Source organism: Oryza sativa, chromosome 3 (assembly GCF_034140825.1).
Source record: "Oryza sativa Japonica Group chromosome 3, ASM3414082v1".
Lineage (NCBI taxonomy): Eukaryota > Viridiplantae > Streptophyta > Magnoliopsida > Poales > Poaceae > Oryza > Oryza sativa.
Window position 1 is genome coordinate 21273301 of NC_089037.1, and position 129867 is coordinate 21403167.

At 44.4% G+C, this 129867-nt stretch overlaps 12 protein-coding genes and 4 long non-coding RNA genes across 22 annotated transcripts in view; 4 read left to right on the forward strand and 12 right to left on the reverse strand.

Moving 5' to 3' along the window:
* The window catches only part of LOC4333268 (elongation factor G, mitochondrial-like), a 14493-nt gene extending 12974 nt beyond the window's left edge, over nt 1-1519 (forward strand). The window contains exons 19-20 of the mRNA NM_001402182.1: nt 62-115; nt 1087-1519. Coding sequence (NP_001389111.1) covers nt 62-115; nt 1087-1191 — 159 coding nt within the window. The 3' untranslated portion in view covers nt 1192-1519. The remainder of the gene's footprint in view (nt 1-61; nt 116-1086) is intronic.
* A 3250-nt stretch (nt 1520-4769) lies between these two features.
* Nucleotides 4770-10280, reverse strand: LOC9271241 (tobamovirus multiplication protein 1). Its single transcript, XM_015777251.3, has 11 exons — nt 9961-10280; nt 7651-7741; nt 7525-7577; nt 7207-7299; nt 7032-7103; nt 6551-6623; nt 6417-6462; nt 6268-6331; nt 5903-5956; nt 5217-5294; nt 4770-5143 (listed from the first exon to the last, which is right to left on the reverse strand). Exons 1-11 carry the CDS (start codon nt 10150-10152, stop codon nt 5051-5053), a joined length of 909 nt encoding a protein of 302 aa, XP_015632737.1. The 5' UTR covers nt 10153-10280; the 3' UTR covers nt 4770-5050.
* Nucleotides 10281-16691: 6411 nt separating this feature from the next.
* LOC107280310 (uncharacterized) lies at nt 16692-19420 on the reverse strand. Of its 5 annotated transcripts, XR_010739807.1 has the most exons (5): nt 18854-19420; nt 18492-18598; nt 18242-18402; nt 17047-17397; nt 16692-16953 (listed from the first exon to the last, which is right to left on the reverse strand). It is a non-coding gene; the product is annotated as an uncharacterized lncRNA (long non-coding RNA). The 5 variants fall into 5 exon arrangements; XR_003241253.2 differs by having other exon boundaries at nt 17047-18402; XR_003241254.2 differs by having other exon boundaries at nt 18242-18598.
* A 257-nt stretch (nt 19421-19677) lies between these two features.
* LOC112938343 (uncharacterized) lies at nt 19678-22604 on the forward strand. The gene is made up of 5 exons (XR_003241535.2): nt 19678-19909; nt 20022-20127; nt 20492-20969; nt 21092-21161; nt 21696-22604. It is a non-coding gene; the product is annotated as an uncharacterized lncRNA (long non-coding RNA).
* A 5787-nt stretch (nt 22605-28391) lies between these two features.
* LOC9267012 (serine/threonine-protein phosphatase 7 long form homolog) lies at nt 28392-31487 on the reverse strand. Its single transcript, XM_015773653.3, has 2 exons — nt 29185-31487; nt 28392-28946 (listed from the first exon to the last, which is right to left on the reverse strand). The coding sequence occupies exon 1, from the start codon at nt 31441-31443 to the stop codon at nt 30067-30069; it is 1377 nt and encodes a 458-aa protein (XP_015629139.1). The 5' UTR covers nt 31444-31487; the 3' UTR covers nt 28392-28946; nt 29185-30066.
* A 9597-nt stretch (nt 31488-41084) lies between these two features.
* Nucleotides 41085-43903, reverse strand: LOC136355653 (uncharacterized). Its single transcript, XM_066308484.1, has 3 exons — nt 43772-43903; nt 41930-42873; nt 41085-41390 (listed from the first exon to the last, which is right to left on the reverse strand). Exons 1-3 carry the CDS (start codon nt 43901-43903, stop codon nt 41360-41362), a joined length of 1107 nt encoding a protein of 368 aa, XP_066164581.1. The 3' UTR covers nt 41085-41359.
* A 6877-nt stretch (nt 43904-50780) lies between these two features.
* LOC136355654 (uncharacterized) lies at nt 50781-52195 on the reverse strand. Its single transcript, XM_066308485.1, has 2 exons — nt 51646-52195; nt 50781-51562 (listed from the first exon to the last, which is right to left on the reverse strand). The coding sequence occupies exons 1-2, from the start codon at nt 52193-52195 to the stop codon at nt 50781-50783; spliced, it is 1332 nt and encodes a 443-aa protein (XP_066164582.1).
* Nucleotides 52196-60848: 8653 nt separating this feature from the next.
* LOC4333271 (la-related protein 6C) lies at nt 60849-64791 on the reverse strand. Of its 2 annotated transcripts, none has more exons than XM_015774708.3 (10): nt 64348-64791; nt 64140-64221; nt 62656-62750; nt 62508-62579; nt 62327-62406; nt 62157-62238; nt 61977-62024; nt 61829-61897; nt 61414-61539; nt 60849-61334 (listed from the first exon to the last, which is right to left on the reverse strand). In XM_015774708.3, the coding sequence occupies exons 1-10, from the start codon at nt 64705-64707 to the stop codon at nt 61062-61064; spliced, it is 1287 nt and encodes a 428-aa protein (XP_015630194.1). In that variant the 5' UTR covers nt 64708-64791; the 3' UTR covers nt 60849-61061. The 2 variants fall into 2 exon arrangements, with proteins under 2 accessions (XP_015630194.1, XP_015630193.1); XM_015774707.3 differs by having other exon boundaries at nt 60849-61337.
* Nucleotides 64792-69171: 4380 nt separating this feature from the next.
* LOC4333272 (uncharacterized) lies at nt 69172-71726 on the forward strand. The gene is made up of 2 exons (XM_015773365.3): nt 69172-69836; nt 71225-71726. The coding sequence occupies exons 1-2, from the start codon at nt 69219-69221 to the stop codon at nt 71582-71584; spliced, it is 978 nt and encodes a 325-aa protein (XP_015628851.1). The 5' UTR covers nt 69172-69218; the 3' UTR covers nt 71585-71726.
* A 472-nt stretch (nt 71727-72198) lies between these two features.
* Nucleotides 72199-76065, reverse strand: LOC9267256 (putative disease resistance RPP13-like protein 1). The gene has a single exon (XM_015773364.3). It carries the CDS (start codon nt 75469-75471, stop codon nt 72199-72201), a length of 3273 nt encoding a protein of 1090 aa, XP_015628850.3. The 5' UTR covers nt 75472-76065.
* Nucleotides 76066-76613: 548 nt separating this feature from the next.
* LOC4333273 (eukaryotic initiation factor 4A-III homolog B-like) lies at nt 76614-81124 on the reverse strand. Its single transcript, NM_001418340.1, has 8 exons — nt 80753-81124; nt 79959-80199; nt 79796-79876; nt 78979-79086; nt 78752-78871; nt 77846-78013; nt 77681-77767; nt 76614-77053 (listed from the first exon to the last, which is right to left on the reverse strand). Exons 1-8 carry the CDS (start codon nt 81046-81048, stop codon nt 76940-76942), a joined length of 1215 nt encoding a protein of 404 aa, NP_001405269.1. The 5' UTR covers nt 81049-81124; the 3' UTR covers nt 76614-76939.
* Nucleotides 81125-85554: 4430 nt separating this feature from the next.
* On the reverse strand, nt 85555-86162 carry LOC4333274 (uncharacterized). The gene has a single exon (XM_015774447.3). It carries the CDS (start codon nt 86111-86113, stop codon nt 85766-85768), a length of 348 nt encoding a protein of 115 aa, XP_015629933.1. The 5' UTR covers nt 86114-86162; the 3' UTR covers nt 85555-85765.
* Nucleotides 86163-91805: 5643 nt separating this feature from the next.
* Nucleotides 91806-92900, reverse strand: LOC107280311 (uncharacterized). Its single transcript, XM_015774075.1, has 2 exons — nt 92604-92900; nt 91806-92408 (listed from the first exon to the last, which is right to left on the reverse strand). Exons 1-2 carry the CDS (start codon nt 92898-92900, stop codon nt 91806-91808), a joined length of 900 nt encoding a protein of 299 aa, XP_015629561.1.
* Nucleotides 92901-99674: 6774 nt separating this feature from the next.
* Nucleotides 99675-103426, reverse strand: LOC4333275 (alpha-1,3-arabinosyltransferase XAT3-like). Of its 2 annotated transcripts, XM_015775976.3 has the most exons (6): nt 102489-103426; nt 102279-102383; nt 102125-102172; nt 101840-101965; nt 101529-101669; nt 99675-101092 (listed from the first exon to the last, which is right to left on the reverse strand). In XM_015775976.3, the coding sequence occupies exons 1-6, from the start codon at nt 102631-102633 to the stop codon at nt 99927-99929; spliced, it is 1731 nt and encodes a 576-aa protein (XP_015631462.1). In that variant the 5' UTR covers nt 102634-103426; the 3' UTR covers nt 99675-99926. The 2 variants fall into 2 exon arrangements, with proteins under 2 accessions (XP_015631462.1, XP_015631461.1); XM_015775975.2 differs by having other exon boundaries at nt 101840-102172.
* Nucleotides 103427-106268: 2842 nt separating this feature from the next.
* LOC107280456 (uncharacterized) lies at nt 106269-108452 on the forward strand. Its single transcript, XR_003241279.2, has 2 exons — nt 106269-106691; nt 108255-108452. It is a non-coding gene; the product is annotated as an uncharacterized lncRNA (long non-coding RNA).
* Nucleotides 108453-111945: 3493 nt separating this feature from the next.
* Nucleotides 111946-114182, reverse strand: LOC136355824 (uncharacterized). The gene is made up of 3 exons (XR_010740297.1): nt 114038-114182; nt 113310-113383; nt 111946-112219 (listed from the first exon to the last, which is right to left on the reverse strand). It is a non-coding gene; the product is annotated as an uncharacterized lncRNA (long non-coding RNA).
* Between the last annotated feature and the right edge of the window lie 15685 nt (nt 114183-129867).

Consider the following 129867-nt stretch of genomic DNA (forward strand, 5'->3'; position numbering starts at 1 on the left):
CATTCTCATTTTTTGTTGAGTTTAATAATAAACTAACGAATCACATCTCGCTCTCTTTCAGGTTCCACTAAACAATATGTTTGGATATTCAACAGCTCTTCGGTCAATGACACAGGTCAAATGTTATTCTTCTATACTTTGTCTATCTTTTATTTTATTGACTTATATATACCCAGAAAATGCTCTTTGTTTTAGTCAGTCAAACTACTCTGTGATAGATTGATAGTCAGCAGAAATATCCAATTATCATCTGGGCAGCAATGGCTATGATTTTCAAAAAGAGTGAAAAATTGCTACCAGAGTGAAAAATTGTCCCCTGTATTTAATAGTAGTGCATCATTGCTAGTGCATCATTGCTGTACTCCAAAAATAAATAGACATACTGCATGTGATATGTTGGCCAAAGTACATGCTCTGTTGATGAATTTCTGCTCTTCCATATAGTTATTGGTGTTCCAAAGTACTTATAAGTATGTTCAAAAGTATCTACTCTTGGTAACAGAAACATGTCCTGAACTATGGGCAGTTAAAACTCAATTCATTATCGAACATATAAGTTAGGAACTGATACATGAAAATAGTTTCCTTATATTGAAAACATATCGTTTTGGACATAATTCTAAGTCAAAATTTGAAACTTTGAACATTTATACCTTTTGCACTTTTAGTTGGATTGAATGGATGAGAATCATATCTATAGATTTGTTTCGGAAAAATACTCTCATAATATTTTTATTTCATCGGATTATGTGAATATGTTGCAATAGAAATTAGTGGCCAAAGTTGTATTTTGAGAACCATGTCAAATGTTTAAAACAACATGCTTCCAAAGCCAGATATTGTATAAGTTATGAAACCATGTCAATGTTTAAAACAACATGCTTCCAAAACCAGATATTGTATAAGTTATGAAATAATACTTTATAATGCTAAATCTATTCTGATTTTATTTTAAATAAATCAAGGTAGTGGTTTAGATGACATACTTTTTTTTTTACTCGAGAGAGTACGAGTGCCTGAAAATAGGGAGAACCGATGAGTGATATTTTGCGTATTTAATTTATTAGTTATTGTTGTGTCCTGCAGGGGAAAGGTGAATTTTCGATGGAGTATCTGGAGCACAATACCGTATCGCAGGATGTACAGATGCAACTAGTGAATACGTACAAGGCCAGCAGGGGCACAGAGTAATACAGAAAAAAAAGAAACAGTCACTTAGTTAACGTTGCATTTTGTGGCCCTTAATGATGCTAGGACATCACTAGTAGAGTGATTCTTCTAGATTACATAAACAAATTTTGGTTTCACTTTGTATGTTAACATTGTATTTTACGGCCCCCCGTTGTGATGAGCCATGACATCACTAATAGGTTTATACATGGGTTTCTCGATACGACGATAGAATTGTGATACAATAATCTGCACTCCTTATACGCAAACGTACGTGATGATCGAATTAGAGCAAGTTCTGTTTGGACAATGAAAATTTCGTTATTTCTTCAAGAAATTTCTGGTTTTGTGATTTGTTGTCCAGTTTTCTTGTGGTTACCAGGGAAGTTGTCTAACTGGCCCTGGCTCCAAAAGGTCTTTGCCAATCTAATCCTGCTTGCAAACAACCATGCGCATCATCAAAGCCAACAGCTTATGGGGTGTAGGCGGCATCATCAAAGCCAACAGCTTATGGGGTGTAGGCGCTGAAGTATTATTATCTGCGGGAAAATTCCCGACGTGCCCTGTGTTTTTACCTAGAGAAATTCTTTTCATGTCCTTTTGCCTCATCACACACGTGTCACTGAGTTTTGATTCACTCCGTACTCATTCCACGTCTTCGTTTCCTTCTGTTGGAGGGAGATTACTAGCAGAGGTGAAACTAGAAAGTTTATTAATACATGATTAATTAAATATCAACTATTATAAATTTGAGAAATAGATTTATTTGAATTTTTGAAATAACACTTCTACTCCCTCCGTTACATAATATAAGGGATTTTAGAGAGATGTGACATCATATTTAAACGAATCTAGATAGAGAGCATGTTTAGATACATTGTACTAGGATATGTCACATCTCTCTAAAATCTCTTATATTATAGGACGGAGGGAGTATATAGAAGACTTATGAAATAGCTTACCATTTAACTATTTGAAAAATGTGCTAAGGAAAATTGGGAAGTTGAAGTTTGGAGTTGGAAAAAAAAACAGGGCTGAGCGTAGAGCAATTTGACATATTTGGACATATGACTATGAGAGTAAAGCTCACGAGGGGTTGGGTGAAGATTTGACGATAATTGTGACGAGTGGCTTTCAATGTGCTCCACACTTTTCGTCACCAGGCTCCTATCCTCATTCTTTGATCTCGTCTTCTCCCTTTTTTGGCCGTATCTAGTGGCAATTGGAGTGTAGCCATCACATCTAGCAGTGCCTTACGATTTGATGGTGGAGACACTATAGCGACAACGGTGATTGGCGCTATAGGCGGAGCAAGCGACGACTACAAGGTCAATGAGACACCGTCCGTTTTTTTCTCTTTCCTTTTATTTATTTTTTTCTTCATCGATTATTTTCTTCCTATAAAGATTTAGAGTGAATTTCATAAAACTACAGTACTATGCACCATATATCACAAAACTACATATTTAGTGTCTTCGTTTATCACAAAACTACAGTACTTTGCACAATATATTACAAAACTATAGATTTAAAATCTTGTTTCAAAAAACTATAGATTTAATATCTTCATTTATCATACTACAGTTTTAGTGTCCTCATTATCACAAAACTACAGGTTTTAGCAATGTTAAAATCTGTAGTTTTGTGATAAATGAAGATACTAAGGCTCCGTTCTAAAGTGCAGACTTGGCTGGGCTGAGCTGAATTGGTAGCAGTCTGAATAGTAGGTAGTAGCACATTAACCTGCCACTTTAGAACGGGGCCTAAATGTGTAGTTCTAGGATAAACGAATACACTAAATTTATAGGTTTGTGAAACAAATTCTTAAATATGTAGTTTTGTGATAGATTATATAAAGTATCTATAGTTTTGTGATAAACGAAGACACTAAATCTGTAGTTACATGAAACAATCTCTTAAATCTATAGTTTTGTGATAAATTATGCTAAATACATGTAGTTTCGTGAAATTTACTCAGATATTTTTGCAAGGATATACATATCCTTGAATGTACACATGAAAATAACCTAGGACACGTGAAAAATGAAAAAAAATCAAGGGTAAACTGGATCTTCATTTCCAAAAACCAAAGACAAAAGAAAAATTATGATTCAAGACGGAGGCAAGAACATAATTGTCCCTCGATAAATAAATATATAGTATTTCGATCAATAGTTTCTGGGACAACTAAGCCATCTACACGTGGCCTCTAGAGCATAGTAAAAAAACCGGACCGGAGGTCGACCCGCTCTGGTCGTTGATTCACCGGTCGAACCGCTGTTTTTTATTTATTAATATTATATTTGATTTGTTTTATTTTAAATATTGAATCATCACAAATTGGTGAAAATATGCATAAATAAACTAGTATATCTATTATTATATGGCCACAACATAAAAAAAAAATAAATGTAGTGTGGTAACATAATTAAAAACCGGTTTGATTCTTAAAAACCGCTACCGGTTCACTGGTTCACATAAAAACCGTCCGGTTCATGGTTTTTTACCGGTTCAATTGTAGGGCGGTCTTTTTGTTGAACCAAGCCGCCAAGGTCGCTGTTTCCGGTCTTTTCTGGATCAACCGCCAGCCTGGTCTAGTTTTTTTGTACTATGCTACAGAGATGAAGCTCATGAAGGTGAATGGGCCATTAGAGTTTCCGTTGTATCTTACTTCTTTCGTCCAAAAAAACCAACATAGTACTTGAATGGGACATAATCTATTAATCTGGACTAGATTATGTCCCATCCAAATACTATGTTTAAATTTTCTTTAGGTCCGAGGGATTACACTGGAAGCAGACGTCAGCAACCGACTAGCCACCGCCTATTTAAGCTGTCTCCCCTCCCTCCTCCCTCCGCTGCCCCCCTGGTTTCCGTCCCCTCTTCCTCCTACTCCACGACCACGCCCAAACACACGCTTTTATCAAACCTTCTAGATCCGCGCCTTCTGTACCACTGGAGGTAGATGTTTCTCCTCACCTTAATTTCGAGTTTCACCTCTCCTGCCTGTGATTCGAGCGCTCCCATTTCCTGTCTGCCTATGAGGACCCGATTGGTTTGATCGTGTTTCTAATTCTCTGGTTGCGATGTTGTCGGAATCGATTAATATCTGCCACTGAGATTTTGCCCTGGTATGGTGGTTGCTGCGGTTCTGCCCGAATTTATTTTGGTGGTTAAAGTTTCATCGAACTCGTGATTTCCCTTGATGGTTCCTGTGATATCTAAGCAATGCATGTTCGATTACCTCCATCCTATATCTTGTAACCGTACGGTGTGACATCTCATACTACAGGTTCCCATGTGTTCCGTCGTCATCATAGGATTTGAGCGCACTGAGTATTAAGACTTCCGGATTTTTCCTATTCTCGGTTGAGTTTCCTGCATTTTTTCAAATGGCACTAAACACTGTTAATTTGTTCATCTGATCACGTCCCACCAATTACAACGCATTACAACCACCTTCTGCTTTCAGCACACGGATCAACAAGACATCGGTTATTGGCGTTCTATAGGGGTGGAGATATGACCTATATTTAAGTAGGAGCCGACTTAAATCACAACAATGCTCATCCGTTTGTGAAAGATCACGCACAACCTGATTTTATCAACATCACCTATTCAAATTTATAAGTTACTGATGTAATTAACTCCCAACGGTAAGTTTTGTTAGGCAGAACAAAGTATAAATCATCTGATAATATTCTGGTCTCAAGAAATATAAAGCCCAGAAAAATGGGTCAGGAGAGGACAAAAAAACCTCTTCCACATCAGAAGCATGACATAGATGACCCATCAAAACTACTTGAAGCTCAGCTCAAATATCACAATTCTCGCTCTGAAACAAGTTTTTGGAATGCTTGTGACGACAAAACCAGCCCTTCTAACGAATAGGGTGGTACTGTGCTGATACTCGTTTCGGTGGAAGCTTACGGAGGATGAATAGGACAAGAGCAGAGGGCAGTATCTCCGTTAACTGTAGCAGGAAATAATGTATTAGAATATACAAGGGGCAGAATTAGGGACAATGAGCTTTTGATGGTACTTACCATATAGTAAAAGAAATCCAGTATTGGATGATCCAAAACCTCAAGAGATAGATCAGGATCAAATGATGACATCGCCACCTATCACCGTATTAATGCGATGTATAGTTATGAATTTATGGGAAAAATAATGATAAATGGGAATATGACAGCACCCCTTTGTGCAGGATCTTTGAACTATGGATGCTAAAGGCTAAAGGTGCCTCATATTGAACTGCAACTGCTAAAGGCTTAAAGGCTAAAGGTATGGATCTTTTAAATAGAAAATACAGTAGGAGCCTCTCCTGCTGTTTTCGAGTAAAAAAAAAGGCAATCAGATGACATAATCGAACTGAACCAATCAGATGACAATTTATTGCATTTGGGAATCAGACATGTGCATAATCAAACTGAACTACAAGAAAAAAAAACTGAGATAATTTTATTATGTATACTTTTGGCATGTCTGAAATTTCTGATATAATCAAATTTAATCATCATTAATAACAATTTAATTCGTTAAATTTGACATTACTTTGCATTAATACAAATATAAAATTATATACATAACACAAAATAAAATATCAAAGAAATGTGGGGGTAAGATAAGATATGTGGACATTAAATAGAGTGATAACTTTTGTGACTGTATGTCTGATGTACTATTAACAATAAATATTTGCATGCCAAAAGGGATCAAATACACTCACCACAATGCATCTTATCAAGAAACATGTGAAGCAAATTGCTGTCACAGTCCCAACCTGAAACAATTAAACATACACAGAGTTAGCATGCACTTGAACAAGGTCAGTCATACATCTAAATCTACAAACATTTTTCTCATCAGCATTCATTATAATGTACAATGTTTCAGCATTCAAGTTAAATGTTGAAGTTTCACATGGTTTCAGTGTTTGTAAATGAAAAATTCTATGTTTCAGAATTCAAGTAGAACTAATCTTTCACGAACATAGTACACAAAGCAAGAGTACAGAATCTATCTTCAACAACAACTTTAATAAACAGGAGAGCAAATGTGCATATATTGCATGCTAAAAATAAGTGTAACGACCTCATAGAGCTTCTTTCTGCGGCCCTTTGATTCAATCGGAAAACGCCTCAGCATGAAAAATAGCCTAAACAAAAGAAAAATATATACATATATCATCAAAATGAACAACTTATTGAAAGGAAAAATGCAATATCAATTGAACAAAATACCTTCCACCATAAATTAAGAATCCCAAAAGAGCTAAGAATGAGACAACTGCAAATGAAGAAAGAATAATCAGCGAGCTATACAGCTGACAAAATGATTAGACAACTTATCGAACAGAGGAAAGGACAGAACATACCTGATATAAAAATTTTGCTCACAGGCTCTAGCAGAGGACTATCATTTGTCCCAAGGTATATCCAAATACAAACCTGCACAAATATTCCATTAGATATGTTTTACGGTTACAGAATGATCAACCAAGCAACAACTCAGATACATTAAATACGCAGGATACAAGATGAATGCAATTGACTGTGCATATTACTTTCATGGTTAACTTAGTAGAACAATTATCATGGAAAAATCATATGAAGAATATAAGTACCTCCGTCCAAAATAACTGCAGTTTTAGGAGTGGGGTAAATTAAGAGGGAGGGAAAATGACCCAGGTACCCCCTATTGAATGGGGGATGGTTGGGATTTGGGAGTGAAGAGTAGTTGAGGGCAAGATAGAGAGAAATTTGAATGAGAGATGACTGGTGGAACAAGTAGTACTATAGAATTGCGCTTATTGTGGGACAGAGGTAGTACAATAATTTGAGTATGTAAGCACCAACCTGGATTACATATATAACACCATTAACTGCCATGTATATAATCCTTAGCTTGTCAGTGGGAAGATTCTTAGCCTATTAGATATATAAACAAATTAACAAATAAGTAAAAAAACACAATCATTTCATGGATTAAAAATTAAAAGGAACATGAAACTATAAAAGACATAGTTAAAACCTGATGGTATATTTCTGCCCAGAACAGCACAAGTAGCGTGTATGTCGAGAAAAATAGAAGACCAGGAAGATCCAATAACACCAAAGTATACACCTATTTAAACATAAAGAGTTCTGATGAGCAATCCAGCTAGAACACAAACATTAAAAATTAGGAAATCCATTGAAAAGTCCACAAACAAAGCTAGGTGTCGTGAAGTAGAAATATAATTTACACAAGAGTGTTAGTCCAAAATCAATTCATATACTATATATTATAATACCGAGAAAAAAAAACTCAAAACTTTTAGACTCATCAGCTTAAGTGAATGGTTCTTACTTTTGTTTGAAAAAGGAACACTTGAGCATGAAATCCAAACACGACAGCACGAACTGCAAGATGGCACATATAGTAAATAAAAGTTGATCTGAAGACATCAAACAAAACAAAGGAGCACAACATTACCTCCGTTTACAACAAAGTTCATCAGATGGAAAACCTTCTGGGTAGTCCAACCAAATTCAGGCACTCGCAACTGAATTCTGATCAATTGAACCTTCAAAAGGAAAGAAATTGTGGCCACTCATCATCTTGGAAGTTCAATTAAAGGTAAAATCACCATAAGATAATAATAAAATAATGTCAATTACCACATCAATGACATGTTGATATATACATAAATGGAACTAAACTTTATTCCGCTGTCCAAATAAATCCTAACATGTTCCCAGCCAAATACATAAATGTTATATAGGTAACACTCCACATCAATAATGACAAAACAAGGTTCGTACAAGGTTGATTGCACAATTTAGAAAAGAGTGAAGTACATGGGCGGTCTCTAAACTTGTGCCAGTGTGTCATCTAGGTCCCTGAACTCCTAAAATGCATTTTTAGGTCCCTTAACTTGCCATGTGTGTTATATAGGTCCAAACGGGTTCTAACCCACTCGATGCGCTGACGTGGCAATGCCACGGTGACACCTCCGTGTTAGTGGAATCCACATGTCAAGCATATATAAAAAATAAAATTAAAAACCATATTTTCTCCTCTTAGGTAGACAGAAAAAAAAGATAAAAATTCTAAGGTAGAGAGGAGAAAATATGTTTTTCTACTTATATTTTTTTCTATGTGACTGACACGTGGGTCCAACTAACACGTATGAACTATCGTGGCATGCCACATCAGCGCATGGAAGGGGTTGGAGCTCATTTGAACCTATATGACACCCCAAAACAAGTTCGAGGACACGAAAATGCATTTTGAGAGTTTAGGGACCTAGATGACACACCCGCACAAGTTTAGAGACCGCTCGTGCACTTCACTCTTTAGAAAACATTAGTGCAAAAAAATGTAACTATAGGAAGATAGCAATAGCAGTCTCCTCACTTTTCAGTAAGTGTAGGATCTCTTTGAAATGAAAAAGCCATCTGCTTAGATCACATGAAATGTATACTCCACAAGACAGCATAAACATTTTCATTGAACCAACTGAACTCAAAAGGATTAAGAAATGGAAAAACCATCTGCCTTTATCTCACGAAACATATACATATTCACTTAACCAACTATTATCTCACGAAACATATACATATTCACCTAACCAACTAAAGTCAAAGGAAACTTAATGTGTGACCGTGTGAGAAAAAGAGTCCTGCACAATGCAGTGCCATATGAGCTTCTTGGACTAAAACACGAGTGCATAACAATACCAAAGCAGTATTCCCTCCTAGAGAAGAACAAGAATAATCCAAGTCAGTGGAGCGCGCACAGTATTATGCAGCATGAAATGCAAAACATAACAACAGCAAAACATAAAATCCCATTAATATTTTCAGCTGGAGATTAATTTATTTTGCGCCCCCCCACCCCTCCCCAACCAAAAAAAAACTAATAATAAACTGTTTCAAGCCAACACAATTTGGCCTTTTGTATTTTTTTTTTCATTTGGATGACAAACAACATGAAGCTGTGGTCATGTCACAATACTACAAAGGGACACATAGTTCATACCTCTTTTCCCCTCATCTTGGAATTAACATGGCAATAAGTCAGTTTTTTTTCTTGGCAATTGTCCTCCAAGATCTTTATTTGTATTGATTAACTATTTCTTTTAGATACTTCTAATCAAAGAAAAGGAAAGGTTGTGGTGCCTATGGTAGCTTGAATGTACATAAAACATGTTTCTCCACGTTATTCCAAAACATTCAAGTGGCATGTGATTTAAAACGAAGGAGGTGGAAGGGCATACAAATGTAAGACACTATGCACATGTAAAATTTGTATGCATTGTATCCATAGCAAAGGATTTTTACAGTTAATTGAAGGAATCCATAAAACCTTTAGGTTTTATAAATGATGCTTATGCAGTTGCAGTCGAAATGCTCAATCAAAACAATAGGAAACTACCATGATTCCACCATTCACTAACTAGAATCACATGCTAGTGTGAACATACGCATAATCGGGAGGAATATTGAACTAGTTCCAATCTGCAATAAGGTATATATGGTATAGCAATATAAGCTTGGTGAGAAACGGCCACACACAAACACGAAACGCAGTGTAGGAAAGCAACTGTGAATGCATCAGAATCTAATGACACAGATACCGCCCAAATAATTAACCAAACGGGCATCCCTACCCGTAACCTGACACATCAAATGTCCAGATCAAGCAGTCAAACTTATCCACAAGCCCCGCCATGAGATGGGGATTAGGCGATTCGCCCCCCCGGGGGGGGGGGGGGGGTTAGGGTTACACGAGGGGGGTTACCAGCGCGACGGCGGAGACGAGCGCGTAGGCGGCGGAGAGGGAGAAGAAGGCGCCGTCCTGCCACGCCGGCGACCCGTTCACCTCCTCCCACCAACCCCGCAGCGCCAGCGCCAGCGCCACGGCAGCCATCTCCGGCGTACCCGCGAGCGCCGTCGCCGTCGGCAGGGACGGCGAGGGGACCAGCTTCCTCATCTCCGATCTCCCACCTCTGTCTCTATCGCCGTGTCGTGGTGCGGGCGTCAGCGAGAGAGGCGATAGCTCCTCTTCCTCCTCCCTCCTCCGCCTCCTGGGAAGGAAAGATCGAGTCGAGGAGATTAGGCAGGCGGCGTCTCCGTCTCGAAAGGCCCAATCAACTCGCTCGCTTCTTCACTTTTGCTGCCTGAGAGTTGAGATGTGGACGCGCTGAGACGTGGACATGTGGGGCTCCGCCGCGACCATGGCCCACATGTCCGCGGCTTATTCGCTTACCACTCGTGCAACTCATCCAGCTCCCGCTTTCGGGTGGACGGTGCATTGGTCCACACAAGTTATCGAAGATCAGGAATGGATCTCCATTCCAAAATATATATAGATAGGGCCTGTTTGTTATAGCTCCAACTCCTAAATTTAACTTTAGGAGTTGGGTTTAGAGTGGAGTTGTGAAGCTGTCTAAATTTCATTTTGTGAGAGAGCTCCATCCAGCTCCACTCCCAGTTTTGGTGGAGCTGAATCTGTTTGGCTGAGCTCCACGAGTGGAGCTGTGCCAAACAGGCCTATAACTTAATCTAATACTTCCTTCTCCCAAAATATAACTACCTAGTACGGGATGTGGCATTACCTAGTACAGTCCTGTCCAAATTCATAGTACTAGGTAATGTCATATACTGTACTAGGTAACTACATTTTGGGACAGATGAAGTATTGAATTATATCCTATCTAATACTCCCTCCATCTACCTTTGATAGTCATATTTCATCTTGGCACACAGATCAATGATAAGTAATTCTACTTATCATCCATTTAAACATGCTACTAGTCATTCCTCGTAAACAAGCGATTCATTAATATTTACATTTCACGATGCTCAAGTAGCCAATCTTGTGTGGAAGAATGGAGAGTTATGCATTAAATCCGAGAAAGTCATTAAGATGATAGGTTGTTGAATTGAAATATGCCTATCAAAAATAGAATTTTCAGATTTGAAAATATAACTATCAAAAATAGATGGAGGGAGTATTAGGTCAGGTTTCTATGGAACTGAGAGATTACGTTTTAATTTATTATCGTTCCCACAAATCTTATATAAAAGATTTTCTCTAACAAAGAACTCTAGGAGAAATTCAATCCTATCAAAATTCCTATTAAAATATAGAAATTTGCAGGAGTTCTAACATGAACTTAAACCTCTTAAAATAAATCATTCGTGTATATCTTTCTTCTCTGATTCCTGCGTTTTCCCGCGCTCGGTCATTCCTATTGTTTACAAGCATTTTTCAATCCATAGGATTTGAGTTTCTATGCCACTTTAATCGTGCATTTTTCATGTTTCCTGTATGTTTGAGAATCATGCATTCCAAAGGAGGCCTAAATTAGTCTTAGGTTGTGTTCGACAGCTGAGGATTTCTCTCATTCTCCTCGTGCAGGCATCCTGAACTACTAAATGGTGTGGTGTTTTTGCCAAAAAAATCTATAGGAAAGTTGCTTTAAAAAATCATATTAATCCTTTTTTCAAATTTAAAATAGTTAATACTCAATTAATTATGTGTTAATGGCTCACCTCATTTTACGTATCTTCTCAATCTTCTCTTTTCCTCTTCTCTCAAATGCAGACCCCCTTTGATTTGAATGAAAAACATAAGAATTTTGTAGAATTTTAATTCTACATGATTTTTTTTCTATATAGCCCTTTTCAAAGGATTGAAAAGTATATTAAATACTACTACATCCATCTCAGAATATAGCAACCTAGAACTGAATGAGACATATCCTAGATGTATCGTAGTACTACGATTTTGGATAGCCCTCTATCATCAGTATGAAATTCCTAAGGAATCCTCAATCCATACAAGTTTTATAGGATTTTTAACCTAGAGGTCCAACCACATGAAAAGTTCCCTTTTAGTCATTCTCCCTCATCTAATTCTTGTGTTTTTTTATCACAGTTGAATTAAACGATTATTTCTATATTTTTTACGTGTTTATAATCATATATTTTACACTTGTATTTTTGCCCAAATTCTATGGTTTTTTCTCTTCCCCCGTTTTATCAATCTTGTGTTTCAAAGGAGCTAAAAGTGGTGTGATAAAATACATTGTTATACTCATCTATCTACCCTATAGTTCACCAATTGTGTCTTACATTCATCATTTATCATTGATCGGTCAGGATCATCTCACTCATATCCAACGCCCCTCGTCGCTCCCACCTCCCTTCTCTCTGCCACAACCCCCCCCACCTTGGATCGCGATCTCCTCTGTGTCTCTCTCCCATCGCTCCCCTCTCTCCCATGTGTCTTACATTCCTCATTACTCATTGATCAGTCATGATTGTCTCACTCAGATCCAACGCCCTTCGTTGCTCCCACCTCCCTTCTCTCTACCACAACCTCCACTCCCACGCGGATCGTGATCTCCTCTGTGTCTCTCTCCCATCGCTAATCGCACACCTTCCCTTATCTCTCTTAGCCACCAAGTGTTCCCCTTACTCTTGTCCATACCACCCTCAATCTCCACCTATGCACTCGTCTTCGCGTCGCCCCTAATACGCGCTGTTGCAACACCTAAATCTGTGGCGCCGCTCTCTTTTGTGCCGCCCTGATCCGCGTTGCTAGATCACTATCGCTGTGGCCATCGTCGCTTGCCTCTTCGATCTCCTCGGCACCATCATAACTCCGTTGGTCAACCTCGCCAATTTCCTCCGCGCCGCTGACGTCGGATCGTCGCCATTGCCATGCCTCATTGATCCCCTCCGACAACGCGATGTCACTGCCGCCTCCTCTGTCTCAAGCGCCATCGACGCCGATCCGTACTCACGCCACCGCCCACGGTTCACCACCGTCACCCACAAATCGCTGTCGAAAAAACCTTGACATCGTCTCAGGCTCCGGCACCACCATTCTCGATTGAGGGCCATGTACAAGTTCATCTTCCCTTCTTCCTCAGCCGCTCGGCCCCCTCCCCTCTACCACGCCCCGATTTCTTCCGTGTCGAAGACAGTGGTCCAGTGCTCGCTCTATGTCGATGTTGACGGTCGTTACAGACCAACTTCAACCATCAATATTCCTAAAAATGATAAAGAACCGGCACTACTCGCATGCATATTTATTTAGAAATAATCTAGTTCCACATGTACTTGGCAAAAAATTTGAATACAATAGATTACCTTATAAATAAAGGAGAAATGGTGGAAAATACAAGTTCAACCAATCAGAGGTCGACACATGGCATACAGATGGATGGAAGGGCCCACAAACCCAATTAAACACATGTAAATGGGCCCAACCACTATGTCACTGGACCAAGGACCCACCAAGAAGAGCCCCGGATGAAGGACTAGGCCAGGGGGACCAGCCAGGGGTCGCCGAGACCCAGGGCTAGCCCACCTGGCCCTCAATTTTCATGTGCTGGTAGTTACCAACCTTCCAAGGCGGTTGTGACCGTTTCTACCATAAGAAATCGCCATAGAAGGGACACTTGGTAGCTCAAGAGAGAAGATGCTCCTTTGGATGCTTAGAATCTCTACTCCCCAAGTCTTGTCCACCACTATATAAAGGGCACTCTTCCTCTCCTCCAACACACACCAAGAAGGAATCAAGAAGAAGAAGCTCTCCTTAGCTATTTACACTTTGTTCTAGTGCTAGTGGAGTTAGAATTAGAATAGTTTCCTAGTTCTTCAAGTTTTTCGGAGAATTCGGATATTGTTCTAGTAGCTTATATTCCTCTTGTAAGACTTTATTCTATAATGAAACTTTCTTCTTTATATAGTCTTGGTCCTTTACTTCATTTGCACAATTATTTGAGTACCAACTCTAGTCTAGGCTTGTCTTGTATTAATTATATGGCTAGCTTACCAGAGATATGCAATGGTATTGGCTTAGTGTTCGTTCGTATGATTGCTCTATGTCATCTGCAGAGATGTAGAGTAATATTTAGTAATGTAAGCGCGATGCTTAGATTATTGAATATCATTAAGTGGTGCTATATGCCACGGAACTGTAGAGGTAGGCTGCTGATGGTGACAGCTCAGTACAGATATTCCTCCAGTGCGTATATAGGGCTAAGAAAGGTTCATGATGCGAGTACTCCTCCATATCTATAACCAATTGGATGGCCATGATAGATTATCGTAAGGAACTCGGTAATCAGGGGTGGTTTCTCGATATACCAGGAGAGCATAGCCAGGGGATTATAGCCATATAGTTGTACATTAGCAAGTGTATATACTAAAATGACTATATATTAGAAGTATAGAAATGTGGTTTTTCTTTTTTTTTCATGCACTAGAAAAGAAATACCCGTTCATTGCAATGGGTGATGGCTATTTTAATCATATTGTTAGTGTACGGTTTAACTAAGGTGAAATTTACTATGGGAATTTGCATGATCGAGCTGCAATCAGGAGTCCGATCATCTCAAGCTAGCATGCAAGATTTTTAAAAGTGATTTCTTATATGTCTCCTTCTGTATTTCTAAAAGCAAACAAACTTAAAAACTGACTCAAGCACGGATTTGTATTTCCAAATGCGAATGAATTTAAAAACCGACTCAAATACGGATGACATACCAAAATACCGGTAAAAACATCTTCAATTTTTATAATAGTAGAGATTTAGATTAGATTTATTATTGAGTGAGAGTATTCTTATAATGTTCTTCAATCAACCCTTTACCTTATAATTGATTAACTCCTATATAGACTTTGATCTATATAAGTGTGATGTGAATTAATAACATTGTAATCTAGGTGAAATGCTACATCAGTATATCCGTACACTTGCGGATTATATATGTAACCGTTAGAAATACCGACTAATATTTCTGGTACCATTGCTGGGGATAATGTTCGTAGTAATGTTGTTAAGAAATATCAACAGTCGACACGGTGCTCTATGGGTAGGCTGCTCCAGTCAGGTCCTGATCCTAATCACCTGCGAGCTCCACTAATTCAATCTCTATTCTCCTTTCACTATTTGGTATTTGGCCCTGTTTAGGTTTTAACTTTTTTCTTTAAACTTTCAACTTTTCCATCACATCGAACTTTCCTACATACACAAACTTCCAACTTTTCTGTCACATTGTTCCAATTTCTTCAAATTTCCAACTTTAACGTGGAACTAAACACAGCCAAAGGTCAGTCTTCGTTTGATGGACTGATCATGATTTAAGCAATTAATCACACACTTGGTCAGTCTCAACCAAAACAATTAATCAAATTGGGTTGTCCACTTGATTTTATGGGACCGTTCATTGGTATAAAAGTGATCTCATCCCCAGACAACAACCAACAACCACCCCCCCCCCCCACCCCTACCACAAACACCCCCAATTGTCCACGGTCGAACTAATCCTCCCAATCATCTGAAGGTATAATAATATCTGAAGTTATGTATGGGCATTAGGAAAGTATTTTCTTCAACCATCCTTCCACATTCAATCATACCTCATTTAAAAAATTTTCTTCTCGACTTTAATATTTACTAAATTATTTGAAAACATTTATATTATAGAATAGACAGAGTATTCTATCTATCATACTTATGCCAATAATAAAGTGGGCATGCCATACTCTAATATCTATCTATTATATTATTAAAGGAATAGAAAAAGGAGCCTCCACGTTTGCTTTCAAGGCCTAGAAATTCTCACATTAATCGGAGAAAAAGAAAAAACAGAGTACATATAGAAATACAATTTAGAAATAGTTAAAATTCGGAATTAAAACTAAGGAATATTGGAAGAGGAGACTGGAGTCCATATAGAAATACAATTAGGAAATAACTGAAATTTGGAATTAAAAATAAGGAATATTAAAAGTAGAGTATAGAGTCTATATAGAAATACAATTAGGAAATAATAAAAATTTGAAATTAAAAATAAGGAATATTAGAAGTAGAGTATAAAGTCCATATAGAAATACAATTAAGAAAAAAAAAAGAAATTCGGAATTAAAAAATAAGGAATATTAGAAGTAGAGCATAGAGTCCATATAGGAATTTAAAACTAACTAAAATTTGGAATAAACATAATAAAATTAAAAGTAGAGTTTAGAGTCCGTATAAAAATATAATTTACAAATAACTAAAACTCGAAATTAAGAAAAACATGGGAAGAAGAGTTTAAAGTCAATATAGAAATACAATTTAGAAGTAACTGAAATTCAAAGTTAAAAATTAGTTTAGAGTCCACATAGAAATACAATTAGAAATAATAAAAATTCAGAAATAAAAATAAATAATATTGGAAGAAGAGCATAGAGTCTATATAGAAATACAATTTACAGAAAATTTGGAATTAAAAAAAAGAAATATTAAAAAACAAGTCAATATATATAATTTACAAATAACTAAAATTTGATATTAAAAATAATTAATAACTAACACGTATATAAAATACAATATTAATATTACACATTAGTAGTTTTGTAAAGTTATTGCAAAATTTAAAATTATGTTATCATTTTAATATATTTGAATAATATAATGAGAAAACATACTATATGATATTATATGAGAGAAAATATAATGATGCTAGCCGCGCAAAAAATATACTATATGCTATTATATGAGAGAAAATATAATGATAATAGCCGCGCAATCTGCGCGGACCACCATGCTAGTTCTCTCTTAATTTAGGTGTGTTCTTAACTCTTAAGTCATGGTTTCCAACTTTATCCCTTTGTTTTCCGCGCGCACAAACAAAGGGATAAAGTTGCTCAACTCTTAAGTCATTGCTCAACTTTATCCCTTCGAGATCCAAAGAGTAAAAACCATCCATCGAACAAGTAACAATGAGCTCTGCACAGAGGCAACAAGGTCATGAATATAATTTCTTTGCAAATTCTACGGGCACAATGTATCAAGAATAGATAAATATTTATAATAACTAACTTGGATTTGAAGGATGGAATAACAATGACTTCGTGATCCACGTATGTGCTGAGAAAAGAAAAATAGAAACGTTGTTGCTCCACGAGTAGAAATTCCCAATCCCCAGATTTATGAAAAAATTGAGCAAAAGAAACCGAGGTTACAATCAGCTCGATCAGGATGGCGTGCTTCTCTTTGTACGAATACTGAAACATCAGAATGAAAAAGAATATTCTATTGAAATGCTCACATTTTCCGAAAAGGAAAAGAAAATTGATCGAAAATAAATTAGCGATATATAAATCCTAGAACAATTGTGGCCACGCCAATTCTGGATACATCAACCAGTATAGCGACTTGATGAGGTGAAACCTAGCCAAACAAACAAATCAGTAATATTCTCAGGGGCATAGTAACAGTATTTTTGGGACCACAACTAATTACAGCAATACGCCAAAACATAAAATTTAAGTAGTGACAAATTAATACTCGCCTTGCTTTATTAATCTCTTTCACAAAAATATTTTCATATTCACCAATCGTGATTAGAGTTAAACCATAACAAATTGCTTCCATATGCATCTCTAGTCCAGAGTGCAGTTAACGGACAGACTTTCAATAGCTAGTCAGCTAGAAGCTATGCTGCATCACTCCAGGAGAAAATGGTGTTTATCCACAAAATTTTGTAATTGAGTGATTTCAAAATTAGACAATTCATCATAGCTCCCGTCCATACCAACTCACATCAATCCAAATTGAGCATGCAAAAGCACAAACTAAAGTACACTACAGCATATAAAAATAGATCATTGAAGGGACAAGAATCAAATTTTGTGTCTGTCTGTCTGTCTGTCGAAAAGTGATCGAGAATAGACAAGTCTCCCAGTCTACCATACAACTTGGAACTGCATATATATCAAGTTCGAATCCAAATTATAGCTAGTGAAGCAACAATAATAATGTGATAAGAAAGTGATCTAGCTAGCTGCATACAACTTCCAACCTCCAGCAAGGACAGAAGAAATATGTAGCCCTCTTTTCAGTTTTGTCAAGATTGAATGCTACATAGTACAAGATGATTTAGGCTTTTGTAAAAAGTGTATTATTTTCTTGTGTTAGTTCATGATAGCTTGTCAGGTTTCTAATTTGCATCTGTCAGTAATTCAATTCATGACGATGTCTGAAAATGAATTATTCATCTTTAGCTTGATCTCACCTATAGTCTCCAGGTAGCACCGTAGGCTGCTGCTCCTCTGTGCCCGCCCAACAGTGGAACCATGACGATATGTTCGGGTCACCTTTTGGTTTTAGTGGTAGTTTGCATGTTGTTCTGGAACTGAATTTGGCAAGTGCGTTACTTTGGTCAGATATATGAACCTGAAACGTGTTTCTAATTTGGTCAGATATATGAACCTGAAAATGCACATATGAAAAATATGATTGAATGGTGGTGAGCAGTGGAGGACTTCTTAGACACGGCATCGTAAGGCATGAAGCAAATGGATGCATGGCTGCAGTTGGCAGATTCATCACTTCTCCGGCAAGCACATAACTGGCTAAGAAGAAAGATCACCTGAAATGACAAACACTAAATCAGACTATACTCAAAGAAAGAAATCATTTAGTGCACCAACTACATGTTATGCAATTTTGCCTGTCTTGATTCTAACCAGAAATAAATCATTATGCAATTGCCATAACGGAGTGCTCTTAATGGGCCTGTGATGTAAGCGAAATATTTGCTACTCGGGATTGATTATTCATTCAAACCTAAGGTCCATATTACCACTAAACACAACAAATAATCTGCATCTTTGATGATCAATACCACGATTATGTGAACACCAACCAACTTTGATGACGGCAAGTTATGGTGGTGGGTTCCGGATCGAGCTAGATGTGGTAGCAAAGCACGGAGGTGGAGCAGACTGTGGCCCTGACGGGGTTGCCGTGGAAGGGTCAGTGCCTCGTGACAACCGCAATGGATCGGCGGCGTCCACATCGAGGCAGGCGTCGCGGGTCCAGAGGGGATCCCGCAGGCGAGGTCTTTAGGTGCAAGGATGGTGTAGAGGTTTGATTGGGGCGGACAGGTTCTCAACAACAGCACCTGGGCCATGGATGATGGATCATCGGGGGCAGCGCGGATGCAGACCGGGGGCGCGGAGGTGAGGGAGGGATCGCCGCGCGCAGGTGGCTTCTTTAAATCCTGCGGCAAGGATGCAGACCGGTGCGCGCAGGCGGCAAGGGAGGAGATCGCGCGACCGGCGGCGCGATTAGGGTTAGGGGAGGCAATGGCATGGTGAGAGGGATGCGGGAAGGGGCGCCGTCGCGCTGGCAGCGTCGATCGGTGGGGCGTCGTGAGAGCGCGAGGGAGGAGGAGCAATCTGAGAGGCGTGATTTTCGGCTGACGGGGATGGGTGCGGGAGGTAAGGCTGAGGGGGAGACTTCGGGTGATCAGAGCCGTTTGATTCAATGATTTCTGTCCGTTGGATTTGATGAATGAAGTATAAAGAATGTAAGACCCTGTTAGTGGATTATAGGGTAGATATGGAGGGGAGGGGTTAGTGGGTTACAACCCCTAAAAAAGAACACAGTTCACACAATCACAGGGGGAGAATGCATTTATGCATATTCATTTGGTAGGGCCAACTTGCCGGCCGTGTTTATCCGCTGCTCGGCTCTAGGATGCACGCAGCCATGGCCACCGCTGCCACCACCACTAGATCGTTATCCCTGCATGCGCATGCCCTCCCTTCTCCCACCACCGGTACCGCCGAGACCCTCTAAAGTCTCATCCTCCATCTCCCTCCGGTCAGCGGCGCTCGCCGTCAGGGGCTTAGGGCCGTTGCTTTCCCAAGCAAGCAAGGATGCAGACCTAAGAAAGGTCCGTAACACGAAGCTTAGCAGCGTCATCTGATTTCGTTCAAAGAATTTCCCAATGCATGTAGTCAAGACCCTCAATCTTCAAAATAAAAATGATTTGTTGATATGGGCAGGAATAACAAAATGTTTCTTCGAGGATGCGTGTCCACATTTGGCATTCTAGGATTTGTTACCTTCGTCTCACAAATTTGCATCGTTTTGCCGTTTCAATCTGTGATGGTGAGAAATATTTGTCTTCGGATTGAAATTGTAAATTTGTTTAGCCAGCTTTTTTATTCACTAAATGGAATTCCAAGTTAATTCATACTCCTAGCCAACATAAATTGTGAAATTAGTTTCAGTTCCATAAGACAGTGAGTACCACACAAAATGAGAATTCGAACCAATGCTGCATACCTGTGAACCCAATGAGTAACATTGTTCCACTCAACCGACCCATCACCTCATGTCCTCCTCCTTGATGATCCTTATGTGCCAATCCACCAATTGTTGATAGCTGCTGATGCATTGCTCCTGGTTTCTTCTTTCTTGTGTGTATTGGTGTGTTCATGTTAATCTTAGTGATTTTCCTAAACTATGTTAGATGATGCAGAGGAGAGCTCTAGGTGGAGGATGTTGCTCAGGAGCTGCCGTGTTTCTTTCTTTGGCCTAATCCGGTAGCATGTGATTTGTCCTTCCATATTAATAGTATCTGTGTAGAATGGTACAAGTGTGATAAATACTTGACTGTGTACTAGCACTCAGACTTGTGAATTGTTTTATTGTTAAAAATCATGTGCCCCTGATCTGATACAGTCTTAGCAGAGGCTAAGAAAGGGTTCTTACTTGTCACCGACAAGAAGAATGGATACTCCTTCCTCTACCCATTTGGATGACAGGTAATAAACAGTCATTGCTAAAGGGTCACATGATGTAAGGTTGCATCTCATTTCCTTCATTTTATTTTGAGTTTATAACTACCCATGAAGTGGTTTGTTCAAGGGTAAGATAAGGTGTACGAATCGTACAGCCTTTGGAAAGTGTGAGCGTCAACACAATTACGACCAGCAAGAAAGACATCAGTGAGCTTGGTCCTCCAGATCAATTTTATTTTTTATCTTCTATTCGTCAAACATTTGGTCATGTCGCTGCAGTTGTATGGTGAGAAGGTATAAAATCTGATCCACTATAATGTGTTATTTAGGTTGTTGGAGCTCTTATACGAAAGGTTCTGGCCGCATCTACACAAAAGACAGTTAATTGAAGCAAAAGAGGTGCCTTTTTTATCACATTATTCGTGTAAGATGTCACACAATATTAAGAATTTTAAACCATCATAAAAAAATGCAAATCATTTAGTAATTTTCTTTGGGATATAAGAATCAAATGATAATGTATTGACTATCCTCCATGTTCCCTTTCGCAAATGGAAATATTTTATTACTCCTTTGTTATTAAACTCATAAGATCTATGTCATTGCACATAATGATGTATGGAAGAACTTACTGCACTTGAGTTCACAGCTCTCCAAATTTTGCCAGGCATGCGCTTGGTGCAATTGCCATTGCAAATGGTATTGTCTAACAGAAATATGTTTCTCTCAGCATGTTGTTCTGCTAAAGTATTGTCTGTTGTTGACATAATTCCATCGGCTTATTTTGTTTCTACTCTTAACTTGGATCTACAAAGATTGCTTAATGTTGCAGTAGTTAAAAAAGGTCGATATGAAAGGAAAGACTTCCATATCAATGGCATTAATGTTGCAGTAGTCATCTATTGTATTTTCACTATGGATTGGATTTTGTAGGCAAATTTTACACATTGACGACTGGAGCAAACGAAAGGAGATGGAGAAAATGAAGAATAGACTGCATACGGTCGTCGATACCATCAAAACTGAGGCAAAAGTATGAGGGAGGTGCGAGATATATTGTGCTGATTTTCCTTGTTTGTTTTTTCGTTTCAGGAGGTCCAACTGATGAGGTTCGATGGTGAATGTGGGGAACATAGATCGGTTGTACTGATATCTTCCTAACGTCGGCGCTGATCCTTCAATTTACATGTACTGGTGAGATTAAGAAAATATGTAAATGATCCATCTAGGGATGGCAATTTCCCCATTGGGGCCAGGGATCCGGCAGGGACCCGCCCCCACGGGGGCGGGGGAGAATTCTCACCCATGGGTGAGTGGGGACGGGGCCCCGCAAACTTCCGGGGATGGGGGCGGGGATCGGAATTAACCCGCAGGTGACCCGGAGGGGCCCCGGAGGTGAGTTACTTCTCTAAAAGTAGCTCATTGCAATAATATAAACCCAACAAACCCATTCAAAATTGACATATAAAAGCTCAACACCCTAGTTCCCCTCAACCATAATCCTTCAACCAACCCACACAACCGGGGGCTATTGAAATTTTATCATAATATTATTTAGTGTATTGCAATATTTTTATGAAGTATTAGCTCCATCCGGTGATGCGGGGCCCCGGTCACCCGCCGGGTCCCATGTGGGGATGGGGACGGGTGATGTTTTCACCCGACTTCCTTTGCGGGGCCAGGGCCAGGGATACCCGCATAAGGGCGGGGACGGGGGCATTCCGATCCAACCCGGCCCTGCCCCGCCCTGTTGCCACCGCTAGATCCATCGAATAAGCGATGTTGATTAGAAGGTCATTTGTTGAGAGTGAGAAGATCTATACTGGCCAAATGTCTAGGTTTTATGGCTCAAATAATGCATGTATATATATATATATATATATATATATATATATATATATATATATATATATATATATATATATATATATATATATATATATATATAACTGGTGCTACATAGAGTATGGGCTCCAAGATTCAAATTGAGTATATATCCAATTTGAATGAGTATGAATTTTTTTTAAATGTTTAGATATGAACGTTAACTTCTTTACTAACAAGTTCAAACAAGTTTGAACTGAGTTTGAACTTTTTTTTTGTTAGATTTTGGTTCTAGGTATATAACATCCAAACATATAATTCGTTAGGTATGCAATAATGAATTATGAAATAAAGTTGAGTTTGAGTTGTTTTGTTGTTAGGTATTTGTATGAATCAAATTCATATACCTAGATATCTACTTACAATTTGTAAATTTTTAAAAATTTGAGAGAATTTGTGTGTTTTATACCTTGGAGCCCGGGCACCATGGAGTGCCATATGGGTATCCTATATATATATATATATATATATATATATATATATATATATATATATATATATATATATATATATATATATATATATATATATATATATATATATATATATATATATATATATATATATATACACCCGGGGTGTAGAATAGCTATTCTATACCCCCTCCTTACCAAGGCCCAAAACCCACCTCCCACCTCGGTCAAAGGCCCCTCCCACCGGTGAAACCCGCCTACTAACTCCCCCCACCACCCACCTCTTCTCAGCTCTCGTCTCAGGACGATGCAGTAACACGACGACCACTGTGCAATAACACTGTGTCTTACGTGTAGTAACAGCGTTAAAATATAGTTGAAATACAGTCATGACGTATCTACTTTTGATAAGCTCTTTTTTTCTAGCATCATGGTACAAACGGTTTTAAAAAACGTTACATCACTTGGGAGATATTGTTCTTCAAAGCTTGACTTTTTTGCAATTTGTCTCCACAAGTAGTAATACTATACTATTACTATTACTTGTTACTACTTGTCTGTTGTACGTTACCACAATCGCATCATGATGTTACTACACTGTGTTTTACTATATTTTTTGAGTAGTGTTACTGCATAAACACGTGGTAGCGTGTACCTTCCGTGCAGTAACACTTTTACTTTTATGCAGTAACAAGTATATGGTTATCATATGAGACTTTTAACCTATATATTTTTGTTTAAATTCATGATTTACTGTAATTCACCACAATATTACTGTCAAAAGTGCAGTAACGTCATATACATGCAGTAACACTATATTGGAGGGAGGAGACCGATTTTCTTGAGAAGAGGGAGGAAGAACGGTTTCTTGAAGAGGGGAGTATATAGATGCATTTTGAAGTTTAACCCTCCACATGCAGTAACACTATAGCATCATGGTGGGAACGATTTTAAAAAATAATACATATCTTGTGAGATGTTGCTTTTCAAATATTGGCATTTTGAACTTTAACCCTCCACATGCAGTAACAGAATGTGTAACTTGCAGTAACAAAGGCATACACATGCAGTACCATGGTTTTACCAAATGTATAAAATTGTTTAAACAACTCCTACATCAATCAGACCTCGCTCAAAGCCACCTACAGACTTTACCTGTAGCCCACCTATTCGATCTTCATCTCGTAAAAATGACATAGTAAAACAATAATTATCGTGCAGTAACATAGCTACTTGAAAGTGGTAATATGCGCGTATTATGTAGTAACACTTCTACTTTCGTGCAGTAACAAGTATATGGTTAGCATGTGAGGCTTTAACCAATATAATTTTGTTTTGATTCCTGGTCTACTATAATTTTACTATGACGTTACTGTCAGAAGTGCAGTAACGTCCTATCTGTTATACAGTAACGTCACATGTTACTGTACTTTTACAACAATGTTACTATTAGAGTATAGTAACATGTTATGAGTTTCGATAGTGAAAGATATTAGAATTGATAATCATATTACTTTCTCATAAAATTCTTAAAATAAATAGTATCATTAGATGAATTGGTTAAAAGAATGTGCTTTGAACTCCGAGGTTATGGGTTCAAGTATTGAATTTGGCATTAATTTTTTATTTTTTCAGAAAAGAGAAAAAATTTTTACTCCTGTGATGAATCACATGTATACACAGTGGCGTTAAGATCGAGAAAGCAAAACCAGCGGCTGTGGAGCTGTCTTCCTCTGTTCCCAAACAGAGAAGATATATATGTGTGTGTGTGTGTGTGTATATATATATATATATATATATATATATATATATATATATATATATATATATATATATATATATATATATATATATATATATATATATATATATATATATATATATATATAACGTGCCATTTAACTAAATGGCACTCCTCACACCACCCAACCACACCCACTATTTGCATGGATAAAATTTTTACCCCTACACTAACTCTCCCACTCACACATCCTGCTCATCTTCCTATAAGTAATGTTTTTAATGATACACGTCTATTTATATTAGTTGCTAGTGCTGATCAATCATTCCCTATTCTCTCTCTCATTCCTCATCCTAATTTTTCGGATCTAGCAATTTGCATCCACGGCAGCGATGAGAGGAGCGACACCATTGACATCGACAAGGAGGCCTCCAGTGAGCAGGCAACGACGGCTGACGGAAACCTCCAATATGCAGGCGGCGAGCCGGCGATCGATGGCGCATCCGGGCACTAGACGGGGACTGGCTGGCGTGGAGCAGGCAGTGCTCACGGAATCTGACCGGCAGTGGCCTCCGGCTACTCCGCTTTCCGCCTAAACCGCCGGTGTTCTACGGGCCTGTTTGGCACAGCTCTAGCTCCAGCTCCACCCCTCCTAGAGCTAGAGCTCAGCCAAACAGTTACAGCTCCACCAAAACTAGGAGTGGAGTTGGATGAAGCTCTCTCACAAAATATACTGGAGTTGTGGAGCTGGGTTTAGGCAGCTCCACAACTCCACTCCAAACTCAACTACTGGAGTTATATTTAGGAGTTGGAGCTGTATGGTACAGGCCCTACGTCTATGGTGGCGTCGCTCCAGGCTCATGGCTAGAGAGGAGACTTGCTTAGTCCAACCTGTCCCATTCACTCTCCAATCTCAATCCTTTTTTTTCCGGATCTAGGGGCAGCCGGCAGCCTCATCGGCCACCGGGGCGACAACGTCTCCCTACACCGGCGACGTGGCTTGCTCCGAGAGAGTGAGCCTAGGCGGCAGCTCGTGAACGGAGACGGCGCACCGCCGGATCTGACTCCTCACCCGTGTTGCGATGGGCGACGCCGGCATCAACAGAATGCGCAGAGGAAGCCTATCCTGATCGTCGGCGTCACCTTCCTCCGACGCAGCCCCGCACGGTCGTCGGCGTGCACATCCGCGCATTGCCCCTCCAAATGGGACAAGTCCCCCACCGAGCCCTGCTCTTGATTGGACGCCGACAACTGCTCATGGCTGAGCTGGGATTGGAGCTCCTACCGCCTCTGTCTCTAGTCTCCGCCGCCAGGACCCATCCAGTCCATGCCCGCCTTCATCTGTGCCATCCACATCCACCTCCTCGCCACCGGCGTTGTTTCCTGCTTGGGAGAGAAAGGGGCATCTGGTCTGCTCGCAGCGCTGGAGCGATAGGGATGCTCACGGTGCTGAGACCGGCGCCGTCGCCTCCTCGCTCATCACCGCGTTGACTAGGTCTGCCTTGCTCATCTTCTTCTCTGTTTGGGAACAGAGGAAGACAGCTCCACAGCCGCTGGTTTTGCTTTCTCGATCTGAACGCCACTGAGAGCCATCTATGCCTTCGTTCTTCCCGTGTGTATACATGTGATTCAACACAGTGGAGTAAAAAATTTTATTACGTGTAACCCTTTTTATACATGTGATGTGATTCACTATACATGTAGACTGAAAAATATGTAATGCAAACCACATATACAATAAAAGCCTGGAAACTGTTATTGAATCGAAAAATAGATATATGAGATTCGTCCACGTCACTATGAGTAAAAGTTTAACTGCCAATAAAAATTTTACTCATGAGTAAATTTGCGAGTAAAATTTTTACTCATGATAACATAGACAAATCTTAAATGTCTATTTTTCAAGCTAATAGTAGTTTTTAGATTTCCACTACACATATAATTTACACCACATATTTTCCCTCCTATAACAGTTGACAGTGGAGTAAAAACATAACTACTGTTTTTAATGGTTCAATTCTATCATACTACGTCGTGGTCAATAGACCTCTCTGTACTCATGTCTATCAGTAAAAAAATAACTATTGATATTTCATCTGTGTAAGTTTTTGACCCGGTGAGATTTTGATTTTTAATAGTAATAAAGTCCGTGGTAAAAAAAAACTGCTATCCACGTATTGCAATAATTGAAATTTTATATACATATATTCACTTGTATATATAATCATGGGATATGTGTATTTTTTCTCCTCCTTGTATGTTATGTAGTTTCTTACCCGGGAGATTTTTTTTAATGATTGATATGGATGAGTGAATGTAAAAATAATATGCATCATAATCTTGATTGTATGTGTTAATATGCACGTAAAAGGAACATGATACTCGTATTTTAATGACTGAACATTTTTACACACATTTTTCAATATGGAATGATTAAGCAAATTTATTACTAACAAAAATAACTACAAAAATTGATGTAATAAAAATATTACTGCAAACAAATTGAGAGTAATGCAAAAGATTTACAGGAGTGAAAAATTTACTATACTCCTACTATTATCGAGCCCTGACTTTGCTCAGTAATTACGGGAGTAAAAATTTTACTCCATGCAAAGATAGACATGATTTTTTTACTCTAGTAACTTTTTTACTCAGTAATTTTTTTTACTTATGGTGGGAACCGATATTGAAGGCCACGTGGAGACAAGAAGAAGGAAGTACTTTGGCACGTCAGCGAGGAAAAACCAAAAAAACCGGAAATGCGGTGCTCTGTGAGGTAGCCGGTAATTTTTTAACTCGAGATAGGAGAGGGGTGGGAACAAAACAGAGGAAAGAGATAGGAGGTGGACTAGTAGAAAACGCAAAACCAAGAGGAGGAGCGCTACTAATTCCGTAGCGCGTCTGTGGCGCTGTGTGTGTGTGTATAGATAGATAGATAGACAGACAGACAGACAGACACATATATACACACACATATATATATATATATATATATATATATATATATATATATATATATATATATATATATATATATATATATATATATATATATATATATCATGATATTTGATGTACTAGTATACATTAACATACTCACTCCGTCCCATAATATATATTTCACATCCCTCCAAAATCTCTTATATTATGGGACGGAGGGAGTATATATGATGCATTTATGTCTTGTCAAGCTGATAAATCAATCCTATCCTCTGTTTTAAGGACGAACGAATCTCAAATTAAATTGATACTAAGAAAATACTTTTATTTTGGAAAGAAGTCTATTTGAAGTCAAGTTTATTATAACACTTAATTTTAAAGTGCTCTAACTAATACTACATCCGTCCCAAAATATAAGCATTTTCTAGCTATGAATCTGAACAACTATGTGTCTAGATTCATAACTAAAAGTTGCTATATTTTGGGACGGATGTAGTATTAGTTAGAGCACTTAAGTTAGTTACATTTATTTAAGGAAAAATAGCAGCCAGCAGGAGCAATATCGAGAATACCACAACAATATCATCTGTCATGTAATCATTAAATAGAGAATTTGCTATGCCTCAGCAATTTCTCTCTTCATGCACAAAATGGCAAAACAAGAACTTGGTAATTAAAATGGATCCATTATCCATAGTGTTCAGTCATGTCTTGCTAAAAAAATTAGAAAGGAAAGAAATATATTACTGGGACTGACTACTGAGTGCTAGCTGCAGTTTCTTCATTACTGGCCTTCCACAGGCTATTTAATTATGATCCCATTTTCACTAGCAAGACTGCTACAGCCTATTATAACTGTACAAATAATATCAGGAGTTCAAAAGTACGACCATCACTGAAGTTATACATCAAGTTTTGAAGGGTTCCTATCCCTCAATTGTTCCTTCAGATGTTTGATTACTCTTTCCAACTCAACCTTTTGGGCTTCTCGAGCTGCAAACGATTTCTCAATCATTTCCCTCGTCCCAACTTCCCTCCTTGGCTGGTAAACTCCATGATCTCTATTCATGTCACTTGCATCTCTTTCATGAGCATTTTTCAGCAACCAAATTTTAGTAAGATAGTACAGCGTTTTTGTAGAAACTTTTGTCCTGACCAATTCAGTACTTGCATTTACAAGAATATCAGAAGAAATGCCATTGTTTCCTACAAGAAAGAGATAACAGGGATGCATTAGCTTCTGCTCAAAAAAACAGGGATGCATTAGCAAATATCGTGTAATGTCGTGTAATACTGGTAACTCTTCTTTCATCTTAATGAAATTTGGTCGGCGTCATTCCGCCGACCCGGCAAAAAATAGCAAATATCAACTTGTATCCTGTTTGCGTTACTATACATGGTAACACAGATTAAGATATCCAAACTGTTATTGGAATTATTATACCTGAGTTCTTTCTGCTGATTTCTATGCAATCTTCTATAAGAGAACCTGCTGTTGCTTGATTTGATGTTGAATCATCTTCATTTTCTTTTTCAGTACCTTTCAAAGATGCTAATTCATCCTTGTCTGTCTTGGCTCTATTATCTCTCTCTAATGCAAACATGCATGTTCCCATATCTTCAGTTGATTGCTGTTGGGGAGCAGCACCCAGCAGGACAGCATCAAGCTCATAACCACAATTGCGTTCCATCATAACTTCATCACTTGTCACTAGAATGTCTTCAGGTGTTGGCAGCATGCCAGCTGTTGTTGCAGCTTCAATGGCTTCATTACTGCCAGTACTAGCTGCACTCTCAACGCCATGATGTATCATTACTTGTCCAGAGTTGAAATTGTTTGCCTCATAGGCACTGGCATGGTCTTGTGCTTTCTGTTTACTTTGTAGGAGAGATATGTGTTGTTCCATTTTGGTGACTGACCCACAAAATGATTCATCAGCTGAACTATCCAAGACTCTCATTGAATCAGATAAGTATTGCTCAGCATCTTGTTGCACAATCATACTGTTATCCTTCCCTCTGATGAACTCTGGGACAGAATACTTCACAACGTCTGCGATTTGCTCTTGCCTAGCACATTGTACCATAATTATATTGTTTAGCCTCTCAATCAGAGGAATCTCATCCAGTGGATCCTCCATGGTACCAGGTAAAGGCACACTGGTGTCAACATGCTGCTTTTTGCAAGAATTAGCCCCAGAAAGCTCTTCAGTGTTTCTTTTCATTGGAATAAAAAGGGAATGGGGTTCTCTTGTGTTTGCATAGTTAGAAACATCAGTAGAGCAAGCCAACGAATATGGCTCCCACCATCGCGCATACTCCAGTGTCACCCCAAGCTTATAGTGTGGAACAACCAATGCAAACTTTCGATAGCCAAACGTATATGTTCTCCATGCCACCTTCCAGTTTGAGTTAGCGCGAGCAATCGTCCCAGGCACATCCTGATCAAAGCCAAACTGCCTTGCAACACGATGCGGATGTATTGCTCAATGCAGCCCATGCCGACGAGCTCACATTGGCGCAAACATCGCGTAAAGGATAACAGCGTATTACTTGTCATTACATCCTGGACAACCCAAGTGCCAGCCTTAGCTTCCTTGGGTGGCAGAGCAATGCTGCGACTCCCGTATGGCCTCCACTCAAACTTGTCCGGTGACATGAACACGCCATGAACAAACTGGGGGTCCAGCGCCTTGTGGACGCCGTGCCACCGAGCAGCCATTGGCACACGGCAAGCATCAGTGGTTGCAGGGATGGTGGTGGTCGCCATGGCAGGGCGGAGCTGAGGGAAGCGCTCCCAGACCCAGAGGTGGAGAATGTGCATCGGCGCCGTCACCTGGAGCGCCTCCTCCTCCCTGTCGCGCAAGTCCAAGAAGCGCTTGAGCGCGGAGAGGTCGCCGTAGATGCCGGCGAGCGCGGCGGGCGCGAGCGCCACGCGGATGCCCCGCGCTAGCAGGGCGGCGATGGGGAACACCTGAGGCCCAACCACGTCGAACGGCGGTGCCGCGAAGACGAAGAGCGACAGCCACATGGCCAGAAACGCCCCGTGCTCGATCAGGTCGGCGCCGGCGCTGGCGGCCGTCTCGTCGTCCTCCTCCTCCTGGCGCTTAAGAAAGTACTGCACCCACCCAGGATAGGAGGGCTTCTTGTACTTGCTCCGGTGCAGGGCGCTCCGAACGGCCATGAGCGCGTCCACGTCCCCGACAAGAGCGTCCGGCAGGCGCGCCCGCACGGGCTTGCCAAAGAGCGGCAGGCCGGCGAGCACGGTCATGTCCTCCAGCGTCACCGTGGCCTCGCCCCACGGGAACATGAACGTGTTGGTGTCTGCGGACCAGAACGCGGCGAGCTGGAGCAGCGTGCCCTCGTCGCGGCGTACCCGGTAAGCCGTGGCGAGAATGGCATCCAAGATGCCAACACTCCGCCACAGGGGCTCGTGGCGCGGGCGGAGCCTGTCGACCCACTGCCTCCACAGGCCAGGGGAGCCAGCCCAGCCCTTGAACTCCACCACCCGGAGGAGGCCGTGGTGGTCAGGAACGGGGCCGCCACTGCAGAGCGGGGAGGAGGGCAGGGGCGGGGGCCGGCCACCGGCGGCCGCGCGGGGGAGGAGGAAGTGGGCCGATCGGACGGCGGGGCGGGAAGGGTCGCCGTCGGAGACGATCGGGACGGTGGATTCTTGGACCAGGAGCTCTTCGGTGCCGGCCATTGCGGCTGCGGAAAATTGGTTTGGTTGGGGTTTTGGTGAAGTGTGAGGAGGAAGGAACCGAGGAGGAGGAAAGGAAAATGGGGGGCGGATGTGTGTGACTGTGTGAGTGGGGACTACTGCTAGTACTCCTGTCCTAGTGTGGACAAGTGCGAGATTGTAGGTACTTCGTCTCAACTCTCAAGCCATTATTGATGTGAGCTTCCTTAAATGGGTATTGCTAGTAACAAAAATTACTTTATATATTTGAGTGGTACTTGTTGCCTTGTACTCCTAGGGCTTTTCTGTTCCGTATGAGAAAAGACATTTATCGAATAGCCAGCTGTCGGGTCCAAAACATCTAGTCAATTTAATAGCCAATTCATACAATAGTTACCTATAAACATATACTACACAATTAATATCTGGTCTTACCTGTCACACATATATCTTAAAATCCGTGCTGCAGCTGGCTACAAATATGTAGCCTGTTGCTTTTCTCTCTCATCTTTTATCTTCTCGAAATATGTTTATAGCTAGCTTATATTCCGCTATTGTACCTGCTCTGATATTTGTGGTCAAAGCGTGGGTCTATACCACGTGAGACTCAACAAGAGACGTTGCTGGCTTGCTCCTTCCGTTCCAAAATAATTTATTTTTTACTCTTTTCACACATAGTAATAAAAAAAGATAGATCTGAATCACACCCCCTAAACTATTAGGTGAGTATGAATTACCCCTAAAATCCAAAAACCAAATATATTTCGCCCTCAACTATCAATACGTGGCACTCTAGTCAGCATTTTTTTTAAAAAAGAAGGAAAAAGTATGAATTACCCCCCTTAACTATAAAAGTCGATCGAATTACACCCTTAAACCACAAAACCAGACATTTTCACCCCAAACTATACAAACCGGACAAATAACCCACCGACTCAATCCGCGGTGGTTTTGATCCTACGTAGCAGTCCAGTCAGCATTTTTTAAAAAATGGTGGGCCCCACATGTCAGTTTTCACCCTCTCTGTCTCTCTCTTCTCTCTCTTTCCAAATCTATCTCTCTTCTCCCTCCCCTCCCCTCCATCCCCACCGGCAGCGGCAAGCTGAGGATGGCGGCACGCAGGGGGCAGAGCCAGTTGGGGGTGGCAAAGGGGGGCCGAGGGCGGCGGTGGTCGGCGACGGAGGCGAAGGCCAATCGGGAGCGCGGTGGGCGGCAAGCAGCAAGCTGATGGTGGCTTGGCTGCGTGCGGGCGGGTGGCGAAATCTCGCGCAATCCCGTCACACCGTCTGGGAGCCGCATGAGCCGGTGAGCGCCATCGCTCGCTCGAGAGCGTCGTTGTCTTCGAGCTTCTACCGCGCGGCGCTGTCGCGGGCTCCTCCTCCTCATCATCACCGCCGCAATCGGCACTGCCTCCTGGTTGTGATGGACCGCGCGATCACCGCACGCCGCTGTCCACCGCACGTCCCTATGCTCCTCTACCCATCACTCGTCCCCGCGCTTCGACCGCCAGTCTTTCCCCGCCCGTCCCCGTGCGCCACCGCCCACCGCCTGTACGCCACCACCTGCCCAAGTGCTTGCACGAGAGAGAGAGAGAGCAACTGGGAAGAGAGAGACCGAGGACCGATTCTCCCTCCCTGCCGTTCCCGCCACCGCTCGCCTAGCTGCGCCCGTCGCCGCTCCCGCCACCACTCGCCTAGCGCGCCCACTGCCGCTCGCCGCCGACCAGTTCCAATCCTTGCTGCGCTGCCGCCGCTCGCCCAGCTGCTCATGTCCAAGTTCCAACGCCAACAGCACACACAGATAGAAGTGACTTGTGGGCCCTATATTTTTTTTTTTTGCTGATTGGATTTCCACGTTGGTGCCACATGTATGCCACGTTGGATCAAAACCGCTCCAGATTGAGTCAGGGGGGGTAATTTGTCTGGTTTCAATAGTTTGAGGTTTAATATGTCTAGTTTTGTGGTTGGGGAGGGGGTAATTTGTACGATCGCAATAGTTCGGGGGGTAATTCGTATTTTTTCCAAAAAAGAATCGATGAGCCTCACCTGATAGTTTCACCCTCTCTCGAGCAAAAAAATGTACAACTCACACTCCAACTCCGATGTGTCTTGGATCCTTTGAAAATTTTTCCACCCCCACTTTCTCCCTAGTCCCCTCTCTCTCTCTTTCTCCCCTTACCTCCATCTCTCTCTTTCACTAAGAGGGGGAACGCCAAAGAGGGAGTCGGACGAGCAGAGGCAATCCACGGCCGCCGGCGTGCGGCTTGTCCTCGGCCTCCGCCGCGAGACGACGCAGCCGCTGGCGCACCTCCTCTACGGTGGTTGACGGGGGGTGGGGCGGAGGCAGTCAAGGCGGTGGAGGGGGAGCTGCCATCGGCGTCGAGGGCATAGGTAGTCGGGGTGACGGATGGGGAGCTGCCGTCATCGGCGAGGGTGGAGGCAATTAGGGTGGCGGAGGGGGAGGCGGCAGGCAGATGCAGAGGGGGGAGGGCAGCTTTAGGCGCAGAAGGGGTAGTCGACGACGGTGGCTGACGGGGGAGGGGTAGAGGTAGTTGGTGCGGTGGAGAGGGAGCCACCGTCATTGGCAGGGGTGGAGGCAGTCGGGATGCGAAGCCGGAGCCGAGGACAGTGACCAATGGGCCGGGGCGGTGGCAGAGGCAATCGGGGCGGTGGAGGGGGAGCCAAGGGCAGCGGTCGACGGGGGCGGGGGTGGAGGCAACTCGGGGCTGCCGGCACGCGGCTCTTCCTCGGCCTCCGCAACGAGATGCATGCACCCGCTGGCGTGCCTCCTCCACGGCATCTGATGAGAGAGAGAAAGGTGTGAGAGGGGAAATAGATAGTGAGAAGAGAAGTATGACAGGTGGCCGGTCCCATTGATTTTTAATAAAAGAATTGCTGACTGGACTGCCACATAGGATCAAAACCGCTTGCAAAGCTGCTATTGTTTTCGGGTTTAGGGGGGGTAATTCGTACTCACCAAAAAGTGTAGGGGCTGTAATTCGGACTTTTCCCATAAAAAGAGAAGGAAAAGTACGAATTCCCTTGAACTATCGTGGTCGATCGAATTACCCCTGGAACTCAAAAAACAAACATTTGACACCCTTAGCTATACAAACTAGACAAATTACCCCCTAGCACTATTGTAGGCGGTTTTGGGATAGACTTGCTGGCGTGGCATTTCAGCGTGGAAAAAATATTTTAAAAAGTAATGAACCCATATGTCAGTCTTTATATCTCCTCTCTTTTTTTTGTACCTCCTTCCTCCATCTCTATCTACAGCGGCGGCGGCGGCGGAGAGAAGCCAAGGGCGGGCCGGCCGGCGCTGTCCGCAGGGGAGGTCGAGCGCCACTTCTCCTCCTCCTCTTTATCCTCGCCGTCCTCATCACACCACCTGCGCATCCGCCTCTAGATCTCCTTGCCCCCATTGTGATCGGAGGTCCACGTCGTCTGCGAGGGGGACGTGGATGTGTTCTATGGGAGGTGGTCACGCCGTGACCGTCCACGGCGGCGCGCAAATGGTGGGAGCAGTGAACTCCGAGAGGGAGCCGGAATGAGGCGGAGACGAAGGATGCCGAGAGGGAGTGGGTGGTGGTGGAGGGAGTTGGAGGAGGCGGAGACGGAAACGAAGGAGGAGGGGATGGAGGCAGGAGGGAGGGAGGAGGTGCAGAAGGTGGCGCGCGGGGTGGTAGAGGGGATGGGGGAGGGGGAGGGGGAGTGGAGGTGGATGGGGAAGGGGAGGAGATGGAGGCGGACAAAAAGAAGTCGTCTGGGAGGATGATGCGGTGGCGATGGAAGGGGTGGCGGCGTCACCATGGGGGTTGGAGGGAAGGGAGATCAGACGGGGGCAGCTCCCACCTATGGGCTGTCGGCAACGCCGTCTGGCCTTCGCTCCGCCTCCGGGCCCCCCACTCTGGCTCCCTCCTGGAGTTCGCCGCTCCCACCTCCGCGTCTCGCGCCGCCACCCACCGCGTGCCCGCCTTTGCCCGCCGCTCGACTTGCGGTCATGCTCGACGACACGAGAGAAAGAGAGGGAAGAGAAGCTATGACATGTGGGTCCCACCACTTTTTTTTTAAAAAAAGAAAATGCTAACTGGATTGCCATGCACATGCCACCTGTTGACGGTGGTTATCGATCAGTTTCGACCGTCAATATTACCAAAATAGAGGAGAACTAGTAATGCTTGCAATGCATATACATGTTAGAATAATAATATTCCACTAGTATTAGGTTCACTAACCTTTTGCAGAGAATAACCATAAAGTGGAGGAGAATCGACATCAACTCAAACGATAAATCAATCGGACGATGTCGAGAATCAGTCTTATGCATGAATGGGCCAAGAACTCAGAATTGACATGATGAATTGGGCCAAAATTCACAAGTCTGTGAAAGAGAGCAAAGGAGGAGGCCACCTGCCGATTTTGGGCCAGGTCGACCCAGCCCATGGTTTGGCCAAACCCCCCGCAGCGCCACTCGATCCAGGGTTCTCCTGGATGGCTGAGATGACTCCCCAATGATGGTTGGTGGGTATTACCGACCTTTCCAACCGTCGCAACCGTCATTCTCAAGTTATAAAAAGAGCTCTCATCCTCACTTCACTCACACACCTCAAGCAAAGCTCTCTCATATTCTCTCAAGTTTAGTTTAGTAGTATTAAGCTAGTGGAATAGGAATAGAGTAGAAATCATGAGTCCGGAAGTCTTCGGAAGAGTTCGGGTATGGATCTTGTCGGAGATATGGGCATGGGGGTATGTGAAGTAGAGGGGAATTACTTTCCCTCCGGTCACATGACTCTGCAGGTTGGCCCCGCTCGCGCGTCACGCGAGTCGTGGAAGCGCCGGGGGGGGGGGGGGGCTCGGGGCATGACGTCACCCCTCAGGCTCTTCCGCGGCTTCGCCCCGAGGCCCTCACCCGGTCACCACGTGGCAGAGGGAGAGAGCAAGAGGGGAGCACAGGCTGAACAGCCATAAATGTGCGATGCCCCAACTGTCCCTCACCGCATTTAATGCGGTAAGGGCAGACGTGCGGCGTGCCTTACGAACCCTTGTCCATCGGATGTGACCGGTCTGTGACCGGCCCGTCTCCGTCACATCCGATGGATAGGGCAATCATGTCCTCACGTCGCCCTTGTCCCCAGTGGAGTGGGGGTGGGTATGACCCGTCACATCCGAGCGCCGCTCGAGGAAGGGCTGTTGCGTGTCATTGTTCATTTATGAGGGAATGACAGGGCTATCCCCCGCGTCAGGCAGGGGACGGCGCCGGGTTCCACTCGAGAATCGGTTATTGCTTAGCTTCGGGAGAAGGCCCGGTTTAAAGCCCAAAAAGTGGAGTGGGGTTCCCCCCCGGTGGAGGGTAGGTAGAGGCGGCACATGTGGTATCCCCTTAAGCTATAAAAGGAGGACCCTGCCCATTGAGATAGGGGGACGACTCCCAGAAAACCTGAGCTCGAGAGGAGAAGGAGCAGGTGCGCTCTCTGGGGGGAAGAAACCCTTGTAAAACTCATCAATAATCCCAAACACAGGAGTAGGGTGTTACGCTCTATAGCGGCCCAAACCTGTATAATCCCACTACGTGCAAGCTTGCCGGTAATCTTAGGGACGAGCGAGTGATTTCCGAGAGGCGGGCCTCCGCCCCCGGCCGAACTCACGAAAGGGGGGGTCTCACGACCTCCCGCTATCGGGGGGCCATCCCTCGACAGCTGGCGCACCAGGTAGGGGGCGGTTGCGCGTTCCGAGAGGAAGTTGTTTTCTTCCGTCCCAAGTTTCTCCAGGCCTTAGCCGACCATGGTCAAGGTCCTGGAAGTAGAGGAGGAGGCGGTGGCATTTACCCCCACCCCGTCCAGGAGTGGGGATTCCGGCGAGAGCCGAGGTCCTCGTCACCGTCGCCATGGTTCTCGAACCCCTCCCCGCCGCGAACCTTCGCGGAGGGAGGATCCCACTCGTTCGGGTGGTTCGGCTCTCTCTCCGCCCCCTGGCGGAGGGAGACCGCGACGCGTCAGGGCACGCCGCCGACTCGACTATGGAGACGGCGGTTCACCCCAAGGCGCGCTTCAGGCAGCAGGCACCCTTCTACGGCATCCCCCGGTAAACCCGGAGCCGGAGACTCCTGTTCAGCGCTGGCTGGACGACGTGGCCAACTTGGTCACTGCTGCCCAGCGGTAGTTGGCTACGGGTGGCCGATCCACTGCCACTGGTACATCACGTACCTCGGTCACCCTCTCCTCGTCGGCGAGGAGAAGGGCTCGTCGATCGGCCACGATCTCGAGGCGGTCCACGGTTCCAACATCGTCGGGGGCCTCGGGAAGCCGAAGGCATCATGACGGCCTCTACGGGACGCAGGACGCTCGAGTAAACATCGAGCGACGCCGGGACGAGCGCCGAGCTGCCCGTATGGGGGAAGGCGCCTCCTCATCTGGAGCGCCACGCTCCTCTTCACGAGGCGGCCCTCCTCCCACACTCACCCCTGGGGGGACGGGTTGTAGGGCCTTCGTGGCGAGTCTCCGGAATGTCCGGTGGCCCCCGAAGTTTCGCCCCAACCTTACGGAGAAGTATGATGGTAGCATCAATCCCTCCGAGTTCCTCCAGATCTACACCACGGTTATCATGGCGGCAGGGGGTGACGACCGGGTCATGGCGAATTACTTTCCCATGGCCCTCAAGGGTCAGGTGCGTGGCTGATTGATGACCCAGCCCCCGACTCCATTCACTCCTGGGAGGACCTATGCCAGCAGTTCATCACGAACTTCTAGGGCACGTATCCCCGCCCGGGGGAAGAGGCGGACCTACACGCTATACGGCGGAAGGATGACGAGTCCCTCCATTCGTACATACAATGCTTCTGTCAGGTCCGCAACACTATTCCGTGCATTCCAGCCCACGCGGTTGTATATGCATTCTGGAACAGCGTGCGACATAATCGTATGCTGGAGAAGATCGCCTCCAAGGAGCCCGAGACCACTGCCGAGCTTTTCGGGCTGGCAGACAAGGTGGCCCGGAAGGAGGAGGCGTGGGCCTGGAACTCTCCCAGCACCGGTGCGGCGGCCGCGGCTACCCCCGAGTCTGCCCCCCGCTCTAAGCGGCGAGATAGGAGAGGCAAAAGGAAACCAGCCCGCTCCGATGACGAGGGCCATGTCCTTGCAGCAGACGGGCTCACGCAGGCCCCGCGCAAAGGAAAGGCCACCGGCGATAAGCCGAGCCTCACCGTTCCCTATGGCGAGGGCCGGTTGGCGGACAAGTGGTGTTCGGTACACAACACCTACCGCCACAGTCTCGCCGACTGCCGCTCGGTCAGGAATTTGGCCGAGTGGTTTCGAAAGGCTGATGAGGAGAAGCGGCAGGGTCGACGGGAGGGCAAAGCCCCCGCGACCTCGACCGGCGACCGGTGAGAGGAGGCCAAGAACAAGGCCCCCGCCGATGATGGCGGAGACAGTGAGGATCTGGATTTCTAGATACCTCAGGGGACCGTCGCCACGCTCGACGGGGGGGCTTGCACTCACACCTCTCGCCGAAGCTTCAAGGCCATGAGACGAGAGCTTCTGGCCACTGTTCCCACGCATGAGGTGGTCCGGAAGGCGCGCTGGTCAGAGGTGAAGCTCACATTCGACCAGAGCGACCATCCGACGATGCTCGCTCGGGGGGGAAAGTTGGCCCTGGTGGTCTCCCCGACCATCTACAACGTCAAGATGAAGCGTGTGCTGGTGGATGGCGGGGCCAGTCTGAGCATCATCTCCCCGGCTGCCTTTGACGTGCTCAAAGCCCCGGGGATGAAGCTCCAGCCGTCGCTCCTAATCATTGGCGTTACTCCGGGGCACACATGGCCGCTTGGCCACGTAGAGCTTCCGGTGACCTTCGGTGACTCCACCAACTTCCGCACCGAGCGGATTGACTTCGATGTGGCGGATCTCAATCTGCCCTACAACGCGGTTCTAGGCAGACCCGCGTTGGTGAAGTTCATGGCCGCCACCCATTACGCCTACCTCCAGATGAAGATGCCGGGTCCTGCTGGTCCCATCACCATTTTTGGTGATGTCAAGGTTGCCCTCGCCTGCGCGGAGCAGCGTGCAGACAACCTGGCGGTGGCCACGGAGCCACAGGCCCCCGAGGCCTCTGCGTCCCGCGCTTCCAAGAAGCACCTCACCTCGGCTGACGAGGTGCCCGTCAAGGAAATGCCCCTTGGCGACGATCCGTCCAAGACCGCCAAGATTGGCGGAACCTTGGACGCCAAATAGGAAGGCGCGCTCGTCTCCTTCCCGCGGGCAAATTCTGACGTTTTCGCATGGAAGCCGTCAGATATGCCCGGGGTCCCCAGGGAGGTGTCGCGACCGAGAAAAATACATTTTCCCGAACGCTAGTGTATTAATCCCTGTCCCAGGAAAAGCCGGGGTACACCACACAAACATGATATAAAAGACACATCTTTATTATATCGATAATATTTGCATTATTACAAAGGCACTTAAGGCCTGACAATCAAAAATAAATAGCAGCGGACTAGCGGGCCTACGACTCCATCTTCACAGGCGCTCAACTGGGGTATAAGCCAGGACTCCACCTAAGACTTCTTCTCCAAAGCTTCTCTTACTGAAGGGGGGGGGGAAGATTGAGCAAGAATGAGTACAACCACAGTACTCAGCAAGCCACACCGGCAGATGCATGATTAATGCAAGGGGGTACAAGGGGTAATAATATAGGGGTTAAGTTTTGCAGAAAACAGCATTTAAAAGTCACTTAGTTGCCCAAATCCATTTTATAAAGACGATCCTAGAGTTACACAGTGTTATTTAATCAAGGCCGTGAACCCTCACGAACCTGCCTTAACCCAAGGCCTACGATGATTCAGACCGAACTGACAACCCGACCCTAGGTCCCAGCTCGTCCCAAGCCAACCCAGGCCAACCATTCCACATTTTAGTTGTTAGGCAGGTTTTAAGAATTAAAACACTAACTTGGGTACATTGCTAGGCTTGCCCATAACCGAGGGCGCGGCTATTCGAATAGGTTATACTCTGATCAGAGGTGTACATCTTTACCCACAAGACACATCTTCCTCACGTGTAACCACGTGCCACATACCACCACGGTATACGGACGGAAGACGTGACATAGTTCCCAACCCATCCTAGCCATAAACAAGAGTACCGACCCAACCCCACCTACGGCCGGAACCTCCGGGACAGGCAGGCAGGATTGAGCCCCTAGCAGCAGGACACCAGCCCTGTGCCATGACATCTCGACTACCGGGCCGCAGCTCGTGTAGCCTTCATTTGTCCTAGAGATGTCCATCGACCCCCGACTTCGTCCATCTCCATCCGTGTACTTTTGTTTATAACCAGACTGAGCCACAAACTAAGCCTTACCCACTAGACATGTGGAAGTACGGTAGTGCTTTGCAACAGAGGCCCGAGCTTAATCCTTATAGTACCCGAGGTAGGACTAACAAAACCCAACCACGCACCTCGAGCCCAGCCTAAAACCATTTTAGGGGTTTTGAATAGAGGGGGAGGTGTGTGTCCAATTCCAACATAAGCCAACCATTCCATAGTGTCCAAATGATATGAGAATTCCCAAAGTCTAAAGTTATAAAACCACCTAATGTTGCCTAATTAATCAGCGAAGCATCTACCTAAATTCATACTAGTGGAACCATGAATAGAGTACCCACTAGTTGGGGTTTTGTTTATCCTAGGGTGAACAAGGTAATAATAACAATAGCAATAATAATAAGGTCATAACAAAGGTAAATAGGCATGGCTAAATAAAACAGTGATAACGTAGGAATTTAAATAACGTGATAATGCATTAATTTAAATCAAAATAATTTTATAAACTGGGATTCAATATGCTCAAGGATGATGTGACTTGCCTTGCTCAGAGATAACGGCCTTCCGAACCTTCGGCGACGACCGCAAACCACGCTTCGGGAACCTCCGGAACGACGAAGACTACGCGAAGCACACAAGCAAAGCTACAAGCCTATAAAGAAGCAATAACAATACATAAAAAGAAAGCACAGGGTTCTTTAGGTTATAACAAACATTAGGAGACTTGAACGGATCGATTCGGAGCTCGTATGACCAAGATATGATCATCCGAAGTTTAATGCTGTTACATGGAGATTTGCGTATTATTGTAATTAGGTTTTACAACTATAAAACATGTGTAAGCGCTAGCCTGGAAAAGACAGGAAGGCTGCGCTGTTGACATGCGGACTCCACATGCCAACCTAAGGGACCACGGTGGACCGGGTACACAGAGACGGTCCACGGGTCGATGGAAGCAGATCCCGTGTGTCAACCAAGGCGAGTGGCCGACAAACGGACTCCACTAGACACCACACGGGCTGCACACGTGGAAACCACGCAGCTACCGAGCGGGCACACTAACACGGTCACCACACGCACAAGCGAACGACTACCGACACCGGTACAGGGGTACCGGGGTCGACAACCGCACAACGGGCACGGGCGACACCGAAAGGACGAGGACGGGGCAGCGAGAGGAGAGATCCTTACCACCATGCGATGAGGCGAGGGAACGACAACGACGAACGGGCGCGGCGGAGACGGCCGGGAACGACGGAGACGAAAGGCGAGGGGACGACTTCGGCGGCGATCCTTGGACGAAGGCGAGACGCGGCCGGCACAAGGCTTGACGACGCGGAGGCGAGGACGAAGACGACGACGGGGCTGCAGCGGCACACTTGACGGACGCGGACGACGGACGAGAACGGCTTGACGGAGGGACGAACGCCACGACGACCAGGAACGACGGGAGGACGACGACGACGACGACGACGACCGGGGCCGGCGAGGAGGCGACGAGGGACAGCTAGTAGCAGCTGCACGGAGACGAGGACGGCATGGAACACACCGCTGCGAATCCGACGATGGAGGCGGCGCCGCGAGACGACGAGCCGGCGAGGAGGAACGATGACGACGACGACGAACACCGGCGGGGTTCGGTCGAAGGGGAGGCGAGGCCAAGGGCGACCTTGCCACTGCGATGCCGGAGGAGGAGATGGCGACGTTGGCCGGCGCACGGGCACGACGGAAGGGGTTGCCGAAGGAACTCCGGCGAGGCGGAGGGCGAGACCGACGCGGGCGACGGCGTTCCGGCGAAACCAAGGGTAGGCCGGGGTGGAGGTCGACGCGGCGACGCCGAGGGAGGAGACGGCGCAGCCGGCCCGCACCTGAGCGGTGCGGCAGGGGCGGCTGGAGGCAGTACAGTGGCGGCAACGCCACTGTTTTGCCGGCGAGGACGCGTCTCCGGTGATTTCCCCGCGAAACGGAGGTCTGACCGGGGGAGAGGAGGCAGCTGCGAGGCCGAGGGCGGCGACGGCGCGACCGGACGGCGCTCGGGCGAGGAGGGAGAGGCGGCTGGAGGCCGACCGGCGCCGGAGAGAGAAAAGGAGAAGGCGGGGAGAGGTGGTGCGGCCACGGGGGAGCTCGGGAAGGGGCTAAAACAAGAGAACGCACGGAGGGGGTTCCATTTTATAGGTGAGGGGAGGGAGCCGGGCATGGGAGAGGGCGGAACGGCGACGGGAAACACGGCCGGCGGCCATGGAAGGCGGCCGGGAATGGCGCGGCCGTTCCGGGCGATTGGGGGCGCCATTCAAGGGGGAAAACGGGGGAAATCAAAGAGGAATCAATGGGGATTAATTACCCCTATTTAATTTTGGAATCCCATGATTAAATCGCACGGATTTGAGGGAGGAAAGGAGCTAGGGTTCACGGGAGAGGGAGGAGGCCGTGCGGGAGGAGGAAGACGACCGGCGCGTGGGCCCCACAAGGTCAGCGCGCGTGCAACGCGCGTGCGGCGCGCGTGAGGGGGGGCGGCTCGGGAGGCTGGGGCAGCTGGGTGGCGTGGCTTGGGCCGGGCGGCCGGCCCAGGAGGAGAAGAGGGAGTGGCGGCCTGGGGAAGAGAGGGAGGAGGAGGGAGCTGGGCCGAGGGGAAGGAGAGGAGGCCCAAGAGAAGGAGGGAGAGGAGGAGAGGGAGAGAAAGAGAGGGAGGAAGAGAGGACTTTGGCCGTGGGCCGAGAGAGAGAGAGAACTTTGGGCCAGAAAGGGAGGAAGGAGGATTATTTTTAGCTTTTCTTTTTAGTAAACTTTGATCATAGTTGTTGTTGCTTAATAAATATTTCCGGTGCTCTGAAAATTCATGTAAAATTTGAGGGCTCTTTTTAGACCAAGGAGAATTTAACAAAAATTCTCTGGACCACATTCGAATTTTTCTGGCACGTATTTTAGTGTTTGCCAATTTCTTTTCGAATTTTAATTAATTCTATTATTCTTTTTAGAGGATGATTTTTATTTCGGGATGAATTTATCAGGACGTGACAGGAGGTGATCGAGCACTGCCTTGCCGTGCGGCCGGATGCGCAACCTGTCCGGCAGAAGGTGCGGCATCAAGCCCCGGAGCGGCAGGCCTTCATCAGGGAGGAAGTGGCGCGGCTCCTGGAGGCTGATTTCATTCGCGAGGTAATCCATCCGGAGTGGCTGGCAAACCCGGTGGTCGTCCCGAAGGCCAACGGCAAGCTACGGATGTGCATGGACTACACCGACCTCAACAAGGCATGCCCCAAAGATCCCTTCCCTCTGCCACGCATAGATCAAATAGTTGACTCCACTGCGGGGTGCGAACTTTTGTGTTTTCTAGATGCATACTCTGGGTACCATCAGATTCGTATGGCTAGGGAAGATGAGGAAAAAACCGCCTTTATTACTCCTGTGGGCACCTTTTGTTGCACAACTATGCCTTTTGGGTTGAAGAATGCAGGCCCTACTTTTCAGCGCATGACTCGTATTACTTTAAGTAATCAGATAGGGCGCAATGTAGAGGCGTATGTCGATGATCTAGTGGTAAAGACGCGCCACCAGGACACGTTGCTACAAGACCTGGCCGAAACTTTCGATAGTCTTAGGTCCACGCGCGTAAAGCTGAACCCCGATAAGTGTGTGTTCGGTGTGCCGGCGGGCAAACTTCTCGGTTTTCTAGTCTCTTCCCGAGGCATAGAAGCAAATCCTGAGAAGATACGTGCGATAGAGAGGATGCACCCCCCCTAGCAAGCTTAGGGATGTGCAGTGCGTCGCTGGATGCATGGCCGCCCTGAGTCGATTTATATCGAGGCTGGGTGAGAGGGCGCTGCCCCTATTCAAGCTCCTCAAGCGCTCCGGGCCATTTATATGGACGGAGGAAGCTGAGCAAGCTCTCAATCAGCTGAAAGCTTACCTCACTTCCCCCCCCATCTTGGTAGCCCCGTGACCAGAGGAACCATTGCTACTCTACTTGGCCGCGACCCCCCATATGGTGAGTGCCGCCCTAGTAGTTGTCACACCCTAAAAATCCCAAATATATAAATTGTTGTCTAAATTGGAATTATTAGAATTTATTTTAAAAGCCTAGAAGAGAAGATCTAGTTTTAATTAATAAATTCCAATATAAAATGGGGCCAGATAAAATTTCATTAAATACTTTGCTTAATTCTATAATTCCTAGATTTTTCTGGGATTTATTTGAGCTAAGGAAGTATTTTAAATAAATGGAATTGCATTTCATGAATAATTTAAATTGAAAAAGGTTTTTAAAATCCTCTTTTGGCCTTGGGCCGAAAGTCGGCCCAAAACCTTCTCTCTCTCTTCCCGGCCCAAGCCGGCCCAGTCCGCCCGCAGCAGCCGCATGCGCGCGCCCTCAGACGCTGACAGGTGGGGCCCGCCTGTCAGGTCTTCGTCTTCCTCTGGCCGCCCGCCGCCCGAGCCCTAGCGCCGCGCCGCCGCCGTCTCCTTCCAAATCCGGCCGCCCCTTTCCGTTTCCGATGAAATTAATAGAGGGGAAATGATACCCGGGATCCCCTCTATCTTTTCTCTTATGGAATCGTCGGCTAATTCGGTTTGTAAATCCGTGGATTCGAGTTCGATTCGGATCGATCTCTCTCCTCCGAACCCTAGACCTTCCTTCGCGTCGCCGGTCGCCGTGGGCCTTCGCCGTCGCCTCCTTGCCCCTAGAAAAGGACCCCCAAGCCCGCCGCTACCCGCCGCCACCCTCGCCTTCGCCTCTCGTCGCCGGTAGAGCCCTAGCACCGTGCAGCCGTGCGCCGCCGTCGCTCCGGTCGTCGTCGCTGCTCGGGGAGGTCACCGTCGTGGTCACCAAGTCGTCGCCGACCTCGTCCGCCCCACCGCCGTCGCTGTCGACCGCCGGAACATCGCCGTCGTCGTCAAGCCGAAGGTCGCCGCCGCTTCTTCCTCGACGCTGTCACCGTCCGTTGATCTTCCGCCGTTGTTTTGGTCACCGGTGAGTTCGCCACGTCGCCCTCTACGTGTTGGTGTCCTCCGTTCGCGTCGTCGCGCCGTCGTTCGCCAGCGAGCTTGCGCGCCCGAGCCGCCGCCGGTGATGACGTCATCGCCGACGTCATCGTTGCCGTCCGTTGTAGACCGGTCGTAGACCGTTAGATCTTGGCCGTTCGTTGTGGATAGGATCGATCTCGGCCGTTCGTTTCCGTGAGCCGCCGCCGTGCACCCGGTCCACCGCGAACCCTAGCCGCTGACGCAATAAACCCCTTTTTCCTTTTAAAAATAATTCATTATTACGTCATAATTCAATTAAAATCTAAATAAATAATTTAATCCGATTTAATCTTTGAAAATTCGTAACTAATTCATCTTAGCTCGGATTTAGTTGGTTCAAGTCTCTAAATTTTTCTAAAATTGAGATCTACATGTTAAAAATATCCACATGTACTGTTCATGCTTGTTTATGTGCTGTTTTGGTGTTTTGCTTCTTTCTGTTTAGATTCCGACGTTTCCGGAGAGTCCGTTTTCGTAGGAGAAGAATTTGAAGAGTTCCAAGGCCAGCAAGGCAAGTCACATAGATCCCAAACAACCCTTTGAGCATGTTGATCCCGTTTAAAGACTATTGTTTCTATTCAACTATTGCATTTATTTTCGAATGTCATGGGGTGGAATTAACCTATTGTTTGTTATAGCCCTTTTGTTCTTGATTACTTTATTCCTTGATATCTTGGGTTATTATAAATTGACTAGTTGAGCTTTATATATTGGTTCAGCTAGATATTAGATATGATTGCTTAGCCATGCATAGAAACATTAGCACACTATTGGGATAACTTATGACTCACTATTATTTAATGATGGCTTAATGATAGCTCATGATGGTTAATCATGATTGGTTAATTAATTAATTTGCCAACTAAAACCTGATAATGGTGGGTTGTGAGCACATGGTTTTGATGGTCGTGCTCATGACAATTAAGGACCGGTTCACGAGTTTCGGTTGTGAAACATTAATCGTGCCAACCACAAGCCAGCGTGGGCAACGGCTTTACCTTTTGTATAGCATGGTTCATTGCGGAGCACCAGACTGAGAAGTGGCGGAGATAAGCCCACGAGGGTCGCTGGGGAGTCCATGCCTTGTTTATAAGGGGGTGATTATGATCCAGGAACGGTGCACTGTGGTGGATTGTGTTGTGCGAGGGGTACTGTCACAGCTCCTTTCCGAGGTACCGTGGTGGTATTGAGGCACATGGTGACATGTTGTGGGGCTGTGTCTTGTGGGTACAGTGGTACACCTCTGGCCAGAGTAAAACTATTCGAATAGCCGTGCCCGCGGTTATGGGCGGGTCTAACAATGTCTTTCGTGATTAGTTTCACACTTCTCACCATAATAAAAGATGCTATAACTGGTAATAATTTGATTAGCTCCTGGTTTGGAATGGTATATTCCTGGTTTGGAGATAGAACTGTGCAGCCGGGATGGTTGTTCAGAATGGTTGGGCCTATGCAACAGGGTATGTTGTATAGCGTTGGATTAATATTGTTTAATTACTACTTAACTATTTTATTAAATTCTGAAATGTTTATTAAATGTTGTTTATGCAAATGAAACCCTACTATGCCATCCTTTGTTATCCTATGCACTTGCATATTTGCTGCGTGGCTTGCTGAGTATGTCATATACTCACCTTGCAATCATTCATTAGAGGAGGAGTTCTACAGTGATGCTGATGGTGTGGAGGATTAGGTGTAGCCCTGGTCAAGCTGCCTGTGGAGTGGAGTCGTCTGCGCCGTTTATCTTATTTTTTTTTCACTGCTTAGATCTTTATTGATTGAGAGGAACTATCTGCCTATGTAATGACATTTTATTCACTTATTAATTAGAGTAATAATTGTACTCTATTATCAATTTGTTATTGTGTGCCTCGGCTGATTCCTGGACGAGGGTTCACACACATGTAAGCGTTTGGAATTTTGGATAGAAATTCCGGGCGTGACAGTAGTTGAGTGTGAGGAAGGCGAACAAGAGGGCCCTCCGGCTCGCGATGGCCCCTCATCCCCCGAAGGTCTAGCGCCCAAAGCTTCCAGCCCCCGGGAGGGCCCCGAGGCCCCCAAGGGAGGAGCGAAGGCTTTGGCAAGTGGCCCTGAGCTTGATGATCCCGAGGCAGTCCGGGATCCCCCCGGGACCACCGAACAGGTGCGCCCCGAGTCACCAGCCCCTGACAGCACGAATCGGCCCCGCCGAAAGGTGCAGCGGCCCGTCTACTTCGTCAGCGAGGCACTCCGAGATGCGAAAACCCGGTATCCGCAGGCCCAGAAAATGCTTTATGCCGTCTTGATGGCCTCGAGGAAGTTGCGTCATTACTTCCAAGCGCATCGGGTTTCCGTAGTGACGTCATACCCTCTTGGCCAAATTTTGTACAACCGAGAGGGTACTGGACGGGTGGTAAAATGGGCCATCGAGCTGGCTGAGTTCGATCTGCACTTCGAACCGCGGCATGCGATCAAGAGTCAAATCCTGGCTGACTTCATCGCGGAATGGACCCCGGTGGATGAACCTGTTCCATCCGATGTCCCCTTCTCCCCTGGAGAATAAGAGGATCCAAACGCCGACATTCGCGGCGGGCACTGGATTATGCATTTCGACGGCTCCCTCAACCTTCAAGGTGCAGGTGCCGGAGTCACGTTGACCTCGCCAAACGAGGATGTCCTTAAATACGTTGTTCGTCTCGACTTCCAGGCCACGAACAACATGGCAGAATATGAAGGGCTCCTCGCGGGATTGAGGGCGGCAGCCAGAATGGGCATCCGCCATCTCCTGGTCTTAGGTGACTCTCAGTTGGTCGTAAATCAAGTACCCAAAGAATATCAGTGCACCGACCAGCAAATGGAAGCATACGTCCGCGAGGTACGGCGCATGGAACGCAACTTCGACGGACTTGAGCTCCGGCACGTGCCCCAACGCGACAACACGGTTGCTGACGAGTTGTCGCGTGTTGCGTCGGCACGAGCCCCACTCCCCCCGGGGACTTTCGAAGAAAGGCTTGCGCAACCATCGGCGCGACCGAGCCCTTTGAGGGACCCCAACGACGCGCCCTTCGGCCCAACCCCTGGCGACCCGCGCCCCTCGGGGCCCGAGGAGGTCAACCCCGACCCCTCTCGTCAGGTTGTGTGGATGACCGACATCCGGGCGTATCTCGACGGGAATACTCTTCCTGAGGAACGCGCGGAAGCTGAAAAGCTCGCACGCATCTCCAAGCGGTACATCCTCGTAGAGGGGGCCCTCTACCGGCGTGCCGCGAACGGGATACTCTTGAAGTGCATTTCTCGGGAGCAGGGCATCGAGCTCATAGCCGACGCCCATCAGGGTGAGTACAGAGCCCATTCGGCCTCACGAACTTTGGTCGGAAAAGCCTTCCGGCAAGGTTTTTATTGGCCGACTGCATTACAAGATGCCCAAGAATGGGTCCAGCGGTGCAGGGCATGCCAGTTCCACGCCAAGCAGACCCACCAGCCGGCCCAAGCATTACAAGTCATTCCACTATCTTGGCTTTTCGCAGTCTGGGGGCTAGACATCCTTGGACCGTTCAAGGCGGCTCGAGGCGGGTATCAGCACTTGTACGTCGCCATCGACAAATTCACCAAGTGGCCCGAGGCCTACCCAGTCGTCAAAATCGACAAGCATTCTGCTCTTAAGTTCATCAGGGGCATCACGTCTCGATTCAGAGTGCCCAATCGTGTCATTACAGACAATGGCACCCAGTTCACCAGTGAGCTGTTTGGCGATTACTGTGACGACATGGGTATCAAATTGTGCTTTGCCTCACCCGCCCACCCCAAGAGCAACGGCCAAGTCGAGCGAGCCAACGCCGAAATCCTCAAAGGACTCAAGACCAAGACGTACAATGTCCTGAAGAAGCACGGGGATTCATGGCTTGAGGAGTTGCCCGCCGTGTTGTGGGCAAATCGGACCACTCCAAGCCGCGCCACGGGGGAAACACCATTTTTCTTGGTGTACTGCGCCGAAGCGGTCCTACCCTCCGAGCTTTCCCTGGGTTCGCCTCGTGTCGCACTGTACAACGAGGCCAACCAAGATGACCTTCGCCGCGACGATCTCAATTATCTTGCAGAACGGAGAAGGTGAGCGGCCTTCCGCGCCGCGCGCTACCAACAAAGCCTGCGACGCTACCATCAACGCCACGTCCGGGCCCGATCACTACAAGTTAGCGACCTCGTCCTACGCCACGTTCAGTCGCGCCTAGGGCTGAGCAAGCTCTCGCCAATGTGGGAAGGACCATACAAAGTGATCGGAGCGCCCCGGCCAGGCTCCGTTCGGTTAACCACGGAGGACGGCACAGAGCTGCCCAACCCCTGGAATATCGAGCACCTCCGTCGTTTCTATCCATAAAATCGAGATTTTTTGCTTTCCTAGCGCTCAGGCCAGCACCCGCACAACCCCTCGGTTTGTGCGGGACTGGCCGGGGGCTACCACTATATATCCTTTTTTCCTTTCACAAGCAATGATTTTTTTCTACTTCTTCGCGAAGGCCGTTTTTTCTCCCCTTCCTCTAGCTTGTCCCGACTCAAGGAATAATCCGCGTTTATTCTAAAACCCTAAGTGCTGTAAAGCGGCCTGAAAACCGCCGAAAGGGAGCATGAACGCGGGCCGCGCCCCGGGTTGTGCCGAACCCCGGGGGATCGGAAGGGCCTACACACGGTCGTCCCCGACCCCTGGTCGTCGCAGCCTCGGCCTGGCCAGTCCCACTGGGCGGCTCCCTTGGGGCGATGGTCTTGCCTATCACCACTTAGGTTCCGTGGACCGAACGCGGGTTTACCTTCTCGCTAGAACAAGCCTGAGGGGGGGGAATGGGGCCAAAACGGCATATCAATCGCAGGCTGTCTAATTATCCATTTCTGCCTTGGTTTTTTCTTCTCTCTATGTCACAGGCATCCGATAGAAAAAGCAAAAGAGTTAAAGGGTTTTCAGTTGCAGAACAAGACAGGATGGCACGATGGCCTAAATACAAAAAGTGCCTGCTACGGGCACACAGCAAAAGGGAATAAAAAGCGTGAGCGGTCACGGAGTGCCCGGCCCCCCGAGACCGGCGCCACTAACGATGTCGTCCCAGTCGTCGTCGCCGTCGTCGCCCCCGCTTCCGCTCTCCTCGTCTGAGGTAAGCCCGGAGGTGAACCGGGGGGCCGACCCCTCGAAGCTCGAGACGATCGCGTCGGCCGCCTCCCGGACTTGCACCCGGGCCCTTGCTTCGGTCCATGGGGGAAAATCTTCAAGCGCACGCCACGGCTCGAAGTCGGGGTCGCGCGCTTGGTGGCTCGTAAGGACCAGCTCCACCGCAGCCCGCGCCAAAGAAGCCGACGAACACTTTATGGTTTTGCCGACCTCCTCCTCCAGCCTCTCCAGGTCCGCCGCCAGCCCGTCCAGCCGAAGCGCGAGTGCCGGCTGTGTGGGCGGAAGCTTGCTATCCCGGCGCGCGGAGATGCCGACTCGACGCCCCGCGCGCTCCAGCCGGTTGACTGCGTTGGAGAGCTGCCCGGGCCCGAGCTTGTTGGTGAGGCGGAGGGCCGCAATCTCCCCATCCTCATCCTGCACCAGGCGCTCCAGGTCGGCGAGGGTACTCCGAGCCGTGGCAAGCTGGCTCGCCAACTCCGCGCCGCCGGACGGCCCGCTCACTGTCAAGTCCTTCTCCCGGGCCTCCAGCTCGGAGGCCTTCACCGCTATCGCCGCGCGCTCAGCGCGGGTGCTCTCCAGATGACGAGCCTCGCGCCCGGCGACAGCCTCCTCGCGTCTCGCGAGTTGCTCGCTCAGCCGGCGCGAGGCTACCTCGCGGCGGCCCACCTCGGCTTCGCGCTTGGCAAGTGCAGCATCCCGTTCCCTGCATGCCTCTTCCCGCAGCCGTAGCTCTTCCGCGCGGTGATCCGGTCACGCTCGGCCGCGGCCTCTTCACGGAGGCGAAGGGAAGCCTCCACCTCCGCCGCCGTTCTCTCGTGAGTGGCCAAGGTGGACTCCCGCTGATCTAGCAGGCGCGCTCGCTCCTCCAGCTCCTGGGCCCGCCGCGCCTGTTCTTCACTGCGCGCGTTTTGCTCGCGCTGGTTCCGATCGAGGACTTCGATCCGCCGACGGATCGTGGCTTCAAACTCCTGTGCGGAGCGAGCACGGTCATCCAAGGCCTTGCGCTCAGCCTCGAGTGCCGTCATCCGAGCCCGCAGAGAGGCGTTGGCCTCCGATGCCCGCCGCTCATGGGCAGCGGCTGCGTCGAGGATGCCGCGTGCATCCCTGACCCTCTTCGCCAAGTCCTCGACGTGAGCCTCATACTGGAGGCGGATGTCGCCCAGCGCTTCGTCCAGGGCGCTTGAGGCAATCAGCGCTGCCTGCAGCTCCTCCTCTGTCTCCCGCATGACGGAGTCCAGCGCCTCCTCGCGCGCCTGGATTTCGGCTAGTTGGGTTTGGCGCATTTTGCGCCCCACCCTCACCATGTCATCCACGGTGCGACGCCCCTCTTCGACTCGCGCACGGTCTACGGCGAGCGGTGCCTATTCTGCATCCAGGGCCGTCCGCTCTTCCGCCAGGGCTTGAATTTGGGTGTTCAGCCCTCTTGTACGGTGGAGTCGGCGGCGGCGAGCACCTGCAGAAGTGGCTCCATGCTCGCCGGAGTCAGGGAGGAAAAGGCCGCGGTCCGTCCCCGGGACAATGGGGTACTGCTGGATCCACCGCGAGACTGGGGGCTGCTCTCGGCTCCCCTTCTACGAGACAAGCCTCGAGGGCGCCGCAAGCGCAAGAGGGAACGGCTGTCTCTCTCACCCCCCACTTCGGGTCCTCGGGTGGATTCAGCCTCGGCCTCAACCTCGGGCTCGGGACCGCCCTCAGCCTCGGCCTCGACCTCAGGCTCGGGACCGGCCTCGGCCTCAACCTCCGCCTCGGGCTCGGGACCGCCCTCGGCCTCAGCCTTTGCCTCGGGCTCGGGGCCACCTCTGGCTTCGGCTCCCGGGCCGCGTCTTCCTTCACCCCCCGATCCTGGGTGGTGCTCCGCGTGGGCCCTGGTCCTGGAGCTGCCCTCGAGACGAGCGTCGCCACTCCTGTCGCCCGCGGTGGGTCGGATTCCTCCTAAGGGTCGCTCGGGATCGGGCCCGGTGTGTGACCTCTGGGCCCCGCCGCGAGGCTGCGAAAACCCCGCGGCCTTGGATTGGCTGGGCCCAGATTACCCCGACCGTTCGGACTTTTTCCCACACGAGGGGCCTGACCCTGAGATTCCCTGAGAAGGAATCTCGCTACAAGGGAACCCAGATCATGTTAACAAAAGAAAATGAAGGGACAAGAGAACGGGTTGAGTAAGAGCACCGAAGTGAGCGCCAACAATCGTACCTACGGGGAGGGCGGTTGAAGGTCCACTTCGGGGGCTCGATGAAGCTCCCCCGGCATGGCTCCGTTTGCCCTATCTTCCGGAGCCGCTTCCTTTTCCGCCTAGTCTCGGGCTCGGCTGGTCGTTTGTGGCCCACTAGCGAACGATCTGTTGCGCGCTCGGCACCCCCTACACGCGGGGGAGAGGGTGGTCGGGAATAGGTCACCTTCCGTTTCCCCTTTGGGTCACCGGCGGAATCGCCTCCGGGTCCGCGGCTCGATCCGGGCGCCCTTGAGCCGCCGCCGCCTGGACCGCCGGCACGGCTTCCGCCAGCAGTCGCACCACCGCCGCCCCCGCCGACGGCGCTACCGCTGGCGCCGCCTCGGCTGGACCGGCTCCTGCCGGCGCCGACGGCTAACATCACGGCCAGGATGCTCTCCCGGTCGCGGTCGCAGCAGAGGGGAAGAATCCCATCGGGGATTAGTGTTGGCTCGGCGGAGTCTAGGCCCAACACCCACCGAATCACCCTCTTCGCGTCCTCCTCACCCCAGTCCCAGGGCTCGCCCACATGCGTCCACATGGGGTCGTTGGGACCAGTGTATTCCCACACTCCACGGGATCGTTCCTGGAGAGGTGCGATGTGGCGGCGGAAGTAATCGCCAAAGACCATCGCCCCCATGAGGCCCAGGCTCCACAAGCCCCTGAGGCGATCCCACACCACGTCGTATTCCTCACCCAACTCCGACGTCGCCAACCATGCGGCAGACCTTTCGGGAGGGCCAGCGGGAATTTGAAGTCGCGGATGGTCCGGCAACGTAGTGTAGAACCAGTCCTTCTTCCAGTCCTCCCATTTCTTGTGGAGCTAGCTCTCGATGTACTGGCCCGCTGTGCCCGGTCGGGGCTGGAAGTAGCATCCCCCACCAACTGCGCCTTGCAGCAGCTGCGGGATGAAGAAGGCCTGGAACAACCGCATCGTCGGTCGCACCCCAATGAACATCTCGCACAAATGCGCGAAGATGGCCAGCGTCATCACGGCATTAGGTGCGAGATGCAAGGCGTGAATTTCGTACAAATCCAGAACTTCATGTAAGAATCTGGAGAACGGCGGGATCAAGCCCGCCATGGCGAAGGACAAGAGGTGCACGGATCACTCCAGATATCGCGGCCACAGCCTCGACTCTCCCGCCCGCACGACGGCACCATCCGGCATGATCTTGCGAGGAAGGCTAAGGTGCCTGTCTGCCGTGATGCGGGAGGAAGGGAGCACTGTGTCGCCGGCGTCTTGGGCCATGGCAACCGGCGGAGAGGTGATGGAGAGCGTGGAGCACGAGACAGTGTGGGGTGGCGAAAATGTTAGGGTTCGAGAAGCGAAAGGACGAGTGGGCGGTTGGCGAAAGGAAGAAGGCAGAGTCTCCTTCTCCGCCCCCTTTTATCCTTGCCTCATCCGCGCTCGCCTCCTCGTTTCGCGCCCCCATAACTGCCCTTACGATCCTCGCGCCCGCATTTGTCTCTTCGCATCCCGCGCCCAATCATCACGTCGCCCGTTGTATCCGCTTCCGCCTTTAGTGTGCCCGTCAGTGGCACACTCGAGGTGGAGTGTGCCACGGCCATGAGCGCAAGTTGGGCAAACTGTCACCACTACCGCTGTAGGAGTAGCGGGCGAGAGAATCGAGGCGTGGTCTAACTGACCCCCCGGTTATCGCGCCTCAAGTGTCTTCATCATGAGCGCAATCAGAGGCGGTCAAACCGCTGTTGTGGTTAGTACGCCAACCTGGCCACGCGGTGATATCCTTTTGGATTCCCTGCCGGGCCCACAACCCCAGCTCGAGGAGTCGTGAGGCGCCATGTCAGAACGATCCCAGGAAATCGATATCTGATATAGCGCCGGGGGCTACTGTCGGAGATATGGGCCCGGGGGTATGTGAAGTAGAGGGGAATTACTTTCCCTCCGGTCACATGACTCTGCAGGTTGGCCCCGCTCGCGCGTCACGCGAGTCGTGGAAGCGGCGGGGGGGGGGGGGCTCGGGGCATGACGTCACCCCCTTGGGCTCTCCCGCGGCTTCGCCCCGAGGCCCTCACCCTGTCACCACGCGGCAGAGGGAGAGAGCAAGAGGGGAGCACAAGCTGAACAGCCATAAATGTGCGACGCCCAAACTGTCTCTCACCGCATTTAATGCGGTAAGGGCAGACGTGCGGCGTGGCTAGTGAACCCCTGTCCATCGGATGTGACCGGTCTGTGACCGGCCCGTCTCCGTCACATCCGATGGATAGGGCAATCATGTCCTCACGTCGCCCTTGTCCCCGGCGGAATGGGGGTGGGTATGACCCGTCACATCCGAGCGCCGCTCGAGGAAGGGCTATTGCGTGTCATCGTTCATTTATGAGGGAATGACAGGGCTATCCCCTGCGTCAGGCGAGGGGCGGCGCCGGGTTCCACTCGAGAATCGGTTATTGCTTAGCTTCCGGGAGAAGGCCCGGTTTAAAGCCCAAAAAGTGGAGTGGGGTCCCCCCCCCTCCCGATGGAGGGTAGGTAGAGGCGGCACATGTGGTATCCCCTTAAGCTATAAAAGGAGGACCCTGTCCACTGAGATAGGGGGACGACTCCCAGAAAACCTGAGCTCGAGAGGAGAAGGAGCAGGTGCGCTCTCTGGGGGAAGAAACCCTTGTAAAACTCATCCATAATCCCAAACACAGGAGTAGGGTGTTACGCTCTATAGCGGCCCGAACATGTATAATCCGACTACGTGCAAGCTTGCCGGTAATCTTAGGGACAAGCGAGTGATTTCCAATAGGCGGGCCTCCGCCCCATGCCAAACTCACGAAAGGGGGGGGTCTCACGACCTCCCGCTATCAGGGGGCCATCCCTCGACAGCTCTAGTAGTTTTCCTTTCCTCTTTTGTAAGCTTTACTTTTATTAGAATACTCTTCTATATACATTTATGGTATTGAAATACTTTCCGAGTATATGAATGCTTACTTTACATTATGTTCATGTTATACTAAATATACTGCTAGCTTATCTGGGAGATGCTTTGGTGCGGGTATAATGTTTGCTTATGCAATTACTCTATGTCATGACGATGATATTGGAGTAGTATCTGATAGTTTAGACGTGGTGTCTAGATTACGGGATATCATTATTTGGGGTTATATGCTGCGGATGAAAGGTGGGCCGCTGATGGTGACAACTCAGTACGGGTATTCCTCCGTGCTTATATATAATTCTAAGTTAATTCCCTGGGGAGGGTACTCCTCCGTATTTAGCCCCGGTTGTATGGTCATGACGGGCTGTCGTAAGGAACTCGGGCAGTCAGGGGTGGCTTCTCGAAGTACCAGGAGGGCATCGGATAGAGAGTATTAGTTAGTATATCAGATGACTAGAATGTATGTATACTATGAATATTAGAAGTATAGGAATAGATTATCTTTTTCTTTTCTTTCCACTTAGCTTAGATATTTTAGTATGAGAATGAGTAGCTGATGCTTGTGTGTCACTCTACCCTTGGATTATCTTAACCCCTGCTTAGACTTTGATTATCACAAGTAACATATAAATTATTAATCAAGTTCTCTCTACATGATCTTTCCACGGGATAAAATAAATACGATACCCTTGGAATACTCTCGGGTGAAATGCTACAATGGTATATCCGTGTGCTTGCAGATGAACTCTGTAACCATAATATACCAGGAGTATTTCTGCGTCGTTGTTGGGAATTATATTTCTAGTATTGTCGTTAAGAAATACCAACACCACCTAGGACAAAACCACTCTGAATTGGGTCGAGGGGGGTAATTCGTCTGGTATTGAAAGTTCAGGCTGAGCGATGTTTGGTTTTTGGGTTGGGGGGTAATTCTTAATTTTTCCAAAAAAGAATAACCTCATTTTATCAAATTCCAGTGCAATTATTAATCACTCTATTTACTCCAAATGTATTTATTCCTACTTTCGTAAGCTCTGATGCAGTAATTACTTAATATTTTTTTCTTTTGGGACAAATAGAGGAACTAAAAATCAACTTATTCTAAGGATGGATGGAGTATGTCTGACTTAATAATAAAATAAGTCCTCTTTTCTAACATAAGTTAACTTTTTATAGAATAGAGGGATAGGAATAAACCATTTTATTTACCTTCTTATTTAATGAAAAAATTCTACTACATGTACAACAGGAGTTAATTTCTAGTGTTTAAAATATGTCAAACAAAACAAGTTGAATTTGAATTTCGTACATACTCTCAGCCAAAACTATTAAATGAGTTTTATTTGTTGTACCCTTACTGAACTACCTGACAATATTGTTTTTACAGTTTAGTCTTTTTCCCCTCGTCACTAATTTTTTATATAGAACCGCACCAAAAAAAGAAGTATTTTATAACAAGAAAGGTATAATACATGAACATCATGTGATGTTGTCCTTTATTCAGAGAGAACTACTACGTTTTACTATACTCCCTCCGTTAAAAAAAATGCAAACTCTATCAATGTATTTAGACATGATGTATGTCCAGATACATAGCTAGCTAAATTTTGCCTATTCTTGGGATGGAGGGAGTATTAAGCAATGTTCAAGTGAGCAACATAGTGTGAAAATTTCACTTTTTCTATGCGCATATTTCCTAAACTGCTAAATGGTATTTTTCTTTTTGAAAAAATAATCTATAGGGAAGTTTTTTTAAAAAATAGATTAATTTATTTTTAAGTTTAAAATAATTAATACTTAATTAATCATGTGCTAATGACCCACTTCGTTATGTGTATCTTAACAATCTTTTCCGATCCGCTCCTTTAAATACAATCCGTCTATTCTGCTTGAACAACTTAGGCCCCTAAACTAACTACTCCCTCTATCCCAAATATTATCCCAAATATAATAACTTGTATTCAAAATATAACAAGTTCTCTACGTATATTATCTTCTTAACCAATAAAAAATATAATAACTTGTATTCAAAATATAACAAGTTCTCTACGTATATTATCTTCTTAACCAATCATATCCTTCCACCATTTAAATTCTCCATCTGCTTACATATACCATGTATGGAACCTAGGTATTATGACACTCATATTTACCAGGTCTAATACCATTATACCAAGGTATCACGCCCATTGATGCCGCAACGACGGTTGCAGATACATCCTGGAGCCTCTCACTGGCTGCACGGTTTAACACGATGTGATACCAACCGATATCAGCGTTGGTACTTATGAATATTAGCATGATACCGGGTTTCGACTAATACCAATTGGTATTAGATCCCGTACCAATGGTATCGTATGGTACCGATATACTTCCTCCGTTTCAGATTATAAAATATTTTAACTTTGGTCAAAGTCAAACTATTTCAAATTTAACTAATTTTATAGACAAATATAGTAATATTTATAATACTAAATTAGTTTCATTAAATCAATAATTGAATATATTTTCATAATAAATTTGTTTGAAAATGTTATTATTATTTTCTTCAAACTTAGTCAAACTTAAAACAGTTTGATTTTGACCAAAACCAAAACGTCTTATACCAGGTCTAGTACCTTGGTATCATACCTGGTACGTATAGCTTGGTACAAGTCGGTACCACATACTAGTGAACAACAAATAATGGAACACACATCTATAGGTACCGCCCAATTATCACAAGTGCCAATCCTCTTAAGCAAATACAAGAGCCATGGATACGTACTACTCCCTGAATGAAAATCAAACTCGATAGCTTTTGACTAATTATCATACTTACTATATCTATACTAATTAGTATTATGCATGTTATATCACTATATTCATATTTTGAAGTACTTTTCATATGATGCTAATTTTATATTTGTTGGGATCATAGAATGAAATAAAATATTGGTCAAAGTATATTATTGAAGATTATGTAAAAAAATATAGGTTTTATAATTTAGTACAGAGGGAGTATTAGGACTAGAATTTATGTGGTGTTGCATTGCTGCATCGCTACATGAGACCAGCCACGTCACATGCATACATTCAACTAGCAACACAGCCATGCCATGAGTAGATCTGTAGAACACTGCCACATGATGATCGAATTACCGACATGCATGCAATAGTCATTCAGACGATGATTATATATACCTTCCTTCATCGAGATGGCCGGCGGCGGCAAGCCGGCAGCGGCGAGGTACTGTGGCTGTACATGACGGTAATGTATTGTTGCAGGGAAAGGAACAAATGGACGAACTCGATGTGAGCGACATCCGATCGAAGTGGCGGCCGACGCACGCCAATCAGGAAGAGTCGCGCGCATGGCTACACGACCTGTTGGAAGCTTGCGTGTGGGGGTGGGGTGCGCAACTTCGGGGATATATGTACGTGGGAGTAATTCGACGGTGGGCTGTTGCCCCGAGCGAAGCAAAGGACCATGGGATCATGTTCCCATGGTCCTCAATAAATTATTTTCATTCATTAAATTAGATCTATGACAGTAATCCCTCTGTCCTACGAACCGTCTAATCCCTCCCTATATACACACACAACTCCTATGTACGTACATACTTACGCTAGAGATATAGAAAGAAAATAATAGAGTTTGTATATGATCTTTCCCATTTGGTAGTTTACTTTTCTTTCTAGCTCTATGGTTTTTTCCCAAATTAAGCATATACATAGCGACCACTCCTATCGAGGTGGTAAAAGAAGCGACACCACGATGTCATCTCACGTCACCCGTTGTTCCATCCTTTTCTCGTCAATTCCTTAAAAAGTTTTTTTTTATTAACGATGTAAAAGGCAATCCTAGGAGCTGATATAAATTCATCCAGATGCACACTAGGAATACATATATGTACACCCTCTCTATATGATAGATAAATATTCGTCTAAAAAAAGAAAAACATACGTCCATACCAGATACTACTATTCGGAAAAAAAACATATGTTTAATTACATTTTATCCCTTTTACGTTGTTTTCATCCAAAGTGTTGAGAATTAGCACAAATATTTTTGACAAATTCCATCGAATATTAATCCCCACGAACATATATGTGAATTAGATGTATAATACAATATTAAAAAAAATCAAAATCCATATTAACTTGAGGATCATAGTTTGAGCAAATACTTTTTTACATGGTCCTCGCCACTTTTTAGCTATTAGATTTTTAAGTAAACTCGAATGATCAATCCTACTAATTTTTAAATGAGAAAATTATTTATGTACCACTAAAATCAATTAGTATTGATTAACATCATAAACAAATTATATCTACTCTATATAATAAATCGAATCCAGACATAAAAAACTACTTTCGTCACCTCCATCTTCTTTCACTCATTCCCTAAAGGGCGCCAAACATGAATCTCAACTAGCTACGTTGTAGTAACTTGGCAAGAGTATGCATCATTGAGTTGAGATGGTCCGAGTAAGAGGTTACCGTTAAAATAGAGCTCAACTGGCCTACTTACCGATACAATCCTATATAAAATTATGCTCCATGCTTGTCTTGAGGAGCACAAGTATATCAATGTAGGAGCCATGAATCAAGGATCGAAGAAAAAAACCTTAGTGGCTACAGTCGGCTTCACCCAGATGTTAGTGGGGTCGGCTTCACCCAGCTGTAAGTGGGGCTACAGTCTGCTTCACCCGGTTTATTTTTTGGGTACATATGTAATTCTATCTATTAAAAAGACATCCATATTTCAAGATAATGATAATAAATAGTAGTGATAGGTGACGACAAAAAGTTCTTTTCTTGGATATGATAGACATTCTGATTATTTAGTATGTTAAAATTTATGGTTTTTTATAAATAAAATGCTCGCGTATCTGCGCGAGTTTTCTTTTTAGTTATATTAAAATTTAAAATTGTTACATAGTGAGAAAATAATTACTACTAGACCCAATCCAAAAGGTCGATATTACAACTTGGTATTTACTAATTCCGAATTCAAAATTTATTCCGGACCTGAAAAATTGCAGAAATAACTCAACCACTTGCTAACGAACAAGCGCGCTAAAAACACCACCACCATTAGATCATCACAGCCGCCGGAGCAGGAGCGGCGACTGCGCGGGCCGGCGAGCTCCGGAGGACGGCAGCCGGCGACGGCCTCCCGCGCCCCATGGTGAACCCTCGCGTTCCGTCGGGCATCCTCGGCCCCTGCGGCGCGTGGCGGGGGCTCATCATCATCAGGGAGTCCAAATGCCCGGCCGCGGCGGCGGCGGCTTGCGGCGCCCCGCCGGCGGCAGCGTGCGGCCTGCTTCCCCGCCCTCTCCCCCACGACTTCTTACCGTGCTGATCTTCCTGCTGCCAATCGAGGATCCAGCTGGGTCAGGTGTTGGTCCGCAACAGGTAAGAAGGCTCAGCTGGTTGCGTTGCTTACGTGATGGTCAGGCAAGTGGTCCGCCATTGGCGAATCCGACGACGCCTGGGATTGCGGCGAGTGATCGTCGTCGGAGATCATGAGGTGGTCGAAGTCCGGCCGCTTCAATCGCATCGCTGATTTGGGCTACGAACACAAGAATCAAGTGACTATTCCCATTTTGTGGATGCATTGCCTTCTACAACATTAATCTCAAGTGCATAGTCTTATTAAAAAAATTAGTATAAATTTGTAAAATTATAAATTAAGACTAGAGTTTCTTCTATGAGAAATAATTCACAACAAAATAAATAATATTTATAATTTTTAAAATAAAATAAATGTTCAAACGTTATAAAAAAAGTCAACAACGTAATACATTTTAAGATAGGGAGTAGTTTGCATGGGCGTAGAGGAAGAATTTCAGATTAATTACCGATCGACGTAGCACCGGGCGAACGCGGAGCCCCTTTCTCCAGTTGCGCTCGTCGTTGAGCTTATCAACCTGTCAAAACACAGTTACATTCCTTCAGTCCAGAAGAAGAATAGTAGTACTGAAACGATAGTAAATTCAGGGAACTTACTGCCCGATCAGCTTGCTGCGAGGTCTCATACTCTATAAGCGCGTGCAACTTTGGAACCGGGAATCAAACATAATACAAGATCAAGATCAGTGTCAGCAACATGCTCAATACATGATACACATTTTTTTTGCGTATTGCCAAAAAAAAGAAAGAAAAAAAACTGAAAATTAATGTAAGTACCTTGTTACTGATTAGCGCGTCAGACTTGGAAGATCTCGCGGAGCTAGGCTCTTGCGGGTGGCATATCCTGATGTTCTTCACGCTGTTCAATTACGGAACGGAACTCCACACAAGTTAATGGACATGCCACAAGTTACACATCAACAGTTAAACCGATCTGTCGGTCTGACCTTCCTATGATGCCGAAGATCTTCTCGAGGCTGTTCCTGGTTGAATCCTCAGGCAAATTCTCCGCGATGACCATTCGAGACTGTGAAATTAATGGGAGTTAATTGGCCATGGATGGTTCACAATGCTAAACTTGTAATAAGCATCTGAATTTCGCATAAGGAATAAAATCTTGCCGCTGACCTGCAATTCTTCTTTGTGTCGCTCGGTGAATGGCTGTGCTCGTCGCACCTTCTTACCGTCGTCACTCACAACCTCCAGAGAAGGAAATCATGAATCTTAGGATTCAGGCAATAATAAGAAGAGATTACAGTTAGCAACGGCGACTTACGAGCTTTGAGGATGTTCTTAGAGCATTCACTAGCAGTTGGTTGGTCACCCCCATAGCCTTGATTTTCTTCCAGGATGAAATGACAGACATAGGAACTGTCCAGCACATGGAAAGGAACATAAATTTCTGTTAAGATTTTTTCCTCGGCGATCAATTACCTCATGTCATTTTTTTTCTTATAGACAATAGTTGTCTGATCTCAAAATAGTTCATCAGTGTAGTGGTGTGTAAAACTAATGGACGGCACTATGCTTCGGACGCCTGATGAAAAGGCAAAAAAATCGGACGCTCAACTTGTGCCCGTTGTCCCATTGCATGGATGTGCACGCAAACTGTTGTATGCAGATGTACGCATAGGGTGTGTTTAGTTCACGCCAAAATTGAAAGTTTGATTGAAATTGGAACGATGTGACGGAAAAGTTGGAAGCTTGTGTGTGTAGGAAAATTTTGGGGTGTGTTTAGTTCACGCTAAAATTGGAAGTTTGATTGAAATTGCAACGATGTGAAGGAAAAATTGGAAGTTTGTGTGTAGGAAAGTTTTGATGTGATGGAAAAATTGGAAGTTTGAAGAAAAAGTTAGAAACTAAACTAAGCCTTGATGTGATAGAAAAGTTGGAAGTTTAAAGAAAAAGTTGGGAACTAAATCGGGCCATAGTATGAATCTGGCTCTAGTACATGCTTTCAGTAGTGTATCTTTTCACTTTTATTTTCTTTACTTTCTTGTAAATCTTTAAACTGAATTTTTCTCTAAATTATTTATCCGATCTGTAATCTAATTACACCATTGTATCTGTTGCAATTTAATATTTACAACAAGATCTCACATAACTATATTTCTTTAAAAAGAATAAATCTTATAATTATTGAAACATAAAAAATACTTACTGAAACATTCAAAGACAACCATGTGAAACATTTACATATAAGCTAATGAAATATCACAAAATACTTAGTCAAACATCGAACTAGCACCATGTGCAACATTGACAAATAAACTAGTGAAACATCAAAAATACTTAGTAAAACATACAAATAACATTATGTGCAACATTAAAAAAATCCATTGTAATATAGTGCAACATAGTTGAATCCTAGTTGAAACATCTTATTCTGATAAATGAATCACAAAATCTTAACGGTTGAAACATATATATATATTAATTAAAATATAGTCATATGTGATCTTGTTGCAAAGATTTAATTATAACGAATATAATGGTGTAATAAAATCATAAATTGGATCAATAATTTAAAAGAAAAAATCGTTTGAAGTTTGTTAAAATGTGGTTAAGACGAGTAGAGAAAGCAATTCAAACTACGTAAAGTAGGAGAGTGAATTGAAGAACCACGCATGTAACGTAAGAGTAGGAATAATTGCATTCAGAAGCACACATGCACCCATTGCATGCAGCGTCAGATTTATTTGATAAAATCGGTTGACCGATATAGAGTATTATCCAAAACTAATGGTTGTTTTCTATTACCATAGCACTCAGGATCCTTGTTCATGATCTTCATCAAGAAATCGTTTGCGACCAAATTCGTGTCACTGAATTGGTACTCGACCTGATTCCAAGAAACAGAGGGAGGAAACATTGTTGAATTCAAAGAGAGCACTCAAATCAGTAAAATAATAATAAAAAAAGATAACGCTCAATCCAACCCAAAATGGCATCATGTTGAAATGTAAACCTGCTTGATGATCTTCTGTGCAATGTCGGCCGGACTTGCCCCCTTGGGCTGCCCATTGCCGCCGCCGATCTTGGCGTGTCCAAAGTCCGGCAGGAAGAAGGTCGGATCTGGGTCGGCGAAGATGCTCCAGTCCGCGCCGAGCCCAATGCTGCTGCCCGGCAGCTGCAAGAACGGCGAGTAGTAGCCGGCGGCGGCCGCGGCCATCGGGCTGGCGGCCGGCGACCTCGGCACGAACTCGGGAGCGTGGACGTTTAGCCTGAAGGGCGGCGTCGAGCACTCGCCGCTGCTGCTCGCCCCCGCAGCCGTCACCGTCACCGTCACCGGCGCCTTGCCGGAGCTGCCGCGGCTCTCCTGTGGCATGGCGACCGGTTCGATCGATCGGAGTGGCAAGGGGCACAGAGATGTGTCGAGATCCAAAATGTGTGTGTGAATTGGTGTACAAGAGCGCGCCGAGTGTGTTGGTACTCTCACTTTTATGCGCGCGGCGCCTCGGGAGGCTTTGACCACTTCTTCGTGGGCACTTTTGTGAGGTGAGAGTGTTTCTTGGGCAGCTTTTTTCGCGCATGTGTGGGGCTTCCAGCCTTCCATAGTACGTACCGCTACTGTAGGAGCGAGGCCGCTGACCAACGGGGGGCAGAGTTAGAAAGCGGGAAGCACCTAATCTTTCCGTGTACACATTGTATACATCTATATCTATATCTATATCTACTAGCAAAATGTCTGTGTGTTACACTGGGTAATGTCATATTGAATAAATTTTAGCTGAACAATTTTTTAAGCAGTATAGTATGACAATCATAATTACAAATTATTCCACGTGTACGTATATGATATGAACTATGTTCCCGACACGTTATTTTCACGCAAACGATTGTACCATAGGAGGAACAAACGGTGAATGGCTTAGGTTACTTTCACGCAAGAGCATATTGATGAAAATTTGTGTGAATAACAAAAAGAAAATCTGTATTTAAAATAGGTAAGTTTATCATAAAACAAATGATAATCAGGACAGATAAAAAATACTTTTGCATATTTACTCATAGTCTCGTAGTGGTGACGCGTGCTTTCTCAATCTGTAAACTCGTTCAATCAGACACCCGCATAGAACAAATCTTTTGCAAGGAAAAAAATTTCCTAGGTTGGATAGATTAATCTCTATATATAAATAATACAACTTAATAGAAAATAGTCCTATTTTTTTTATTTTTTAATACAATTAAAAAAAGAACTGACATTCGGAATTAAAAAATAAGGAATATTGAAAGATGAGTTTAGAGTCCAAATAGAAATACTATTAGAAAGAATGAAATTCGGAATTTAAAAATAGGAATACTAAGAAGGATCTATATATAGTCCATATAGAACATGAAATGACAATTAACGCGCATAATTTCATAAGAAATAGAAATACTATTAAAAAGAATGAAATTCGAATTTAAAAATAGGAGTACTGGAAGAATAATCTATAGTCCATATATAACATGAAATGACAATTAACGTGCATAATTTCATAAGATATCAATTTATCTCACCATAGGGTAAGAAATGAGGCTAAGTGTCCATATGTCACCAAAATTAATATGAGCATTAAATTGTACTTCATAATACCATTAGGCCAAAATGAATCAAAATTGACATTAGTACCCGAATAATGAAAAAAAAAATCCTAAATCGTAACTTCCGTTGGGCCAAAATGATAAAGGCAATAGCTTAAATATTTTAGCCAAATTTCTCGTTCATTCCATTTAGCTAGACATGATTTTATTTGCATAAGAAAATTTATAATGCAATTTTATGGGATCAAATAATGGCTTAAACTGATTAAATTTATTTATGTAAATATGAAAACATTAATTCGGGCAAAATTTGATCAAAACCTCTTTTAGGCTCGAGAGCTGGCCGCGGCCCAGAAGGCATGCACCGGCCCATTCACGCGTGCGGAAGCGCACCCGGCCAGTGAGAAGAGTGTTGACAGCTGTTAAATACAAAATTTAAGCCATCAATACCTACATAAAACCATAAATATAAAACATCCAACATAGTGGTAGGGTTTATTTCTAACAATTTACACGAGTGTTGGTGTATATTCGTATGCAGGTGACAAACTACCTAAATTGAGAAAAAAAATACATGAAGGAGGAGGAGAATCAAACGCGTATCCGAATATATGGAGTTTTGGACCCAGAGACCCAATTAAACACCTCCAAATAGGCCTTCCATCCATACCAATGAATGAAGGGCCCAAAATGAGTATCCAGGCCGAAAACCGGAGCGAAAGGAGCCGTCCATTACGGAGGCCGCTGGCCCAGGCCCAAGTTCAGTTCGGTAGTGCTCCGCTCTCCCTATGATGGTTATGGCGTTAAAACCGGTAGAAACCGTCATTAGAAGGGACACTTGGCATGAGAGGAGTAAAAAAGTCGGAGGAATTCTGAAGTTGTCGGTAATCCTCTTCATATTTCATTCTGCTCTATTTATTACTTTGATTATAATTGAAATATCTTTTGAGTAATTTAGTTTTGCTCAGTGAGAATTATTTCTTGGTTAGTTCCTATTCAGAGTACGGGATCATCGTTCACTACAATCAACTATAATATGGTGATTGCTTTAGTGAGTTATAAACACTAAAGTAGTAATTAACTGCGTAGACGTGGTGTCTAGGTAGTTGATTTCCAGTGTTTGCTCCGCATCCCACAGTAGGTGTGAGGTGGGTGTAGAGGTGGTGACAGCCCTCAAGACACTGAAGTTCTCCCTGTCCGGGTGCGCAGTAGAGCGATATCTGGGAGCAGCGAGCTGGCTAGTGCCCGAAGTACCTCATTAGAATTAAAGTTAAGCTTTTCGTAGACACTGTTCTTCACCGGTGAAACTCCTCTATCCTTTGCCTATCCATAGCTTCGTGTCCTTGGATGAACCTGAACCGGAGTTAGCACACATATTCCCTGTGGAAAATCGATACCTGAGAATACTCTCGGGTGAAGTACTACATCGGTATATTCCGTGCACTTGCGGATTTATCTGTGATCGTAAGAAATACCAATAAGCATTTCTGGCGCCGTTGCCGGGGAACGGTTGTTGTTTATCTCCGAACCTTGTTCATCCTCGTATCCTTTTTATTTTTCTTTCTTCTACCTTCACCCCTGCTATCCTCGAGAAGCATTCCAGTAAAACATTCTCAATCGATGGAGCCACAATCTATTTTCCAATTGTCTGCTCCTCGGGGTGAAATTTAAGAGCCACCTCCTTCATCGGAGCCTATTTCAACACTTGGCTATGAAATTCGTCACGAATTCATTAGTATGGTTAGGGAGAAATCTTTCTCTGGTTTAGGCCAGGAAAACCCCTACCATCATCTGCGGGAATTCGAGCAGCTTTGCTCGGGCCTTAAGATTCGAGGCATGAAGCAAGAGACTGTTTGGTGGAAATTGTTTCCGTTCTCTCTTCATGAGAGAGCGAAACAATGGTACACATGTACCGTTGGGTGTGTAAACGGTGACAGGGAGAAATTGCAAGACAGGTTCTGCCTCGCATTTTTCCCAATAACCCGTATTACTACTCTTCGTGCAGAAATTCTGAGTTTCCAACAGATAAATAAAGAATCGATTAGTGCAGCCTGGTCCAGATAAACTAATTTAGTTCAGTCTGGCCCAACCCTATCTATACCCGATTACGTGCTATTGCAGCATTTTCATGCGGGTTTAGATAGGGAGTCTGCATTCTACCTTGACATAACTGCTGGAGGGTCATTCATGCACAAAACTCCCACCGAAGGCAAGGAAATTCTCGATCGCATATCAAAAAATACCTCCTTTGTCGGGCAGTGTGTTGAACCCCATCCAGAGGCATTTGTGTCAGGAAGGGAGGACGAAGGGAGTATGCTTTACAAAATGTTGAGATGAGTATGTACTAGCACTATTTTTTTAAAAAAAAATTGAGAATATATGTTTTAATAATTTACGTTTATTTATATGCATGCATGGGAAGAATTAGCATAAATATACCCCTATAGGGGAACGCATAACGGGGACGAGGGGAGCGCTACGTAATCGAGGCTTGGATGTGGGACCGCCAGCTGGGTCGTTATATTTAGTATCTTTACCTATTACTAGTAAGTGTGCACGTGGAATCCACGTTGCTAATAAAATAAATAAAACACAGGACGGCCTTCCTCTGGAGAGCCCCCAACGGCGCGCCACTCCTCTCCTCTCCCCCGCCGCCGTGCCGCACGCCGTTCCTCTCCCCTCTACCGTGCTGCGCGCCGTTCCTCTCCACCACCGAGCTCGTCGTCGCGACTGCCGTGTCTCTCCGCCTCTCCCGCTGCTGCCGCCCCTACTCCGCGCGCCGTTCCTCTCTGCCGCCGAGCTCACCGTCACGCCGGCCGCCTCTCCCGCTGCCGCCGCCCTTGCTCCATTGACCGCCTCACGCCGAGTTTGCTGCCGCGCCTGCTCGAGAGAAGGAGAGAAGAGAAGAGAAAAAGAACAGAAAGGGTGGGGCCTATACCATTTTCTATCACTTACATATGGGGCTCACATATTTATTATATTTTATTTTTACTGACTAGGATGCCACATCAGTGAAACCGAGTGTCTATAGTGCCTTGGTATGTTTTCTTGAATGGTTTTACGTAGTTCAGGGTATACATTTCTTGTATTGCGGTTAGGGGACCTCAGGCAGACTCAGCGTAAAATTGAGGGACGTCAGGTGAACTTATTCCCAAGATGAATGACCTCTGATGTACTTTTTCCCAAAAAATCACTGCACATGGGCCATGCCCGCCTTGAGCCCAAGGCTGTGGTCTAGACTAACGAGCAAAACAGCGAAAACCCCAAGCGCCACCGCTTCACTCCCCGTCGGCGACCAGCCGACTTTCCCCAATGCCGGCGCCGCCCGCCGCTTCCTGGCGCCGGCACGCTGCTGCCGCCGCCGCCTCCTCCTCCACGCGCAAAACCCTCCTCCTCCTCCTCCCCGTCTTCCTCCTCCTCCTCCTCTTCGTCCTCTCCAGGGCTCCTGATCTCACCCTCTCCCCCGCGGCCGCCTCCTCCCGCCACCTCTCCGCCGGGGTTCGCCCGTTCGATTGCTACGCGTCGCAGCAGGCCTCGCCGGTCTTCGCCAGCCTGGTGGAGGGCGTGCCCCACCCCTTCTTCTACTCCCTCGCCGACATGGGGGCTCTTCCCGACCACCCCCACAAGAACATCGCTCGCATCCTCAAGGGCAAGCGCTTCCGCAAGCCCGACATCTCCGAGACAATCCAGCAGCTGCTCGGGGGGAAGGTGGGGATCGGATCCCGTGGTGTGGTGGTCGACGTGGGTGCCAATGTTGGGATGGCGTCGTTCGCCGCGGCCGTGATGGGGTTCCGGGTGGTGGCCTTCGAGCCCGTCTTGGAGAATCTGCAGAGGATTTGCGATGGGGTGTATCTCAACAGGGTGCAGGACCAGGTTGTGGTGTACCATGCCGCGGCTTCTGATCGAGTTGGGAACATCACAATGCATAAGGTAATAGATGAGTACTTTACATTGCTGCCTGTAGTTTTGATGTTCACATGTCTATTATTTTTTTAAAAAAATACTTTGTGTGCAATGGCTGCCTTCTATGTTATAAAATTAACAAGGTTTTTACTGATTGGGAGTTCATTGTACAAAGTTAATCATTAGAGGTGATACCAGAAACAACAACAAAAAAAAGGAAAAAAAAAAACAATGTGTAAGCTAGTATGGCAAGCTCTCATTATGCAAAAAATGAACCTTTGAAGTATTCTTGGGCATGTCTCGAGTTTTATCGGGATCCGGGAACTCATTTTCGTTACTAATGGAAAGAACAGTCTTCTTACAGAGATGCATGAATGAGTAAGTTGCAAACTAGAACAAACCCAGTATATGTTTCCATGCAGATGTGATTGTTTCATTTCTGCATTGTCTCTAAAAGGATCATGAACATTCCTATGACTTTAGTTGGTCCTTTCAATTTCATAGGGAAAGTTTTCAAGATTGTGGTGCTCATCTGCAGAAATGTTTGAAGCTATATATGCATAAGTCTGAAATGTTTCCTTTTCCTTTAACATTTTAACTCACTGTTGGGATTCGGTGTTTATCTATTTTCTATTATTGCTATAATTTCTAAATGATTTAGAAATGCCACAACTTTATACATAAAAGTCATTTTTGTAATAATGTGCTCTAATGTTATCAATGCAACTCATTGACCATTTCATTAGAGACTAACTTTTCTCAAAGAAATACATACCATATTGTATAGTTATTTAATGGTCCAGTTGATAGTTCATTAAATGCATGCTGGATGGCGTAACTAATGCTTTAGATAAATTGCCTTGCATTATACTAAATGCCTTCATTAGCTAGTTATGTTTGAAAATCATTGTGGACAAGGTTCTAATTTCTTGTTTACCTTAGAACTTCAGATTATGTCTATAGAGTTTTTTTACTCCCCCTGATTCGAAATGTAAGTTGTTTTACAATTTTTAGTCACTTTTCATCTCCTTGTTCGCCATTGCTGAATAATTCTTCTTCTCTCACAAGTCACAAATAAATGACACTTCTTTCCCTATAACAAATGAACGGTAGCAAAGTCATTTGTGCTGCTTTCTTAGTTCTCGTGCACAAGTCCAAATTACTTACATTTTCAATCTGAAAGAGTATCGCTGTGAAACAATAATTTCATTGTGCAATCATACATGTGCAAACATATTGGAATCAGTATGTAACTTAAATGATTCAAACATGTTTCATTTTGCCATTATTCTGACTTGTGCTTCCACTGGAAAGTACTCTAATTCTTTGAATTCTCCAATTGCACTCTGTATCCAGATACTCGATATTTTTTTAATTTATTCGACAGCTTATAAATAATTATTTTGGTTACCTAGGTGATTGGACGACTCGACAACAGTGCTATATCTGCAACCGGTGCAAAATTGGCTTTTAAAGCAAATGAAGAAATTGCTGTTGAGGTTGCTACAATACCACTGGATGAAGTCATTCTAGATGCAGAGCGAGTGGTTTTGATCAAAATTGATGTTCAGGGGTGGGAATACCATGTTCTGAGAGGTGCATCAAAGTTGCTTTCAAGGAGGAAAGGTGATGCTCCCTACCTTATATATGAAGAAGATGAACGCCTACTGCAGGCAAGCAACAGTAGTGCACGAGAGATAAGGGCATTTCTTAGTAGTGTTGGTTACAATCACTGTACACGTCATGGCACAGATGCTCACTGCACGAAAAACTAGGCATGTGCTTTTTATTCATGTAAGTTGATGATCATCTATGAACAGAGAAACATTCATATATGATGTGCTGATCTGTAGAAAAGCATTTTCCCTCTCAGGCAGCACTTTCATGAATAAAAATAGTTAGTCAACTTTTAATTCATGGCTTCTTTCTTTTGGGTTAGATTGTTGATGGTCGAGTTTTAGTATCATGTTGATTTCTCTGATGTTATGACGATGTAGCTATGCCTGTTAACTTTTGTTGCATGTTTTGACTCTGTTGTAAATATTAGTGGATGTAGTCAGGCAGTAACGATTTTCTTATTGTGATTATGCTTATATTTTTATCATGTTGAGAATTTATTCCAAATCAGTTATGTTTGGTATATGCCTGATGCCACAATGACCCCCCCCCCCCCCCCCTCTCCTTTCTTTTCCTTTTTTAGGAGTGCAGTACAGTTGATTGAAAGAAAAGGGGTGACTAGATTCTGTTGTTTCCAATATGGTTTAGCTTGTCTATGCTATTACGGAACTAAACTAATCTTGTATAATTTTTCTATAGTATTTGGTTGGCGTCCAAATTGGACCAAGTTTCAGAGTGAGCAAATGCAAATATACTGCTTGTTCCCTTGCAATCACTGCAGAATTTCACCATCTATCTCAACCCAAGGGATATGCGCAATCTTTGGCCAGTCAATGCCACATTCTTTTCTGAGTCTATCCTTGAGCACTGGGTTACAGAGTGCGACTTCAAGCTTTCTAAGAGACAGTGGCAGCTGCTCGTCTGGGAGTAATTCCAACTCAGGGCAATTCCACAAGATTAATTTATCCAGGGACTCCAGGCTGGACAATGAGGAAGGCAGCGATTGTAGATTGTTGCAGCCACTTATGCAGAGGCTTTGTAGTGATCTTAGATGTAGGAAGACATCCTCATTGTCTGCAGTGAAGGTGGTGATCTCTGAGCAATCTTGGATGTCTAGGTTCTCAATGTGCTCAAGCCTTTCCCTTAAAAGAGGGCATGTGAGTATTCTCATATGATCAACGATAAGGCTTCTAAGTGACTGAAAGCTTGCTACAACTCCATTGGTCACTGGCGAGGAAAATCTGGCAAGTAGCTTGGGGCAATTGAATATGCAGAGAGATGAGACAGTGGTGACAGTGGTCAATTGTGTCATCTTCACATCATGATGGTATGGAACCCAGAACCCTTTTTTTGCAATTGTCAGCTCTGTAAGGCTTGGAGGTAGTGGAGGCAGCTCTTTGAGCTTTTGGCAGTCCTTAATCACAATATTGCGGAGATTCATCATTTCCTGGCCTGTCCATGACCACTCATTTAGTTCTTGCATGTCATCAAGAACTAGCTCCTCTAATGACTGGAAAGCCACATGTGAACTTCTATTGCCATATACCTCTAGGCCTATTTGCCTCACTGTTTTCAAACGCTGCAACCAAATAGTCCTGACAGATGGAAGCTGACCAAGTGGTGGAAGCTGCTCCCAAGCATTGCAACCACTGAGGAAGATGAGCTCAAGATTGATTAGCCATTTGCTTTCAAGCCAACTGGGGGCTTTGACTCCCATCCAACCGATGATGTCCAGCCTCTTCAGATTTGGGTGTGGCTGGAGATACTCTAACACCTCTGCTTCCTTATCTGAGTTTACCAAATCTCGAGCAGGTGCCCACATCAGCTGCAGCATTGTCAGGTTTACTTTCTTACACAACATGGCTTCCTTTGCCTCATCAGGAGCATCAATGTTCTCAAGGTTCCTAATGTGGAGGGATCCACGAAGCTCTTGTAGATAACCAAGCTGAATTATGCTGTTTGTTTCCTCACTGGTGACCTTGAAAATGGGCAATCTCTGAAGGTATCTTAGGCTTCCTATGTCTGTTATAGTGGAAAGAATCTGGTTAGCTGCTGTCAGATGCCGTAAACTGACCAGGTTGTTTATGCTTGAAGGTAACTTTTCAAGCCTGCAGCCTGATAAGTTTAGAACTTGCAAGTGGTAAAGTTTACCCAAGTATTCTGGTAACATGTTGATGGCAGTTGATGAGATATTTAGGTATCGGAGATGCACACACTGTCGTATACTGTCAGGAAGTCTGTCAATCTTGCAAGGTGATAAATCCAAGACACGAAGGCTTTGAAGGTTATCAAGAACTACTTGTGGGATGGAAATGTTGATTGGAGCCACCATTCTGCTCGTAAAGAAAATGAGAGTGCGCAGGTTCATGTATGGTATTGTCTCGTCAAGCATTGAAAGGCTATCTAGATGGATTGATAGATGGCGTACAGAGGATGGGATCCTTCTCTGTTCATCACCTCCTATTCGGAAACATTCTTCGGCTGAAACTGATTTGGCAAGTTTGTGAATAACGGGAGGCATCACATAATAGCTGACAAATTGTTTCTTCTGAATGGCAAAAAATGACCGACTACATAACTCATCAACATATTGCTTCCCAATGTCTTCCATTCTCCTGCAACCATCTGGGTATACATAACCTTGTGCCATCCACATGAGGATCAACTGCTCAGCTTCAAATTCCCAGTCCTTGGGGAAGATACTGCAATATGCAAGGCATTGTTGAAGGTGCACTGGGAGATTCTCATAGCTATGCTGAAAAATTGGCATGATTTCATCCCATACTGCATTTCTCTGTAAGACTTGTTTCCACTCATCTGTGGTGTGTTTACATTTCAGCTGTCTAGCGACCACCTTTGCGGCAAGAGGTAGACCATTAAGTGTCTTAGCAATCTCGCTCCCAATATTCGCCAACTGTGAATTTATAAGATGGTTCGTATCATCAAACACAATCATTTTTATCAGGGACCAGCAATCCTTATCTGACAAGCACTCCAGGTTAGTTATATGGGCTGACTGTAGCATCTCCGCCACCATACTGGATCGGGTGGTCAGAAGTATCTTGCTCCCATTTGCTGCAGCCTTTAGGGGAGAAAGAAGCTTCTGCCAGTTCTCGTGCTCTATCGCCAGAGTTATCTTGTCATTGCTCCAGACATCATCTAAGACAAGCAGAAACCGTTTGGATACGAGCCTTGCTCGCAGTGCCACCTGAAGCCTGTTGAAATTTGTTATGCTGTCATGCCTAAATCGACTGCTGGAAACTGACTCTAGCATCTCTCTTGTGATCCTGGACTCATCAAAGGCATCAGTAACACAGATCCACATTCTCATGTCAAAGTACTGTGCTACTCTAGTGTTGTTGTACACATGCTGTGCTAGAGCAGTCTTGCCAACGCCACCAACTCCAACAATGGAGGCAACCGAGACTGGATTATCACCATCAACCTGAGAGCTTAAAAGAGTACTTACCAACTGTTGGATTTCTGATTCTCGCCCGAAGATTTCCCCATGGGCAACTGAGCTTGTCATGATGCTGTATCTGCTGTGCCTGGGCTTCCTTGGTAGACTGAGTGCTTCACTGACTCCACTAGCAACCTGCTCAAGGCGCTCCAACAGATTTACCATCTGATTCTTGACCCTGGTTGATCTATCCCAGTGTGGCTCTAGACCAGAAGCTTGGGCCCCTTGATTGCGAAACCTGGAATGCATAAAGGCGCTGATTGGGCTACTGTTGCTCTCTGTTGAACTTGATTCCTGCATTTGATGATGGAGGCGGTTGTACTCAAGCTTGTCTAGGAGGTCCTCTGCATGGTACATGACATCCCGGAGCTCCCGCATCCATGGGAGGGAGCCGTAAGACAGTGAAGGTGTTACCTCTGCCCCATGGAGGACAGACTGCGTGCGAAGCAGCGCGACACGAAGTCTGTTCATCTCATGGCTGATGCCGCAGTCGGCCGCCCAGCTCTGAAGCTGGTAGGACAGATACTTGTCAAAAATGACCTGGATGAACCAGCCACCTACAGCTAGGTAACTGGACATGTCCATGCTTCTCTTTTCTTGAACTTTGTTATCTCCGGCAAGGACTAAGAATCCCTTGAATATTTTCCAAACTAGCTAAGTCCATCTTCAATTCTAATGGGAATCCCCTGGACACCTAAGCCAAGTCTTCGGCCAAGTATTTGCAAAGACTTCTTCAACTTGAATGTTGGAGGTTCTGGACATTTTGAAAGGGACACATTTTGAGGACACATTTTGAGCTCTGAATTACAAGGAACATTTCCGAACCTTACTATCTTCCTTTTAGATATGTTGAACATCTGTTTCGACGTGAACTTTCCAAGATTCCCAAAGGTGTAAAATCGCACGCTGAATTTTACAAAGGTGTAAAATCGCACGCTGACTCCTGAGACGTTCCAAGCGTCCCGAAAGTGTATAATCGCACGCTGAATTTTACATTTTTGGTGTCTTGATTTCTTGATGAATTTCGGTCTAATATATTCAGAGAGATTTACAAGTAGGGCAATTTGATGGATATACTGCCAACGTTGCTTTCATATAGTGAAGAAAAGACAAGGTTATATAGAAATTTCTTGTAAACTATATATGGTTTATAGTAGAGAAGTGTGTTTCCGAAAACGAGGGAATAGCTAAGTCTATTGACGGAATCGAAAGGCAAAAACAGTCGTCGTCCATTCGTAATCGTTGGCTGACGAATGAACTCATTGCATTGTTTAATAGCTTGGCTTCGGTGCAACTACATGCGTCAGTTGATTTTTTTTTTCCTTCTAGCATCAATGCCTGTATTGTGATGGAATCGATTCTAAGCACAGCACTTCTAACATCAGTGAAATGCAGCACTAGACTAGCTAGGCTAGGCTAACGCCGTAGGATGATAATGTGGATTTGGGTTTGGTCTGAATCTGGATAGGCTGTTCGACGCAGCTCAATATCGTAATGGATGGATGGGAGAGGAATGCATCGTATGGTAGTTGAATCCATCTTTGAAGCATAAAAACACAAGAATGAGGTGGAACTGGCTTCAAGGAATCTTTGCTTCTCCCTCTATTCCAAACTATAATAACTTCTAGAGTTCAAACTTTATACCAAATATAGCAACACAATACTTGTAAAAGGTGATTTTAACCATTAAATTACCCATAATTTAGCAAGTCCTTTTACCCTAAAGCTTTGAGGTCACAACACAGAGATCTAAATGCCACCACATCATCAACGAGAAACCAACATCAAATCCTTGTTGCCATGAATATAGTTAACAAAGTCACGCGTTCAGAGAAGAAATGCAATAATAGTGTTACATGAGCTGGCGCTAAAATATATACAGATCATGCCACAAGCCAAAGAGGAAACGAAACCAATCACTAGTGTTAGACTCGCAACCCTTTTTAGGTTCACAGCAACAGTCTCGGCAAAACATGTCAACCAAAATCACAACAAACAAGCTCACTTGTTGCCAGACCAGATGATCAAAAACATGATTGTGCCACTCAAGCACTCAAATTAGATCAGCAACATTCATTGGCATTTCATCAATCTGTGTGCTGTAGTACTGCTCAATATCTCTCAGGATACGGATGTCTTCCTTTTTGACAAAATTGATGGCCACACCCTACAATATGAAATGATTATTTAGTCATTAGAATCTGCCCAATCAAACTGTTACCTATATAGTATGCAGTCAGCTAGCTCGTGATAATAATCATTTCTTATGGCTGGATGCATGGAGATGTATTGAAATCATCTTTCCTAAACTTCCAAAAAAAATTGGAATTCAGAGAGTAAATATTGTTTAATCATTTCTAGAATCTAAAGATAATGTGATGAACTGTTGGGTGTTTGGTTGGTAGCCACACTTAGCCACATCTTTGGCAAGGAGGTTTACCAACTTAGCCTAGTGTTTGGCTTGCCACAAAAACATATCCATTAACCCGCATGTCGTATACAGAAACTTTAACAAGTTTTACCTAAATCATGGCCAGCAATTTGTTAACCACACATTGTGTTTGTGTCAACAGTGTGAAGTCAGAATTCCTGTGTTCTAATTTGTCATATACTGACAACAAAAAAATGTCAAAGCATTTGATGGATTATTATTGATGATCATTATCGGTGAATGTGTGATTGTGTTGAGCAAAACCATGGTACATATGTATTAGTACAAATGTATCAGTAGAAAGTGTAGCATGCGTCCAAGCATTTGATCCCATTTGATTGAGTTGTGTAGGTGTAGCATTACCTTGCGACCAAAACGTCCAGAGCGACCAATGCGATGGATGTAAAGTTCACGATTATTTGGAAGATCATAGTTTATGACAAGAGAGACCTGAAAATGAAAATAATAATCAATACTCCACGCGCAGTAAAATCAATAGTCTTCAAACAAAAATCACAACAATCTTGCCTGCTGAACATCCAGGCCTCGAGCCCACACATCTGTCGTAATTAGAACACGGGTTGCACCAGACCTGAATTCACCCATAATGGCATCCCTTTCCTTTTGAGGCATGTCACCATGCATAGCTGATACCGTGAAGTTATTGCTGCGCATTCTTTCTGTAAGCCAATCAACCTGACCAAAGGAAACCAAGGATATAAAAAAAAAAACATCAATAACAACAAGTGGGCATGGTTGGAACACAGTGCAATTCAAAATAGTTAAAAAAAATAGCATGATTGTTAAGTCGTAAAGTTGAGTCGAGGTACCCCTGGACCGACTTGTCAACTTGGTCGACCAGTCCACAACTTGGTCATGCAAAAACAGGGTGCAATTACTACCATTATACTGTACTAAGCAACGTATATAGTATAAACTATGGAGTATGGAGTAGCAAGTAATAAGACAAAGTCAACAAGAAATAATAAAACTAAATTACTAAATATAATAAGCCAATTAGCATGGTGAATTGCTGATTTGCTACGACTCATCACGAATAATCTATGACCGCCTTTACGACTAATCTACAACTAACAACAACTAATCGCACAACTTGCTATTTGGTGGAGCCATGGTTCTCTAGTCTAGTCGACTAGCTTGACCAACTTTACGACAAATCTACGGCTAATCACGACTAGTCGAGCGACTTGATAACAGTGAAACATAGCAAACTAAAAGTATCAACTCGTGCAGGATTGTACAAACAAGTAAAGTTTCAAGAGACATGCTGTAATAGCAACTGCCCAGATGGCAAAAAACAAAAGGTGTTTGAAAGAACTACAAAGGAGCTATGACCATAAGATAGCACAACAATTTGGTGTAGACAAACAACACTGAAAGGATCAAAAAAAAAAAAAGAGCACCATATATTACCTTTCTCTTCGTGTTGCAGAAAATGACAGCTTGGGTGATTGTCAGTGTATCATAAAGATCACAAAGAGTATCAAACTTCCATTCTTCTTTCTCAACAGCAACAAAGAATTGTTTGATGCCCTATAAACATGATATGAAAAAATGAACATATTAAAACCAACAAAGTAAAATACATAATGAAGATCATCAAGTTTGTTTGATAAGCAAAACAAGTAATGATGTTTTACCTCTAGGGTCAATTCATCACGCTTTACAAGGATCCGGACTGGGTCAGTCATGAACTTGCTGGTCATTTCCAAGATCTCATGTGGCAGAGTTGCGGAGATCAAGCAAACCTGTAAAAATGAAAAAGATGTGCTGGTAGATTAGTATTGGGATATGACTACCCAGGATATGCCATCAGTTATTGACATCAAGTTCAAGCACTATGCCATCAGAAAACAAGTCATGCATTACAGAATCCAAACAGATACAAGGCAGCTTAGTCTGTTCGTATGATGACACGTTACAAGAAACCATCAAAACATGGACAGAATAGTGTAACACAAACTGCAATAGAGATGGAAAATGCTCTCCCTATCCCAAAATATGAGGACTTATAAGTTAGGCATGAGTATTAAGGAGAAGTCTAAAATAAAATGAGGGATGGTTGTGATTGGTTTAGACAGGGAAGTAGGTCAAGATATTAAATGCTCCCTCTGTCCCAAAATAAGGACTTTTAGAGTCAGGCGCGGGTATTATGGAGAAGTCTAAAATAAAATGAAGGATGGTTGGAAGGATGGTTGTGATAGGTTGAGACAGGGAAGTAGGTGAAGAAATTAAGTGGAAGATGATTGTGATTGGTTGAGACAAGGTAGTAGGAAAGGTAGCTATATTTTGGGACAATTTTAATGCTAAAGGTAGCTATATTTTGGGACGAGGGAGTAGATGTTAGATGTTATAGACTAGTGAGGAGCTAAATTTAAAAGAATCAATTCACTGAGGGGTGAACATTGAAACACAAGACAAACTATCAGTCTAGTACAGTTTTAATCTGTGATTGACCTGGAGCTCTGGGGGTAGATATCTGTAGACATCATATATCTGATCCTTAAAGCCTCTGCCCAACATCTCATCGGCTTCATCCTGTAATTGAAGAATGTTATTCTCCAACCATTTGATCAAACCAAAAAAAGGTTCCATAAAACAACATGAGAAATAAACTAACCAGAATTAGGAGCTTAATGGCTCTTGTACGCAAGGTCCTTCTCTTGATCATATCACAGACTCTGCCAGGTGTTCCTGACACAACATGCACTCCATGCTCAAGCTTTCTAATATCCTCACCAATACTTTTGCCACCAATACAAGCATGCACTTGGATATTGATGTAATCACCAATGGCCAGCATAACTCTTTCTGTTTGTGCAGCAAGTTCTCTAGTTGGTGAGAGTATCAAGGCCTGAACCCTTTAAAATGAAGAAACAATATTAACTACCAACAGACATAACGATTAATGGAACATAGAAAATGACAGGGAATAATCATTAATAAGTAGAACAAGGCATAGAAAAATTCATATAATTAACATGGATGCCATCACTACATTATACAATACCTAGTTTCTTTTTCTTTCAAAAAATATAAATTCCTAGCCCTAATTATTAGCCGACGAAAGATCAGGAAAGAAAATATTATAGCAATAGCAATATATAAGGTAAAAAACAGATAAAAACATGAGCCTTGACATAGAAAGTCAGAATACAAATTGCGGTGCCCTGAATCAAATAGCTCGGAGGCCAAGTCACAACCATAGCAAATCTACACAAACGTCGAGAGTTGCAGTAAGGAATAAAAATGAATCCTATCCAGACATTTATTTAGGTCCTAATTACTGCACTGTACCTAACAGCTAATCTGAAGTAAAATAAATCGCGCATTCGGAAAAGGGCGCAAACAAGTAAAATGTCTGGCAGCTAGTAGTGAAAAAGATGGGGGTAGTAAGAGTAAGAGGAGGCGTACTCTCGGACGGCGGTGTCGACGATCTGGCAGACGGAGAGCGAGATCATGGAGGTCTTGCCGGTTCCGGACTGGGCCTGGGCGATGACGTCGCGGCCGCTGATGATGGGGAGGACGGCGCGCTGCTGGATGGCGGAGGGCTTCTCGAAGCCGTAGGCGTAGATGCCGCGGAGGAGGTCCTCGCGGATCCCCATCTGGTCGAAGCTGCTGATGACCTCGACCCCGGGGGAGGTCTCGAAGGTGAGGTTCTCGTCGTCCATGGCGCCGGGGCCGCGCCGGGACGTGGTGGCCGCCGCCATTGGGGGAGACGAAGCGAAACCCTAGAAAGGGGAAGGAGATGGGGGTGGTCGTCGTGGGTGGGGAGACTTCCTGCCTGTGGATGCTACCGCTGTCAGTATGTTTTAATCCGCCGTTCCGTTGGATAGGTCGGTTTGGTCCCATTTCTGAGTTGGGCTGCGCCACCCCAATGGCCCATGCCTTACTTGGTGTCATCTCGACTGGGCCTTGCCTACGGTTACAATTCAGCCCTGCTCGGCCCACTAACGTAACCTTCTTGGAATAAGTTCACTTCAGGTCCCTCAGTTTGACGTCGAGTTCGAATAATATCCTCAAACCACAATACCAAGTGCCTGTTCACTTTGATGAAAAAAAAAACCTTACCAAATTTTGGCAACTTCTTATATAATTACCAAAATTTGGTAGCAAACTAAATGTAGCCACTTTTTTTAACCAAAATTTGGTAAGGTTGAAAATGGCATCAAAGTGAACAAGCCCCAAATATAACGCGTCCCTCAACTTGTAAAACCAGTGTAAATATAATCCCAAAGCAGTACAGAAGGTGGTTTAGCTGATAGGGTGCTGACACACCATCAGAAGAAATATAAAAAATAAAAAAAACATGTGTGGGACCCGCATGTCAGTCGAAGCATGAATAACCTGTTGAGATGGTTCACTTTCGGCGGCAGCATGCTTAGGACGTCAAGCCTCGCGAGCGCTGGGAGCGCGGCGGCGTCGAACGGGCCAAAAACCTTGAGCCATGCTGCATGATCCGACCTCCCGCACATGAGTCTCGCCGGCCTCCCCACCTCCTCCACCCCAGTGTCAGCGTCGAGGATGCCGCATAACATGATGTCGTGCACTCGTGTGCCCGTACATTGACACACTAGGATTTGGCGACAGAGATGAACCGAAGCTCGTCCGGTATCTTCACCCCACAGGCGTGGCAATGCACATATGGCTTGAGAAGGAGGACGGAGAGGGACCTCCTGTCCTACCGCTCGTCGAGGTCAAGCTCTGCGTGGATCTTGCCACCTCGAGGGCCACGGTGGCTAGGCCACCAATGGAGATTGGGGGCAGGGATGGTACAGTGGAGATTGGGGACAGGGGCAGCGAGGTGGAGGTTGGGATGTAGGCGGCGTGGCACGGTGAGTTGGAGGTTGGGGGCACCAGCATAGTTGTCAAGGCCAAATCTAGTCTGGCGTGGTCGTCGCCGCGTTGCGGCCCTCCCTCCCCTCATCTTCACTGCTTTACTATGAGCCTGCTGAGGATGTTAGCGGGGTGAACTCGTGGAGACCAAGAATGAAACCAGCGAGCTCGCAGAGGACACCGGTGAATCCGGCAAGCGTCAGAGAAGGGAGGAGAGGGATCAAGAACATTGAACGTTGCGCCGCCGCCGCTAGCTCCAACCTTGCAGCGTTGCCTCCACACTGCCGCCGCTGATGAAGATGCCACATCGTTGCTCCTGCCCTCCTCTCGCCCGACGACCGCCTCCATGATGTCCTCTTTTTGGTTTTGTCTTTTTTTTTTTGGCTAAGAGAAAGGAAGGAGAGATATGACATGTGAGCCTAATATCATCATTATTGTTATTAAGCTGACTGGATCGTCACGTAGGAGCAAAACCTCTCCAGATTGAGTTAGGAGATAATTCGACCGGTTTAAAAAGTTTGAGATGTAAAATGTATGGTTCTGTATTTTAGTAGGTAATTCGTACTGTCGTAATTTTCTGGGGGTAATTTGGACTTTTCCGACCACAATTGGTAGCAGCAGGATCGATCGAGTCCCCAGTGGCTATGATCGCAACTTTGTGCTTGACTGCGGTGAAGGCAAGTCTGGTTTGTGCCCTTCGGTGGAAGTAAACTGATGGACCGTACCCTTCCAGCTTGAGGGTCCTTCACATTTGGGCAGATGCTCCTGGTCCTGGAGTGCAGTTCTGTTCTATACATGGCATTTGTCTACGGGAAGCACTCTGCACTCCCTCTGTCTTCCCAAACGCTGTGAACCAGCCTCGGTGGTCGTTCACCCTGGTGACAAACGCTTCTAGTCATATGATGCTGCTTGAGTTCTCAACAAAACGATCCAGTTCTTGTAGATATACGTTCTTGTCTTTCGGCCTTTTTTTTTTTGCGAGGTTGATGCAATGGTAGTTATATACTGATTTCATAGGGTTAGATAACAGTGTAGCAAAGTTAGGGAGCTTACGACCTACGTACACAAGATTTCCCTGTGTCTGCTCAATGTACATAAAAAAAATAAAAAAACAAATGCATTGTAATTTGATGAAGTGGATGGTAAGTGCATAATGCATTAGGATTTGCTAAAATTAAAGGTATTCTAGCCTTTTAAACTTTGGATTGATTTGTATATCATGAGATAAAAATGAAGTCTTTTGATACGGAGGTAGTGCTAAGCTTACTTAATTTTAGAATTAATTTAGGTTTCTTAATTGTTTTCTAGCTTTTAACCTTGAATTTTGATCCGCTAAAAAGAGAAGTAGAAAAGTGTTACTCCCTCCATCCTAAAATATAAGGATTTTAAGTTGGATGTAACATATTCTAGGACTATCAATCCGGATAATTTTTTTTTCATATTCATAGTCCTAGAATATATCAAATCAATTCCATCTAAAATCAGGACGGAGAGAGTACTCTAAAATTGTCTTTTCAAGCTTTGTTCACATTCATAAAAAATACCTTCCAATCGAGAAAATGGACATTTGGCTACTTTCAAAACATGGTTTCGCTAAAATGTCATCTCGAAAACGCGTTTCGTTAAAATACCAATATGGAGCGCGTGCTCACCGCCACTTTGCCATCTTGGCCGTTTTGTGTATTTTCGAAATCATCTTCGCTCCTCCATCGAGTGACGAGACAAAATTGTCCTTCATGTCCTCCGCTACCGCCTCGTACCACGAGCAGCTCACTGTCTTCCTCCTCGTCCTCCTCCATGGATGGCGTCCGGAGCGGTGCTATCTGGGAGAGCCCAGACGGCGAGTCCTCTGACATCTTCCCCTCCCTCGACCTCACCACCTCCACCGACTACCTTGCCGCGGTTGACGACGGCATCCCGGAGGTCGCTGACTACCTCGCCGCAGTCGACGACGACGGCTAGGGTTTCGAGGCGGCCCCATGGCCTCGCAGGCCTCCGCAACCACGAGGCCTCCTTGACGACCTCGCCTCCGCCTCCGCCTCATCGGTGCTGTCTGGCGGCAACGGGCAGGGGCAGTCGCCGGTGGTTCCATCGCTCCGTCCACCCGCGCACCCGCAGGTGCGCCTCGCTTCGCCATACCCCCAGATGCCCTCGCTGGCAGTGGCGATGGGCTCATCCGGCGGCGCTGCCAGGGCTGCCGCCACGGAAGGGGAAGGATGGAAGGGCAATTTCGTCAAATCACCCACCGAAGAAGCAAAAATGATTTCGAAAATGCACAAAACGGCCAAAATGGCAAAGTGGCGGTGAGCATGTGTTTCATATTGGCATTTTAACGAAACACATTTTTGGATGATATTCTAACGAAACCGTATTTTTTTGAACATGGCCAAATGTCCATTTTCTCGCTTCCAATCAGGCCCTCTGCACTACCAGTCTGTTAGCATCGTTTATGTCCATGTTGGAAAAAGCGCTTAGAAAGCGACTCTATGGAGAAGCAAGCAGACTTATTTTTCTCTTAGGGGGTGTTTGGATCCGGAGGTGTAAAGTTTTAACGTGTCACATCGGATATTATATAGGGTGTCACATGGGGTGTTCGGGCACTAATAAAAAATAATTACAGAATCTACCAATAAACCACGAGACGAATTTATTAAGCCTAATTAATCCATCATTAGCAAATATTTATTGTAGCACCACATTATCAAATCATGGAGCAATTAGGTTTAAAAGATTTGTATAGCAAATTAGTCGCAATCTGTGCAATTAGTTGTTTTAGCCTATATTTTATACTTTATGCAGGTGTTCAAACGTTCGATGTGGTAGGGTGTAAAGTTTTTGTATGGGATCTAAACAGGCCTTTAGTAACACAGTTGATATAAAATATTTATTAAATGTTTTTCATAGTTGCGTTGTCTCATGGTTGCTAATGACTAGCAGGTAGTGTTTCACAACTATATTTTGTCTAACTCTTAATTACATGGCCCACATGTTATAAACTCTATTTTTTTTGCCTAACTTTATTTTAGTTTAGTTTATCATTTTGTTTACCACAAAAGTATGACAAGACTAAGCTTAACCACCTTAGTAAAAAATATGTGGTACCATCAGTTATCAACCAAACATGCCCAAGTTCAACGCTGTCCTTTTCACCTTGTTATTTTAGTTGCCATGCCTAATCTTGTTTCTTGATTTATTTTTTTTTCAGAAGACTAGTTTGCAGATCTAAAAACGGAAATTAGGTTTGTTCTTTGCCTTGTACGCGCTGCCAATTAACATAGCCTATCAAAATTTTGCATACTGTATTGTCTGCATCACTGAAATTTGCAATTTTGTGCTATACACTAGCTAGGAGTTAGATAGTATTAATTCTATCAGTAGTCTTTTCTTAGGACCAAATAATCCACTTCAATAATTAAAGTAGTAATTCTGCCAGATGGCACACATGTCATTACACAGTTTTGACCCTGAACAAAAATCAAAGAAAGAAGACGAAAGATGAGAGCAGGACGAACATGCATTAGGTACCCTGACATTCTGTTCTTCTCCAGATCTGATCTGATATGATGCAAATGGCCTGCACGAAAATGCGTATTATTGAGGAAGAGAATGGCCCTCATCTTGCCCCAGATGCTGGTACCTGACCCTGGCGGCGCCGGTGGCCTCCGCCACCTCCGCCGACGAGCAAATGCTGGGCAAGAATAAGTAGGCCCGCCGCCCGCGCCCTCCTTCAACGGCGGCCGGACCTTGCTCCTGGTCCTGGGGCTCCCCACGCTGCCGGTGGCGGCGGCGGCTTGCTTGCTTGCTGCTGCTGCTCATGTTCTTGCCGTGGTCGTGGCTGACGACGGCGACCTCCATCCTTCGGAAGTACTCGACCTCGCGGCACACCAGCGAGCCGATGGTGCCCTGCGCGCCGACCTCCACCGGCGCCGACGCCGCCATGCCCGGAGGGTAGTGGTACTATGATGTCATCAGATGGGAAGAGAGATCTGAGTGGATGAGGATTGTACAGGGTTTAGAAAACAGGACTTCCCATACGAGAATCCTGATTCGCGCACCCCTGGCCCATACAGCCCACGCGGCGCGCGAGATTTTTTCTTCGCTAACCATCGCCGTTTTCTTTTTTATCGCTTTCCTTTTTTTTCTGTTTTTTCCAGATTACTTTTTAATCTTCCAGCAGCAAGTGTTTTCAATTTTTTTTTGAAAGTTTTTAAATCTTGACTTGAAAGTTTTTAAATCTTAATTTAAAAATTTTTAAATATCGAGTTGAAAGTTTTCAAATTTCGAGTTGAAAGTTTTCAAATCCGAGTTGAAAGTTTCAAATCTTGAGTTGAAAGTTTTCAAATCTGGGTTGAAAGTTTTCAAAGTTGAGTTGAAAGTTTTTCAAATTTGACTTAAAAAATTTAAATTTTGAGTTGAAAGTTTTCAAATCTGGGTTTAAAATTTTGAAACTGTGACTTCATATGTAGATTTCTTTTTAATTTGTTAGTTAAAAAAATCTCACATAAAAAATAAAATCTTATCTACTACTACCTACGCCCCAAAATATAGCAATTATTAGCTATGAATCTAGACACCTGTGTGTCCAGATTTATAGCTACAAATGCTTATATTTTGGGACGGAGTAACATCATTATCATAAACTGTTATTATCTAATATACTAGTAGATTAGTATTTTTTTAGAGAAGGGTATTTTTTTACCCGGCCTCTACATCCAACTAATATACTAGTAGATTAGTATTTTTTTAGAGAATGGTATTTTTTTTCCCGGCCTCTACATCTAACCGGATATATGCGGTCATTAAAATTAGGAACTTAGCCCCGCAAACAACCCAATCTAAAATTCGCTCATATGAAAATTTGAACTCAGGACCTTGGGGTACTACTCAGGTGACTGCAACCACCAGGCTACATGCCCTATCGTAGTAGTAGATTAGTAGAACTACTTAGGCCGAAAAAACGAGCGACGGCGGCGCGTACGCGTCAGGTAGCCCCTTCCCATAACCGGGCAAAAAGAAACGGTTTTGCTAAAAACCGTCCCAAGAAAATTAGGGAGGAGGACAATTTCGAATTTTGGACCGCCGGATATGCATCAATATTCATGATTAGGAGAGGAAGAAAATGTCACAAGTTTTCTCTCCATGCGGACAGCAGTGTTAGAATTCACGTTGTCAACAATCAAACAAGCACACACGAACACACGGACACGAAAGTGAAGGGCAATCAACTTTATTGATGTTTCTCTCTCTGTTACAAGTATTACTTTGCCCTCAACCTCACTATTGTATTTATACCCACAATAGGATGTCCTATATGGATACATACATATATATTTGGTATAAGCCCACTTCATTAATAAGGAAACAGAAGAATAGAAGGAGGAGGTACCGTGATCCTCATGATCACGGTCCTATAAATCCGACTCCTTCGGGAGATCAGTTTCATAACACTCCCCCTTGGGTGAATACCGTGCTATACATATGCCTCATCAAAACTCCTTCCAAAAACCCAGTGGGAGAAAAATGAATAGGAGAAAGAGTACATAGTACACGCTACTTATATTGCACTGTTGCCTCATTAAAAACCTAAATGTGAGAAACTTCAAACAAAACTCACTAAAGGGAAAAAGAGTACAACCATAAGCTAATCTACTGGATAACTCTATCATTCTTCAAGGATAACTCTATCATTCTTCAAGAATGATGTACTGATCTGCATGATCAATATCAACGGAACACAGTCAGGGAAGTGCTCCCCCGATTTGTGCACATCTCTCATCCTCCTCATACCGATGCCATGCACAAGCTTCTCAAAAACACTAATTGGCAAAGACTTAGTAAATAAATCTGTGAGATTTTCACTAGTCTTGGTGAGAGTCACCTTAATTTCTTCTTTCTTTTGCAATTCATGCATATAGAAGAATTTAGGCGATATATGTTTTGTGAGACTCGTCTTCACATAACCCGTTTGTATTTGTGCAACACAAGCTGAATTATCTTCAAAAATAATGGTTGGAGTTGGTGTGATATTCAGCCCACATGTATTCTGTACATGTTGTATCACCCTCCTCAACCACATGCATTCCTTGCTCGCTTCAAATAATGCTATAATCTCCAAGTGATTTGTTGATGTCGCGACCATCGTCTGCTTCGTCGACTTCCATGAGATGGCTGTACCACCACAGAGAAACACATACCCAGTCTGTGACAATGCTTTATGGGGGTCTGACAAATATCCAGCATCAGCATATCCCACCATGGTCAAATCTTGATTTTTTCTAAAGAATAAACCGAGATCTTGTGTGCCACGTAAATAACGGAAGATTTGCTTAACGCCATTCAAATGCCGTTTGGTAGGAGCCAAACTGAACCTTGCAAGTAGGTTAACAGCAAATGCAATATCAGGCCTGGTACCATTCGCGAGATACATTAAAGCTCCAATAGCGCTTAAATATGGACATTCAGGTCCCAATAATTCCTCGTTATTTTCCTATGGTCTAAATGGGTCACTCTCTACTGCTAGAGATCTTACTACCATGGGGGTTCTCGTCGGATATAAATCCTTCATATTAAATTTCTCCATTATCTTCTGGATATATGCAGACTGGTGTAACAATACCCCTTCATGAGTGTGCTCAAGCTGCAGACCTAAGCAATATTTAGTCTTACCTAATTCTTTCATCTCGAACTCCGTCTTTAGGTAAGAACTAGCTTCCTTAATCACCTGTGTGGTCCCGATGATATTCAGATCATCCACATATACAGAAATAATACAAAATCCATGTTCTGATTTTTTTGATAAACACACAGGGACAGTCATCATTCTTGATGAATCCTTTTCCTTCTAGGAATTCACTGAGCCGGTTGTACCACATCCTACCGGATTGTTTTAACCCATACAATGATCTTTGCAATTTAACACTGTATATGTTGTGTTTTTTTCTTCAGGAACTTGAATCCCATCAGGAACTTTCATATAGATTTCAAAATCCAATGACCCATATAAATATGCGGTCACTACATCCATCAACTGTATTTCTAAGTTCAAATTGACTGCCATAGATATTAAGAACCGGAATGTAATTCCATCCATTACAGGTGAATTGGTTTCATCGAAATCGATGCCAGGTCTCTGCGTAAACCCTTATGCTACTAATCTTGCTTTATACCGAACCACCTGGTTGTTCTCATCCCGTTTTCGGACGAACACCCATTTATATCCTACAGAGGATATCCCTACGGGGGTACGATCAATAGGACCGAATAATTTTCTTTTATTGAGCGAGATTAACTCTGCCTTTATTGCTTCTTTCCATTTGACCCAGTCTGAACGCTTTTTTGCATTCTGCCATGGACTTTGGTTCTGGATCCAGATCAATGATCTTAGCGATCTTTTCGGCAAAGTATATGTCGACAATAGTAGTCTCTCTATTGTATGTTTCACCTGTATCCACATAACTGGTGGATATTTCCTCTATTCTTTCACATTCCTGATCTTCATTGTTTCCCGCAATGTTTAAGTCAGGAATTTCCGGTCTCCTAGTGCTAGTAGTAATTGCGCGCGCATTCTCACTGGGTTCATTGCCATCCGGGCATGTCACTGCAGGTGGCTCATCTACCTGGTGAGCTCCTTCACTATTCTCTGGTGCTGTGGTATTCTGTCCAATCTGTTGTTTCGTAGGACGTCTCCTAGAAACTTTAGTTTGGTTGTGTGCAACCGGTGGTCTCCCCTTCTTCCTAGAAGTTGGGGTAGATGTAGAAATTAATTTGAAAACCAGTTCCTCTGCGTCAGGAGGTATTTCTACTCTTTCCGGTGCATTCACAGCAGGTATATGAGATTTCATGATCCCCTTTAGGTTAGTGAAGGCTTCTGGCAGATTATTTGTAATTCTTTGCGAATCAATTATGGTCTAAACTTCCTGGTCAGATTCCTTAGTACGTGGATCTAAATGTAGGAGATTTTTAGTTTCCCACTCAATTTCGCGGCATTCGACCTTCTGTAGGTACTTTCCTCCCCCTAATGCCGGGAAATGATCTTCATTAAATATACAATCAGCGTATCGACCCATATGTAGGTCTCCTGTCAATGGTTCTAAAAATTTAATGATAGACGGAGATTCAAATCTTACATAGATTCCCAATTTTCTATGAGGACCCATTGACGTACGCTTAGGTGGCGGTATAGGGACGTATACAGCACATCCAAATTTGCGTAGATGGGAAATATTTGGTGCATATCCACGTGTAAGCTACATAGGGGATACAACATTGTATGCAGTAGGTCTGATTTGAAGTAACGCCGCTGCATGCAAAACAGTGTGTCCCCAACATGTAGTTGGTAGGTTGCTATGCAGTAGCAATGGCCTAGCGATAAGCTTAATCCTCTTAATTAATGATTCGGCGAGACCATTCTGAGTGTGGACGTGTGGTACAGAATGTTCCACTTTAATTCCCAAAGCCATGCAATATTCATTAAATACCTTAGAGGTAAACTCCCCGGCATTGTCCATTCTAATGGATTGTATCCGGTTACCCGGGAAACTGGCTCTCAACTGGATTATTTGGGAAATAAGCCGCGCAAAAGCGTGGTTTCTAGTAGAAAGTAAGCAAAAAGTGCTCCATCGAGTTGATGCATCAATTAATACCATAAAATACCGGAATGATCCGGACATGGGATTAATTGGTCCACATATGTCTCCCTGTATTTGTTGCAAGAATACTGGTGATTCTGCGTTCACCTTTAGATTAGAGGGTCTAACGATTAATTTCCATGTTGCACAATCAGTGCAAACAAAATCTTCTTGGTTTGGGAAATCGTTAGGTCGTAAATTATAGCCATTTGAAGTTGAGATGATTCTTCTCATCATCCCTAGACCTGGATGTCCTAACCTATCATGCCATATTCTGTATGACTCGGGATTTTTAAATATTGTTTTCAGTGCAACATTTTCGGGTTTTATATGAGTGTAGTACAGGCCAGATTTCAAGGAAGGGAGTTTTTCAACAATAGTCTTACGATTTCCGTCTAATTTCGTTATGAGAAGAAATTCGAGTTTATTCTCATCTTTGGTTTCTACATGATAACCATTAGCACGGATATCTTTAAAGCTTAGTAGAGTACGACTGGACTCTGGATATAATAGAGCATAATTTATAATGATCTTGGTACTATGTGGGAGAACTACTGATGCTCGTCCCACTCCGACGATGTGTGCATTGCTTCCGGCAATAGTAGCGATTTGACTAGTCTTTTTCTTTAAAGTCTGGAAATACATGGTATCTCGAAAGATAGTATTGGTGGTACAACAATCTACCAGACACATCTCCTCTTCCATTGCCATAGTATGTAACACTGTTCTTATCATAAAGCATTTAAATATAATCAATTCATGACCATATAGCAAAAATTAACACTTTAAGATAGAAAAATAAAAATCTGGGAAATATATTAAACTAAAAGAGTTCACTCAATTATTAAGATAACCATTGCTCTGAAGGAGCTTACAGAAACTATAGTTCTGCTAGGAACACAAACTAAATGCACACTTGAAAAATCACCTAACTTTAGTCTATTACATAGTCTAAAATTTAAAGTAACTTATAATGTAGGAAGCTAAGATACAAATTGGAAGACTTAAATGTCCCCATATAACTGATCAGAGTCCATGAGATCATCTGAGAGCTTCAGCTCTGCGTCTACTGCATTATGTTCCATCTTATCATCGATGTGCATTGCAACCACTGCCTTCTCGTCGACCTGCTTGTCGATATGCATGGCAGCCATCTTCTCCTCTGAGTGCTGGATCTCAACAGTGAAGTGTGACTCATGCTCTGACTTCTTCTTCCCGTGCTTCTCTTGATAAAGCTCAATGAGATGCTTAGGGGTGCGGCAAATGCGAGACCAGTGTCCCCTAGTGCCACACTTGAAGCATACCTGATATTGCTTTCCATATTCACCACTAGTAGAGCCCTTCTTAGACTTACTATTCTGATTTCCTTTCTTCTTGAAAGACATCTTGTTAACTTTACCATTATTTTTCCAGAAATTCTTCCCTTTGTTCTGGTTATTCTGGTTTTTCCCCTTCTTAAAGGAGCTAGCATTTGCTTCGGGTGCTGCTGAACTTCCAGTGGGGCGAGACGTATGATTTTCAACAAGTGTCTCATCTTCTCCTTGCGCTTCCATGAGCACGGAGATCAGTTCAGAATACTTCTCGTATTTAGCCTGGCGGTATTGCCTCTGAATATTCACATGATTGGCATGGAAGGTGGACAAAGTTTTGTCTATCATGTCAGCATCAGTGATTTTCTCTCCACATAGCTTAAGACAAGTGACAATGCGGTGAAGAACTGAGTTATATTACTCCACAGATTTGTAATCCTGGAAACATAAGTGAAGCCACTCACGTTTTGCTTTTGGGAGCAAAGCCTTTACTTGATGGCCATAGCGATCCTTCAGTGAGTCCCAAAGGACCTTCGGATCTTCCTCAGTCATATACTCATTCTTGAGAGTAGTATTCAAATGGTGCATCAGGAAATGCAGTGCCTGATTTTTCTCGGCTGAAGTTGGTAAATTATTAACTCCTCCAGCTGATGTTGCAATAGTTGGGTCCTGAATGCAGTTCAGGAGTTTCTTAGCACCAAGCATGATTTTGGCATCCAGTGCCCATGTCAGGTAATTCTTGCCGCTGACTGCTAGTTCAGCAAAATCTCTCTTAGCAATATCAGTCATTTTCCTACATTAGTCATGCAAAATTCAATAAGCACTGCAAGTAAGAGCATAACAAGTGTGCAAATAGTAAATTGTCTGGTTATCCAAATTTAGTACTGTGTCAATATATTCCCATAATTCTCCCAACATTTCTCAGAATTGTTGTACTATTTATTTAGGTACCAAATTAATTACTGAATTACTAACCCATTAAATAGTATCCTGAAAAAAATAAAACAGCTAGGAAAATAAACCATAAATATGATGCTCTCTGGTGTGTACTAAATTTCAAATTATGAGAGCTCATTTCCTAAAAACCATGTCTCTAGGATTCTATGGTTGATTCAAAAATTAACTAATAAACAGTTAATATACAGAAAATTGAAAGTACGGAATAACAAAAAAAAAGTGATATTCTCTGTAATTTCTATGATCCCGAGGGACTATTCCGCTAAAATTCCAAATCCGCGTGTATCATGAAAATTCAAGGACATATTCAGAAGTTTGCCTTTTTCGGGCCAAATTTTGATTCGAGCCTGACTCCTTTTATAGGCCTAATTTATACTCGGCCCACCTCTATGTACCGGCTATTCAAAGGTTAACCGGACCGTCGGGACCGTCGGCCTGCTCGGCGAAGCGGCGAGGTTGACGGGGCTCGTCGTCACGGCGGGGTCGACGGAGCTCGTCGGCGCGGCGGGGTCGACGATAGAGGCGGAGCGGCGGTGAGGCTACAAGCAGCACCGATGCCGGCGTGGTTGGCTACGGGCCGTATCCAGCGTCCGGCAAGCGCAACTCCTTGCTGTGCGCCGGCGGAATTTGGCTCGGCATGCGGGCCGGCGAGGCGGACGACTATCGGCGGCGGGAGGTCGCGGCGGCTTCGACCCCCGTCCCAGTCGCGTGCGGTAGCGCGGGAGGCGTGCCGTGCGTGTCGGCGGCGGGGGGATGCGGGCGCGGTCTCCTCAGCGTCTCTGCGGGTGGCGGCTGTTGACGGCGAGTGCGGGCGGTCGATTGAAGACCCGTCGGCTGGCTTTTCAAGGGCGAACCGACGACGGAAAGCCGATGGCACGATTCTGCAGCCATCGGTGAAGGGGGTGGCCGGCGACGCGTGCTGGCGGCGGCGAGGGCACGACGGCGCATGCTGGCGTCATCGACTCGGTTTCGTCGTCGTCAACTTCAGGAGGACGGCGGCGCAGGCATGAGTATTTGGGCCGATTCATTTGGAATCAGCAATCACGTTAGCCAGGTACGCGATTCTTCTCATGTGCATCGCGATTACACCCTGAACGTAGCGTCGCCCTTCGAGGCATCACTAGTTCTAAACCATCGTTCTTGCGGCGGCTTGTCTGATCCGTTCGCGCGTCTAGGGCGTACGGTATCCGTGTATTTGTTTGCAAGAAAAGAAACCCAGTGCAAAGGCTGGGAACAGATCTAATCGGACTATAGCGATAACCGCTTCTCGTTCGATAGATCGGTTGTACAAGGGATAACCCCATACGCCTGTCGCGCATGGGGTGGAGAGCCGCAAACTCTCCTGCTATGTGCGCCATAAGGAACAAATCCACGTAGTACAACCCATCGATCGAACGATTAGCGGAGAAATAAAAAAAACAGAAAACGATCTAGCAAGTTTATCGTTATCCCTATAGAACGAGATTAGGACAGATCGATGTTGACAATATACCTTGGCTGAAGAGCACCTCGTGCTGATAACGTGTTAGAATTCACATTGTCAACAATCAAACAAGCACACACGAACACACGGACACGAAAGTGGAGGACAATCAACTTTAGTGATGTTTCTCTCTCTGTTACAAGTATTACTTTGCCCTCAACCTCACTATTGTATTTATACCCACAATAGGATGTCCTATATGGATACATACATATATATTTGGTATAAGCCCACTTCATTAATAAGGAAACAAAAGAATAGAAGGAGGAGGTACCGTGATCCTCACGATCACGGTCCTACAAATTCGACTCCTTCGGGAGCTCGGTTTCATAACAAGCAGGAATCAAACTAGTGACTTTTTTTAAGAACAACGAACTCATGACTTGCAATTTGAGTGTTAGATGCGCTAGTCACTTGCACCGGGGGAGTTAGTACCTGTAGTGTAGCTCCATATTAGTAGCTCTATAGTAGTTACGTAGTTACATTTGAAAGTTTTTTATCTAAAAAGCTTTTGAATGTTACTCCCTCTATTTCACAATGTAAGTCATTTTAGCATTTCTCATATTAATATTGATGCTAATAAATCTAGACATATAGCATCAATATAAATGTGGAAAATGCTAGAATGACTTACATTGTGAAACGGAGAGAGTACATAGGTACTCCCAAAAGAAAAACCGTAGGAGCTTATTCATTTCAAAGGAATTGTAAAGGAAAAGTACAGGAATAAGCAATCCTTTGGAATAGGCGTTGTACTGTCATTCGTTTCAAAGGAATGCACCAAAGGAAAAGTTCCTACCCCTCCATTTTTAAAGGGAAAACAAAGGGAAAAAAATAATCCACTCCACCCAATGTTTTCAATCCTTTGGATTGTTTGCTACACAACCATAGGTTAAAGAGTAAATGATATGTTGTACCAAGTTTTTTAACCTTATTTTCACATTGGACTACCCATTTTAACTTTAGACTATGTTCTCCAATGTGCTCTTATCAAATCAGTTTACTTTAGACTATTAGCCCATATGTTAGTACCCACTTCTGATCTCAACCTTTCTTCAGTCTCCACCAATGTGGTGACACTTCATATGTATCCATCGACGGGTTTGAGTTGTGGGCGCTTGGTGACGTGTGGGCAACATTGCAGATGCAAAAGCATGGCCTCCAGTTGGTTGTAAGTGGAGATCGAGTGGCATGGAGCCAAGGCCATCATACGCGAAGTTGGAGTTTAAGTGGAGTATGGGCACCACCAGCAGATCTGGAGCTCAGGATCAGCCCAAAGTGAAGGTAGAGCTCGAGCGCCCTTGAATCCATGCTGGTGAAGAGCAAACTCGATCTCTGTCATGGTTACGGATAAGGCATACCTCCTATCCTATGACTTATGGAATATACAACTATGGTATACCGTCGTTCATACGATATATTTCCATACGTGATAAGGAAATCTATAAGATATTATGGAAAATAATCCTCACGGGCTAGTGATTAACAGAGTCTTACTCGAAGAGGATTGAGTATTCTATATCGTGTAGAGTTCATTGTCTCCGAGTTCTACTTGAAGACTAAGGCAACTCACGGTATAAAAGGCACACCCCCTGAGGGGTTCAGATCATCGAGTCATAGCGCCAACACACCCACCATAGTTTACAAAGCCGGAGGACGCTAAGCCTACTCGTTGGGAGATCTCGTCGAATCATCTCGACAAGGATCTTGCCGGCAACGCCGGATTCATCTGTTCTCTGTGTACTGGTTCTCCATATCAATTTCATATAAACCGGATTAGGGCTATTTTCTCACGAGGGGCCTGAACCAGTATAATCTTTGTTTCTCTGTTTGTCTTGATGTCGTATCATGTAGATCCTCGTACCAACGTACCTCAATATCCTATTTATCCGGTCTACGGGTATACCCAATTGATAATGGCGCGCCAGGTAGGGGAACATGGTGCTCAAGGTTCTGCCGGCATGACTTCAAGCCGCCCTGACAATCTTGTCTACATCAGCCCCTGCTCAGGAGATCCAACCTCAACACCGCTGATGTGGACCCAAGTCAGATCCATCGTCTTTCCAGTCTACTTTGCAGCCAATCTCAAGTTACCAATCTCGTCTGGCCCAATCTTTGTCGGGAACGAGAACGGCGCAGCTATGACTTCGAGAAACGACATGCCTACAGCAACATCTGGAGAACGACCTTAAGCAGCCAACTCCCGTCCTCTTATTGTGAACCAGGCGCCGACAAGGACGTCTTCTCAGAAGTCAACTACTTGGTGTGTCATTCACAAGACACCCAAGCACTCTCTGTCAAACTGCCCGGTGGCACAACATGTGAAGGCTGAACTCAAAGCTTACAAAGAATGAGGAATAAAGCGTACTTCACCAACAAACATCACCTGGTGTCCAATTCACAAGTCAAGGATGCATGACCTCTCAAGTTGCAGAGTTTTTCTCAACGCGACCACATCTCCACGCCCTCAGATCCAACAACTGCGAGTTCAACCTCGACGTGTTGTAGAGGAATGGGCCGCGAAGACGACTCCGGATCGTTTTGTGGGATTCAATGGTGTTGACCCCCATGAACCCTCGGTCCTACATGGCTTGGAAGATCGAGAATCGTCCTCATCGAACACTCCATGTGAGGTGAATGTAATCGACGGGGAGGGCACCAGTGATGCAGCTGCTCGGGCAACCGTGGACCTTACACGTACTCCCGCCCAGCACCTAAACACTATCAATTCAATTCTAAGAGAAAGCCCATTTGACCCAGTCTTGCACCCTGATGGTGATCTTTGGGTTCAACGAATTTGGGATACGGTGGCGAATCTCAATAATGCTTTTGCGGCAGTAGCCGAACCACCGGCACGAGATCTACCGCGACTTCCGATCCAAGGAGAGGAGGTGCACAAGGAGGCTGACGTCGAAGTTAGCGAAGACCCCAGCAACCATCCAAGCCGGGATCTAGGTCGCAACCCTCACAAATGCATCACCACGTGGTCCTCGCCTTTAGACCACACCGTCCCAAGGTAACCGCAATCTGCGCGATCACCTAAACGGGTGCCGGCGGGAACAACGAGATCAGGACGACGCTCATCACCCTCAATGCCGCCCTCCTCCACGACGGAATGATAATGCGAATCAAGGAGGTCATCCTAGCGAGAACCGAGACCGGCAGGATCGCCAAGGCCATCACGATGATGACCATCGTGAACAACGAGTCCAAGGCAACAATGGTCGAGGTCGACAACGAGACGATGGTGATTGACAACGACGGGACACACGTTCCCCAGCCTCTCGTCGGGACTGGCGACGAGGATGCTGGTCCAGGAGTTGCGCCCCAAGCCTAAGCGACCCTTCGTCATCATCGTCTTCATCTTCCTCATCATCAGCTAGGCCGCCTCGGCGACAACATGGGCACCGACGACCTCTCGTACTAGGAGGAGGATGTAGAGCGTTCACACCTACACTACGAGAAGTACGGTGACTCAAAAAATTCCGACCAGGAGCGATAGAGAAATATGATGGAAGCACTGACCCCGAGGAGTTCCTCCATGTCTATTCCATGGTTCTCTATGCTGCTGGGGCAGATGATAACACGCTGACAAATTATCTGTCAGCCGCGTTAAAAGGATCTGCTTGATCATGGTTAGTTCACCTCCCGCCCCGCTCAATTTCTTCATGGGAAGACTTGTGGCAGCAGTTCGTCGCCAATTTTCAAGGAACATACAAGCACCACGCGATCGAGGACGACCTACACGCCTTAACTCAGAACCCCGGTGAGTCTTTAAGGGACTATATTCGGTGCTTCAACGAGTGCCGTAATACGATCCCTGAGATTACCGATGCTTCTGTGATTTGTTCGTTCAAGTCGGACGTTCAAGATCGCTATACCACTCTGGCACTTCAAAAGAGTGGACAAATTGGAAGAAAAATGTTTCTCACCACGGTCCATTATTTTCTTGAGAGTATGAGATGATGCATCAAATTCATAATCAGCCTACAAAGAAAATAACAGAAAGTTTCCCTAGTTAATTATAAAATTAGTGTCATGTACAGACCAAAATTGAAAAGCCATATGCACGTAACTAGTTTGCTGAGAACTTTTACTACTAGCTGACTTCTGCATTGAAACAAGTTAAGTTGATATAGGTTAAGTAGCTAACAAGTTAATGAACTGACCACTGGTACTAATATGTCATTGCAGCCAGTTTTTGTAAGGAATGTATAAGAGAGTAGACCAATACTCCGTGTCAATCTCCTGTCAAAACATTAACATAAACAGAGTTAGCTCAATAAATCAGAGAGAACTGAACGCAACATTTAATTTAATATAATTAATATTTTGCTTCAATGAATAACATCATGTGGTGATTTTCAGGGTCAGTAAGGACCAAAGAGGTTGAGGAATTGACGCTAAATATGTAGATGAAACAGTATAAATATTATAAGAAGATAATGTAATGTTAAATTAGGGAAGAACCTATTATCTTGTGTGCAGCTGAATACAATAACATCTGCTCCAAGTCTCACTGTGCTGGTTTTGAACCCATTTCCATCTGGTAGTAGTGAACTTGCAAATCAGGTTCTGAAGTAGAATAGTATATATATTTGTTTATTTCAAATGTATCTAGCGTTTTTATTCTTTCCTCATCCAAGTATTCACAACTCTTCCTACTTTGTTAGTCACGTTAGTAATCTCCCAATCCACGACGTTCCAAAGAAACAACACACAACACACTAAGCATCCCCCAGTCCCCTCACCTCCGAACAAGCCCTTAGCGTGAGTTAAAATCCTGTTTGGATGTATACATATTTACAAGCCCCAAACGTACTAGGCTGCATTTGATCCACCTATCAAGCATAGTTCACCACGGTAAGTCAGCCACTATTTGGTCCATTTGATCCACCTATCAAGCATAATCACATCCTTAAAGTGCAATCACATGTTCCGACTAGAAGCGTTGTTCAGACTTCAGACAGACAGTATATAGCGATCACATGTGCTCGTTACGCCTATTAAATGAATCCGGATGCACCTCAGCACAGCACATTGGTTGGTACGAGAAAGTCAATGATACGGAGTATAGTACCAGTAGCATAATGATAGTAGAACAATTAAACAAGAGAAGGGAATTCTCGATGAATAATTCAAGGAACCTTTATATGATTAGAATGAATATTGTTCCATCTTGGAGCGACGGCAATTTATACAGTTTACACTATCACACAAGTAGTTCTTAATTTTTCTATAATTCAGACAATTTGCATCTCCTCATGAAAGCCATGAGAGATAGAGAGAGAATAAACAACAGATTTACTACATAAAAGTAAAAGGAACGAACCGTGAAAAGAAAAATGGAACATTGTACAAGAGCATCTCAAAGCCTACGGGTTTAGATTATCCAGTGCCTCCAGAAGAATAGGCCTGAACCTCTTGCAGTCCAGCTTCACATTCTGTTTGTCCATGAAAGTCTGCCTGATGAAATCGAATCCGCGCTGGTGGAATGAGATAGGATTCTTGAAAATCTCGTGGTCTCTAGGGTACTGATCTGTCAAGCTGCTCTCGTCGACGCCGATGCTGTATTGCTTGTACCTCAGACCCATCAGCTCTGCAGGGTTGCCGAAATCGGTGCGTGATATCCAGTCCAGGCCACCCCATGGCACTATCTGAATGAGCGTCGCATGCTGTGGCAGGAACACACAGTTTGTGAGCCCAGCACCATGGACACCCATCATCACGTCGACGGAGTTAACCAGCCGCGCAAACCGGGAGATATCGGAGCTCACATTGGCCTCGTCAATCACCACCTCAAAGCCAAGCTCCTCTGCCATGGAAATGATCTCATCCAGGTTGAGAAACATTCTTGTACGGTGCCTCTTGATGATGAGCAACCTTGGCTTGATCTTGGGGTACTCACCGAGCACGGTCACACTGTCCCTGCCCAGCGAGTAAGCTCCACGCATGAATCTGTTGAAATCAGCCATCGAATAGTTGTGCGGTGCCTTGGTTGAGTCGATTGTGAACTCCATATAGGCATGCAGCCCGACAATGGCATGCTTGAAGCAGTGCACTTGGTCATCCTTGCTGAAATCAATCACAGGATACTTGGATAACTTCTGGAGAACTGTCTGGTACTTGATCGTCCACCAAAGTGCCATGTCTGTTATAAGGAACTGAACTTCTCCATTGAACTCGCTTGCAGTCGTGAAAAGAGGGACGAGCACATCAGTGAAATCATGGAACAGGTTCCCCGTGTAGCCGGTCAGTGAGAAGATCACAGCAGGCACATCGTGGTATTTGGTGCATTCAGGCGCCACTTTGCTCGATTTCACGGTTACCTCAGTGATATGGCTGAGGCAGAATTCATCCCCTTTCCGAGGGTACGGCTTAATCTTCCACACCTCATCCCTCTGCGAACCTTCAGGCTCCATGAACAAGACCGAAGTGGCAGTTGGATGAATTCTAACGTCACCACGCATCTCGCAGACATTTGCTCTGAAATTAGAGAAATCACACAAGGGCTTGCTACCCTGCTGGACATTATTCATACCTGTAAAGAAATGGAACGTTGTGCGTCAGGAACATGTATTTTCATTTTGGTCAAACAAAAACATGTATTTTCTTCATTAAAAGGTGGGAACAGCAGAGAAAGAAACAGTGACAGGATGCATCAATAAAAATGCAACGCAGTGCTGGAACGGTGGATGCCAGCAACAATCATCATCGGAACGATAGCATATAATTATACGGTACGGGACGATATCATCCCTTGCCCTGGGGCCTAAAATTCCAGATAACTTAAATTCTGAAGAGGTGTTGAAGCATATCTTCATTGAATGCTTAGTGCCGACTAGTACTACTAGTAGTGTCTAGATCAAAAACTTAAAATGGATACGCCAACCGCCAATATCGCATATCCTAAGACTAGGACAAATTAAGACAGTTGTCGTGTACCAGCGAATGTGTGGAGTACAGTGATAGTATACCTTCTTGCTTGGCATTTTCAGTGTCCTCAGCAGCATCATGAATTGTGTAATTGGAAACTGTTGGGAGGGTGACTTTATGCTTCTGCTCCGCGTGTTCGCCCTCCTCGTCATTCCCTTTACTCTCCCCGTCTCCTCCACCGCCTACAGTACAGATCGATCAGCGCAATCATTGACAGAAAGGCTCAGTTACCCATCCCAGCTCTGAGTTTCAGATCACGGATCCACGAGCTCTCTACCGAATGTATGAAAATTCTGGAAAAATTCATAGCTCGTGGACAAAGAAATTATGGGGGTTAACTGCGACGGTTCACCTAACGTCTCCTGGTGAGATTTATGGCCGTTGCCGTCCTTGTTGTGGGTCGGCTCCATCATTCCGCTGGTCGGGTCCGGCTCGCTCAGCACTCTCCCCTCTTCCTCCTCGCTGCCTCCTCCTGTCCCTGTGGAGATCAGACGAGGCCGTACCACACGTGCAATCAGGAGACCAAGCAAAAGATAAGGTAGGCTAGGCAGTAACAAGAGCAAGAACGAACGAACACCGTTCGTATCCGTCAGGTAAAATTGTGACGGAGAAAAAAAAAGGAAATTAATTAACTGACCTTTTGGTTTCGCATCAGCTTCGTCGTCGACCACTTTGGGGTCACCACCTGAAGAAGGGAAAGAAACAGGACAGGATGAAGTCAGATGCTCCCCGCAATTCGCCGTGCGAGAAGGCGTAAAGATCGGCTAGAGGATGAGAGGGGAGGAGCTTACGGAGAGCGTCGGTGGAGGTTTTCCGGGACTCGCCGGAGGGCTCGTTGACCTTCTGCTGGATCAGGATGGACGTCGGCGCCTGTTCCACCGGAAGCTTGCCGTTCACTGTGCACATGAAAAGAAACCAAAAAAGAGGGCGAATTTAGCTTTGCCGTTCACTGCGCTGCGCATGTAAGAGTAGAGATTCCAAAATTGGCCTTGTCAACTTACAGCTGAAGAGGATGGCGTCGGGCTTGGAAACGAAGACGAAGGTGAGGGAGACGAGGAAGAAGCCGACGACGATGACCAGCAGCCGGAACCGCCGCGACTCCTGCCGGACGCCCCGGACCAGCTTCGGCCGCTCGCCCGCCTTCATCCCGCCCGCCGTCCTCGGCCGGGAGCCAAGAAACAGGCGCGGAAGAAGAAGAAGAGAGAGAAAGCAAAGATGCGGACGCAGTCAGACTTGCCCCCGGTTGACCAGAGACGAGGAGGGCCAAGGAAAACAGAGTTGGTGGGGAAACTGCTGGGTGGCGCGCTGGCTACTTGTAGTGAACCGCTGGCGAATGGCTGGCTTTCTTGCTTGGCTCTCTCGTCTTCTATTCTAAAGGCCCCGTTCACAATTCATACATGTGCTGATGTGCATTCAGCCCCAGCATACCACGTCACAGCATTCTACTACTCCCGTAAGGCCCCATGTTCAATGCACCACGCTGGACTGTGGCGTCACTGCTCGAGCCACGCGTTGGGCGAGCTGTGTCCCCCGCGGCGTGGTCCCCTGAACGAGCAGCAATGGCGATGGAGGAACAGAGAAGCGACGGCGAGGTGCGGCCACCAGATCCAGATAACCGCAGCGGCAGTGGAAGGAGAGAGGCCGACCTCCTCACCCTCCGCCGCACGGAGCTCGTCGGCCTTCAGCGCTCGAAGCTCGCCGCCACCAATCTCGTCGCTCGAAGAGGAGGGTGAAGCGGTGGTGGATGGGGAGGAGGGGGAGAGGCGGCGCCGGATGTGGAGGCCGGCGGTGGAAGAGGGAGGCGCAACGGATGGGGCGGCCTTCCGTCTTCCGCCGTTGAGAGATCGCGGTGGCGCTGAAGGATGAGGGGCGGCGATGCTAGATGAGGAGGGGGCGTCGGCGGCGATGGATGAGGAGAGAGGATCGCGCTTTTTTCACCGAGAAACGGTGTACGGTTCGGTGGGGAAGTGATAAGGTGGGGACGCGGACAGGGAGAGGGAGGGGTTGAGCCAAGAAATTGTAAATGTGGGTAGTTGACAGATGGGTTCATATGGTTTAATGGTGTATATGTACTTCTTTTTGTTATTATGGGTTCCAAAATACAAAACTCCAATCGGTTTGATAATAAAAAATATCATAAGCACTAACACTTAAATTACCGAGGGCTGAAATATAAAATGCACTAAGGCTATGTTCGTTGGAGAGGGGTTGGGAACCCATCTCAAATAAAAAACGGAGCGGTCCATTATAATATGATTAATTATGTATTAGCTATTTTTAAAAAAAATAGATTAATTTGTTTTTTAAGCAACTTTCATATAGAAATTTTTTTTTTATAAAAAACATACCGTTTAGCAGTTTGAAAAACGTGCGCGCGGAATACGAGGGACAGGAGTTGGAAACCCTGAGCAAAGAACACAGCCTAAGAGCTGGTCTCCATTGTAGGTGGTGTAGTTTATATATTGTCTTATCCTATGTGGCAGGTTGAGACCACTAGTACTAATGGTCTCCATTTAACATGCCCTAACCAAGTGAAGTTCGGGGAGCCAAAGTTGGCCATGGGTACCTCGTCAGATTTGTCAGGGTGTGTGGGGGGATGGGGGCGAAATAGGAACCGGGGGAAAGAGGGGGATAGGAGCGACGCCGTCATGGGGCTTGTCGCCGGCACCGCCGCCGTTCGCCGCTCTTCCCCGATGCCGCCGCCGCCCCCGGCTCTGCAGGCCACCGCCGAGGGAAGAGGGGAGAGAGGAGCAGCACTGGAGAGGAGAGATGCCACCGACGGAGAGAGAGGTGGTGCCGCCACGGCTGCCCGTTGCCCTCTGGCTCCGCTAGACTCTCGACGCTTGAGATGGCCGCCGCGCTTTTGCTCGTCCTCGCTTGATCGACCGCGGTCAGAGAGGAGAGGGAAAGGCAAGGGCGGAGGGTTAGCGGAGAGGCCGCTGCCGAAGATGAGAGAAGCCGACGCGGCGAGAGGAGAGGAGCGGCCTCGACCGTGGAGGGGTGGATCTGGCCGCCCCTTTCCAGCGTTGCCGACACCGCCGCTGCTTCGGGGGAGGGTGGATCTGGCCGCCCCGCCGCCGCCGTCGCCCCAGTGCCACCTTGCAGCCCTCGCCCGCTGTTTTTGTGCGATGGGGAAAGGAGGAAGCTGTGCGATGGGAAAAGGGGAAACTAGAGAGAAAGGGAAATAAAACGTAAAAAAAAAAATGATACTACTGGAACCCACTATAGGTAACTTTGCGTTGTGAAGTACCCCTTCGTCAAAAAAACAATCCTAGATTCGTAGTTAGGATTGATCTTTTTTTTAAGGAGGGAGTAATTTCTGGCTAATGCGATTCTTCATCTAGCTAAGATGCAAAGTTCGCCAAAATCATTGGGCGCACAGCTACTGCCCTAATCCCTCTCTTTCCTTTCTGCATCCATCCCTGCCTCGTCGGAAGGAAGAGGTCGCTGCCTGTGCTTGTGGGCCCGGGCAACGTCAGATTCATACTTTGTTTTCAACATTTCGTTTGTGTTTTGGTGGAAAGGGTCGATTTTCTGTTGTGCTGAAAAGGTCATCGGAAATGGGACGGAAAAATGACTGACAAAACAAAGCTGAGATGTGCTTCAGTAGAACAGTTACAATACGTATTATATAGCCAGCTGCCAGCCCCCGTACCTAGGGTTGAAAACGATGATATCGTTTTTACTATATTTGCGAAAACGGTGTCAAGGATTTTTTTATAGTATTTACTAAAAAGTTCTCATACGTTGCAATGGAGAAAAATATTTGTTAAGAATCATGATGCCTTAAAGCATCTATCTATCCTATAATTCACCTACTGATATTTACATCCTTCATACCCCCTCTGTCCCAGCTAGGATTAGATTTTTTTTTGGGACGAAGGGTGTCCAGGTTCATAACTAAGATTGGATTTTTTTTAGGACGAAGGGGTATGAAGGATGTAAATCCATGTTCATAGCTAGAATTGGATTTTTTTTGGACGGAGTAGTACTTCATTTATCAAATTCAACGGTCCAGAATTATCCAATCCAATGGCTCATATCATCCCACGTACCCCTCAACCTCCGGAAGCAGAAACCACCGCACCTCAGCCGAAAATATACCTGGCCAAATGGGCCGTGCCAAGCCGGGCCGGCCCGAGCACGTCAGTATTGTAGCCGGCCCAGGCCCGTGCCAGCATGGCCCGTTATCCCGTGCCGTGTTTGGGCCGACGCCTCAACCCGTGGGCCGGCACGGCACGGCATGTTTACTGTAGTGTGCCGGCACGGCACGGCCCAGGCATGGCACGGCCCAGGCATGGCACGGCCCACTGGCCCATTTATTTTTCCTACGATTTTCTATTTTTTTTCCATATATTTCTCATATTTTTTATTTTTTTCCACATTTTATCCTATTTGTACCATATATTTTATGATATATTTCCTAAATTTTCCTCACATTTATCCTATATTTATAATGTTTTCCATTATATTATATTTTTTCTGCCTTTTTTCTTTTTTTCCCCTCAAATTTCAATTTTTATGGGCCACATGTACTAGTGGGTCGGCTACCAGCCCACGGTCCGCTACAGTAGCCGTGCCGGCCCGGCACGGCCAGCAACTCATTGGGCCGTGCTTGGGCCGAGGCCTTGGCACGTGGTCCGGCACGGCACGGCCCGCTACAGGAGCCGTGCCTAACGGGCCGTGCCCTAGTGGGCCGTGCCGTCAGTGTGCCGTGCCGTGCTGGGCCGGGCTGCCCGTTTGGCCTGCTATAGCCGAAAATCACGCCGCTCGCCCAGATCGCTCTGCCTCCCCTCGCCCAACCTCCTCGCTCCATCCCTCTCACGCCAACTGCAGCGCAGCCACCAGCGCCGTCGATTCGATTCCGACACCCTCTCTCCCCTGACGTCATCACCGCCGCGGATCTCTTCCCCTCTCTCCCTCTGATGCCGCTGTTGTCCCCTCCTCCTCCTCCTCATCCGCCACGCCCGATTCTACGCTGTACGAGCCGACCCTATGCAGTGGCAAGACGATCCCAGCTGCGGCTATCCTACCCGCGACGATGAGGCAACTATCCTCCTCGCGCAAAGACGACCCGGGCGGTGGAGATCCTCCACGTGACGAGGCTACCCCGGCGGCGATGTGACCTGGCTCGTGCTATCCACTTCTCTGTTGGCTGCTCTGCTTGGTGCTGTTCATTCTTCACAAGTCAATCAAAAGAAAGGGTAAGATCAGATTACTTGCACTTTAAGATACTTGTATAAGGATTTCTACTACGGCTACATAATTTCTCAACAAGTAATTTGTGATTACATCTAATGAGTGATACATGATTCAGTTTCTTGCACCCTTGATTTTTATTCTTGTCATCTCGAATTCTCCATCGATTATTCGATCTGCATGCAGTTATATATGTGCATCAATATGTACATCAATATATGCCAGGACCGATGCATATATGCGACTGACTAGCTATCCATGGCCTGCAGAGATGTGTTTGCCTCGCACACAAGCATCCCAATGCAAATTAAGCCAGCTTATCATTTTGATGGCTTTTAATTTGACACCTTCTGAAAATTAATTCTCATTAGCTAGCTATAGGATAGATATAGTAGGTCGACACAAAACGATGGAGTATAGTATAACAACAGAATGAATTCTATGATGTTACAAAACGGTGAAAGACTCAAAAGTATTGGGGCTGTCTCCTGAAGTAAACCATCCTATTTCAGTCCAAGAAATAGTTTCGATATCTTACAAATCGGAAATCGATCCAGTTTTTAGACATTTTCTTATTTTCTTTTCATGCCATATGAATAAAGTAATATATTTTTCTGTCCTGGGGGAATTCGATCTCTTTATCATTTGGCACTTATCTTCTTTCACATATATAAGTGATTTACTCCATCCAAATAGCTGTTTAGTTTGGATGAAAATACATGAATTCATGTTTTCCATGGTTGATTGATGTTAAATGTTCACTCTTCTAAGGGTGATTTTTCTACATGTGTACCGGACGATCGCTGATTGGTCCCTGCCATATCTAACTATGTATATTCATAAATCTGTACTATGTATTCCTATATTCATGTATATATATGCCTACGCTTTAATGATCACATAGTACTGTATGCAATAAAATTGCCTTATTTGAAGGGGAAAAATCTTTATATTTCTGTGCTGAAACGGAATTAGATAATGACACAGTTGTTTTTAATAAACATTGGGCTGTCTGATATTTAGAACATGTATTTATGCCTACGCTTTAATGATCACATAGTACTGTGTGCAATAAAATTGCTACATAATCAAATTGAAGGGGAAAAACCTTTATATTTCTGTGCTAAAATGGAATTAGATAAATAGCACAGTTTGTTTTTAATAAACATTGGGCTGTTTGATATTTAGAACACTGAAATGTACATTGTTATTGTCCCTCGAAAGAGTAGGTATATTTGGATCATTCATGCATTTATATATTCGGGACCAATATTGTTTTCTTAAGATCACATATAGATTTAGACTGTATACATGTGAAATGGTAGCGATTACTGAATAAAATTGTGTCTTGGCTCCAGTAATTGGATAAGAATAACATTGTATGTAACTTGTCTAAGCAACCAATGGTCAAATAACTCATGAACCAACCTTTTTTTTTTCCAGAATCCTTCTTTGTGAATAAATATAACTGTCTCATTAAGAAACCCGCAAAAAGTCCTATTAAGAAGGTACAGCTATGCATTTTTTGAACTAAGAGTTCCCATGATTTGTTTTTTTTGTCTTTCCAGGTGCTTTCTCACTTACAATCTTTCATGGACCAGAACAGTAAAATGGACGAACCTTCATACAGATGACTTCAATTTAAGTATGATAGCATTAATCATGGAATTTCACATTGTTGCTTCCTTGATATTCCATATTTGCATTTGAAGTAGCAGGATGTGTTGTCTTCTAATCAATAGAAGAGTGCTTGCGATATTTGGATATGGTGATGGGAGCATACCTTTGAAGCTGTTGATTGAGTTTCAGTTCACTAGTTATTTGACAAATTAGTGTATGAAATGCTTCTCCATAAGAATGATACACACATATTTGACAGTATGAACACACATATTTTGATTGAACAAGAATGCTTAGTTAAATTCTGATTGATCAAGAGAAGCATACACTGCATTTGAAAGTATGAACACACATATTTTGCTTTATTGTGTTTGCAAGCCAACATGGAAATCATAGTTTCATAGTAACTGATGAGTGTAGTACTGACTTATAGGAAAATGCATTCTCTTTACATAAGCTTTTCCTGGTATGAGTTAATGCATCAGTTAATGATAATGCATACTGGATCACACTTCCTTTTTATCTCTATGGTGTCAGAGTCACCTCTTACAAATGTTCTTATATACTGCAGACTTACAGTTCATAATAGTATTATATATATATCCACTGTTTGTATGGTGCATAAATTCAGATTTTTATTAGCCTTCAGATTTTTTTACTCTCTCAGCTTCTCATGTAGATTAACTGTTGTATTCCATGTCCAGAAAAATTTACAAGGTCTGCTCCCCTTGCCCAACAACTATTTGCATAAATTTCCCTTGAAAAAAATAGGTTCTAGCCTTCTAGGCATAATTTATAGCAAATTGAAATAGATATTTCCTGCGTGTTGAACTTTTTAGTTGATGATTGAATAGTTTCTGGAAAAGGTAAAAACAAGGAGAAAAGGAAATCCCAATGCTACTGGGGCAATATAAAAAAAAGCTATACTGCAATCTGCTTTGTGTAAAAGCTTTTTCAATCTTCAATCTAACTGTTATTGTGCATTATTATCAACCAAATGAAGAGAGGGTGCAACTTGGAGCTCCACGAGGTAGATATTTTACGTGGCGATCATGTGAACTAAGACCTAAGGTTCATGGGCTTTCATTGGAAAATTTGAGTCATTAATCTGATAAGATTTCATCCTAATTCTGCTCCAAGCTTAGTAAATTGGGTTTCACTTATTTATAATTTATCATTTAATTTTTAGCCTTTGATTAAATGTCTTGTACTGAATCACATAATTTTAATGTCTGTAAGTTTTGCAAGAATCTCTCCAACACCTTAAATGATGTTGTTTGAAAATCATATGATCTTCAAAGTCAACATTCCTAGAGTAACTTGGGAGAGTAGGATTGTGAACTATTAGCATACCATTCTTTTGAATCAATATTCCTACTTCTAGAGGCGAGAAAAGGAGAAAGCATGTCTATTGCACTTGTACATGTGAATGACCCTGTAAATTATGTTTGGTCTCCACTCCTGTTGTATATGTTGCTATTATCTTTTAGAGAACCTTTCTGAAAGCTCAAGTGAAGCTGATCATGCAATGAGTTTTATGTGTTAGTAAGTTTTGTGTGTAAACAATATGTTGTGAGGAACAAGTATACTTATTTTAGATAATGGATTTATATTAAACCCGGCCTCTACACCTTATTTTAGATATTGGTCAGCATCATTTTCATTTACACCGTAAAGTTGTTTTCATTCTCAGCAGGAATTTCATTTCTGTTTGTCACCGTTGCCTAATGAAACATTGCCTTTTCTGTTTGTCACTGTTGTCTTATGAAACATCATCGTAACGTTAGTACGGGCATATTACTAGTTGATTATAGTATCTAGGTGTTAGGGATCGTGACTTCTTGTATATTGCTTTCATCTTGGTAAAACATATTCCCCGGTAAAGAAAACGAAGAGTATTAAGCATAATTTAATTCATCTCTATCAACCTATTTAAGCTGGATAGTTAAAAACATAATGAACACATATATATTGACTTGCTGATATTTCTAAAAGATTAGAAATTTTATACATACTTTAAAATATATTATGGTTTTATTACTATTTATTTTGAACTAAAGAGTATTATATAGAATAATTTGTCTCCAATCTACAATGTTGTTGGATAGCATCAGGTTGTAGCTGTTACTCCCGCTCCCGCTCCCCGTGTGCGCCGTTGTCACGTCCGGAAATTCACAAGGAATTTCCAAACTAATTTGTGCATTCAAATCCTCGTCCAGGAATCAGTCAAGGTACACAAACTGACAATTTAATATAAAGATTCATCAAAATAACTAAGGCGATTAAATACTTACATAAGAGGCACTTAGTCCTCACAACGAAGAAAACTGCAACGGAAAAGAAATCTAGCGAAGCTTCAACTCAACTCGCAGAGGCAGCTCAACGTACTAGGATCTAAGCTAAAGGTCTTCTCCTTCTGGATCTTTTTTTCTAACTGAGATTTGATGTTTATTGCAAGGTGAGTACATGGAATACTCTACAAACCACACAACAAATATGCAGGTGCACAAAGATACTAAAGGATAGCATAATATATTATTCATTTGCGAAACCACCATTTGGCAAAGAGTTGAGAATTTGTAAAACAGTAGAGTAATTAATTAATCAGTATTAGTCCAACGCTATACAACATACCCGTTACCCGTTGCATAGGCCCAGCCAAACATGAACAACTAACCTCGGTCATACAGATCAAACCTCCAAGCCAAGAATTAACCATTCCAAACCAGGAGTTAAACCAGAACCATCATTTATCACATTATTATTATTATTATTAATGAGTAATGTGAGACTAATTACGAAAAACATTGTTATACCCGCCCATAACCGCGGGCATGACTATTCGAATAGTTTTGCTCTGGCTAGAGATGTACCACTGTACCCACAAGACACAACCCCACAACATGTTATCATGCCCTCAGTACCACCAGGTACCTCGAAACGGGACTGTGACAGTACCCTTCGCATAATACAATTCACAGCAATGCACCGTTCCCGGATCAAAGTCACCCCCTTTTAACCAAAGGTATAGACTCCCCAGCGACCTCTGTGGGCTTATATCTGCCAGTTCACAGTCTGGTACCCCACAATGAACCACATTATACATAAGGTAAAGCCGTTGCCCATGCTGGCTTGTGGTTGTTGGTATTTCTTAACGACATTACTAGAAATATAATTTCCAGCAATGGCGCATAAATACTCCTAGTATATTATGGTTACAGAGTTCATCCGCAAGCGCACGGATATACCATTGTAGCATTTCACCCGAGATTATTCCAAGTGTATCGTATTTATTTAATCTCGTGGGAAGATCATAGTAGAGAGAATCGTACTAATAATTTATTTGTTACTTGTAATAATCATAGTCTAAGCAGGGGTTAAGATAAATTAGGGGTAGAGTGACACACAAGCAGGGAGCTACTCATTCTCATACTAAAATATCTAAGCTAAGCGGAAAGAAAATAAAATATACATAGTATACATACATCCTAGTTACACGATTAACTAGCTAATACCCTCTTTCCGATGCCCTCCTGGTACTTCGAGAAGCCACCCCTGACTGCCGAGTTCCTTACGACAGCCCGTCATGACCATACAACCGGGGCTAAATACGGAGGAGTACCTTGTCACGCCCAGAAATTTAGCCCAAATTTTCAGACTATTTTGTGTATTAAATCCCTGTCCAGGAATCAGCCAGGGTACACAAAACGACAAGTGATAAACAGTTCCAAACGTAAATAAAACATAAATACTTACAGAAGAGGCACTTAGTCCTCACACCGAAACGAAAGCAGCAGCAGTAGCGGAAAAAGGCGATCCTAGCGGGACTTCAGCTCCACTCCACAGGCAAAACTCAACTGGGGTCTAAGCCTTGGTCCTCTAACTTCGTCTTCAGCTCAAAAGCACTACACTTCTAAAAAGGGGGAACAATAGCAAGGCTGAGTACAACCACCGTACACAGCAAGCCACACCAACGATGCAGACGTGCAAGGGGATTCAAGAATGGTTTGTGGCTATTTGCGTAAAGGCGATTGTAAAACATTTTATTGAGCAAATCGGTAAAACTATTGGTTAATTAAGGTAGCATTAAATCTCCACCGATCAATGCTACACCATGTTGAACAGGCCCAACCAACCCACCTGAACTACTGTGCATTGGGTAGATTTATTAAGTGTGAGACTAATCACGGTGAATCTGGTCGATCGCCCATAACCGCGGGCACGGCTATTCGAATAGTTTTACTCTGGCCAGAGGTGCACAACTGAACCCACAAGACACAATCAACCGGCATGTCACCGTGCCTGGCCAGACACGTCACCATGTCGAGTGATTGTGACAAGACCCTTCATATTACCCCCTCTGATCAAGCACACCACACCTCAGGTTTCACCCCCACTCCCCACAGGCAGCGGGTAGTCCCTTCTCGTGCCTAGGCGAACCAGAAAGACGCATAGGCTGTTGTAGGGCCCATCTGAATTCCATCACGCTCACCCTTGCTTGGATGCGTCAGCCAGAGAAAAGCTATACTTCAAGTCAGGCAGTTATCCATTCCCGCTTGTGGCAATCGCTGTATGTCTTCTAGGGTTTCCCGCGAACCGGTCCTTAATTGTCATGGGTGCGACCAGCAAAACCATGCACCCACAGCCCACCATTCAGTCGCATTTTAGTTGGATAATTACAGCCAACGAAACATGGCCGGATGTCTCGAGCGCGCAGCTCGTCATAATGCTAATAGGTCTAATCCTGTAATTATCCCATCAACTGAGCTAGTGGTAATTGGGCATGGCTAAGCATAAAGTTCTAGCTAGGTCACATAAGTAACATGAGCTAGTCGATTTATTACCCAAGGTTGATAAAGGACAGATATCAAGTAAACATGGCACAAGCGAGCAGATAGGTAAACCCTATTCCCATGTAATTAGCAAAACATGCATCTTTATTTGCAAACGATAAAACATTTGTAAATTAGGATCAAAATTCTCAAGGGGAATGTGTGACTTGCCTTGCTTCTTCACAACAACCTTCTGAACCCTTTTCCTCGCGACCACGGACTTCTGAAACGACGGAATCTACTCGCTGGCACGCAAAACGAGGAAAAACTCTAATAAAAACCAAGAAAACAGTACATAAAAAGTAAACAAACATTTAGAACTCAATTTTAGATGAATTTTGCAAGTTGAATGGCTCAATTTGGAGTTTGAATGAATTAGTTATGATTTTTAGAAGTTTTGAGCCATTTAAATGGACTTCTATAATTATTAATGATTTATTGCGCCATTATTAATTATTTTTACAAAGGAAAAAGGGGGCGCTAACGTCATCAATGGGAGAGGCGCGCTGACAGGTGGGCCCTGCACGTCAACGACACAAGGGGACGGGCGCACGGTGGACTCGGTCCACCGCGGCCGGGGCGGCAGCGTGGACTCGGACCACGGGAGTGGTCCACGGGATCGATGGCGGCGCGGCTGGGGCACGGGCACGGGTCAGGCCGGCCCGGCCGAGCGACGGCGCGGCCACCGGCGGCGACGGCGGCGCATGCGAGAGAGCGGAGGCGCGTCACGGCAAGGGGAGACGGTAGCCAACTGCCCAGCACCGCCGGCTGCAGCGTGCGCGCTGAGCGCGGTGGCGGCGACCCGGTCGGACGGCCACCGGCGGCGGCGGCATGTCGCGAGTAGGCCTGGGAGGCAGCCGACGAAGGGGAGGAAGAGGGAGAGGGAGGGGAGTGCTCACCGAGGGGCCGGCGGCGGAGAGAGGCGGCCGACGGAGGGAGGCGAGATGGCAGCGGCGTCCTACGGGCGAGGACGACGATGACGATTTGGCGGCGTCCGGCTTAGGAGGAGGGGAGGCCAGGGGCCGACGAGACCGGGAGAATTGATTGGAGGGATTAGTGAGGAGAATGGGTGATCAGAGCGGCGAGAAAACCACTCCGGAGGTAGCGTTTGCGGCGGAACTCACCGGCGAACGTGGAGAGGGCAGCTCGGGGGTGGAATGGAGGAGCGGCGTGGTGGCAAGGCTTGCCCGCGGGGCAGTGAAGCTAGCGGTGGTGGCGGTACGACTTGAGGTGTATGGGAACGGCGGGAAGAGGCTGCCGGAGGCGGTGAAGGTGAGACTGCTCGGGTGTGGTGGTGGAAGTGGTGCTCCGGCGATAGAATTGGAGAACGGAGCAGAGGCCGGGGTGTGGCGAGGCACGGCGAAGCCGGTGGTGGCGACGGCGCAGCGCGGCAACGTCGGGAGCGGCGGCAGCAATCGGCTGGAGGGGGTTCAGGCAGCGGTGGCTCGGCCTCACGATGGGAAGGTGGTTCCGGCGGTGCAGGAGGGAGATGGAGTGGATGCCGAGGTGCGGTGGGGCGCTGCGATGCTATAGGTGGTGGCGGCGCAGTGCGGGGACGACGGAAGCGGCGACGGCGCGCGGCTGGAGAGCTCCGGCGGGCGGCGGCGGCTAGGCTCGGCGAGGGAAGAGTGGGTGCGGGCGCGGGGAGCTCGGGAAGGAGGGGGGAAACGGGAGAGGAGAACACGGGGAACATTTTAAAGGCTTGGGGAGGTCGGGATCGTGGCCGATTAGAGCGGCAACGGCCGGCGACGTGGAGCTCGACGTGGGCGGAGTGGGGGCTCGGTTTGGCACCAAAAATTGGGGAAAAGTGGGGGATTTGGTGGAGGAGGTGGAGGGGATCCATGTCCGCACGTTTTGAATGAGAGGTGCGGGCAGGACGAGGCGGATTTTGCGGTGGAGTGGGGCGGCATGGCGGCATGGCAATTTGGATGAGGGAGGCCGGAGGTAGGAGGCCGGATGTTTTGTTTGAGTCTTATCTCTTATTTTGTCTATTTACATTGAGAACATGGAGATGATGAAGGTATGTTTTTATTTTAATATCTATATTTGAGAAATGCCTTCTATTTTTATATAGGATAAGCTCCCAATGTTTCATCTCTATTTATGCATACTCTTGCTTCACACAAATATTCTGTATGCATACATTTAGGGGGAGCAAATCCTATACCTTAGTTATGCATGTATTTGATCCAAGTTATTCACTTTCATTTAATTGGGATCTTTACATTTAAGTATATTTTTTAGTATATTCTCTTCATGTACATATTGATATATTCGTATATAATATTTTCACGTGATTGGCATATGCATGTGAGACTAATGTTTTGTTTGAGTATTATCTCTTATTTAGTCTATTTACATTGAGAACGTGGAGATGATGAAGGTATATTTTTATTTTAATATCTATATTTGAGAAATGCCTTCTATTCTTGTATAGGATAAGCTCTCAATGTTTAATATCTTGTTATGCATGCTCTTGCTTCACACAAATATTTTATATGCATACATTTAGGGGGAGCAAATCCTATACTTTAGTTATGCATGTAATCGATCCAAGTTATTCACCTTCATTTAATTGGGATCTTTACATTTGAACATATATTTGAGTATATGATACTTGTGGTGTTGATTAATACTCATCATTTATTCATATCCTTTTATACATGCTATCGGTTGGTCAACATGTGGAGGTTGACAACCGGATTATTGGGACTAATAATTTTATTGAGTTGAATGAAAGAAATAGGTCCCAAGGTGTAGACCCCCGATTTTGGAAATCGGAAATCTTCTGTGTTTATCCGTACCAATCCCTGGATCAGTAGTTGGTACACACATACATAGTTGGATCACAACATATCACGAATGAATTTAGGCTAAAAGAGTTAAATACTTACATTAGGGCCAGGTAGGCCAACAACTATCAGAGAACAACAGCGGAAGACAAAATAATATAAGGGTCCGGTTAACATGCCACAGGCAGTCGACTGGGGAACGAGACCTAGAACAAGACCGCACTCCGATCATCTTGTGGGATACGCAAGCGTACCGACAAGGGCTTCTCTTCAACACTCTCCTAAAAGATATATAAATAGCAAGGGTGAGTACCAACCGTACTCAGCAAGCCACCACAACAACAATGCATATGATAGCGGGTATTTCAAGGAATGGCTTCAGGTTCTTTTGCATAAAGCTAATTTTACAATTCTTTTCACAAGCCTAAAACCTAGCATAGACTGATCAAATTTTAGTACCAGTGTTCACTTTAAACAACGACGGTTCTGTCCACCATCCATTGTGATCCCAAGGATAGCTTCCCGCCATTGAATCGTCATGGTTTTCTGAGGATGTCCACCTTCCCTCCTCTCGGGATGTGGCTCCATCAGCATAAAATTCATCATGCAATATTCCATCCCACACAAGTTAAGAATTTAGAGTCTAGCCAAGTGTAATACATGTCCCGGTGCTCAATAACCGCGAGCACGGCTATTCGAATAGATTTGGTTTACTCACACTGCAGTGGATGTACACTTTACCCGCACTCCGCGACTGCCCAACACATGAGCCTCGTCCCAACACATGAGACGCGTCACGGCAAAGCTTTTCGATAACCTCGCATTGGCAGTACCCGCTCCATGAACTTAAATCCTCATGCACTCTAGGCGTCCATGTTTCTAGCAGTGAGAGGAGTTCTGGCGCTCCCGGGAAAGAGAAGTCTCTCACGCATATTAAATTATGGTTCAAGTTAAGTTCTCTCTCTCACACACTCATGGCAGTCCTACCAATGGTGACACCGATGTAGGGCACGCCTCTCGGCCCTACCTCAACGGCTGTCCCATTGTAGCGCACCTGCCTCACTCAGGGGTGAACCATCTATGCAGGGATACTGCCTCCGCTCGGCTATCTAATCCGCTAGGTCTATACCCATTCGAGAAGTACGGTTGTACGGGGGTCGTTTCATACTTAACTCCATGGCTCGGTCCTTAATTGACCGGGGACGGTACTAGCCTTTTCCAGATACCACCCAAATCCTCCGTCCGCCCCAGTCGAAAACAGTTGTTTAATTTTATTTCTCCTTTCACAAATCATGTCATCAACATCATGGCAATGTGGCGCTCATGTCTCCACATGCCGCATCTCAATTACCTTCCCAAAGGTAATTGCCCAAGCATATAGCATTTGATAAATATGAGTATGCATGATTCTAGAATAGCATTTCTAAGCAATTGTCATAATTGACTAGGGACTCATACGTAATCATGGTTACAAGGATTTTAAGGGTAAACAATAATCAAGGCATGGCATAATCACAAGTAGGATGTTCATCATTGCATGCAATTTTATTTGTAAACAAAACAATTTCGCAATTAGGATCAACATGTTCAAGGAATAGTGATGACTTGCCTTGCTCAGGATAGTCCTTATTCTTGATATAATTCTTGATCAACCGTCACCTCCTGGAAGTTGCTGACGTTGCCTCACGACTAACCGATACATAAATTCTATAATACGCAAGAAAAACCAATATTCAAATAACAACCAAATATGCACAACAAAATATACTATTCATGTCTGCTAATGGATTCCAATCTCGCTAGGGGCTAAGGTTTCTTAATCTTTCTATTGTCAACGTGACCTATTTAGGAGTTAACCAACATAGCATTTATAGGATACATATATATTTGGCTAATCGGTGGTTTAGTCTATCAAATGGCTATGGAAGGATTATGGCTAGGCATGCATTTATCTACATAGCACGGTTATACACTAGAGGTTCTGTTGCCGGATGGATTTTGGATCGGTCAAATAATTAATGTGAATCATTTGTATTATTATTTTATTAATGGAGGCTTTATTTTAATTATGTACATATTTCACTTGTCAAAATAAATTATAAAAGGTTAACAATTACCCATGCTTTGTATGTTAGAATTGTTTAGGTTAATCATATTATGGTTACGGATTATCCCATCACATAATTTTACAATGAATAATCTAAATTTACAGTTGATCTGTAATTATACGAGGACAAGATGTATAACTAGTATTTATCTAATATTCATGTTTGTCATATACTCCCTCTAAATTAATATATGCAACAAGCAAATTAATACGATACCATATATCTATAATGGGATGTACAATATATGTATGCACAATATCTTAATATATTGAATCATTTATTTGAATAGTTTCTATTTACTGCTTGGTTAACTAAGGGTTGCTCACCTCTCCTACTATATGCTATTATATGGGATATGTCGTTGATTAATTTCATATAGATGATTCAATCACACTAGCTCTGTTATTATTTGCCATAAAAAGCTTAGGACCGATCTATGTGTATCTATATTTTACTTACCTAATAATTATAAGGCTAACTCTATTTAAATAACTAATAAGTCGAATGCGAAAGTCGATTCCTTTTTATTAACTTTACTATCTGCGAACTACGGCAAACCCAATTTCGATTTAAACTATTTTGCGGGTATAATTATTTCGTTGTCAATAATTTACTCTCCCCGAGCATTGTATATAATAGGTTAGAAATTTCTATTACAAGCTAAATATTGGACGAAATCCTAGAAATATTATACAATTTAATTTAGTCTATGACTAAACGATTAAATATAATACACGGCTAAGATTCCTAGAAATTAAATCCGAATCTCTATCGTGAATCAATTACTTATAGAGATTACCCAAAATAATCTATAATAGTCTATAAGAATTCATCTAATTGTTTAGTTCTTAAATAATTGATCCTATAATTAAATGCTAGTATTCTAGGTATTTAAATAGCAAGAATTCATCTAGCTATATTGTCATTAAGCCTATGATTGAATTCTAATATTTTTAAATATTTTAAAATTCCCCCAAAATTTTTCCTTTCCTTTCTCTCCCTCTTTCTTTTCTTTTCTTTTCTCTTTTCCCTTCTCCTTTCTTTTTTCTTTCTCTCCCTTTTTCCTCTCCTCTCTTTCCTTTTCTCTCTTCCTCTCCCTCTCGGCTCTCTTTTCCTCTCTCTCTCGGCTCTATCTCTCTGTCTCTCGGCTCTCCCTCTTACCCGAGCGGCGGCGGCGGTGGACGCGGGGGGGGGGGGGGGGAGGGGAGAAGGAGGGCGGCTCACCAACGGCGGCAGCGGCGACGACGGCGGCGACAGCGACGGTGGCGGTGTTGGCGCAAGGCGTGGCGTGGCGGCTTTGAGCGACGGCGTGGCGGCGTGGAGACGGCGGCGCGGCGGCGTGGAGGAGTGGGTAGAGGAGAGGGGGTGGAGATGGAGGATAAGAGGGGAAATAGTGGGGCTTATATAGGGGAAGGGAAAGAGATAAGGGGATGGGGAGACGCGACGGCGGCGTGGGGCTCGGGGTGGGGCGCGCGGCTCGGGGCTCGGGGCGGGACGCGACGGGCGGCGGCGCGCGGCGCGCGGGGCGCGAGGCGCGACGGCGACGGACGAGCGGCGACGGGACGGGCGACGCGACGGGCGACGGCGCGCGGCGCGTGGTGCGGCAGACGGCAGCGGCGCGGGGCGCAAGGCGCGACTGCGATGGACGAGCGGCGACGGGACGGGCGACGCGACGGGCGACGGCGCGCGGCGCGCGGGGCGCGAGGCGCGACGGCGACGGACGAGCGGCGACGGGACGGGCGACGCGACGGGCGACGGCGCGCGGCGCGTGGTGCGGCAGACAGCAGCGGGGCGGGGCGCGAGATGGCGATGGGACGCACGCGCGGCGCGAGGCGGAACGCGACGGCGACGGCGCGGCAGCGGCGATGAGATGGCGATGGCGACAGGCGGCGGCAGTGGTGGCGCGCGGCGCGAGGCGGCGATGGGATGCACGCGCGGCGCGGGGCGGGACGCGACGGTGACGGCGGCGACAGAGAGATGGGGAAAAAGGAGGAGCTGGGTTAGGGGACCGTGTCGAACACCTTAGGTGCAATGAACAGTGCCGTTTTCTAATTAACCCGATTTTAGTGTATTTTCCATATAAATTTGATTCCACAATTCCTAATTTTGCATATATGCATTTTACTCAATATTTGTGTTATCTTAACTAATGAATTCACCCTAGATTAATATTACTCATATTTTATTTTCATATATATTTTTCTATTATATTATTTAAATGAGGTCTAATTCTAAGATTAACCTAGATAATTTTGGAGGCTTTGAGGGTTCCAAAATTAATTAAAATATCCTAATGTGGCCATTATTATTACAATAGCACATTGAATGAACTTATTTGTATAATAATGTATTTTACGTGGATCTAGTAATTCGGTAAATATAAATTGAGACTCGGTACAATATTAATCTAATTGTCTAATTAAACACTCACATATTCTTATTTATATATAAAGCTTAATTTATTTATATGACCATTATTTTATATGAGTGATTTTCATGTCATGAGTAACTCGGTGAAATGTTCTAAGTATCAATCTATATATTCCGGTGAATTACTTATTTATAAACACGATCATTATAGTGGTGATCATCATTTCATGTGTTCTTATATTTCATGTGAGATTCGATTCAAATGAATTAGATTTAATCTTACTATTTCTTTAGCTAATTGTGACATCAAGCTATCAATCATGGTTCGAATATTTAATACCTGATTTGTAATTTGTAATAGAAATTAATATTTGACTTAACTATCTTGTGCATAATTATTTGTAGGATTAACGATATTATATTCTCGTAAATTTATCTATTACTTAAATTTTAGACCCTTGCTTTACTTTCTTTGTGATCATTTACGGTTTGGCAAGCAATAGCAATCATAACAACCAGCATGATGCAAAAGTTTTAAAAAGTTCAAAATTTTAGTGATTTTTATTGTCTTGAATTTTCAGGATGTTACACAAGGATTGCAAAGGTGTTGATGCTCAAGTGATATAATTACACCTAACGTTACCAAGAATGACAAAGTGAAGATATTGAAGATGTGGATACGAAGTGGCTACTATGGCAAGAAGGTGAAGCACAAACGATGCTCAGTCACGATGGACCATGCGGCGGTGAAGGGCAAGCAAGGGGCTTGACGCTGAAGAACCAAATCCGGTGGTGAAGGACGAGTGAAGGCTTTGTCATGATGGACCGAGCGAGACCATTTGAAGCTACAGGTAACCACATCAATCATTTGAAGAATATATGGTGAAACGGTTTCGACATTGGCGTCCCTTAAGACAATGAAAGAAAGATGGAAAGAAGGCATTCCTATTGGTATAATTCTCTTCCAATTTACATTTGAGTTTAGGAATGCCGTACTATTAAGAGGGATACAACGTCGAGGTGTTTGTGTATGTCTCGGTGCTCAAAGTGACCTATCATAGTGCTACCTTGAGAGAAACCCAAGCTTTAACCTACCCTTTGAGTGGTTTTAGACCTTGTTTTTGGTTGAATTGGGTAGTCCTCTGAGTGAGCTTTCCATAGAGTCCAAGATCATCAAAAACGGACTCCCGAGTGAAAAGTTATAGTCGTTTTACTCTGTGCTTTTCGGAAAGTCCGAAAAATTATCCGAAAATGGCTGCAAATCTGAGATTTGCTTCTGTAGATTTTCGGACTTGTCCGAAAATGTTTTCCGGAAAATCCGAAAATTATAGTCTTGGCCTTCAACGGCTAGTTTTTGAGAGACTCGGGTATATAAACTCCTCCACCCCTCCTTTGAGTGGCTGCTTTTCTTAGGCAACATTAGACACATCCAAAGCCAAATAGCCATCCCCATTTCCCTACCTTTGTGGTGCCTCTTTGTGAGGGGGATTTGAGAAGGGGAAAGAGTTGGATTGAGAGATTGGGAAATTGAGAGCTAGTGAGCTTCACTCCATACTTTGAGCACTCGAGTTTATAGCAAGCAAATCTTCGATTGTGTTTGTTACTCTTGGGGACTAAGGTCTCCTAGACGGCTAGACGTCGCCGGTGAGCACCCAAGGTTGTGGTGTGCCATGGAAAGTTTGTGAAGGCTTTGATTTTGCCTCCCCAAGGGAAGAAATCAAGAGTGAAACCGAGGAGTGCATTTGTGCAACCTCGTGAGGAAAGGGTTGAAATAGACCCGGCCTTGTGGCCCTTGGGGAAACAAATCAACGTGTCTCCTCTCTTGGTTTGCTTGTTCTTGCCATCTCTATGTTGTGCTTGAGTTTGTTTTTACCCGATCTACTTGCATGCTTAATTAATATAGTTGGTGACCTTAAACCTTGTTTAGATACATTGTTTGTCACCTTTTGATTCCTATATATTTTGTTTATTCGAGCTACAAGTTCATAGCTAGTGTTTTATTCTGTTATCCGCCGAACTTTTCGGTTGAGACCGGAACTTCCAATCCCATACCGGAAGTTCTAATTTGAACCGAAAGTTCTCATCTCTCTAATATGCTATGAAGTTGTGATAATTTTTAGGAACGCCTATTCACCCCCCCTCTAGGCAACATCAAGGTCCTTTCAGTTGAAATGGTCGGAAATACCCTCCAACCGTCATTGGGGGCTAATCCACACCGTCCAGGCAAAGCCATGGATCGGATGGCGCTGAGGAGGGTCTGGCCGAACCATGGGCCGGCCCAACCAGCCCATGTTTTAGCTGGTGGCCTCCTCTATTGCTTCTCTTCGCATACTTGTGAATTTTGGCCCGATTCGTCGTGCTAATTCTGAGTTATTGGCCCATTCATTCATAAGTCTGATTCTCAACATTGTCTAATTGATTCATCGTTTGATTTGATGTCGATTGTCCTTCACTTTATGGTTATTCCCTGCAAAAGGTTAGTAAACCTAATACTAGTGGAATATTATTATTCTAACACAAATATGCATTGCAAGCATAACTAGTTCTCCTCTATTTTGGTAATATTGATGGTCGAAATTGATCGCTAACGATCGTCAACAGTGGTTAGTACGGTTAATGTTTCACAATAGTAGCTTGCGAACCGGTCTTTAAATGTCATGAGCACGACCATCCAAAACCATGTGCTCACAACTCACTATTATCAGGTTTTAGTTGGCAAATTAATTAATTAACCAATCACAACTAATCATCGTGAGCTACCATTAAATAATCATTAATAAAATATAAGTGAAGCATTAGTTATCCCAAATGTGTGCTAATGTTTCTAAGCATAGCTAAGCAATTATATTTAATATCTAGCTGAACCATTATATAAGGCCCAAGCTAGTCAAACTATAACCCATAGGAAAATAAAGTCATCTTCGGCCATAATATAAAGGAAAAGGCTCACACCACCCAATGACATTCAAATATAAATGTACATTTGAAATAAATAGAGAATTTAAATATGGGTTCAACATGCTCAAAGGAATTGTGTTTAGGATCTATGTGACTTGCCTTGCAATCAAGCGTCTTCAATTCGTCTTCAGAAACTTCTCCGACGAACGAATGATCCTTCGAAACAACTGAAAACTAAACCTAGAACACAAAACGAGGAAAAACACTAATAAAAACCAAATAAATAGTACAATTAAAATTCATAAATGGGTAGTGCTTGAATTTAGATAAATTATGAGACTTGAACAACCTCATTCCGACTGAAAACTAAGCAGCATTAGTGGCGGTGGTGGCGGCGGCACGGTGCGCACGGGGAGCGGGAGGAGCAACAGCGGCGGTGGCACTGGCGTGGCCCTTGATGGCGAGGACGGTCGCGGAGGGGGAGGCGTTCGGCTTCTGGATCTGGTGGAAGAGTTTGTCGCCTCATCCTCTCACCACTCGCCGGCGTCGCCTTGCCTTCTCCCTGTCCTCTCGCCGCTCGCTGGTGCTGCCTCGTCCTCTTGCCGCTGGCCAGCGCCGCCTCGCCTTCTCCCTGCCCACGCACAGTGACATGACAGGGAGGATGGCAACGTGATAGAGAAGGACGGAAAGAGTGATGGGAGTGACATGGTTCCAATTTTACAAATTTTCAGTGGTACCTGGCTAATAACGTGAATTGTATTGGTATTTTTCTAATATACCATATTTGTAATAGCGTGGATCAAATTAACCCAAAAATATATAGCTATATTCCTGAACACAGAGATTACATTTGCTATGATTTCGCTGTTGCGTTTTTTTCTTAATATAAATTAACTACAGATTTGAACAAACCTTAGATATTTGTTACTTTACGTTTAAACTCATCGTTTGGTCGACAACGATTTGACCCATCAAAATACGAACTACCCTTTTTCTTTTTTTTTTCTCTCAATATCGTTTCATCATTTTTTTCCTCAAGCAAACCGTTGACCCCTGACACTTCGCCAAGCCTCGACCTCTTCCTAACACGTCGTCGGCCACTGTTGTAAAGAAGCTAATTGAGTTTAACTCTTTCCCCTTTTTCATTAGCATATTTTCCAACTACTAAACGACACATTTCATTCAATTTTTTTTATATAAGATGCTTTAAAAGAATGGATCGAGCAAATGGATGGGGCCCTGCAAATAAAAAATATTTCCATATTTTCATTATTTTATTTTACAAGGACACTTCCTTTATTAGCCTATCAACTAGAAAGGTAGCCCACGCATTCACGCGGGCATGCATCATGGTTGCGTTTGAGAATGGGTCATATTAATCGAATAGCCTATGCATTGTTACGGAAGTACATCTCCTCGGCAAATATTCTTTGTCGGTATCGCTTTGATAATTTCTCTAAGCTATATACTATATAATATTTAATTCACCGTAAAAGCAATTATCTATAATCTTCATTGTCATTAAGAAAGAAGGTATATTTAGTTTATTTATAAAACATGTTTAACACATTAAGTCTAAATTAAAAGAAATGCATTTTTTTATTTTTTAATTGAATGTTTTAGGCCCCGTTAGTGAAAACATAAGAACTAGCTAAACTCACTGTTCTTTTTTACTGCTACGTACGTTTTTCTTGTAGCTCCAAGTCACCGTGCCCAACTGTTTGGATACTTGTGTAAACGCTGAGATGTGATCATTCCACCGATGGAGGTTGCCTTGTGATCCATCGTAGTGGTGATCACATTCTTGGTCAAACTTAGTTAGTACTTTTTTCATGTCTTGTCACATCGTAAAATCTAAATGGACTCTAAAGTTAATCCTTCAAGTATATATATATATATACACAAAACAATATCCATAGACAATTAATGTGATTCACCTTTTGAATGTCTATGCACAAAGAAAATAAACAGATTTACCCGGAAGGTGCAGAAGGCCACAACCACATGCTATAATATACTGAAAGTGCATTAAACACCATTCAAGTTAATTAGATGGTAACGTAGTTTAAAGTAGATACACGAAAAATATCATTTAGCTTGCTTGGATTATTTCAGCATATTTAAAAATCAATTCACGAAGTAATCGGATTTTTTTTAACTCAAGGCATTGGATTTTCTATGCATTGGTGGCTTGGATTATTCGTATTTTATTTAGTTCTATTTTATGTGCTTATATAGTGTATATCTAATTTAGCTATGCATGTTTGCAAAAACAGCATATGATGATGCGACATGTGTTGTTGGATCATTTCATAATTCTTTTACAAAAATTCAAATGACATGTAAAATGGCAGGGGTGTTCTCTCTCTATAAAAAATTGTTTCATAGTTCACTTTGTAATTTTTGTTTGGATATTATTCATTTAATTTAGCTACGCGTGTTTGCAGAATGATGTATAATGACATAATATATGTAGCCAATTTGTTTAAGGTATTTCAATTATATTTGGATGTCATGCAAAGCACATGGGTCGAATTTTGGCCGAATGCATATTTTGTATATAGAAAAATATAAGCATACGGATCTTAAATTCCAAGTTTAATTACAAACAGAAGAGAAACAATTATATTAGAATTCAGAAATGTAGCTTAACAATTATATTCTTGTAAATTAGATCTAGTGGTCGAAAATAATGGGCCCATCGATTTAATTGAAATATTTTATAATTTTGAGACGTGATACATGGTGACTTAAGTACTCTCTAAAGGGTGTTTAATTGGTTTTTACTATGTAGAATGATTTAATATGACAAAATACTATCATTTTTTAATGTTTCATTGTCATTTAATTTAGTTACCATGCAAAGGAGTATTTCAATTTTTATATAGTAAAATACAACTATAATGGATCTTGAATTATTTAATTAATTGCCAATAAATCAATAGTTCAAACAAATTAAACATCAAATATAATTTTATAAATTATAAATCAGTTAGCTATGATTTTTTTATATTATTAGGTTGTTAATTAGATAAACGGAAGAGGAGAGAAGCGGGAGTCAGAAGGGAGAGTATGTGAGGTATATGTATAGCAGGAGGAGAGGCAGGGATTTTTTTTTTCTTTGAGACATATTCCAACGGGTCCAATTTTAAAAGATAGATCTAATTTTAGATATATTAGAAAATGTTGGAGGTGTTGTATTTTCTACTATAAGCTAAATGTTGCTAATTGGATGGTTTAAAAATATATGTGGTTTTTTGTTTCTAAAAATTTATCGAGTGACTAATAGCTAGCCTCTACCAGTATAGGACCCAAAGCAATGCATTTATTCTACTTTAATTTGTATATTGAATTCTAAACTTTGTTTTAGATAATCTCATGACGTGCATGGATAAAAAAAAGTTAATTCTAAGATTTAAATTGTATAGTTGTTTAAAATTTATTATCACAAAATATGTTTCCATATAGAGTACTAGTTAATAATGCTTGAAAATAGGGAGGTCGTCGTCCTCGTGCATAAGGGCGAGGACTGGGGTATATGGTACATAATGCTTATGTATATAACGTATTTGATGGCTGGGGTTGGGTCGTGGGCCTTTTCTCTTTTTTCTTTAGATAAATCTGATGGTAGAAAATATGAGTCCACCGCATATATATGTGAAAATCGACGGCTATATGTTTGTTTTTTCCTAATTTGTTAGAGTGACACGTGGCGAGTTGAGAGTGTTCGTAGGATGCCATGTGACGATTTGAGAGCGTTTGTAAAATGTCTAATGGACTTTTAATATATAATAGATAGATGCCAATATAATTTAGCAACATAATGCCAGTTTGTTGAAACTTTTTGTGTTAAATTAATATCACCATTGAAGTTAAACAAAAACCTATCATTGATTCGACAAGTAAGAGTGTTGGTTTGGACCATTTGGATGAGGTTTTTAGCTGCACGTAAACATGAAAGCTCGTAAATTTAAAAATATTTATTTGATTTTTTAAAAAAAGAAAATTGTCGACGTTTGATGTCGCGATTCCGGTATTTGCATAGTATGGGGATTGTTGGTACTAGGATATATGCGAGATTGAGATAAAAGAGATGGGGACGAGGATTTTTATACATGTTCGGGCCCCTGAATTATCAGGTAATAACCCTACATCCTGTTGGCCGAAGCCGGTTGTTGATCCTATTCACCATAATCACACCAGTACAATATTTGGGGTAGCCTATCTAACTGTTGTCGACTTGGCGGTCTGAATATCTGACTCGTAGCCGACAACAGGGTAGTCTTCCTCCTCGAGTTCGTATTCGGCGAGATCAGAGATAGCGCTAGATTCCTCTCTTCGGTTCCCGTAGGTACCATATCAGGTTTTCCTAGGCTTATCTCTGATGTCGATATCTAGCAGCTTGTCTTGGCGTATGTAGACTTCTATGTTGTCCGTGTATGTTGGTTGTGTCCCCTCTCCTCGTAGGAGGTCTTGTATTTATACCCATAGATGTCCCCTTGTCCAAGTAGAACTAGGAAAATCAATATGGATACAATCCGAGTAGTCCTCGTCGTTTCCATGTAGAACTCTGGTTGTCTTTCCTTATCCGGAACTCCTCCTATATCCGAAGGTTGTTTCCGTATAAGACATGGTACGTGGTGGGTCCTGCCGAGATTTAGTCGACTACTATTTGGTACGTGGTATCCATAACCCTGACAAACATATATACATATATGCATGAGATATCGTTTAGCAATTCACGAAGTGTGCTCACAAAAAACTAGGATTTGTCGTTTATAGCTGCTGAAAAGGACTACTCACTCTCTAGGTTGAGTTTTTTGGGACGGAGAAAGTAAACCGGTCAAAGATGTGCAATAGCCCGTTGTTACTTTGAGTCCTTCTCCTTGTTTTGTTAACTGTCTCTGTAATTGCCTTATGTAATTAAAATATATACAGCAGGCTTCCACATACGACGGGATGTAAGACAAGCCACCCGTGCACAGTTATACTCTCAGTTGATAAATGGTACGCCAACCATTCGGAGAAAACAAAACGGCTTTAATTTAACTAGGAAGGTAGCCCGCGCATATGCGCGGGCATCTTATTTAAATGTGTTAGAAATTTGATTAAGAATGTTTATGATTACTTTATTATGAACATGTTTAATTTTTCAATAATTTGTGTGGTGCTTCTCTGAGTGCTAGTAATCATCGCTGGTGTATAAATTCTAAACTAAAATTACTTAAAACCGTGCAAAATTGGTTTTATAAGAAATATATATATGAAACTATATATCACTTCTACATAATGCATTTAATTTTTTAATATTTAGCATATCCTATTTTTGCACTTTCTAAACCATGAGTAACAATTTTTCTTTTGTATACTATATATGTTTTTATGAATTTTAGGATATATCAATTGAAGATATTTTCTATTGAAAATATGGCTAATACGACTACATAATCTAATTAAATAAGCTGAATATATTGAAATATTGATTTAATTGTAATTATATAGTTTTGTATTATGAAACTATGGTTTAGCAGTAAAAGTTTTTCTAAATCAGAAAATATATTAGAAAATGAGACTCTTATAGCTCTCAGCTCTCAAGTTGTAGTTTAGGGTTGTATACTTCAATTATGTTAGATTTTGTTTTCAACATAATGCCGAAAAAGTCAAATTTTCTATTATATTTTATTTAAAATTTTAGTTATTTTCATTGTATCAGTACTGCTAAAATATTTGAACATTGCTATTTAGAATGGGTTTCAAATTCAAAAAAAAGGTTAAACTTAGAAAAAAAAGTTCAGTCTTAAATTATTTTTATCATGTTATTTTTTTTCTAGATTTCCATTTCATCAAGCATCCCTTAAATGTTTTGATCTCTACAATTTGGTATGTAAATATAAGTGGGTTAAGGCCATACAACTTGGCATGGGATAAAAGTATCCCTTGATTATTTTCAATCTATTGTCTATGACAAATAGATCCTAGACAGGGTACACGTTATGACATGAAAAAATGATATAATTAAAAGTTTTTTTCTCTAATCTATTAGTGACATCAGATATCATATGTATAATTTACATGTTATGATCATCTTAGGAACGTTTATTTATCTTTAAAAAGATAATTTATTCATAAAAGCGCATCTAAGTATAAGTAAATAGCCCCTATTTGAATGTTAATAGAAATTAACTACTACCACTGTTGAGGAAAAATATATCAATATTTACAACACCAAATTATTTTCATTGAATTCAAAATTGAATATGTTTTTTATAATATACTTCCTCCGTTTCACAATGTAAGTCATTCTAGTATTTCTCATATTCATAGTGATGTTAATGAATCTAGATAGATATATATGTCTAGATTCACTAACATCACTATGAATGTGGGAAATGCTAGAATGACTTACATTGTGAAATGGAGGGAGTAATTGTTTTGTGTTGAAAATGTTACTATGTTTTTATAAACTAATTCAAGTAATTTGACATAGACAAAATTTAAAATGACTTGTAATCTGAAACAGAAGGAGTTGGAAGAAGGTCATTAAATATTTAGCATGGTATA

Bases quoted from the DNA above. Each gene is read 5' to 3' on its own strand.
- LOC9271241 (XM_015777251.3), bottom strand. From the start codon at position 10,152: ATGAGGAAGCTGGTCCCCTCGCCGTCCCTGCCGACGGCGACGGCGCTC. The intron at 6,332-6,416 runs GTATTTTGTTCA...TCTTTTGTTTAG, and splicing joins TTCTTAATTTATGGTGGAAG to GCTATTTTTCATGCTGAGGC. The intron at 5,295-5,902 runs GTGAGTGTATTT...ATACGGTGATAG, and splicing joins TCTTGATAAGATGCATTGTG to GTGGCGATGTCATCATTTGA.
- LOC9267012 (XM_015773653.3), bottom strand. From the start codon at position 31,443: ATGGCCGGCACCGAAGAGCTCCTGGTCCAAGAATCCACCGTCCCGATC.
- LOC136355653 (XM_066308484.1), bottom strand. From the start codon at position 43,903: ATGGATTACCTCGCGAATGAAATCAGCCTCCAGGAGCCGCGCCACTTC. The intron at 42,874-43,771 runs GTGCTCGATCAC...CTCTTGTTTTAG, and splicing joins TCCGGCCGCACGGCAAGGCA to CCCCTTCCCGAGCTCCCCCG. The intron at 41,391-41,929 runs GTAAGGATCTCT...GCTTCTTTATAG, and splicing joins CCTCGCCTCATCGCATGGTG to GCTTGTAGCTTTGCTTGTGT.
- LOC136355654 (XM_066308485.1), bottom strand. From the start codon at position 52,195: ATGGTGAGGGTGGGGCGCAAAATGCGCCAAACCCAACTAGCCGAAATC. The intron at 51,563-51,645 runs GTGACCGGATCA...CCAAGCGCGAAG, and splicing joins TGAAGAGGCCGCGGCCGAGC to CCGAGGTGGGCCGCCGCGAG.
- LOC4333271 (XM_015774707.3), bottom strand. From the start codon at position 64,707: ATGCCACAGGAGAGCCGCGGCAGCTCCGGCAAGGCGCCGGTGACGGTG. The intron at 61,540-61,828 runs GTAATTAATCTG...TTGTGTTCGTAG, and splicing joins GCCCGGTGCTACGTCGATCG to CCCAAATCAGCGATGCGATT. The intron at 61,338-61,413 runs GTAAGCAACGCA...CTCGATTGGCAG, and splicing joins ACCACTTGCCTGACCATCAC to CAGGAAGATCAGCACGGTAA.
- LOC4333272 (XM_015773365.3), top strand. From the start codon at position 69,219: ATGCCGGCGCCGCCCGCCGCTTCCTGGCGCCGGCACGCTGCTGCCGCC. The intron at 69,837-71,224 runs GTAATAGATGAG...TTGGTTACCTAG, and splicing joins GGAACATCACAATGCATAAG to GTGATTGGACGACTCGACAA.
- LOC9267256 (XM_015773364.3), bottom strand. From the start codon at position 75,471: ATGGACATGTCCAGTTACCTAGCTGTAGGTGGCTGGTTCATCCAGGTC.
- LOC4333273 (NM_001418340.1), bottom strand. From the start codon at position 81,048: ATGGCGGCGGCCACCACGTCCCGGCGCGGCCCCGGCGCCATGGACGAC. The intron at 80,200-80,752 runs GTACGCCTCCTC...TTCATTTTAAAG, and splicing joins GTCGACACCGCCGTCCGAGA to GGTTCAGGCCTTGATACTCT. The intron at 78,014-78,751 runs GTAATATATGGT...TCCTTTGGTCAG, and splicing joins TCTGCAACACGAAGAGAAAG to GTTGATTGGCTTACAGAAAG.
- LOC4333274 (XM_015774447.3), bottom strand. From the start codon at position 86,113: ATGGCGGCGTCGGCGCCGGTGGAGGTCGGCGCGCAGGGCACCATCGGC.
- LOC107280311 (XM_015774075.1), bottom strand. From the start codon at position 92,900: ATGACTGATATTGCTAAGAGAGATTTTGCTGAACTAGCAGTCAGCGGC. The intron at 92,409-92,603 runs GTAAAGGCTTTG...GTGAATATTCAG, and splicing joins AGGATCGCTATGGCCATCAA to AGGCAATACCGCCAGGCTAA.
- LOC4333275 (XM_015775975.2), bottom strand. From the start codon at position 102,633: ATGAAGGCGGGCGAGCGGCCGAAGCTGGTCCGGGGCGTCCGGCAGGAG. The intron at 101,670-101,839 runs GTGAACCGTCGC...TCTGTACTGTAG, and splicing joins ATCTCACCAGGAGACGTTAG to GCGGTGGAGGAGACGGGGAG. The intron at 101,093-101,528 runs GTATACTATCAC...ATTTCTTTACAG, and splicing joins TGAAAATGCCAAGCAAGAAG to GTATGAATAATGTCCAGCAG.